A 144,179-nucleotide genomic window follows, 5' to 3' on the forward strand; every position below is an offset into this window, starting at 1 on the left:
GCAACGTCAGATGTCTTGGCGATGCTTGATGCTGGGATAACTGCTCTCGTACTCATAATGCAGTCATCAAAAATAGATGGTCTGCTTCTCTCGTTCCCTCACTTCTGAAACCGACATTGCTAGAGTTTAAGCACACAGTTTTCCTGTAGATAAAATCTACTGCACTGCAACCGCCAGTGTCCTCACCCGTAGCTGGGTCACGGATTATCAAGATTTCTCACTGACTTTCTCTCTTCCCCCACATGCTGCACACCACAGGCTTACCTGACTGCAATGGCGCACTCCGCGGGTCCTCCAACTCATCGGGCTGTGCCTCGCAAATCAGTGCTGCTGCTTCTTTTCTTCCAGACGCGTGGCCGCCTTCTCGATCAAGTGGATGGAGGGGGCGGCGGTCAAACAAATCCATGTGAAAATGCCTGAGTTTTACCGTCGCTGCTCCTAATCAAAGAGCGCATCGTCGTAATGGACCACCCAAGCAAGGTCCACAAAATTGTTCATTAGCCTCGCAGCAGCAAGGATGACGACACCGTGTGCAGTTGCAAAAAATTGTTTATTCACCGGCTCCTAATGGACGCATTTCGCCTGTCCTGCAGGCTTGCTCACCAATACTGGAGTAAAGTTTTGCAATCGTTTATACACAATTTTTTTGTTGTGAGTCACGTGAGAACTACTGTGCAATTAAAACTGTAGACAGACTCATCGTTTTTCAAATCACAATTCGAATTCATTGGCAAGTCGTAATAATTAAATCTATTTAACCTGCATAGTAATGAAACAAGGCGCACTATTATCCCCCACACAATTTCATACCATCATGAGTATACAATTACTGCATTTCAGCAATCTTCATGGATAAAACTCAATCTCCATGAATACCTTTACAGGCAGGGCTGCAGTATTCCAAATTAAAATGCACCCCACTATGTAGTTCTGGCACATATTTTCCAGTTTTATGATTGAACTCCAGCCCATGTGGGCATATCTTGCATTCTCCTCATAATCCTGTATAATGTTATATGATATATGATATATATACCGTCCATGTATTTATGTAACTTTATATTTATTACTTTACTTCGATTTCAGCATCTCCGATGCACTATCCTATATCTCACCCAATAGCGCTCTAAATATATCCTCTACCTCCACTCTCTGACTCATCCCAAACCCAAAATAACCATCTCTAGACTCTTCTACCTCTACCCCTCCTTGCATTATCTCAAGCCTCCTCCTACTGCTTTGATCTCTAAAAATGCACTTTCTAAACCCTTCCCTCTTCTATCCCTCCCCTATCCTTTTCAATCCTACTAACAGGCTTGCATGTCCACCACTCAATTTCATTTCATATTTACCTATACTAATTCCCCTCTAATCCTGTTTGGGTTCCAGAGTAGCGTGCTACCACCCTGAAAAGCGCTTTGACACCTCATCAGGAGTAGCAAGCACTTTATAAATGCAAACACTTCCTTCGTCTATCCATCCACTATCCTTTATCAATCCACATAACAAGCTCATTTATCTACAGATCAAATTAATTTCATATCTCTCCATACTAATTCATAACTAATCTTCTTTGGGTTCCAGAGTAGGGAGTTATTTTCCGAAAAGTCCTACAACGCCTGACCAGGGATAGTAAGCACCATTTAAATGCAATTACATTACAACAGGTGAAGAAAGAGAAGTATTCAGGGCAAGAGGTGCAATAGGGAAGGCAATATTAGAGCACAAATGATGCAGGAGAAGAAAGAAAAATAAATGTTTACAAAGATTAGAGGTGAATCTCAAAGAGGGGGGTCCATAGACGGTATCAGAGGAAAGAGGGGTATCAGTAGAGAGGGGTCAGCAGATAAGAGAGAGGGTATCTGTGGAGAAGGAGGGCAGAGAAGAGAGAGGGCATAAGAGGAGAGGTAAGGCAGACAAGAGAAAGGGTATTTGTGGAGAGGGATATCAGAGAAGAGAGAGAGCATTGGTGGAGAGGTAAGGTAGATAAAAGAGAGAGTATCTGTGGAGTGGAGGCAGAAGATCAAAGAGATGGTATCTGTGGAGTGGGGGCAACAGATCAGAGGGAGGGCATCAGTGGAGAGGTAGTGCAAATAAAAGAGAGGTTATCTGTATAGAGGGACTTCAGAGAAGAGAGAGGATACCTGTGGAGAGGTAGGACAGAGGAGACAGATGTTATCTGTAGAGAAGGATATCAGAGAAGAGCGGGGATACCTGTGGAGAGGTAGGGCAGAGAAGAGAGAGGCTATCTGTAGAGAGACCGCGTTGTAATTCCACATACCATGGAGATTTCAAACACACCTGACAGAGACTGTAATAATGTGGTTTACCCTGGACATCTCCTGTATGTGTGCTGGTGAAGCTTGACTGCATTTCAAGGATAGTAAAGTGACTTTTCTTGTATTATATTGTAATGAAACAAGTGAGCATCTGAGTAGATGGGTGCAAAAGATGTTTGAGAAAGATTTGGACTGGGCTGAGGAGAGAGTGTCTGTGGAGGGAAATGGTGTAGAGAAGCTGAGAGACTATCTAAAGGACTAGACTGAGTAGAGAGGACATCCGTGGAGAGTGATGGTGCAGCAGATATGAGAGAGCCTCTCTGTAGAAGGACTGGGATCAGGAGAGAAGGCATCCTAGCAGAGAAAGATGGTGTAGAAGAGATGAAAGAGGATTGGGCAGAGGAGAGGAGATGGTGTCTATGGAGAGAGATGGTGCAGCGGGGATGAGAGAGGACAGCTGTAGAGGGAATGGGATGAGGAGATAGGGCATCTGTGGAGAGAGATGGTGCAGCGGAGATGAGAGAGGTCATCTGTACATGGACTGGGCTGAGGCAATAAGGCATCCGCCAAAAAAGATGGTGTAGAAGACAAGATAGAGAAATTGGTTGAGGAGAGAGAGAGGCTGTAGAGAAAGATTTTGCGGCATGGATGGGAGGACATTTGTAGGGGGAATGGGCTGAGGAGAGAGGACGCCTGTGGAGAGAGATGGAGCAATGGGATGAGAAAGGACATCTGTAGAGGGAAAAGCCTGAGAAGAGAGAGATTCTGTCAAGAGTGATGGTGAAGCAGTTATGATAGAGGCTGTATCTAAGGGATACTGGGCTGAGGAGAGGGGCCACCTGTGGAGAGAGGTGGTATAAAAGAAGTAAGAGATGCTATCTCTAAGGGGAACTGGGCTGAGGAGAGGGCGACTGGAGAGAGATGGTACAGAAGAGGTGGAAGACGCTCTCACTAAGAGGAACTGGGCTGAGGAGAGGGCATCTGTGGCAAGAGATGGTATAGAACAGGTGAGAGACGCTCTCTATAAGAGGAACTGGGCTGAGGAGAGGGCATCTGTGGAGAGAGATGGTACAGAAGAGGTGAGAGACGCTATCTTAAGGGGGACTATGCTGAGGAGAGGGAGTCTGTGGAGAGAGATGGTACAGAAGAGCTGAGAGACGCTCTCTCTAAGAGGAACTGGGCTGAGGAGAGGGCATTTGTGGAGAGAGATGGTACAGAAGAGGTGAGAGATGCTATCTATAAGAGAAACCGGGCTGAGGAGAGGGCATCTGTGGAGAGAGATGGTACAGAAGAGCTGAGAGAGCTCTCTCTAAGAGGAACTGGGCTGAGGAGAGGGTGTCTGTGGAGGGAGATAGTACAGAAGAGGTGAGAGACGCTCTCTGAACTGGGCTGAGGAGAGGGCGTTTGTAGATGGAGATAGTACAGAAGAGGCGAGAGACACTATCCCCAAGAGGAACTGGGCTGAGGAGAGGGCGTCTGTGGAGAGAGATGGTATAGAAGAGGTGAGAGACTCTCTCTCTTAGAGGAACTGGGCTGAGGAGAGGGTGTCTGTGGATAGAGATGTACAGAAGAGGTGAGAGACGCTATATCTAAGAGGAACTGGGCTGAGGAGAGGGTGTCTGTGGATAGAGATGGTATAGAAGAGATGGGAGACACTCTCTCTAAGGGGAACTGGACTGAGGAGAGGGCATCTGTGGAGAGAGATGGTACAGAAGAGGTGAGAGACACTATCTATAAGAGGAACTGGGCTGAGGAGAGGGCATTTGTGGAGAGAGATGTACAGAAGAGGAGAGAAACGCTCTCTCTAAGAGGAACTGGGCTGAGGAGAGGGTGTCTGTGGAGAGAGATGGTATAGAAGAGGTGAGAGACGCTCTCTCTAAGAGGAACTGGGCTGAGAAGAGGGTGTCTGTGGAGAGAGATGGTACAGAAGAGGTGAGAGACGCTCTCTCTAAGAGGAACTGGGCTGAGAAGAGGGTGTCTGTGGAGAGAGATGGTACAGAAGAGATGAGAGACGCTCTCTCTAAGAGGAACTGGGCTGAGGAGAGGGTGTCTGTGGAGAGAGATGGGAGGAACTGGGCTGAGAAGAGGGTGTCTGTGGAGAGAGATGGTACAGAAGAGGTGAGAGACGCTCTCTCTAAGAGGAACTGGGCTGAGAAGAGGGTGTCTGTGGAGAGAGATGGTACAGAAGAGGTGAGAGATGCTATCTATAAGAGAAACCGGGCTGAGGAGAGGGCATCTGTGGAGAGAGATGGTACAGAAGAGCTGAGTGACGCTCTCTCTAAGAGGAACTGGGCTGAGGAGAGGGTGTCTGTGGAGGGAGATAGTACAGAAGAGGTGAGAGACGCTCTCTCTAAGAGGAACTGGGCTGAGGAGAGGGCGTCTGTAGATGGAGATAGTACAGAAGAGGCGAGAGACACTATCCCCAAGAGGAACTGGGCTGAGGAGAGGGCGTCTGTGGAGAGAGATGGTATAGAAGAGGTGAGAGACTCTCTCTCTAAGAGGAACTGGGCTGAGGAGAGGGTGTCTGTGGATAGAGATGTACAGAAGAGGTGAGAGACGCTATATCTAAGAGGAACTGGGCTGAGGAGAGGGTGTCTGTGGATAGAGATGGTATAGAAGAGATGGGAGACACTCTCTCTAAGAGGAACTGGGCTGAGGAGAGGGTGTCTGTGGTGAGAGATGGTACAGAAGAGGTGGAAGACGCTCTCACTAAGAGGAACTGAGCTGAGGAGAGGGCATCTGTGGAGAGAGATGGTTTAGAAGAGATGAGACGCTCTCTGTATGAGGGACTGGGATGAGGAGAAGGCATCTCTGGAGAGAGATGGTATAGATGAGATGAGAGACATTCTCTCTAAGAGGAACTGGGCTGAGGAGAGGGTGTCTGTGGAGAGAGATAATACAGAAGAGGTGGAAGACGCTCTCACTAAGAGGAACTGGGCTGAGAAGAGGGCATCTGTGGAGAGAGATGGTACAGAAGAGGTGAGAGACACTATCTATAAGAGGAACTGGGCTGAGGAGAGGGCATTTATGGAGAGAGATGGTACAGAAGAGGTGAGAGACGCTATCTTAAGGGGAACTGGGCTGAGGAGAGGGCGTCTGTGGAGAGAGATGGTATAGAAGAGGTGAGAGACGCTCTCTCTAAGAGGAACTGAGCTGAGGAGGGGGCGTCTGTGGATGGGGATAGTACAGAAGAGGAGAGAAACGCTCTCTCTAAGAGGAACTGGACTGAGGAGAGGGCGTCTGTGGAGAGAAATGGTATAGAAGAGGTGAGAGACGCTCTCTCTAAGAGGAACTGAGCTGAGGAGAGGGCAAGTGTGGAGAGAGATGGTACAGAAGAGATGAGAGACGCGCTCGCTAAGAGGAACTGGGCTGAGAAGGGGGTGTCTGTGGATGGAGATAGTACAGAAGAGGTGAGAGACACTATCCCTAAGAGGAACTGGGCTGAGGAGAGGGCGTCTGTGGAGAGAGATGGTATAGAAGAGGTGACAGACACTATCTCTAAGAGGAACTGGGCTGAGGAGAGGGCGTCTGTGGAGAGAGCTGTACAGAAGAGGAGAGAAACGCACTCTCTAAGAGGAACTGGGCTGAGGAGAGGGCGTCTGTGGAGAGAGATGGTATAGAAAAGGTGAGAGACTCTCTCTTAGAGGAACTGGGCTGAGGAGAGGGTGTCTGTGGATAGAGATGTACAGAAGAGGTGAGAGACGCTATCTTAAGGGGGACTATGCTGAGGAGAGGGCATCTGTGGAGAGAGATGGTATAGAAGAGGTGAGAGACGCTCTCTCTAAGAGGTCTCTCTAAGAGGAACTGGGCTGAGGAGAGGGCGTCTGTGGATGGAGATGGCATAGAAGAGGTGAGAGACGCTATATCTAAGAGGAACTGGGCTGAGGAGAGGGCATCAGTGGAAAAAGATGCCATAGAAGAAGTGAGAGAGGCTCTCACTAAGAGGAACTGGGCTGAGGAGAGGACGTCTGTGGAGAGAGATGTACAGAAGAGGAGAGAAACACTCTCTCTAAGAGGAACTGGGCTGAGGAGAGGGTGTCTGTGGAGAGAGATGGTATAGAAGAGGTGAGAGACGCTCTCTCTAAGAGGAACTGGGCTGAGAAGAGGGTGTCTGTGGAGAGAGATGGTACAGAAGAGGTGAGAGACGCTCTCTCTAAGAGGAACTGGGCTGAGAAGAGGGTGTCTGTGGAGAGAGATGGTACAGAAGAGATGAGAGACGCTCTCTCTAAGAGGAACTGGGCTGACGAGAGGGTGTCTGTGGAGAGAGATGGGAGGAACTGGGCTGAGAAGAGGGTGTCTGTGGAGAGAGATGGTACAGAAGAGGTGAGAGACGCTCTCTCTAAGAGGAACTGGGCTGAGAAGAGGGTATCTGTGGAGAGAGATGGTACAGAAGAGGTGAGAGACGCTCTCTCTAAGAGGAACTGGGCTGAGAAGAGGGTGTCTGTGGAGAGAGATGGTACAGAAGAGGTGAGAGACGCTCTCTATAAGAGAAACTGGGCTGAGGAGAGGGCAAGTGTGGAGAGAGATGGTATAGAAGAGATGAGAGACGCGCTCGCTAAGAGGAACTGGGCTGAGGAGAGGGCGTCTGTGGAGAGAGATAGTACAGAAGAGGTGAGAGACGCTCTCTCTAAGAGGAACTGGGCTGAGGAGAGGGCGTCTGTGGAGAGAGATGGTACAGAAGAGGTGAGAGACGCTCTCTCTAAGAGGAACTGGACTGAAAAGAGGGTGTCTGTGGAGAGAGATGGTACAGAAGAGGTGAGAGACGCTCTCTCTAAGAGGAACTGGGCTGAGGAGAGGGTGTCTGTGGAGAGAGATGGTACAGAAGAGGTGAGAGACGCTCTCTCTAAGAGAAACTGAGCTGAGGAGAGGGCATCTGTGGAGAGAGATGGTACAGAAGAGATGAGAGACGCTCTCTCTAAGAGGAACTGGGCTGAAGAGAGAGCATCTGTGGAGAGAGATGGTATAGAAGAGATGAGAGACGCTCTCTGTAGGAGGGACTGGGCTGAGGAGAGGGCGTCTGTGGAGAGATGGTACAGAAGAGGTGAGAGACGCTATCTTAAGGGGGACTATGCTGAGGAGACGGCGTCTGTGGAGACAGATGGCACAGAAGAGATGAGAGACATTCTCTCCAAGAGGAACTGGGCTGAGGAGAGGGTGTCTGTGGAGAGAGATGGTACAGAAGAGGTGAGAGACGCTCTCTCTAAGAGGAACTGGGCTGAGAAGGAGAGAGATGGTACAGAAGAGATGAGAGACGCTCTCTCTAAGAGGAACTGGGCTGAAGAGAGAGCATCTGTGGAGAGAGATGTATAGAAGAGATGAGAGACGCTCTATGTATGAGGGACTGGGCTGAGGAGAGGGTGTCTGTGGAGAGAATGGTATAGAAGAGGTGAGAGACGCTCTCTGTATGAGGGACTGGGCTGAGGAGAGGGCGTCTGTGGAGAGAGATGGTACAGAAGAGGTGAGAGACGCTATCTTAAGGAGGACTATGCTGAGGAGAGGGCGTCTGTGGAGAGAGATGGCACAGAAGAGATGAGAGACATTCTCTCAAAGAGGAACTGGGCTGAGGAGAGGGTGTCTGTGGATAGGGATGTACAGAAGAGGTGAGAGACGCTCTCTCTAAGAGGAGCTGGGCTGAAGAGAGAGCATCTGTGGAGAGAGATGTATAGAAGAGATGAGAGACGCTCTATGTATGAGGGACTGGGCTGAGGAGAGGGTGTCTGTGGAGAGAATGGTATAGAAGAGGTGAGAGACGCTCTCTGTATGAGGGACTGGGCTGAGGAGAGGGCGTCTGTGGAGAGAGATGGTACAGAAGAGGTGAGAGACGCTCTCTCTAAGAGGAACTGAGCTGAGGAGAGGGCATCTGTGGAGAGAGATGGTACAGAAGAGGTGAGAGACGCTATACATAAGAGGAACTGGGCTGAGGAGAGGGTGTCTGTGGAGAGAGATGGTACAGAAGAGGTGAGAGATACTATCTATAAGGGGAACTGGGCTGAGGAGAGGGCATCAGTGGATAGAGATGTACAGAAGAGGTGAGAGATGCTATACATAAGAGGAACTGGGCTGAGGAGAGGGCATCTGTGGAGATGGGTGTTATAGCAAAGATGTGCTAAGGTGGGTGAAGAGAAAGCAGGACTGGAAGGGTGACAGCAGTGAGAGAGGAGGGTGAACAGAACATCAAAGGAGAGACCGTGTAGCGGAGGGGAGGGGAGTTATCTCAGGAGAGGTGGTTATAGGGTAATCAGGGCAGCAGAGAGAAGAAAGAGGGCAAAGATGAGAGAGGGGATCTGAGAAGGGTAACACCACAGAAGAGAGAAGCGAGTGCATCTGAGAGGGGGGAAAGGAGCAGCAAAGAGAGAGACGGCATCTGAGGAGAGAAAGAGTGTCGTGGAGAAGAGAAAGGGGCCACAGTGAGAAGACATGGGGTCTGAGGGGAGACAGAGTGATCCAGCATGGGAAGAGAGGGTGTATGGGGACAGAGAGAGCGGAGGGAGCAGAGAGAAGCCGGGCAGACGGGTGCGTGACAGTGCAGCAAAGGCAAGGGAGGGTGGCCGGGGAAGAGGGAGCAGCGCAGAACCACAGCGCAAAGGGGAGAGAGGGGTCTCGAGAGAAACAGGCAATAATGAGGGAATTGAGGACCGCGGGCAGTTTGAGGCGAAAGGGGCAACAGGGTGTAGCCGCGAAAGAGGGGTTTCTAGGGAGGGAAAGAGAGGTAAAAGGGGGGGGGGGGGTTAGGGGCCACAGAGAAGGAGATTACATGTGAGGTGACGGGGTGCAGTCCCACTCTAGAGGGAGAAAGGGGTGTGAAGTGAATGAGCTTGATAGAAGAGGAGAAGGGGGCAGAAGAGAGGCAGTATTGGGAGAACCAGCCAAAAAAAAAAAGTTATAAAGTGGTATGGAAGCTGGGAGGAGGGGGAGGCACAGAACAATGGGGCAAACAGGAGGGTGATCTGAGGAGTAGGGGTGAAAAAAAGAAGGGGAACCATGGACATAGAAAGGGTAGTAACAGCTGGGTAATAGAGGGCGATGTAATAGAATAGTGAGGATCAGATGAGAATTAAAGGTATAGTGACAGCTTTTGGGAAGAGCGTAGAAGCGGCGGAAGAATGTATTGAAGAAGGTTTGAAAAAAAACAGCGAGTGAGAATATAAAAGAGCTGCGCTTCCAGGGCTGGAGGGGGAAGGGTGACTTCCTGCTATTCACACAGTGCATGTTGTCTAATGACATTTACAACACACTGCAGGGAAAAGCATAATAAAAAAATAAAAAAAAAAACCTGAAAGAGGTCCGATTGAGAAAAGTCCTACCCCTTACCAACAGCTCCCTCAGCACTTCCAGGAATAACCAGCAGTAGAGGGGCGGGGAAGGGGGGCGGAATGCAGGCAGCACCCAGCCTCTCCCAGCAGCCAATCCGGGGCCGTCGGCCCAGCGGGGACTTCCGCCACGGGCCAATCCTATGGCTGGGAAGGAAAAGAAATAAATACACACGTTACCCTCCCCCGCTATCGTACAACTGACTCCCCCCTCCTCCCTACACTACTGGGAGGGGGAAAAAAGAAGTACAGCTCCGCATGTGAATGGTGCTGCTCCGGCAGGACAGTGAGTGGAGCTGTCCCGGGATGAGGTGAGGCTGTCCGGACAGTGCTACTGCCACAGCGAGGCCAGGCAGGCGCGCGGTGCCACGGTTTCCCGCCAGGGCAGGTACTTTTGCCAACCTGTCTAGTTTGGTCCATTGCTGCCCACAGTCCTCGGGAGGAGAGACGCTTTGCAAGTCTGTTCATTCAGCCATTCCTCCTTTCGCTGGTCTGGACGTCTGCTAGCACCTGTTCCAAAGAGCAGCTGGCCAGCATGACCCCCGGTGCAGGGTGCACCTCTCTGGACCGAGGACCGCAGGGATCGGACAAGACCCACCGCAGGAAGGTGAGTTCCGCTCCTGGGGGTCAAAGCTGTGCCTCGATGCACCCATCTATACAAGACTACTTGGGACCCCCTCGTGGTCTAAATGGATCAGGAGCGTATTTGGTTGAGGCACTGACTGTGACAGTGGAACATCTATCCAAAATGAAGCTGGCGGAGGGGTGGATTCTGTAGGACAAATAACTTAATACTACTGCTCATGAAAAAGTAAATCAACATTAAATACCAGGGTTATTTAGCCGGTATCTAAACACTGTGTATGTAGACAAGGGAACTTGGAAATTGTGTTTTTAAACAAGATCACACGTGTGTGTGATTTAGCAAGCACATTATCCAGAAATAGTACTCAAGCGCGAGGGACATCATACAGCATATAGAAACTAAGAATGGTCATCACACTGTAGGGTGAGTAACAAGGCATTGTCAAAATGCCTTCAAAAACAAATACACCAAACACAGCTGCCGTTCATGCATAGCATCCCCTGCCTTGCAATGCATGCTGCTTCTTCCACAGTCTGCATTTACTGTAAGAACCAGTGTCCACGTTTGTTGGGCGGTTCTTTCAAGATAACTCCCCTCCCCCCTCCTCCCCCCGTCTCACTTGAAGTGCTTCTCTCTGCCCGAGTTTTCCACAGCACATATTTGTTTTAATTAATTGAAAAACACTACTGTAGGTCTTTGTTTACATGTTTCTCCGGTAATGCCCTCACACGCCTCTGCAATGTTTTGCCTGTAAATTTCACATAATACTTGTGATAAAATATCCGGTGTGCGGGGGGTGAGTAAATACTCTTTGGCATGGGAGGCTTGCTATAATCCAGTTTGAAGACCTGTGAGCTCGGTGGCGGAGATGGATGAGAGGAGTTTGTTGATGTCCCATCGTGAGGGAGCCCGGTCTAGAACCTGGCGCGCCAGACGCTACTTCTGCGGCTGAAGCCGCATGGACTACATACACGACGCTCGTCTCATTCACACAGAAACCGTTACGGATGTAGCATCCGCCTGACTTGTGCGCCGGGTCCCTGCAAGAACCGTGGGGTGCCTGGCAGGCGTATGAGAAGCAGCCTTCCTGCTGTGCCCTGTAACATGTAAGATTTTAGATGGTAACATTGAATAACGGGGATGTGTTTCACCGAGGGGTTCTGAGTGACATCAAATAGACCAGAACAAAGCGCGCGTTGTCTATGATGTCACTCGGAACCCTGAGGGGAAAAACACCCCTTATTCTCGTTTTACCTACCTGTAATTTTATGTTATGTATGCCCCCCAAAATCACCTGCCCCTGCTTTCAATTGCTACCCAAGAGTAGAGAAGGGAAAGCCATACACAACATGGCCTCTCCTCCCTGTTCTATGTGTAAAAAAAAAAAATACCTGTCCAGGAAGGTAGACAACTTCATCATGTTAATGAGGTAACTTTATATTCTAGGGAGTCTTACTGATTGAATTAAGTGGCTATCCCATGCAATAAATGTTGGTGCAAATTGTTTGAAATGTTGCAAGTTAAAGTCAGGTTTTAAGTAAACACAGTTGCTGCTAAAACGCAGTAAAATGACGTCAAATCCTGGTATAGTATAAAAAGTCACTGTAAACTTGGGGCCACGGAGGGTGGTGCGGTGATTCAATTGTAATGGCTCCCCAGAGCTATCGATGTTCGCCAGTGGTATACCTCACACTACCCTCCGGCGCGTTAGCAGTGCGGGACTTCCAGTCCAGGTACTCCAGGTCATGAGGCGGACAGTGAGTGTAGGCTGGTACGGGAGGTACTGGCCCAGATTCCCGCTTGGAGACTCCACTAATAAACGCGGATTCACCAGGAAAGTGGAGTGGAGCCACACATCCGACATCCTTATGGTTCTGTACTCGCCACAATTGGTCCTGGACTCGCTGTTCTGTTTCTTTATTGCCATGTTCCACTTTTGCATTTCCGCTTATGTATTAACTATGTGGTTCTGTTCCTACCGTGTTTTAGTTTTGCACTTTCTGTGTTTTGGTTTTGTACTTTCTGTGTTTTGGTTTTGTACTTTCTGTGTGCTCGTTCTATACTGGTGGAGTTTTGGTCTTTTCTGTGTTCAGGCTCTTCACCCACCATGTATGACTTCTTGTGAGTTCTGTTCTTTTTCTGGACCCTGTTCGTCCTTACTTGCTGTAATATGGTTTGTACACCCTATATTTTATTTCTTTACTAGCTGTGTTTTGGTTCTTTACTGTTGTGTTCTGTTCCTTATTACATTTGTTGCTGCTTTGCTATGTTACGGTTTGTACTTGCTATGTTTTATTTCTGCCCTCACTGTATTTTGGTAATGTATTTTCAGTTTTCCTCGTTTTACACTAATCGAGCTTCTGCTCTGTACTCTCTGTGCTCTCGTTTTATACTAACCATGTTTTACTTAGCTCTTTTGTTCTGTTGCTCATTCTTATATTTTTGTTCTCAGTATTTTGATTTCGTGCTCGGTGTGTTTTCTTTCTGTCCTCAGTGTGTTTTCTTTCTTTGCTCACTGTATTTAGCTTCTTGGAACGTAGACACAGTCACCTCTACATTTCAATGTGGTGTGTGTGATGTGATACCCCCACAGGGGAAATTGTCACTGCACAGAAAAGTGGCAATTTATAAATTGTGAATTACACTTGTACACTGACCATAAAAGGGCGGGTTTTGTCCTAAAATGTAAAATTTGGCATAGGATTAAGGGCTCCTGTCATACTCCTGGCCCTCTATGACTGCCGCCGATTTGAAGAACTTACACATGGAAAGAAAAGGTTTGTGAATACCAGCAGTTGTTAATCTAAGACAGAAGGTATACATTGCTGATTTAGGCATAAGTTATTAAGAGTCACCACACCATCACTAAACTTAATACAATATTTTATTTATAGTGAAGAGGGCTACACCTAAAATATGTCACATTCAGTTTACCCAAAATGTTCTAGAATTGGATTTAGAATATGAATGTATATAATCTTGGAACCGTGTTGGATGCAAACGAGCTATATAGTGCACCAAATGGTTTCAAAATAATAATTCAACAAAACTTTCTTTGTAGTGTAAACAGAAAATTTTCATTCAGTACCTTCTATCGTAACACATTTTGACGTTTATCTTTCTCTAGACCACATAGATCTGCGCAATTATAATCAAACTTCTTCCAGTGTTACCTCAGTTGTCTAACATTCTTGGCAAAAGAAGGTTTATTGAGGGAAAGTGTACGGGTGCTGAACACCGCTGTTGGGAAGGATTTTCCCCTGCATGGCTATGGAGAGTGTGGTTCCCTGTCCTGTGCCTCTATAACTATCTTTGTTTTTTGCCAAAATAAGTGCCTACCTAAATAATGGACTGCGATTCTAGAACAGTGCCCAGTGTTCGAGTGGATCCTCAAAGAGCGGCTTCTGTTATCTCTAACTGGGCTTTTGGCGATTGCGGGCGAGGCAGCATGATTATTGGGAAAGGTTTAGGCCTTTTCACCTGACTCCCATCAGTCTGCCTAAGCCAGGTCTTTCAGTTGCATATAATTTGGACGTGTGTGGAAAGGTGTGTACTGTACAATTTGTAGTCATGTGTTGAGTATGTAGATTGGAGGCGTGTGTGCATGGTGCAGTGCATTTAGTTTTCTTTGATTCCATATGTGTGAAGCAACTGAAATGATGGAGGGGGGGGGGCTTTGTGCTAGGCTAGCAAGGTCACCGGTGATCTTGGGCATCTCATTTAGTGCATCTTTCATCCACCCCTTGATAGATGAATACTGTGTCCTGTGGATGGGGCTATCTGGACCTCTTCCTATTGAAGCTTGTCACCATCTGCAAGAAACGTGGTCTACTCTTTGTGCTTAATACACATCTGTACCGTGGCTGGTTAGAGCCAGTTGAGGAGGAGCTCCTATTGTCCATGGTCATGCAACGACCATGCACTGCTTGATCGGAGGTGTCTTCCAGGATTTGAACTAGGCCAGAGCTGTTATAGGTCAGCTTTGAAGATGAATACTGGCCAGCTTAACGAGAACCTAATGCTAGCACACAACCTGGACAGCCTACCCGAAAGTTCATAAACCTTTTCTAAGGACCTGGACTATCATGAAGTCTCGCTCCAGTACACTAATTCACCCAGACACTGGGCAGGAAGAAAAGCTGACACAATCTGTGCATTGCCACTACTCCAGGAGAAGAGTTGGTGTCCACATTGTTGCTGGGCCTTTGACACTGAATCCGCTTGCACTGCAGGGTAGCCAGTGCTAGCCCCTAATCCCTTCCAAGAACCTCAGGACCACCTTGTTTCCATCCTTTGACTGGAGGAAGTTGGAGAGGTAAATATGTGAGGCTGCGCTGATTCAGGAACAGTTGAATGTGGGGAAATCTGTCAGGGGATTTTCAAGATTTCATCCCTTGAACCTCAAGTCTCGTGTCATCAGTTTTGCTTTGGCTGTTAGTCATGTGGGCACGCCTGGTGTTGCAATAATCAGACCATGACCAGCAGTTTGAAAGTTAAAGGGCCTATTAAATACCTTGTGAACTTCAAGGGAATTCTAGCAAATGGGCACCAGAACCTTTTGTCCACTAACTGTAGCCTTATGTGCTAGTAGACTCCTGTGGCCTGTGCCCGATCATCAGACATGGGGTGCATCTCCTACATCCTCTTTGAATAACCCTTTGCCTGCCAGACTTTGGGTGGGTACTCTTTCACAAGTTTAGGAGGTGGAAAGTACTTCAGAAACTACTAATATCTTACAAACTCTGAATAGTAGCACAGACCTCTCTCACTACTACCAGACACCAAGCGCTGTTGAAGTGCAATTGGGAATGGTGGCTGCCGAGCAATATCAAGAGAAAGGCTGGGACCACCTGTGTGCCTTTGATAATTGAGACCATGGACTGAGTCCCTAGACTGTAGACGCATGTATCACAGCCCCCCATCCATTAAAGAACAGAGTTCAAGGGCTCCAGCCCTGAGGGAACTATAGCGCTTAGCACCTGTGCGCTATAATAACATTTGGTGTTGGATCTCTGGTGAGGAAGCAGCTAGAGACTTCTGATTTTCTTTATATGTCTGTATTTTATACGCAGTGACCGAAGAGATAGACTTATTCAGTAATATTATTGTGTCTTGTTGTGTTCTTATCACCCCACCTCCTTGAGTGTGCCTAGGCTTGCTCTACTACACTTCCATCGAGAGTCAAGGGAAATACTTAGGTTCAGTAGTACGGCAGGCAGGCAGGGTACCAGTGGAAAACAGATCCACTTGACACAACCGCTGATCAGCTTGAGGCCACGCAAAATCAGAGCTTGCAGGCACTTTAAGAATAATCCTGTCTTTGGCGCAAACAGGTGTTTGCACCTGAATTAGGATTTAACATTTGTTGGGAAAGTGGACACAGTCCTGCCAATTTTTTGCCCGTCGTATCTTTTGGCAGGTAAAAATTCATTTTTTTGTTGCAGGAAAACGCACTGCAATATGTGAGTTTTGCAGATCCAAACCGGATACAGGCAGTATTACCATGTTCGCCCCATGACGACCTGCAAGACATGAATGTTGGAGCTAGTATTGAAGGAAGAAACCCTAAACCTGCAGTACTATTTGTTTCCTTTTGGCTTCCTATAGCTTTTTAATCGCTTAAAACCATCCACCTTGCTACAGATTGCATACACCCTTCCAAACCAACAACTCTAAGTCTATTTCATCCTGGAGACCACTAAAAACACACATTTATTGTTTAGGAATAGAACTGAGAAGAAAGAATTGCAGCTATTTTACTGTTGCGTCAGACACTCGGCAGCAGAAGTAAGAAACTCCAACATGAGTACGTGACCCACTCTTTGAGTATGGGGAGCCGCCGGGGAAACTCTGATTAGGGTCATTGGTAACATGGCCAACTCACTCCATGTCATATCAGACACTGTTTACAGTTGTGTGTGTGGACCTCTTATTGCTATGAGGTGTGTTAGTCTAATTAGTTGAATGAGAGCAAACAAACATAACTTCATTCACAAGGTATAATGTTGACACATTAAAGCATAGGATTGGGAACACTGTCCATGGTGACCTAGAGTAAAGTGGCCAGGCCTTTCTTCAACAAATTACCACAACTGATCTATTGCCCCCTTTTGCCAAGTATGTTGGGTGCATGGAACGGGATGTTGTTCTAAATAGTCTGAATTCATGCTCCACTCGTGATCAAGAACAGGATTCCTAGTTTGGTAATAACCAGAACTACTGGTGCTTTATGGCTGTCTTCTAGTTCTGTACTTACTGTTTTCTGCTTCTTTACTAGCTGTGTTCTGGATCATAGCAACCGGCTAGTTTATTGGTTCTATACAAGCAGGGTTTAGTTTCTGGCTTTGCCGTCAATTAAATTCTTGTTCCATTTCTGCATCAGGTGTATACTGTTTTTTCACCAACTGTACTTTGTCTTTGTACCAGCCATAGTCTCAGTCTGTACTATTATGTTCCTGTTCTCTTCTAGCTGTGTTCTTGCCCTGTAAATTGATCTGGCTGTGTGTAAGCATGTGCCGCAAAAGGGGAAAAAAGAATAGATGCTGCCATCTAAATTTGTCTGCGATATGTTTGTAACAACATTTTTAAATACAAAAAAATCACTTGTGGCTGTTTTATTAGTGGTGTTTTTTAAATAAAAAGGTTTTTAGTAACACTCTTATTATTTTTGAAGGAGACAAGAATAAATTGCCACCAGCGCTTAATTTATCAAAGAATGAGTGCTGGTGCCCAAAGCTCTGGTCACAAGCCCACGGACGGTGTGATTAAATATCGCACTGAAGGCTGCATAGTCTTGATTCCACCTCATGCCTCTTTAAAACACTACCAGTCACTCCCTGCCCCTTTATCTCACTCTTGCAAGATCCTGCTTTCTCCCTTTTTGATGGTTTTGATGTCTATCTCTATGTCCGTGTTTTCAATTTGTTTGTTTTTCTCTCTCTTCCTTTTGGTAAATGCCTTATGCAGAAAAATAAGTGCCGAACCCCACAAATGTTGCCGGTGCCCCCACCGGCAACCACCGGCTCAAATTAAGAACTGATTGCCGCCTAATCAAATACTCAAATTACACCCAGCTACTATACTGAAATGCCACTTAAACACTTTGCAACAGCATCTATAAAATGGAGGAAGAAAGAAAATCTGCGAAGATAAAGGAACTATTTTTAGGTGGATGTTTAAAACGTGCAAATGTTTTGTGCAGTCGCTCTAAGTGAAGGGACTAATGGCAAAAGTGGGCTGCCCCACAGCCTGTGCTGGGTGCTGTGGTGGGTAGAAGCTAAATTATAGTTCAACAGGCCAATGGATGCAGCTCTCTGACCAGAAGACCCTCCAGGTGTGTATATTATGTATGGATTTGTTCGACAAACAATAGTCTGAAGACACAGCTAAATCTGTCTTGAAGGCCAGACCTAAAAAACTCTTTAAAGTGAGATACTCTATCTGACAGCTTCATCAGAATGTCTGAACACTGTACATACAGCCCCACATAAAGGACTGGAGAACCAAACGCTCCCAAATTTAGCCAGCTGTATAAACCAGTAAAATAATACCGGCCATAGGGTCCCATGTTATTTTTATAATAGCACCTTATTGCTTAAGTGATTGAATTACCCTTGATGTTACATATCATCCCCAAACGGTGCTGGGGCATTCCAGTGTTCTCTCCGCTTAGTGACTCTGCCCTGCCTTACTGCATGTAAATGGAGGAAACATTCTTTTCCATAGGCATATCTGTGAGTAGACATGGAGTATATTTACTTGTTTCATACATTGTTTATTTTGCTTTTTATTTTATCGTTTTTTAGAGCGCGTGATTGCCTTAAGGCTCCCTGCCGCTGAAATAGGCAACAAACTACCCGCAGCTACTGATAGGAAAGATACAAAATCATGTTGCTTTACTACCGAATGAGCCAAGTCTTCAGCTCTTTCTTAAGATTTTGTGAATTGGCCTTAGAGGGAAGAGCGAGGGGGCTCTTGTGCCCAGCCTTGTTTATCAAGTAGAAGAAAGTACAACCTCCTCGCCATAGAGATAGGCTGGAGAGGAGAGCTGCAGCTTAAGCGGACAATAATGATGGAAAGGCTGATAGATGAAGGAGGGACCTCGAGATCCTCAGAACCGATGCATGATCTTAAACGGATGTGGGTCTCCATTGGTCGCCAGAGCATCCTGTGTAATTGATGAGCAATAGATGCAGGTTGGGGCAGCTTCAAAAGCAAGAGGGCTTATCAATTCAGAATTACTTGAAGGCACTGAACAAAATAGGGGGGAAATCCCAGATACAATGCCTTGCTATAGTTCAACAAGCCCCTATTATTAAGCGAATAATAGGAAAATGAGAAGGGAGAGGAAGAAAGTTGAGAATTGTTCTCAGAAGCTTCAGTTGTACAAAGCAAGAAAAGTGAGTTTATTAATCTCATTTTGAAAACAAAGTGTGGCATAAAACACAACCCCAATTATTTTTCTCTGTCTTAACTGGTACAGGAAACATGGGCAAAAAGTGTGGCCACTATTTAAATGGCCAGAGAGAACAAGAACTTTCCAAAATCAATACCTCAATTTTATTGAGATTCAATCTCCAACAAATTGCAGGACATCAAGCCTGCCTCTGCATTTTAGCTCCTAACTTTAGAGGCAGTCAGAGATCTGGTGCCATCCAATTAGATGATGGTTTGTGTATCATTTACATAGCACATACATTAACGTTTGGAGCTCTTCATGCTGCAGATGACACAACATATAGAGTAAATTGGGTAGGGCTTAAGGGGGATCCTAGTGGGACTCTTCTTTGGAGATGAGGAGCAGAAGAAAGGCCTGGAAACAGATTGGCTGCTCTCTGTTAAGACGGATTGAAGCCAGTTCAATGCTTTATCTTCCAATCCTGCAGGCCTGACTAGGAAAATATCATGAAGCCCCGATTCAACGGCGACAGAGACCCAATAGGATCAAAGCAGCGGTGCCATCATGGTCCAGGATAATACAAAGTTTAGTTGTACTGCAGCAGTTCTGCTATGTCTGTGCAGTGGTAGGAATGAACGCCGCCTAAACAGGATCCAATAATGAGTTGAATGCAATGTATACAGTTCCCTAAGTATTGACATTTCTGTCCTCCATCTTTGCACAGAACGACAACATTGAGATGCTGCTCTGGACACAGGGAACTTAAATCTAACTCCTCTGCTACCACTTAAAGACAACATGGACCTTGTGGCAGTAGTAAACGGCATTGTCCATCACATGTATTGTGCAATAACAACTGACCGTCCCATGATCTAGAGAAAAGCCCTTCGGCGCGCTAGCTGTGATGCACTCGCTCTATTCTGCATTGACCCACAGGTGAGAGGATCTGCTGCAGGAGACGCAACCACCATGCCATGCGATACTTTCCTCCTTTAGAGGCCGATGATTCTTCTCTTCACCCGATCTGTGTATGATGAGATCACCACGAGGATGTACCACTCTTTTTGGGAATGGTGTTGTGTGTCACTGGTCATTAAGTTGGACTGCTCTCTGTTTTTTTATGTAGCACAAAACATCTGCGTGGTCAGTCTCACCTGGTCAGTAAGGAGCACCACTCCAGTTTACCATGTCAGCATCTCTCCTCGGTAAGGGGTGTTGTGCTCATTGTTAGTCCAGAGTACCAGCACCTTGTACTGTAAAGTTATTCTTGGCACAAAGTAGCCCAGCGCTCTCTTAGTGCACACATTACAAGTAAAGTGAAACATCATGTGTGTAGTAAGGAGGCATTGCTCTTACTGTAAATGGTGTTTGTGTTTCTCATAAAGTAAGGTTCGCTGCTCTTTGGTCTTGTATAGAGTTCAAATAACCTATAAATAATTAACCAGGTCCCTGCTGCTGTATATGGGTGTGTGTCGAGTCTTTACTAGACACCGTCGTTGCTGTGAGTAGCATAGTAGCATATGCATTGGTGCATAGAAAGAGGCACGGTTATCGGTACTCGTTTATGTAGTACGAATCCCTTCTAGCTATATCGCAGCTGGGTTTTGGGTGAAGACAGGAAAGCGGTTGGTTAAGAACAGCTCATATTGGTAATGACTGGCCGAGAGGGGTAAAGGTGACCTGAGAGAACTGAAAGAACTAGGGATGACCATAAACAGCCCCCGAAGAGCTTGTGCCGGGATCACCAACCTGCTGAGGTTCCGTGGCCCTGGCATGGCTCTTGAAACGGGGTGCTGGAAGCAATACTGGGAATTCACTGTACCATAAACAATATATTTTCTATAAACTATACAAAGTACATAGTAAGAAACACTCTTATTGCTAGTTTTCTTAGAGGAGGAGCTCCAGGTAGTGCCTACTGATAGTCATCTACTATGTGTAGGGTCACTCTGAGACTCCGTTTGCTCAGTCCTACTGCGGAATGCATTCCCTCTGATCTGGATGCGGTGCAGGCTGGGAGATGGGGCAGCAGGACAGCAGCACATTGCGGATGGCAGTCTCTGGAGGGCTGCAGGTCTCTCGGGTGAAGCGGGCGCAGTGGCAGTCATCTCACTTTAATCCATGTGGATCCACGGTCCTCTTAAAGAACCAGGATGCATATCCGTGCTGTGTTCAGATGAACTCTACGAAGGCAACCTTCGGTTCCTCCTACAGGGGAGCCTGTGCTGCTCGAAGGGGGGGTGCTGGACCCCAGTTATTCTTTATTATTTGCCCAACTGGTTTGTAATTTGAGCACCTTAGCGTGTCTCTCTTGCTTGCCCCTCCTCCGGCCATGCCCCTGTCCACTGCCCTCTTAAGGGACCAGGAAGCGCGTCTGCGCTGAAGGCTAGCCCGCCTGAGCCTTCAGCGCGGCCGTACAGCGCCAAGTGCCAGGACCCCATGTCCTTTCACACCCCAATGCTACTCTAGAGCTGAACTCTTGGAGATTGGTATCAACGGTAAGTCCCCCGAATGTTCTCTGTATTATTTTAATGCATTGACCACCAAGTAACTTTGCAAAAATTGTAGTTTTACCTTTCACCCCGCCTCCCTGCCACAGCATGGCAAGAATGCCAATCAAATTTTGTCAGGACCCCAAAATGAAACCCAGGAACTCAGATTACAAGTTCTCACGTTTGCTTCTTAACTCTATATCACTGATCTGAATTCATCAATCTCGTGGAGTCTGAAAGTCCAGGTGTTTCTTTTTTAACCCGGGCAGCCGCTGTATCTGACCCAGATTTTAAAACCGATATTCCTTCACAAGTGAGGAGGAGGGATCATTTATCATAGTCATTCCAAAGCCACCTTTAACTCCCTCTCGCACCTTAATTGTGAAGCCCTCCCATTTAACTTAAAAATACGAAATACTTATCCATTAACAGCTTCTGATTTACCAACCCCATACGCGACGGAGAATTTTATCTATTCACTACTAGGTTTTATGGAATCCTGTGTAGATTACCCCAATTTAACATTTTTAGGGGATTTTAATTTTTACCTTGAACGCATGGAGGACAAGGATACAGAGCAATTAGTGAAACTTCCCACTCACGGAGTGAATCACACACTGGATGGGATTTTCACAAACCGTCCTGACTTAGTGAACAAAAAAGTCATGCCTAGGGCTGTTATGTTCAAACTTACTATCATCACACAAAAAATCCATTGACTTCCAATGTGCTGGCAGAGATAAAAATACAGCCCTTGGGAAAAAAAACGGATAGTTTGAATTTAAACAATTTGTTGTGTGAGTCCCAGCCCACAATTACTGGTGATATTGAGCAAGCATCGGCCACCTGTGCCGCTTGGATCGCTGCACCAGTTTCCCAATTAGCGCCCCCAAAGAAATTAGGCCTAACTATAGGTCCACGCCCTCTGCACCTTGGTATTCCCAGGAGCTCAAAGAGCTAAAAAAGAAATGTAGGTGCCAAGAGCAGCTCTGGAGGCTGAACTACTATAGCTCAGAGGAAAAAACTACATATAAAATCCTGATAACATTATTCAAATCACTAATTGGTGCAACCAAAACTTAATTTTGTTCAGAATAAATTAAAGGAGCCAATAATTCCACCAAAGAGCTTTTAGCTCAGTGAAGTCCCTATTCAATTTTTGTAACAAAAGTATGGTTACCCCGGATCAACAACTATGTGACAAAATAGCTGACTTTTTCTGTTTTAAAGTAAACAATATATTTTCTGAATTCACTGCTATAGCAGAGAGCACTGAACTGTCCTGAATGGCAGAGCTATTTGGAGAAATCATCTATGCTAAATCAAACCAGTGCCCCCCTACACTAACCTCCTTCACCCCATTGACTGAAAAGGGGGTAGCAATCCTTATTGAAACCTCTCAATTAGGTGCCCCCTCGGATCCCTGCCCTCCTCAGGTTCTTTACCCTGTGTCAGAGACCGTTTCAGCTCACCGTAGTCGGCTTTTAAACAGGATTTTGTCCTCTGGCTGCTTTCTAGCCATGTGGAAAAAAGGCGTCCATTTTGCCTCTTCTCAAGAAACACTTGTTGGATCCCCTTGAGGTGAAGAACTATAGGCCTATTTTGCGCCTGCCTTTACCAGCCAAGTTGCTGGAAAAGGCCATGAACCGAGAAATTATGACCTTTCTGGTTCCAGCACAACATGGGTTCAGACCCAAACATTGTAGAGTACGCCTTAGTGGCAGCCACCTAAAAAAATTAGAGCCATTGTAGATAGATGAGGTAAGGCGGCCTTGATCCGACTTGATCTCTCGGGCGCATTGGACACACTCTTCTGGTCACCCGTCTCAAATGCATTGGCATTAAGTGTATGGCTTTAAAATCGATTAAGTTCTTTCTAGCCAACAGAAAGCAAGTGGTTGCTCTGGAGGACTTCATCTCTGAGCCTTTCACTCTTCCCTGCAGGGTCCCTCAGGGGTCCTCGTTGAGTTCTACCATTTTTAATGTATATATCACCCCTCTGAACCAACTTATTTAGTCATGCAGCTTCTCAGTATTCTCTTATGCTTCTGACACCCAAATTGTGGTGTCTGTCTCTTGTGATCCAGAAAAAGTGGCCATACAATTCAATATCTGTATGGGCAGAATCGATAACTGGATACAGAAAAATTGTTTAAAATTAAACTCTTTGGCAGAGACACCTACTTTTGGAACACCACTTGGTGGCCCCCTAACCTTGGTGCCTCCCATTGCCAGTTCAAAAAGCAAGAAACTTGGGAGTCATTTTTGACGTCAAGTTATCCGAACCGGGTAAAAATAGGTAACATCTTCCTGTTTTCTCACACTGAGAATATTTAAATAATTCTTTCCTTCCTTCAAGTTGAGTTAAGTGAAACAGTAATTATATCTCTAGTTTTCTCTAAATTAGACTATTGTAATACATTATAAGTAGGCCTCCAAATCCACATACAAAATAGATTGCAGACCCTTCAAAATGTGGCAGCTAAAGTGCTGATGAACCTCCCAAAATTCTGTTCAGTTTCCCAAACTATCGAAGAACTACACTGGTAAGCAATCGGGGCACAAATGAAGTTCAAATCCTTGTGCTGGGCTTATGAAGCCTTGCACCAGGCTGGTCTGCTCTTTATTCAAGAAATGGTATTCATATTCACCCACACGCACTTTGCAGTCTAGTACAATGAGATCGGTACTCATTCCAAGAATTAAAACAACACGTTGGGGAGGAAGACGTTTCTCCTACGCTACAATGGTGGAATTCAGTGCCTGGCCACCTTAGAGCTCAACCAAATCACCTAAAATGTATGAAACAACTAAAAACCTGTCTCTTATGCCTACATTTCTTCTCTGCTTTCATCCCGAGACATCATTCTGACACTAGCGCCAAGACACCTATTGGCATTCATGTGCTCTACTAAATTGCTAACATTAACATCCAGTGCACTCGAGGCAACCCACCATGCTTGTTGACTTGCCTCGTGAGGTAGGTTTCCAGGGCGTTCTGGGGAGCAGCTTAGTCTGTTGCTGTCTATCTTAGGGATAAACTTAAATGGTATCAGCCCTTAAGACAGCTTAGATCCTGCAACCGCAAAACCATGTGCGAATATAAAATCAGGAAGGCATGGTCAGGGGGTCGTGCTTTTTCCTACTTAGCACCTAAGCTATGGAATAGCCTCCCTGAATCTATTCGCCAATATTCAAATTTGGCACTATTTAAAAAGATGCTGAAAACGTGGCTCTTCTAACTGTTCTTTCCTTTCTCTGATCGCTGATCTTGTTTGCTAGCGCCGAGAGATCCCCATGGGGATGATTCGTGCGCGATATAAGTGATCTAAATAAATAAATAAAATATGTAAGCAAAAGGCCCCCCTCTTAATATCGACGTCTCTAATTATAGATGGTCCACCCTCTCTATTAGTGTGTATACATCTCTAGCCACTATGGGACACCAGTTTATCTCCGCTCAGTAAACGCCACAGCTCTCAGTGGTATCTGCATGTGTCTCTCTGATTCTTGGCATACTTGTCTCTTTTGACAGGGGGGGCGGGGGGAAGGGGGTCTTCTCTCCATTTTAGAGATTGTGATGAGTGCAGCCTTTCTCAGTTCAGGAATCTGGCCTCACTTAACTCCAGTGACTACTACAGACATCTCAGTGTCAATGTAGCTAATAGTTTGTAACATTGTAATGGGGGCCCTTGTAAGATTGTATCAGTGGCACAATGAACTCCTCGGTCCTTTTTCTGAGTTTCTGTTGCCGCTTGAGGTTCAAGCCGGATACTTTAGCCACTGCTTCACAATCTTACCAATAACACAATGCCTTCCCACTCAGACGTGAACCCAGACCACAAATATGCCTGCTGCTGGTTCCTAAAATGGACAGCACCTCTTGATCTTGGGTGTCTGGTGCACCGTGGCGGTGAGCGCCAGAGCTGCCGATGATCGGATCACTGGGCGCACTTCAAGCGTCCAGCAGAGTGACATATTGGTCCCGGTCAAGAAACAGGGTGCCGAATGGTAATTAAGAACTCGCATCTCTTAAGAGCTGCTTTCTCAGAAATAGTCACGCACTGCAAAGTTTTTAAGTGGCTGTGCACAGGTCTGTGGGTGTGCACTGAACTCGGAGACCCTTCTTTGGGCTTCACACTACCACACCTTCATTAGAAGATAACCTCTTTACTATTGACGGTAATTCTAGCAGTTCTAGAGAGTTGATTGATTCAGATCAACCAACTCTCAAAGGGGTCATACCATACCACATCCCATTGGGGTAGGCATATCGAGGGGTAGTACTGGCTCACTAACAATATTGGTTCATTCACGACCTGGGCAGCGCATCAACCCACCTGAGACACAGATGGTGACACTCTTTATTGATGTGAACCTCGCCAACAAGACTGTGTAGCGCAGTGTCTACTGGGCAGGCTGTCTTCCAGAGACATACTCCACACAGTTATCAGTCATTTCTTTCCCTCCAGGGCAGCTCCTCTCCTGAAACATTGGTCCAGCAACTCACCTTACACCCAGAGTATAGTGACAGTGCCTCTGTAGTATCTTAAGATGTGTGCTGGCTTTGATGAAGTGTCCTGCTCAGAAGGCTCCTCTCCACTGACACTGAAGATCTACTTCATATGGGAAGGTGAGTACACCCTAGTGGTTCCAGAGAACTAGTATATATCAAAGGCTGGGGGCACTGTCAGGAGTTGAGGCCAATCAACTGCAATATCGAAGTAAATAATCTTACCTTCAGAGCAGAGTCCCCTTTGCTATGATATTCCTGGGCTTGCTACGCTAGAAGGAAGGTCAACGGTCAATAGGGTGTGCATCGGGGAGACATTGGCTCGACATTCTGAGCAAGGTCTGTCCATTGCTGGCCACACCTGTGGACAGGGCTATCAACACAGGCGAGTGGTTAGTTAATTGTTTGTTCCAGGCAATGCTCCAGGATGCTGTTGTGGCTTCCCACAATACTGCCAGATGGACTACAGTTTCCCCAGAAACTGCATGATGTATATTTTATGTTCATCAGGATAAATATAACCTGAACTGCATAATCCAACTTGCACTGCAGTCACTAAATCCTCACTGACAACCTAATCCCTTCACTTGAACTAAAAAATAAATAAACACACTAACAACCACATCACACAAACTTACTAAGATGGGAAGAAACCAAGTTACAGGTTACTGAACATATTTTCAATAAGATGGCTGGCAGACCCTAGCTCGTGGCCCAGAAAAGACTCCCTGTGCTACTGCACCTGTGAATTACCCACCACCAGTAGTTAATCTCTAAATAGCCTAGTGAGGGCTCACCAGTTAACTGAGTACCTTGTGTGGGATTACACTTTGGGTGTAACACTTGACCATTAGAGCTTTGGTGGAAAAGCAATACACAACCTATAACAATCTCCAGGGGTAGAGTTCACGGGGGCCAGTGCTTAATTTGAGCCAGTGATCTCATTTTTGGAGACCAACCCTTATTTTTCCTCGTCAAGCTTTGACCCAGAACAAGAGAAAGAAAAATACACTATGATGAAACAAGGAGGAAGAGAAAGACAGAAGCATTGTGACAAAAGGTAAAATCAAGGATGAAATAGAACCTGCAAGAGTGAGATGGATGGGCAGGGGGTGTCTGGTGGTGGATGAAACAGGCATGAGGTGGAATCAAGGCTATGCAGTCTTGGTATTCTGCACTACATTCACTAGCGGCAGATAAGGATATCTGAGCAAAACATTTGTCCCCGGGACCTACTCCTTTACAAATGATGCAGTAACGGGGGCAAGACCAGATTAGAAGTGCTTTATAGTTTCTTCCCTACAGCCCCTGATCAGTAAGAATCAGCAATGTTATTGTTTGTATATATTTTTCTCTACCAGTTGGGAGATGACTATCATTAAAAGGAGGAACACCTCAAAAAGGAAGATCTGGTCACCTTCTAGAGCCATGGCGCAAAAGTAGCGAGCAGGACAAAACATATGCTCAATTAATTAATCACTAATAATACTGATTGTGATCAGTGCAGTGTCTCGGATCATTAGGGGCAGAGCTCTCGCATTCAGCAAAAAGAGGCACCGCTCCTACTCATAACACTTGTGTTTGGTCTCTAAGGGGGCCTGAACAGTGTACATGCACAGTCAGCAAAATCTATTTAAAAATGGGCTTCGACTCACCCATTACTTACCAATGCTTAACATTAGTTGGCTTCCACATAACTCTCATTTCCTTGCTTCTTATTGGTCTTCTCTTCCTGCAGTGGAGTATGGGCCTATCACAGCTTCCTGTCTGCAGCCAGTGTCCTTCCAATGCTCGCGTGCTGCTCTAGAAACTTAAAAAAAAAAAACTTTTGCCATACACTCTAAAAGAATGCATGGCACTGTCCATTGCTGCTTCTCCCCCCTACGCTGCTGTCCAACATGTCTAAAAAAAAAAAAAAGACCAAGCTAATAGATTTCTGTACTATTCTGTCTATGTGATGTGGCATCCTCTGGAATGGTGGGCTAACATTCCACAGAGTGTTGCATGAGGAGTTTGGAATTTCATGATTTAACTGTTTAATTTAACAGTAGCTGTGTGACTGCGGTGGTTACAGCTCTGCTTTCAATAAACTAAACTTATAATCTACTACCGGAGTCATCATACTTGTACCCGGGGAAGATTACTACAATTTCTGCATAAGTGAAACCTATTGGCTTTGTCAGTGGTTGTTCCGTTAATCAATGCATGTCTTGTTTGAAAAGGACACCTCTCCTCCTTTATTTGTGACCATGTGTCTGTGGGTAATGAAGGGCAGCATACATGAGTTTGTGCTCTCTAAGGGACACACCTTCTATTGTTAGTGTACACCTGTGTCTGGTCAGTGAGACACACTGTGGTGTGTAAGTGTCTGAAGATAGCAGGATCACCACTCTCACTATTAGAGAATGCTTCTCTTGTTGCTAAGCAGCAGTACACTCATTGTTAGCATGTATATCGGTCTGATAAAAAAGGGGCTGTGCTGTCATTGTATGGGTCTGTTCAGAGATGATCTCTGTTTCCGCTGTCAGTGTATAGGTCTGGTCATAGATGGCTTCTGCTCCCACTATCCGTATATGTGCATCTGATCTGAAAGAGGTCATGTCTAGTCAATTTATATAGTGCTCTATCACCCCAGAGAATTTCCTGGCTCTGAGCAGTTGTGAGTTCAGCCAGTCCCAGGGCCTGGGGGGACTTATCGAAAGCCCAGGTCTTCACAGTGTCTTGCAGAATTCAAGAAGTGAAGAGGAGGCTCTGATGTGGCATCTAGTGGTTCAGTGCTTTAGGAGCAATGTAGGACGATACTCAACCGGCAGGTCTATTTTTTTGCATTCGTGGGATGTGTGCAAGTAGGCGTCTGGAAGATTTGTGAAAGCAGATACAATAATTGTGGTATGCTGGGCAGTGTTATGTAGTGCCTTGAAAGTGAGGATGGTTGACATTATATATGTCTCTGGCCTAAGAGGGGATACACTCCTGCTGTGACTGTATTCGTGTCTGGTCCATGAGGGTATCTACTCCTGCTGTCTGTGTATTTGTCTCATACAATTGGGCACCGGCTCCCACGGGCAATGTATTTGTGGCTGATCTGTTTGGGAATATGATCCTGATGTCAATGTTTGTCTCTAGTCCGAGAAGAGCGCTGCCCTTGCTGACAGTATGTGCCTGGTCCGAGAGATGATTTGCTCTCACTTTCACTGATCATTTGTCTGTCATTAGTGGAGCTCTACTCCAGCTGTCAGTATGCATGTCGGTGATCAGGAATGGACACGGGTCCTATCGTTTGGTGTTTATACTGCCCAGGGCTAATCTGGCATTGGTGATAGTCAAAAAGCCTCTAATTTCTACAGAAAGTGCTAAATCCTGTGGAATCTCCTCTGCTACAGTGAAAGTGTTATGGTGGAACTTCCATTGTGGGATTCTTCACCATGTTCACATTCACCTCCGGAAATTGACGGATGCCCTATTATGTACCAATTCTTAATCGGGCCCTCTCTGTCATCCTTAAGAGGCACCCATCATGTTAGGATTTGGTTCTTATTTCGTTGCACTTCTCCTCTCGTGTTGTCACCTCATTTTCAATGAGTATCATATGGAGACCATTCTATAAGATTTTGGTACTTGTTGAAGACATTATGTAGGCGCTCTCCTACGTGTAATATATGATCTGTACACCTTCTTACTGTACCTAAATATCTCATTGTGGCCAGCCTTCATTTCATTTATTCCATCTCTTTGGTCCTCTTTATTGGACTGCCCCCCCCCCCCCACTTTCGATCTAAGAGCTATACCCTACTATCAATTCAAATTTGCCAGAATGTGAATCTACAGAAGTCTCCTCTTCACCTCAGTATGCACTTGTGAGAGCTTGAGCTCTATTGTTTGGGTGTGGTAATCTCTATTGTGTGCTGTCATTGCGTCAATATTTTGTGTGTGTTCACACAATTGTTCATAGTCTGGCCACTATCATACATAGTCATTGTTATTGTTGCAATATTGCATGCCCAATACTGAACACTGAAGTAATGCACAGATATTTCATGTACAGAAGCTCATGTCATGCTTTTGTAAATCAAATACAACCAGCATTGGCATAGCCAATAAGTCTCGCCTTTGGGGCCTTATACGTATTTAGTTATGCAGCACAATATCCTTGGTGCAACAACACCAACTGTTGCATGGCTAAACACTTATAAGGTCCCAAAGGCGAGACCTATTGGCTATGCCAATGCTTGAATTGAATTGAATGTTGGATATAGAGTCGCTTTTTTAATGCATCAGTGCACAATTTCATATGAGCCGTGGTGTGTGAACCCTGTATGTGCCCACCCTCGACAGAGGTCTTTTAAGAGAGCCTGGCAGGCGAGCGACACAGTGCCAGGCCTACTGGTCGTTCAGAGGTAGCCATCTATTTGCATACCTCTTCATTCTGATGTGCGTCTGACACGGACCCAGCCCACTGGCATTTAAAAAGAAGGGAAGCGGGCACTGCCGGCAGTGGTACTTCTGAGAGAGAACATTAGGGCAGTTGTAAAGGCAGTGACGTTTTTGGCAGGGGTAGTAATAGCAGAGGTGCGTGCATGCTGGTGCAGGTGGCAGTCGCACTGCTGAGAGAGACTGGAATGGTGAACAGTAAGGACAGCGGTACTGGCAGTGACTCTTGACAGTGTTGTAGTCGCGGTGGCAGCAGTACTGCTGAGAAAGATCGCAGGACAGCGTTACGGGCAGTGACGCTTTTGGCAGCGATGCTTGCAGCGCTGGCGGCGATGCTGCTGGCAGTGATGGGGATGACTCTGGTGCCAATAATGGCACTGACATCCAGTGAGACTGGCAATGGGTGGGGGTGAGGCGGGGGAGATACTCATGTGGGCTGCTGTGGAAAAATAAAGGCCTCGACCCCGAGCGCGCACAGGGACAGCAACAGGACTATGGCCAGCAGCGAATGTGGCGTGCCTGTGACTATTGGCTGAAGTTCTCCAGCGATTTGCATGAACAGGGAGGGAGTGTCTCTGGTGCTCTCACATCAGGGGCTAAGGGCCCGATTCACAGAACTAACTTAAGACAAAATCCTAAACTTACTACCATTTTGGTATTCACAGAAGGCACTTACTCATTTTGGTATTCACAGAAGGCACTTACTCATTTCGGTATTCACAGTAGTTAGGAGTCCTAACTTTAGGACTCCTAAATGCCTTCTGTGAATACCGAAAGTCTTAAAATTAGGATTTTTCTCAGTTTAGTAGTAGTATAGTTAGGACTCCTAACTTTAGGACTCCTAAATGCCTTCTGTGAATACCGAAAGCCTTACAATTAGGATTTTACTCAGTTTAGTAGTAGTAAAGTTAGGAGTCCTAACTTTAGGACTCCTAAACTGAGAAAAATCCTAATGTTAAGACTTTCGGTATTCACAGAAGGCATTTAGGAGTCCTAAAGTTAGGACTCCTAACTTCTGTGAATACCGAAGTGAGTAAGTGTCTTCTGTGAATACCAAAATGAGTAAGTGCCATCTGTGAATACGAAAATGGTAGTAAGTTTAGGATTTTGTCTTAAGTTAGTTCTGTGAATCGGGCCCTTAATGACTGCAGGTTTAGTGTGACTGAACTGCCAAGGGAATGAGAGGACGGTGCGCACCGGAGAAGTAATAAAAACAAGCATTGGCCGTGATATGTGGTGGGGGAGGGGGAGAACCGCGAGTGGTTGACGCGCGGCAGCAAAAGTGAAAGCCGCTGCGCGTATAAGGGTTGAGAGCATGAAGCGCGTTCTAAAAACAAGCATTGGCCGCGATATGTGGTGGGAGAGGGGGAGAAGCCCGAGGCACGCACGCGCTGCAGCAAAAATGAAAGCTGCTTTGCGTGTAAGGGTTGAAAGCCAGATGGCGCTGTAAGGGAGCATGAGGAATGCCATATGGCGCCTCTGCTCATGCCCGCGCACATGCACTGCAAGCTGTAGCCAGCGGTAGCATTTTTTGAAGCCCTTACTTAAAGTCTCGCCAGACCAGCGGAAGCGCTGGGTCAGGCGAGACCTAAAAATGAATAAGTACTGGCAAAGAAGGAGAAATGTTGGACTCTATGCGGCTGGTCTATACATTTATTACAGGGATTTTTTTAAATTAATTTATATAGTTTTTAGGTCTCGTTTGACCCAGCGCATGCGCTGGTCTGGCGAGACTTTTTGAGAGGGCTCCAAAAAGTGCTATCAGGCCAGCCTAGCACTACAGTGCATGTGTGCGGGCGCGCGCGCCGCGCTTGCCCGCAATTACTTTCCTTTTTTTTAATTTTTTTTATTTATTCTTTATTTCAACATTTGTCATAAAAGAATCAATACAGTTATACATTGTAAAGTAAATAAAAAAATTTTTTTCAAATATACTTAAAACAGTTTTTATCAGAAAGAAAGTAACAGTGCCCGTGGAATAAGCCAACAGTGATAATCAACACATTAATCCCCCGTACATTCTATACTCTAGGGGACCTCCTCAAGGCAGCTAGAAACTATAATGGGAGGATGTAATTTCATGCAAAGTTTTCACAAATCCTTCTTTTCCTCACATGGCTGCCAAAAATGATGACACAGCAAAAACTATTACAGTGGTCAAGTCCATTTTGAGAATTCGAAAAGCTTGCCTACAATGCGTAAACCCCAAATTTTTACAAAGGGGAACAATCCAACGCCGTCTAGACTTTTGATATGCAGGGCAAAAGAATAGTATATGCAGTTCATTTTCCTGATTGAAGGCACAACCAGGACAATTTTTTGGAGAGAGCGGGGACCATTTACTCGTAAAAGCTCAAATAGGTAAAGTACCGTATCTCCACTGCAAATACAGTTTTCTCGCTACAGATGGGCTGATGTCATTTAGGGCATGCTCGAAATAGTAGAAATATTTAACCATTATAAAAGTTTGTGTTAAAGTAGCAGAATGGGAGTTCTGTATAGAAGCATTTAATCTGGATTCATAGTACAAATTAACCAGATGCATACGTGAAACACTAGTGCATGCTGTCACCGGGTCGGACCACAACAACGGAAGGCCTAGTCTCCCCAATTCCTCTTTCACATACCTCAACCATGGGTGTTTCCCCAGATTAGGGAGCCCTAAAACTTCCAAGAGATCTTTCCTATAATCCTGGAGCTCGGGGGTGATCCAAATCCTCCGCCAGTATGTTATGTTAGTATATAGTGACCCACCCTCTACCTTGACAGTTTTCCAAAATAGCAGTGTCAGTCGAAAGATCTGATCCATAGTAGACACATTCTTCCTAAACCCTGCCTGGTAAGGGCTTAAAATGGAGCACTCTTCTATCCAGTCCCAAAGGCGATCTAAGATCAGCCTAGCAAAGATTTTTTGAGGCACATAAATGAGGCTGATAGGCCTGTAATTGGCTGGGAGGAGAGGTGAGCCCTTCTTAAAGACAGGGACTATCTCAGCTCCCAACCAAGTACTAGGTACCGCCATACCCCTCTGGACTGCATTAAATAAAGCCGTTAAATAAGGGGCCCAAACTTTAGGTTCATGTTTGAAGAGGTCACCTGGAATTTTATCCAGCCCAGGCGCTTTGGCAACTGGAAGTTTAGTTAATGCAAGGAGAACCTCTTCTTCCCTAAACTCGAGCTCATATAAATCGGCAATCGAGTTGGACAATGATCCCCCCTGCTCCACATCAGAATTAGAATACTCCCCTCCATATAGGGTGGAGAAATGGTCTTCCCTTAGCAGCAATGTTAGGTACAATCGCCGGTAAAGGATCGGTCGACCCCGTATTGACAATTTGCCAAAACTTTCAAGCATCTCTTGATTTTAAAGCGGTTGTTAAATTGGCCCAATTATCATTATCCCACTCCATCTTGGCGTGATGAATTAACTGCTTATATTCTAAGCGTTTTTCTCTTATTAGCGCCTTGTTGTTATTGAGCTTTATAGCCCTGAGAAGTTCTGTTTTTAACTTCCTACAGGCGGTATTATACCATGTAGGACTATTACCTCTCCTTCCCTCTTTAGGCGCTATAGAATTAAAAACATCAGCCAGAATAGCATTAAGGTCAAAATTAAGCTCCCCAAATTTTTTATATATTTCAGGAGTGGGGAGCTGCAACAATATGGCAGCTACTGCTTCCAGTACCGGAATTACCTGCGCATAAAGTTCTGCCACTAACGCTGAATTGGTCACTCATTTTTTCCACCTGACCCTGCGGCTCAAAATGGCAGTTAAGATCGCCCCCTAACACAAAACTGATGCCCTGAGGAATCATATTTAGAAATACAGAGAGCTCTTCGATGGTTCCAGACTCAGATGTAATATTCACAGGTCTTGAGTAAACATTGACCAAAGCAAGCCTGGAATCATTCGGCCATTCTAGAATCACGCATTGGAGATCCGCTGATGACGTATTCAAGACCCTGGCTTTACAACCCAAGTGGGAACGCACCTAGATTAATAAGCCCCCTGATGGTCTACCTTTCCCCCCCCCCCCCACCTTGCCGGGACTGAGAATGAGACCAAGCCACTCCGATTATGTTCCTCCCTGGCCCAGGTTTCCTGAAAGAGGCATATGTCATTCCTATCTATGAACGCGCCCCAATCGGGAAACGCTATTTTATTAGCTATTCCTGCTAGATTCCATGACAAAATTGTCAAAGGACCAGCAGTAGGTGTAACTTCCGAAATTGAAACAGCATATCCCTCGTTACTTGATGCAGTCGCCACCAGGGGACCTTCCGCTGGAACTCCACTCTGGGCATCAGGGATAATATTGCCGAGGGGGGCCCCTAACTGTGCACTCACAGCACTAACAACTCCCCCTGTCCCACCCCTATCCATACATGTGGCCAAACGACCACTCAGGGTAGAATTTTTAGTGATAATATCACTCACCCTCAGATAACTCCCCAATTTGGAGTTACCGTGTAGTCAGTCCACCTCCTCTAAGCAGCTAAACCGATTGTAATCCAAATACTGAGATACACGTTTAGAGTGATGTTGGTTAATCCTGTTCCCTCTGGAGTTGCTTCTAGATCCCATCCTAGACCAACCCTCTTCTAATCCCATATCAAAGCAACTAGGATGAGGTGGATAAAAAAAGGACAAAGGAAGGGTCTGAATCATCGTCTCCTCCATGGAAGATGGGCTCTTAAGAATATGGGCGACCGTCCCTGGGTCCCTAAAGTTAACCATAATGCAATCGCCGTTGATGTTTTTCTTAGTTGATCCCAACCATGAGACCCTTCTGACCATCAAAATTTCACTAAAAATGTGTGGGGGAAGGGGCCTATACTTGTTTAGCCAACTTGCTACTTTATTTTTTAGTGAAGCAAATGATTCTGCTCTTGTGTTGGTGAGTTCAGGGACTCCTGCTAGAACCACTACCAGGGGGCAGCTTCCGGGGGTAAGTTTACTATCAGTTTCTTTCTTGAACAATTGCCCTCCGGATTTTCTTGTTCAATGTTTAGCAAAGGTTTTTCCGCCGTTGACCCAGGACAGAAAAGGAGGGACGAACTGGTGTTCCTTTTTAGGGTATCCTGTGCTGGAGAGGGGGGATTTACCAAGACTGGAAGAGTTGTTAAAGGGGGGGTATTAACTAGGTGTGCACTCCTTACATTAACAACCCTCTTCCCTTCAATGATTTCGACAGTTTGTAAGTGGTCTTTCATAGTCCCAGTGACCCTTTCTATGTTCGCCAACCTGAGATCAATTAGGTCGAGTCTGGCGAACAGAGGGTCCAGCAAAGATTTCAGGATGCCTTCTAGGCCTGTAGTCTGATAATCAGCCCTAGCCTGGATATTATCACCAATATTCAAGGTAGAATGCTGCAATGCAGAGGGACTCAGGACTGGGGGGTATGTAGGATCATTGACCACTGGAGGGATCGCCTTAACTTTTACCCAACCTTTGGGATTAATGTGGGTTGTGGAATTGGCTGGTCTTACCCTCTTTCCACCGGCTATCTGCGTCCCTCGCTTTCTTTTCGGGACAGCCCCCTCCCTATTGCCTCGTAACTGGAGGGTGTTAACCTCAGAGCCACTATCGTGCGTCATGATAGCAATAGGATGGGACACGGAGCTAGATTCAACAGTAGCCGATATAGTATAGTATCTAATTTCGGACCATGGCAACGCTCAGAATCGAGCGGAGTAGTTACTACCAAATGGTCACTACTAAGTATGGAATTAGGCGGTGAAGTATACCTATCAGGTGTTCTAGCATTCGCTATGTGACCCAGCGATGATCTTTTGGCGTTATCAATACCCTGGGAGAGGCGGCGTTCTAGAATAGTAATCTCATTTGATATCAGAGAATTCGCTCTAATCAGGAATCTATCCAAAGTACCCGCCATCATTGTACTAGAAGAGAGTGCTTTACTTCTTGTCACTCTGCCCGCCATAAACCCAAGTCAAGATCAATAATGAGTCCGTTTGGTGACCGAGTCCAGAACAATTACCTCAATTAGGCAAGAAACCAAGAGGGGGTGGCCGGTCCAGTCTCACACGGTCTGTAACGGGCTAGAATGGGCCCGCCCTTGGCCCGGGCTTCGCCCGCGCGCGTCCCGCGTTGCGTTTGTACGATGACGTTATATCCTTCCAGACAGGGGGCGGGAGCGTGAGGGAAGAGGCAGCAGCTGTGCTAAGGTGGGCTGCTGGTCCTCGCAGTCCTTCACGAGATCACAGCCCCAGATTCATCCACTTACTTTCACATTCACAGCCGCACAGCCGTTTTGATGTTTGATCGCGATCACAATCATTTTCGCGGCCGCACTGCCGCTTGGCATAGCCAATAGGGCTCGCTTTTGGGAACTTATAAGTATTTAGTTATGCAACTGTTGCATTGCTAAACACTTATAAGGTCCCAAAGGCGAGACCTATTGGCTATGCCAATGCTTGTTTATGTATTGTGGCCAAATCCCCATGACAGATCAGCCGAATGATGTATAGGTGAAGCACAAGAAAACATATTGATGAATCTTAGGTAATGAACAGTATGTACAGCATCTATATGTTTGAAAGGGACATTAGCATGAGGAGTATCTACGTGTCAGAGTGTAACAAATTATTTGAAAAAATGAATAGCCGAACTGAGCAACTAAGTGACAAATTGCAGAAATCAGCATTCATGCGTATCATACAACATGGTACGTAAAAGGGATGGCAAAGCAGGCTTGGCTATAGAAAAAAGTGTAAGGAGTGGGGAACTAAAGCCAAGGAAAAGCGAATCAAGTGAACCCTTTATTTGAAGGGTGAGAAGCGTAGTCAGTTGAGAGTATGGCTTAAGATGACCACAAGAAGGTCTTCAGGGTCTTTCAGGTGGAGACTGTTAGTGCTTATTTAGGAGATGCCTTTTAAGCTCTGTGTTGAATAGTGGCTGGAAGGGAGTGCATCTGAGGTAAACTTGACATTTATTCAAAATGTCCTCTGAATTTCCCCGGGCTGATCTTGTCCACATTTTTCTGCAAAGTGGAAATTTGAGATTGACTTAAGGTTTCCTTCTACAAGATCTGCTCTTATTAAGTAGTTTCAGCTTCTGTGGAAGATAAGAGGGCGAGTAGACCACTTTGTCTGTGAGGCAGGCAGTTTGTAGACGTAGAACGATTAAGGGCAAGCCTATGACAGGGACTTGAAAACAGGAGTGATTGATCACAAGCGCCAAGAAATTTGATGGAATCTGGCTACTGAGTCAAGGATCGCTCTGATGGAAGTAAGGTGGGCTTTGCTGGGGAAGGCTTGTAAGCAGGGTATCTCCATACTCTACTAAATATATTACTGGTGCTTGTACAGCAGATTACTTGTAAAGAGTTCTATATTGCACCATAGCTTGAGTGGTTACTTCACACTTTAAGTAACTACATTGATATTTGTGCCATAGTTTAAAGACACGTTCTCACAGAAACATAGTCTTTGAAGAGGTCACAGTTATAGGAAAGATCTTCAGTTCTTTGAGTTTGACCCTGTCCATTTTTAGAAATTCCTGGTGCTTTCTTTGCTGTAAGAGGGGAAACTGTCACGGTGCACTAATCTTGCAATTCAGACCCTACATGAGCATCATGAGCTTCCACACTTCTCTGAACCCACTGCCAGCATTACACTAATATCATGTCTTTTAGAAGTAGACTTGGAAAAAAAGAAATGGGCTGAAAGAGAGAGAGAAAAACCGGAACACTGGATATTGTCGCACTGCCTAGGCGCACCGTAGGGCTTGATTTGCACTGCAGTAGCGTTGATATCTAAAGACTTTGGAATCTAATGTCTTATCTTGTACATACAATGCCTGCTGACACTCTCTGTCTTTCTAATTCTCTATTCTGGAATGAAACGCAACTTTTTTCATGAGCTGAAATCTAGTTAAAGTTGATATGGTAACTGCAAAGAACACTTTTGAGTTGTTATACATTGTTGGCCAAAGAGTGCTGCTTTCATTATTGTGTGATAACATCCCATGGCTCCTTTGGATTAAGTGAGGATTATTAAATAAAACCGATCTTCCTCGCTCTGCCCCAACAAATTTATTGTAGCGGAACCATGACATTTTAAGCCCATGGTCTCATGCAAGGCCATCCTTAATAATTTGTCTCTTAAAATTTGCATATTTGTTAGTCTAAACCAATATCAATAATAACACAGGAGCTGGTTTGATATAATCCTCAACATAATCAAGACCCAATTTATCATGAATAAAATAAGGTGGACTATTTAGGGGTAAGTCAAGAAGATGGCTAGAAAGGGATTTTCTTCAACGTGGAGGTTAGTCACATGAATCTGACCCCAGGTGCTAGTTCCATAGGTTAAGATCAGTAACCATAACACTGTCTTCTATAGTTTTCCACTAAACATTTTTTTCCTCAAAGATGGGATTGGCTAGCTACCTAAATTTGTAGCAAAATTAAATACAATACCCACTGACGGGCTAAATCCTTCTCATCTAAGGAAGAGACCAGGGGGCCAATGGATCAAATGTTACCCGCAGATACCAGAATTGACAGACATTCCCAATTGGCTTTCCTTTTAAGGAAAATAAGTCTAGTTTCCAAACTCATGGGGCCACATGCCATGTAAACTGTTCTCAACATGTTTGTCTCCAGGTCCATATTCTCTATAAAGAACACAAAGATGTGAATTAGACTTTTGATCTGTTTAGGTGTACGACCTATGAATACAGCATCATCCGCTAATAGGAGGGCTATTATGGGCTTGGATTTTACCAGGTGCATATCCTGTCCATACTCTATCAAGAAATCATTTAAATTATTAATATACAATAAAATAAGATGGACGCCAGGAGACAGCTGTGCGAGCACCACTGTCCAATTTCAAAGGTTTAGTTCATTTGCCCCATTCTCAGCACCTAATTGAAGGAGAAACGTCTATGTGCAGTACCCGGAAAAAATCTACCAATGTTTTATCTAAACCAATATTAGCTAAAACCACCAAAAGCTGTTCACATGGTTGACTGTGCTATTGAGGTGCATAAATATTAAGTGATAGCATGGCCCTTCGATACCATGCACTTGCTCACTATTAGATGTATAATTTTCCAATGTATGAAACCGAACGGAACCTCAGACGTCCATCATAAGATTCAGTGTAGCACAATTTGGCCTACAATTTTACAATGGAGGTCAACCGAGAAATCGGATCGTTTTTCACACTTACCCTTTTTAAAACAGGAAGATTATGGCTGAATACTATGAAATCAGTAAAGCACTGCCACAGGCCGAGTTAAAACATTCATAATTACCGCCTACCAATATTCAATTTCGGTTTTATACAAGTCCGTCTGCACGCCATCTGGTCCCGGAGCTTTTTTCTGAATGGCTTTCAATGATGTAAAACACTATTTCAGACTATTCAAACGGGATAGTAAGAGGATAAGCTGGAAAGGAGCCTCTTGTAGCCTGATCCTTTGGATATAGGTAATGATATAGTTTTCAAAATGGGTCACCCACTGGTCCATTGTAATATGTAATCCTCATACCAGTGTCTGAACATTGTTTAATTCTCTGGAATTAATGACATTAAAGAATTGCTCGGCATCTTTAGGCTTACATGGGACAGCCATTATTTCCCAAATTTCTTCCCTAAATTCGGATTTATGCTGTTTGAGGATCGATTTATAATCTGCTCTGCGTCTAGCTATTTCCACTCTATCCCTAGGGCATCTCTTCAATGCCCTCCATAATCATCTATTGTCCTGAGGACATGTCATGTCAAACCAATGAGGACAGTCACACTTAGAACTCCTACTCGGCTTCAGGAGCATGTTCCTATTAAAACCACCCAGGCTGATAAAGCCTTGAATAATTCCTTCTGGGCAGTTGTCCTGAATTAAATACAGGTTGATACAAGCTGGATTCTTCCCTGATCAATGTGATTATTAATTGTGAAAGATCTAAAGATTTTCAGCTTATTTTTAATCCATTATCTTTGATGTTTATATGTGGTGCTCCCCTCAAAGGATAATTCTGGTTAGCTTTGTGAACTTCCAAAACAGCTACAAGAGGGTTGTGATCGCTACAACCATCACCCGTGTGCCCTCTTCCTGAATAAAATGGCATAGATTCCCAGATGCAAAAAAGTATTCTATAATTTTACAACATCCACTACCAATAAAAGTGGGAATCTGCCTCTTCTCACTCCTGATGATTTCTTGGATATTGCACAGAACATATTCAACTAAATAACCAAACAGAACTTTGCCTCTTGTATCTAATGACAAACCAGACTGATATACATTCCTTGATAATGTATTAAAAATATATTTTCCTAAGTGGTGCCTGATGAAGTAGCTGAAACATACAGATTTTCTGAGGCAGCAGATTTACCAAATGTTGATATTTAGCACCAGTAGAATAAAAAATCAGTCCCTTCCTGAAGCCAGTTCTGATCTGTGGTCTTTGTCATATCCCTGCTTTGAATATCTTGGTCCATTGTTTTAATGATTTGTCACCATTGGTGTCTTCTTGAAGGGCAGAATTCAAAAGAGCTTTATCTTCCATGGACAGAGTCTTAGGCCTTACTCCAGCACAGCATGGAAACATTCACTATGGGGGAAACCAGCACTAGATATGATATCTATAGTCAAGAACTGTCTCAATTGATGGAGTTGACCTAGCGCAAGTATATGCCTATTTAGATGTGAATTGTATGAAAGACCTGAAATATTCAGGAAGGCATGAGAAATAGAAGGGACTTAGATGCAGGTGTGTGTGTGTGGGTGTGTGGGTGTTCCTCCACTTGTGGATGCATGCCCTCTTTGGTGCCCTGGTAGAGAGTTTTCTGCACACGTGACCGCTCTCTCTGTGTGTTCTGCAGTAGGATGGTGTGCGGTAAACCCTCCTAGAATGTTGTTGTACTCGTTCCGATATTGAACTATCTGTTGTATGTGTGCTCTGTTGGGTGTGAGCACTGCTACTTGTGCCTGTGCTTTCCCGAGGAGGGTACCAGCACTAATCTCTTTGACTCCGTGCAAGAGAGAAAGTCTGGTGAGGGAAAAAGAATTAAGATAATCATAGGAAACCGTGATGTAAGAGAAAGCGTGGGCAAAAAATAACTTGGAAGAGTGACAGGAAGATTAGGAAAATGGAAGACAGGGGAACGAGGTAGAATGAAAACGGACAGCCTTGCTATTGGGAAGCCCCAGCACTCCGCAGTGCGGACTCCTAAAGTTTGCCCACTGCCCTTCTTTGTTGTACAAATTCGAATTGAATGAAAGGGTGTTTCGACTCATCTAGACTGGGCTTTGCTGTAGGAGAGGTAGCTGATCAGAAGTGCATCGTGTTAGATAAATAAGTGTGGGTATTAAATGGAGTGGCCACGTTTGGACTCGGCCTGGAGGCATCATGTTGACTGTGGTTTGGGTAGACCGCACAGGCGCACTTTGTAGCACAAGAGAAAACATTGATTTGTAACTAAAGCATTTTTGATAACTGTGCTGATAACACCTCCTGTTTAACTATTCAAGCTACCGATTGCACCCATGAAGTGATTTAAGAAGTGTCTAAAAGTAACTTACGTAAGACTATCAGTTTACACTGAAACCTATGAAGGCTTGGCACAATGGTACTGGAAAAGTATTCAGAGTGGGGTACGGGCATCAATGTTCCATCACTGAAGTCATAGAAATTGCGAAAAAGTGAAGCAGCACTCAAAGAATAAAGATGGCAAAAGAACTAACCCCACTCAGCGGTAGAGTGGTACGGGTGTGGTATGTATCTGGTGGTGCATTTCGCGGCACACAGTCACAAAAACATTAATAAAGAAAGATGTCAAAGCGCACTGTCATTTACAGACGGCACATTTTCCACTGAAATGGCCACAAAATTTGCACTGACATGCAATTTTACTGATAAAACTATATAGCACACAAACCATTATGTGCGGAACTGGGTTTGCAGCAAATATTTACCATTTGCTCACCAGCAAGTGTTTTGATTTGTGTTGATCCTATAAAAATCTTTGTTTCCATCACACTTCATAATTACAAAAAAAATATGCTTCATTTGTGCTTTTCTGCTGAAATATCTTGAAATATTTGTACTCTTACTTTACAGGTATGTAAATGTTGTGTGTTAGAAAAATAACGTAAATGCGTTCCTTCAACACTCTCTGTATCCCTGTCAGATAGTTAACTTTACAAAATCCACTAACATTTTAGCCAAAGAAAGAAAAGCAAACACCAGTCTTCACGGTAAAAGCATAAGCAGCAATTTGTCAGAAGACCTAGCCTGACATTTGACCTCAGTCTTTGAACACATTTCAAATGTTACAAGATAAAAATAAAATGTAAGGTACCGTTATTCCTCATTCATCTTCTGAACTTCAGCATGGTCATTTTGCGGTGCTGCAGCATGCCCTCACTGCACCTATATTTCTAGCGCCTATGAAGACTCAAAATTGTACCGGACCAAGCCCTTAGATTTAGTTAAAAATACAAGCAAGGAAGCAACAAATTGTGCAATTTAACAGAGCAGATCAAGCACCTCCATTAGGCAGAAACACTTGGGAGTCCAGAATCCCTACTGGCTAAACAAGCATTCACAAAGCCAATAGGTCAAATCTTTAAAATATTAAGGCTAAGTTATTGACCTAAGCAATGTTTGTTTGTAAAGCACAGAACAAAATGTTTTTAAGAAAAAAGTTTTTTAAAGGCTGATAGTGTGTTGCATGCTGATGCGCTAGAGGCCATTTTGGAACGTTTTACCATTTGGGGAAAAACCTGTTCCAGGATAGCTGTTAATGTGTCATGACACTTGTTGTCTATAGGTATCTGTTTTCTGGAGAAAAAAAAATGGAAGGCCACCAGTTCATACCTTGTAATATCATGACACATGTATGCAACGTAATGCATTAGCGGCCATTTTGGCCTTTTTTCTGAGTTTAATTTACTATTCCAATATGTCAGAAGTCCATTTTTGAACAGTAAGTTAAATTACAAAAAAGTAAGCATGGTAGCACAGTAGCAGTGTGGAGCTGCTGGGCTCTTGAAAAATGTATGTATTTTTTACAAATCAAAAAGCGGGAAGGGGACAGGTGGTCAATCAACAGTGACGGGCAGTGTCCAACAGACAATGGAGGAGTAGTGAGGTTGTGTAGAGCAATGGAGGAACTGGTAGAGTGGGTGAAAAGCAACTCAAGAGTAGGGAGGGGTGAGAGAGCACCAGTGGAACTGGTAGAGGGAAGAAAAACAATAGTAGAGAGGGGACAGGTGGAAAATAACAGAGGAAGTTGGGAATCTGGCAGGCGAGGAGACAAAAAGCAAAAGAGGAGCAGGGAGGTGTGACAGAGAATTGGAGGAGAAGGAACAGTTGAGGATGCAGAATGAAAAGGACAAGCAGGGAGGGGTGCTGGAGTGATTAGGTATGGTGAAGTAACACACACAGGGGAAAGAGGATGCAAAAAATTCAAACAAAACAAGAGCACAAGGAGTGAGAGGAAAAAACACATGAACGCCCATCGAGTGCTGGAAGAAACAAACAAAATAAGATGACGGATGGAGCGCTGAAACTTTTCAGACACTCACCTCCAGTCTGTGTTCTGGTTGAATCGTTCTTTTGCTCACTTCGCCTTCACATTTCAGACCCAGTCATATGTGAATCAGTCTTGACCCTGTTCCTCATGGGAACAGTCCAGCCTGAACTGCCAAATTAGGTCTTCCCTGGACCGGAAAAAAAGCATCCTGGGACCGGTTTTGGGGTAACACCACTCATCAGCCAGGCTAGCTTCAATCCAGTGACAATGTGAGCAAGGGACCCACGTCTGGGCATACCCTGTCATCTTACGGCAAACAAGCAAACACAATAAGATGATGGACAGAGCGCTGAAACTTTTCAGAAGAACGTTTGCTGGAAGAAAAACAAAACAAAAAGTAATTTCCAATTGCAGCAGTGATAGGACATAACACATTCAGTCAGATCATTGAAAAGCAGCTATGCTCCAGAAGAGGGACAATCACAAGAAGACGATAGAAAGCCATCAAATATGAAGTAAGGAAATGAGTGACACGAAAGCCAACCAATGATAAACCGTGGGCTGACCCAAATCCCACTCTAACTATTGGTATTGTTCAGAATGGTTCTTTCAACAACAGACTGCTAAACCTATAAAGAGGACTTGCTGGGAGCTACAAGCTATCAAATATATTTAATGACTGCTTACAGCCAGCACTGGCAATTCTCTTTGCAGTTTCAGTTATTAGGGTCCTGAAGAGAGTAGACCCCTGATCTAACCGAAAACCAGAATTGTTCTGAAATGGACTGAGATTAAGCAGATTGTGACTTTTAGCCTCAGCCATTGCCCTCAGGGGGCTGGAGACAGTGGCTGTTGTAGCCCATCTCCTCTTCCTATGTCACGTTCTCCAGCTCCCCAGGTTTATGGCAGCAGGCACAGCAAGGAGGGAGAATAGGAGAAGAAGAAAAAAAAGGAAAAAAGCAAAGGTGGGGCTAGTTAACACCTTTGTATCAGGGTTTCTTCTGGCTCCCAGTTTGGCCCTGCTCAGATTTTGATATTTTGGTTTGGTAATAAAAGCAAACTCAAGGTCATCAAACTTGGGGCCATGCACCTCCTTGCGGGGCGGCTGAATTGATTACAGAGGGGGGCGCAAAGCACTGGCCAAGAGAAACATCATGGTGAAAGCTGGTATGTGTTGTAGTGAAAAAAAACTGAGTGGCTGTGAGCCATTCTGTAATGGGCCATAAGTAACTGAACATAACTGCAGTGTTGTGACTTGTTAAATAGGTTTAGAGCAGGCAGTTTAGAATAATTGTGAACATTTTGTTGTTGTTGTGTGGAGCCCTTTGTTTTGTTTTGTTTTATACTGAGGGCGAAGCATTAAAAAGTTTGAAGACCACTTACATAAGGGTAATTGCTTTTACCAAGATGTGCGTCCTGTTAAGAGTCACTCAGGTGTTTGTGGGAGTTCAGATTGTGGATGGGTCAAAGGCAGTAGGAGTTTCTCACAGTGCCTGCCAGTGGGACATAAAGGGGATCAGAATATATGCTCATCCAATCCTTGGCCTCTCTGCAGAGCGCACAGCACAATGGTTAGGTGTGGCAATTGTAATTGTGATCCCTTGTGAAAGTGTGAGAAGGAGGCACACAGCTGTCAAAATATTGACAGGGCAGAAGAAAAGAAATAGTGTGTTTACAGGGGAATGGATGCTTTGCATGTTTGTGGTGAAATGAAGGAGAAGCAAGGAAATGCATGCAGTAGCGAGGGTACGAAAAAGGACAAAGATGAGGAGTGAGATAGGAGGAAGAGGAGGGGAGAAAAAAGGGCGTACGTGTCTAAGATTCTAAAGAAGAAAGTGGTGTGAAGAGGAGAACTGGATAGAGACACTCCAAATACCACTACCCCTTCCACAGACCTTAGTAATGTTTAATATGTTAATTCGGAGCCCTTAAATTACAGGACTGAAACATAGTCCATTCGAATAATTGACAAAATTATTGTTACTCATTTATCAAACACTGCTCACAAACACTGGCAAAGCCAATAGGGCTGCCTTGTTTTGAGCGCATGCCCATTATTCTGTTATGTCTGGGTGCAATAACAGAAAGTTCATGAGAGGCTCCAAATACTAGTGGGTGGCACATTATGGGAAGCATTGGCTTTTAGTTTACATACTTTAAGCTTCACCCATAATTACATAGGCCACCGCTCTTGGAAATAATTTCCAGGTACACTTCTTCTTCCACTTTTTTTTACCCCGACTTAAATCACTGCTGAAGTGTATTTGTGGCTGGAGTAAGTGGACTGGAATAGTTTGACTTGTTATTTGCCCTTCCCAAGCACTACAACAGTGATGGACGGCAAGCAGTGCTGAAATTGGAAAAAGTTACTTCAGGAGTCCATAAATTGGAGATCAATGTATGGCAGGGGAAAGGATGCAGAGACACGTGGGGTGGAGCTTGAAAAGCAGAGCCCGACGGTCAACTTATACATTTTTTTTTATTTTTTTTAAATCTGCTGCAAAGAAATTGGTAACAAGAACATATGTGTACATAAATCTGTTGTTGATTACTTAATTTGTCACAAAGAGGCTACATTTTAAAATATCTTACAGGCTCAAGACACCTGCTACAGAGATCATTGTTTGCACAGCTATTTTGAGGGTTTTTTATAGTGGTAAGATAACTCTAGTGAAAAACACAGTTCTATGAGAGTTCTATGTTGTGTCCAGTCACAGTTTTGACTGATAAAGTAGCACAGAGGGCTTGTGTGCCTGCTGCAAAGCACGTCGTGTATCGTGCAGATCACAGATTTGTATTTCTTTTAAATAGGTAAATGTAAATGTAGTTGAGCTTATATAGCGCACAGCTACCCGCTGTGGGTTTCCCGGCGCTTGCTTAGGGAACCCGTCCTGGTATTCCCCTGTGAGATAGCAGGGTATCCACAAGGTGAAAGTCAGGCATCCCGCCGCGAGGGGCCGTTGTGGAGATTAAGCAAGCTAGTGCCCAGAGTCGCAGAGTGTGAACCCGTGAGTCGAGGAGGCACCGGGGCGAGAATTATCGAGTCTGTGGAATTTTTAGCCCAAGACCCGCCAAGGCGGGGTATTGAACTCTGGTCCAGGACCGATCTCAGCTTCCGGGTCTGCCGCCTCTAACCCCTGAGCCACACTTCTCTAAGTTGGCTGCTGCAATGGACACTGAAACCCTTCTAGTATATCACAGTGCCCTACTTACCAGCATCAAGTAGCTGCATGCAAGCTGTAAGTCATGGGTTTAGATCCTTATTTTTTTCTCAGTCTGTTGGCATTTTAAGATTGCAAAGAAGTGTTCCTATGGAAGTAAAATCTTATTACAGACAACCACAATCACTGCGTCAAATTTTATTTCCTGCCTTTTACCATTCACTCATAACATATGATATCCATAAATATGGATGATATGTGATTCCTACATATTATAAATTATTATAATCCCTATTATCTTATGTAACATTCCCTGAACATTGATTTACATACTTGTATGATTTATTGTGCGCTGTAAAGTACTCTGATACCCTTCACTGGGATGAGTAGTGCTATAAAAGAAATTGTAAAAAGTAGGTGTAATTTATATCAATATTAGTTTAATTACTCATACAGACAGATACATTTTGCATTCTTACAGTGCAAACTGACCTCTTACATAGGAGTTGAATAAAGTTTTAATCCTGCCTTCAAATCATAATTTCTCTTAAGCACTTAAGCTGTGTGCCTTCGCTTTCTTCCATTGCTTTGGCATCTAGGTGCTGGGCTCCAGATTGCTCCCATTCAGTATTATACTCAAACAAATTGAGGGCTGATAAATGAAGCCTTTGTTTTGGGCGCGGCTGGTAGTGTAAATCACGGAATGCAGGCAACCTGCGGGTGCTGCTGAATTTAGTCGTTCAGAAAATGACACCAAGACAAATTCAGCGTGTTTCCCGGGGTTGGCCGAATCCCAGAATTCACAAAAAGAGAGGAACTGGAAGACTGTGGGATGTGACTGGCTCGGCTCGATTCATGCCGTTCTTACAGTGGCATCGATCTATTTTCATTTTTGGCTTTCAAAAAGCAAGTTGTCCAAAGTCACCATGGCACAATGTCCCATGGTTAACTTCTCATTAAACACAGCCCTTATCTTGCATGTGCTGCTCTTTCTCGTTCGTTATTAGTCCACGTCCCTGCCCTCTCTGGCTATATTGTTATTCATGACGCCAGAAACTGCTCCAGGACACTTGTTTCCAGCGGCGGCTCATCCGCTATGGCAGTGGAGCGTCCCCCCCTAAAAAAGGCAGAAAAGGAAAAATAAAAGCTGCACTTGTTTTATTTTTCCTTTCCTACCGAGTCTTGGGGGCCGCGCCTGGTAGCGACAGCTGGGTTGGACAGAGCAGGCACAGACTCCTAGTCTGAAAACAAACTTTGACAGTGGACCCTACAGGGACCTAGCACTTGCGCTATCCCTAATTGCTATACATATATTGGGAGTCCCCGAAAGGTTGTGTGTGCACACTGTTAACACACCCACTGTCACGGTGCAATCCAATACAGGAATTTGACAATCTCAAACAACAGCCATGGTGCACCACTTAGCAGAAAGACAAGAGAGACACGCATCAAATTATCAGGTCCGTGTCCACAGAAGTTATCTTCAAGTTCTTCATTTATTCAAAAGCGTGTTAAAAAGAACAGCCGATGCTTTTCGTCCAGACAGATGTACATCTTAAGGGCATCAAAGGGGCACTCCTGAGAAATAAGGCATCGGGCTGTCCGTGGTAGGTAGGAGCTTCATGGAGGATGACAATTCTCATCCGCAATGATTATTAGGACAGCTACGTGAGCTTCACTTAAAAGAAAAATGCCGGAAGCAGAGTAAAACCAGCAAATACAATTCTAACAATCTCACCGCGATAAGGTGGACCGTAAGTAAAGGGCAATCACCAGATCCAACCTTAATAGGACTGGACCCCGGCCTAAAGACACCTCCTACAGAATAGTTTCCAGCGGTGCTCCTCCGCTATGGCAGAGGAGTGTCGCCCTCCTAAAAAAGGCAGAAAAGGAAAAATAAAACGACACTCATTTTAGTTTTCCTTTCCTACCGAGTCTTGGGGGCTGCGCCTGGTAGCGACAGCTGGGTTGGACAGAGCAGGCACAGACTCACAGTCTGTCCGGTAGCGCAAATCGAGGGCGCTCTGGCCAATTCTGAAGCTGCTCTCATGTGCGAGAGCAATTTCAGGATTGGCTGCAGGGCATTCTGGGAGCCTGTGCCTTCCTGGCGAGGTGAAGAGGAGAAGAGCACGACAGAGGGCTGCTGGTAAGTTTACCACCCCCTGCTCCTACAGCATACCGGCCGCTCCTGCTTGTTTCTTATCTGAAGTTCCTGCCCCAGATGGCTGCATCCAGCCATCTTCGAAGCCAGCGCTTCGACTCTGCTATCGCAAGCGCAGCTTCAGACTACGCGTGACCGCCCGCCTCCGCGAATACCTTCTCGACCGACCAACATTGCCTCAGTACAGACAGGTAACGTGACCTTTTGAGAGCCAAGCATTCTATCATGAGGCAGGCAGTCACAAAGAAGGGGTCAGGCAGCAATTCCTGTTTGTAAGGGATGCATTGACAGTACATCAACTATGAAAGGGTTTGAGGAATTGGAAGTTACAAAAGGGCCCTATATGTTTTAATGAGTAAATAAGTAACCAGTAATGTTGTATTTTACAAATTATCCTATCTTACAACATTTGAAGCAGTTTATACGTTTAGGGCGTATTGTTTTTTATTTTTTATTTTAGCAAGCTGCCCACGTGCATATGTGGCATTTAGCTTTTTACGTGCTGCAAAAGGATGACACAGTGACATCATCTTTTATTGATGCCTGCTTTAATTAAGGGGCACCTCCTAGTGGTGGGACTGACATCCCCATGGAAACCCTACCCTTGCCCGAGCTACTCATTGTCCCCTTCAGTTTACGGCCCTTCTCTTAGACAGGAAGTGATCTACAATGGCACTGAGGGGATCGTGTGGTGTCTAAGTCTCAACATGGTGTCTTCCTCCATCCACTACTTGAAAAAAGATAGCATGACAGCCCATTGTCGGCCCCCCCTACTCCTCCTTCGGATTGTTCCTGTCCTCTTTTCTTCCGAGCACTCTGATTAATGGCGGCTACCACTGAACAGGAGGGTGGGGGTAGGGCAAGCGATTTGAAAAAACAAAAAAAGCACTTAACTGGGTACCGCTGACCGCTGCCTTCCCCCCCCCCCCCCCTCCTCTTCTTTTTCTTCCTGTCTTGAGTCCCGGCAGCACATAGACTCCCCTAGCCAATGGCAAAGGTTCCTTATGGAAGCATTGCGATTGGTCTGAGTGCAGTGATTCGGCACTCAGACATTGAATGGGAGGCTGTGCATGGCCTCCACCCAGGCTGTACAATACTCCCAGGCTGTTCGGCAAGCCAAACCATCATGCGCACTAAGAGAGTGCCACCGCTTCTCCCCCTGAGGGTCTCTGGCAGCCCAGCCCCACCCTGCCTTGCATGAAATGAATTGAGCCACTGCAGTAGGAAAAATAAAACAATAATAACGTTGCATTATTATAATTTTATTTTTCCTTTTAAAACTGCTCGGAGAGCAGTGAGGCGATCTTCACGAACTCCGGCCAGGACTATTAAATATAGAACTGCTACATAGTCTAAAAAATTGGCCAGAGGGTAGGTTATCCCTCAACGCCCTTGGATGTCCGCTGTTATATCTAAGGAGGAATTGGTATCAGTGGGTTTCTTATACAACATGGTGTGTAAAGCACCATCTCAATGTTTAATCGGAAGATCCAGATAATTGATTTCTGTGTGACCATAGTTTGCCGTAATGTGTAAATCCTGGCGCTGATTATTCAACCAACCTACGAACTCACCCAATCCTTCCGGACTATCATGCCAGATCTAAAAGATATTGCCTATGTAGTGCTTCCATACCCTGATCTAGGTAAGAAAGGGATTGTTAGGAGTGTATATCACTTGCTCCTCAAATTTACCCACAAACAGATTTACTTCATCTGGGGCGAAGCACACTCCGTTCGCAACTCCCGTCTTCTGTATGTAAAATTCGTTTTTGAACATGAAACAGTTTTTTTTTCATTGCCACCCCAGAAAGGGCGATGAGCGAACCACATAATGACTCATCCTTAGCTGCCTTTGTTATACATTCATATGTCACCTTTTATAGCTTCATCCTGAGGGATAGAGAGATTCTACTTCCAAGGTTGCTAAGATATCAGATATCAACGCCGCCTCAAAATTCCGTCTTTCTCTATCATTCATAAACTGCATACTATCCGGTACATACAATGGTAACTTAGGAACTTCATCTTTGATATACAAGTCAATAAACTTACATATGGGTTCCAATACTGGAAAACCTCCTTATACTATCGGGCGACCAAGCTACATCTTTGTGTATTTTCTTTAGGGTGTAAATAACCGATCTACAAGGGTAAGGTTTTTTTTTAAATATGCATATTTCTTCTCATCAATATGCCATCTTTAAGGGCCTCCGAAGTAATATTCTGTATTTCCTATTAAATCTTTCTAAGGGGGTCCAGGCCTACCTTCTGGTAGTGCCTGTTGTCTGCCAATTGGTTATATAACTACTTGTCGTAATCCTGTATATTCTGAATCAATATAGCACCCCCTTTATCTGCCGGTTTGATGGTTATCCTGGTATTTGTGGAGAGGGAGTTCAGTGCATCTTTCTCACTCTTGGAGATATTGTATGGGATAAACCTCTTGTGTTTCACACATTCTTTCACCTGTCGTAAAGCAATGTTTTCAAACACTAACATTTATGGACTCATAAAATGTCTGCGTTTCTGGTCCCTCCTTAAAAAAGATTTTAGTCTCAGCTTTCTAAAAAACCTGTACAATTGAACCTATAATCTGAAAAAGTCATGTTTGTCCATAATCACAAACCCTAAACCTCTGCTGAGGACTTTGGTTTCATCATGTGAAAGGACATTGTTTGGATAGATTGAAGATGAGGAATGTAATATCTCCGAACAGATTAGTCAACAGGGGTGTCTGTGTTCTGGGTGTCTACCGACTGTAGTACTGATTCCTCATTTGCCTCTCTCTTGGTTGTTTTTTGTGGTCTAGTCATCCTCTTCCTCTCCCTCTGCCCCTCCCTCTCCTCTGTCCCGGGTCTAGAAGACAACCAGGGGAATCTGTTAGGTTCAATGTGTGATCCTTTGATCTTTGGCCAGCTACTTCTTGATCATCTGAGCTCACTGATGAGTTTGAGAAGGTTGGTTAGTCAACTGGCTATTATCCAATGTCGCTGGCACACTTTTTGCAGGTTCCACCAAGTCCACCTTCTGTTTAATTTCATCATTTGATATTGTGTGACCTAAGTATGTTTCAAGCCCAAGGCCAACTCCTCCCTTCCTTTGGGGACAACTTTTATATATATGTGTGTGTGTATGTATGTCATAGTCCTCGCTGGATTACAGATTAACCTTGTGTTTTATAACGGCCTCCTTCATCAAATGTGCCATGTGATGCACCTTATGTACCCCAGGGATCACACCTTTTTTCAACACAATCTTGTTTTTTAAATACCTCAACTTCTCTGCAACCTTGTTTAGAGAAGCTTCACCCACTTCAAAACCTCTAGACAGCTTGCAACAAACAAAACTGTTTTTGCTACATTGTCAATCAACCCATCAACATAACAACAATGCTTAAATGTTTATTCAAACCATGCTGTTCAGCTCTGTCGTGCACTTCCCTCATGCCTAGGCTAGCATCCAGCTCTTCCCATGCAACCTCAAGCTCGCCAAACAATTTTACATGTTTGTGGCCCCAATTAGGTGTAGAATTAGCCTGAACCAACCAATACCATACATTGTCTCAAACATACCTCATGTTTTGGCTTGTGCATCTCCTCAGCAACATCTGCTGTCGCCTCCAAAAAAATTGTCTTCGTTTCTTCCCCTAGTTCATCTATAGGTTAGATCCTGCTAGCCATTCCAACACTGCCTGCCATTTCAATGTTGCTGCTCATGTAACACTTGGGATACTCAGCATTTCTACATAACATACATGCTTACTTTTTTCTTATAGGGGAAGTACTCAAACTATTTAAAATCATATGTAGTCCATTGTCAAATGTGTTCCAAATGAGTTGTTAAAATAATTGTGTCAAAAAGATGGCATGTCCACGTCCAGTGATGCCGCAAATTAAAAATCTTTTCCAAAGTTTATTCTTCATCACAGCTCCATTGAAAACAAACCATCTGCAGCCCAGCCAACGCGTCTCGTCTCGCTCCGCGACTTCTTCAGGACTGCTCCTCTTTGACATGAGCGTGCATGCTGTTTGATTTCTGACTCCTCCGTCTCCTTATGCCAGCTAGGCTTGCAGACTTAATTGACAAAAGCCCGGCCTTTTGTTAGTGGCAAAGTTCGTTGCCTTCACAGCACTAACCTTCCGTCACTATTCATCTAGTTGACCTGCTCCCTCTGGCACACAGCCTTCACTGTACATACATCTCTGCATCACCGGTCCTCATTTCCCCAACACCCAGCACAGTGATGCCTCCCCTCCCCCCCCCCCCCCCCACCCTTCAACTGTAACTACTGCTTCCTTCAAATGTGGGTTTTTAATTGAAATTAACTGCCTCAACTTGAAGACTTGGTGCCTTTCACTGAAATCAGACGTGTTTGATGGACCCCTCACGCTGCATTGTATCCCCCTCCATCCCTGGCGCATGAGTCGCTGAATCAGAGCTTCTAGGTAGCAATGTATCTCCATTTCAGGTGAAAAACACCACTACCCTCCAACCCAGGTGGTTACCTCCCTGGACCCACTAACAGACTTTCAGAACTCTCAGACCATATTGTCTTCTTTGCCTGTTACAGCTATGACTGAATTTGTTTTGTTCCTTCGTTGTAGTAGATGCTTGTGAACTCTTGGGTCACAAACAGAAAACATTACAACTCCTAAAAAAATGGCTCAATTTTGGTAAGAGGATTGTGATCCCCCATTTTGTAGTGTACGGATCTTGGTCAGCTGGCGATTGTGCTCATTAAATGTTTGCAGATATTTCCTAACTTTAGCAGTATTTCCCGAACTGTGTTGTTTTGGTATTGTGTTCTTTTTGGTTTCACGACTGAGGTGTATTCACAGTTATGCAATACCAAAAATGGGAGACCACAGTTCTGGAAGCAAGGAAAGAAAAGATTTATTTAATACATAGGTTTGACAATCTCTAGAGATGGAAGAGTGTCCGAGACCCACTGTTTGCGTAGGTGTCAGGAGACTGTTTGATGTGTCATTGGCATGCCGCATTTTTTATAGAATGTGGACACTCCCCTCGTGTGCAGGGGGACGACAGACAGTCCGTTGGTATGCAGGAATTCAGGTGTTTGAAGCAGAAATTCAGGTGTTGGAGGCAACGGAAAGTCCGGGGTATGCAGAAGTTCAGGAGGGCGCTGGACATATTCCTGTTTGGAGGCAGCTTTCATGCCTTGCGGGTAAGAAGGGTTTCGTGAACTGACCAGGAGTCAGGCCGTTGGCAGAGACAGACCGGTTAGGGACAGACCTGTTCTGCTGCCCATACAGGTTCCTGAGACCAATGCGTGGGTGCAGTAGAAACCGGCCCAGGGCACCGACACGGGGTCATGTAGAAGACGATTTTGTGCGAGGTCAAGAAAGGGTTTTGTGAGTAGGATGGTGTTTACACATGGCAACATTTAGAAGTTTAGTTATTACAGTCCCTCCTCTTGCCATGTGCAACATCATTAGTGAATGTAAATTTTACAGAGGTCTTCAAATGCCGCCTGATATAGTACTTTGCTGTTTTCAGCCTGATGTGTCATAGGGGTGGATCTGCAAATGGAAGCACACAGAGAACAGAGTGCTGGACCACAATGAATGCACAGGCAGCAAAAGAAGACGGTACCCAATGGGATCGTGAGGAACACCAGTATCTTCCATCCCCAAGTGATCAGAATGTTCCAAAAACCAGTTGTCCATGTCCAAGGGGTCTCATTGTCTGGGCGTATTTCAGTGGCAATTCGGTGTAGTTTAGAAATTGCTTCATAGACAGAGGGTGATGAATCAGGAATATACACACAGCAAGTGGCCCCGATGATGTGACAGGCTCCACCCCGATCTGCCAGGATGACGTCGAGCACCAGGCGATTCTGAAGGGAAACCATTCGTGTGGCATCGATCTCGGCTGTGTGTTGGGTCAGTATTCCTGCAGTGATGTTGGCAGTAGCTTCCAGGACCCTGGTGAGTCGTCTGGTGTTGAGACTGTTGGACATGGGACCCCAAAACGGTAGAAGGCCCTTCAGGGCATCGCTGAATTGCTGGTTTGCTGGTGTTGGTCTGGTCTATATCTGGTACTCGTCTCCTCTGTCTGTGGTACAAGTTGTTTCTGTTAAATGTAGGGGGCAGCAGGAATGCAATATAGCATGTGCCACTCCAATCAGAAGGCAGCCAGGTGTAAGCTTTGTTTCCACATACAAAGTGCAGTCCTCTTCGTCTTGTTTAGTGGGTAGTACCGGATATTGACCTGTTATATTTAACCTATATTCTCTGTCATGTCTCTCTTTATTACGCTCTATTTCCTTCCTCCTAAGGGCTGCTATGTCTGATTGGGGTGTTCTCTTTTTCTGGTTATTCTCTTTAGCCTGGGCTTTCCTAATTCTCTCGTGTATTTCTTTCCTCCAAAGCCCAAAAGAATCAAACATACTTGCTCTAACCTTCCGCCGGTGAAGTTGTTCTTCTAGGTACGTTATTTGCGGAATTTCAAATGACCCAAACTCTGGCCATTGTAAATCTACATTTGATTTTGTGTATTTCCGCCACGATTTTGGGTAAATAATGCAGGAATTACCATACTTTACGTACATTTCCTTATTAGGGGTTCCTTCCGGAGGAGCTGGCTGACTGTCTTTGAGAGTATCTTGGCCACAGCAACATAATTTCCTTAATCTGTTAGAGACAGGCATGTCTATGATATAGGTATCGACAAGGATATTATTTTATGACTGCAGTTTGTTCAAAATTGAGAACACATTACCTGTCCTTCGGTGTTTCAAAAGACCGAATAATTAATCCGAAATCAGAATAGTCAAGGGCATGCTCAATATGCCTTTTAGAACAGAAAAAACATGTCGCTCAAGGCGACCATACCAGAATACTGATGTGTCCTGCTCCCAGCGGGTTCTCCTCTTTTTCCAAAACAAATCAGGGGGACCAAAAAAGGATCCCAGTCAGGACCGGGGCTACTGTTGTAGAGGACACCGTTGAGGGAAGGAGATACTGGCGGCGTCGGCTACGGGGACTTGAATCTGCTTTTCCGTAGGTGCACTCCTTAGTTACCGATATTCACCTCCTCTCCGGGTCCTCAAGCCTAGACCACCAGATCTCTGATGGGTCCCACGTTGATGCGCCAATTTGCAATACCAAAAATGGGAGACCACAGTTCTGGAAGCAAGGAAACAAAAGATTTATTTCATACATGGGTTTGACAATCTCTAGAGATGGAAGAGTGTCCGAGACCCACTGTTTGCGTAGGTGTCAGGAGACTGTTCGATGTGTCATTGGCATGCCGCATCTTTTATAGAATATGGAACCTCCCCTCGTGTGCAGGGGGACGACAGAAAGTCCGTTGGTATGCAGGAATTCAGGTGTTTGAAGCAGAAATTCAGGTGTTGGAGGCAACGGAAAGTCCGGGGTATGCAGAAGTTCAGGAGGGCACTGGACATATTCCTGTTTGGAGGCAGCTTTCATGCCTTGCGGGTAAGAAGGGTTTCGTGAGCTGACCAGGTGTCAGGCCGTTGGCAGAGACAGACCGGTTAGGGACAGACCTGTTCTGCTGCCCATACAGGTTCCTGAGACCAATGCGTGGGTGCAGTAGAAACCGGCCCAGGGCACCGACACGGGGTCATGTAGAAGACGATTTTGTGCGAGGTCAAGAAAGGGTTTTGTGAGCAGGATGGAGTTTACACATGGCAACATTTAGAAGTTTAGTTATTACAGTTATATAGTGATTGCAAAGAGTATATAGTATACCTAGCCAGGGGGCATTATTTACTACAACATAGTATTAAATTACCATTTGTAGTGTTTTATGGATTTTCTGTCATTTGTATTCTGACAATGTAAAAAAAAGTGTTGTGTGCTCACAACTCTGTACAGGCATTCACATCTTTATTGCAACTGTGCTAAATGTGTTGAAACGCTACCTAGAGCCCCTCCACCACCCCTCCCTTTCCCCCCACACTCCTCTTTCCCTGAGATAGTCCTTGATTGTTCTTCCTTGGCTAACAGGGGCTCAAGAAGGCTTACTACTCGGACCAACTTTCTGTCACAAGGTAAGTAGGGAGCCCTAGAACTCCCACTTTGATAGGGCATATAACCTGATGGAAAGAATAAACATCTATATCAGAAGAAAAATAAGTTTTTTCAAGAGTGAAATTTAGTCAGAAAATTACTTTTTAGGTTGATCTATTTTTTTTATAAACAATAATTGAGTAGTAGTGCAACAGCTTGGCTCACCGCTGTATGGAAGTAGAACACCATTGATTTATCTCTGGTGATGTGGAGTAACTTATTCGCTATAGTAACTTACGAGAACAATGCATGTTGCTGAATTAGAAGCAGTTTCATGTGAGGGGACCTGGCTCTAAAAAAAAGTTGGATTTGGAACGTCTACTGGCTGTCGTAAATTGAGTCAGAATAGATAGAGAGAGGGCTTGTTGGCAGGTTTTTTGTTTTCATAAGATTTTTTGAGAACCAGAGTAGTGAGGGTTTCAGACTTTTCTTCTTGATTTTCAGCAGCACAAGTACCTCCATCGAGTACTTCAGGCAATCATTGTATCCTCTGTTGTGGCATTAATGTTGTTCTGGGAATCGAAGGAGGGAAGGTTCGTGATGCACTTTTGGCAACAGCACTCGTGTCAGTGTTTTTATGTCGCTAAACCACGTTGCCTCTCTTTCCCTGTTTGCGTATGGTTCTCAGGTGGGCTAAGGCGAGCATAAATGGAATCTGCAGGTGTCCTGACCAGTCCACTGGGATGGGGTCATCTGCACACAGAAGGGTATTCTTTGAGATGATTTGATCCATAGTGGCACCTTTCTAGTGTGTAGGGTTTGGGAACTATTGTATGAGATGATTGTAAATGTGAAAGGAGAAGAAAAGTTTAACAGAATTGTCATTGGCATTACCCCATTGCAGATTGAAATCACTGACAAAGATGCTGGCCTCTGCGATCATCCATTGGGCATTGACGAATTCCATGCATTTTTCAACTAATGTGTTAATGCAAAGGGCAGTGGTAGATGGCATTACGTATAAAAATAAAAAGGTCTTGAGGACAGAGATTTCAAGAACTAGGCATTGTAAGTAATGAAGGAGAACAGTAGGAAGGTTTCTGAATTGTAATATTGTCTTGTGGATAACAGTTACTTATCCACCGTGTCTGTCTTCCTGGTCACATTTAAGGGTGGAGTACTGTGGTATGAGAAGGATGTCTAGGATTTTGCTCGAGGAGTCGTTACGGCAAAATTCTTTCAGAACTAGTATATTCAAGTTGTAATTCTAGATGGTGTCTGAATTTTCCATGCAGTGCATGCCTGCAGAATTGAAGGTATGCAGTATGCCATGATGCGAGTAGCGGATGGAGTTGGACATACTGTACTTTGTTCAGTCGGAAGTTTTAAGACGTTATTCAGTTCATTCTTCTTGATTGCCTTGTAGGAATGGGAGGTCTGTAGCTTAAGGTGACTGTGATGGAAAGGTTGACTGGAGCTAGGTCACGTGTCACCTGTGACTTCATAGCTTTTGATGAGATTGGGGAACTCTACCTCTTTGAGGGAGGACTTTGGTCTCTTGGGAAGGGGCTCATGGTTGCTCCTTGGAAGATTATGTCACCAAGGGTTGAACTTACAAGACAGACAGTTCATTTGGGGATGTGAATAGCCTTTTTAACTTGACCAGCAATAAAGACAACTGCTTACCTTGGATAGTGCCCAATTCTCTTGCTTAGTTTAGCGAAAGAGCCTGGCAGATCTAGAGGGGAAGATGAGTGAAACTCTGGGAAAGAGAGAGAGAGGACTTGGGGGGACCGTTTGTGTTAAGGTTTGGGCGTAGAGTTTTAGATCTGAGTGATAATTGCAGAAAACCAGGGGGTTATATATGAGAAGAAATATTTAGGGAGCCTAAAGATTGAGAGGAGATAGGCAAATACAGGTGGAAGTCAGAGGGAGGCCTGGCACAAGACAAAGGTGGGGGTTTGATATGGTCGAGTACGGCCTACCGCCCCCTCCTCCCCTCAGCTGTGACAGAAACCAATTTAGACATTCGTTTGGAATAGGGGGTCGTCGACCCCCGATCGTATTTATTAACAAACACACATATTTGCAAACAAATATATAATTACGCAGAAATTACAAGACAGGATTCGGTACATTTGATTCATTCCTAGCTTAAACAAGACTCTAATACATAATGTTCCTATCCTAGTCTAAGCATATTGCTGATCACATTTCTGCGTATTCCTTTGGGCCTACGGCAAGGTCAAAACGCTGGCCCCTCCCCCTTTAATCCAAATTGTCCCGCGCACCCTAACCAGAGTGCGCATGCGAAGAGGGCCCAGCTGACCCGGAAGTACTTCCTTCCAGGCAACCCCCATACGTTCAAGACTTACTCCATAAAGGGGCCATGCAGACAGCGCAGCTTACTTACGCCCGCGGCGGGCTGGCCAACCAGCCAATGGAAAGCGTAACCCCCCTTTGGCCCCGCCCCGTTGCAACCAACCGGTTGTAACTGCCCCTGGAGTCTGGTGAGAGCCACATGTCCCTCCCCTCTGGGCGCCCCACTTAATAAGGCGCCCCAAAAGATTAGTAAATTTAGTCTGTCCAACCGATGACCTTACCGCACAGGCCTGCATAGTTGACCAACTATCAGGCCTCCCCCAAATCCCAAGGACATACTCACCATTGAAAATTGGTCCAGCCAAGCTTAAATGTCGCCCAGGAATATCTTGTTCCCTCACCTAGAGAGGTGAACCCCACCCCGCAAGTAGCAGACATCCCCTTTTAGGCACCAATGAGCAATAACTCTTAATCTGGGGAGTCCTAAACAGCCTGCCTCTTTTACAATTGATCCTCTGAACCGAGTGACTGCGAGCCCTCACTGATTCCCCTCCCTGCCACTGAACCCTTTGGCAGCATGTGCAACCGCACAATAACTACACCTGGGCAGCGCCTGGCCAGCCATGCTGACTAACAGCACTGTCTCACTCAGGATCCTCATATTTAGGTGTACCAAGTTGTGACCACCAAGATGTAACATGATAGCGTCGGGGGGGGAGGGTGCCAATGGACGCAAGCGTGTGACCTATCCGCTCCCTGACCTTTTCGAAACGTCACCCCCCGCGCCCAAATAGGAGACCCTGCAACCTAACCGCTTTGCGCGCGCTGCCCCATTTCCTGCAATAAAAAGGTACTTAGACAGGAGACATACGAATGGCCGCAGATACACGCATGACGCTCCAACTTGGCGTCCAGAGAAATGACTTTCGTCGCGGTTGTGTCTTCTTCTTGGTGAGGTGTCGCTGTTTCTTCCTGCGTGACAGGCCGAGGGAACTCTTGAGCTTTTCCTTTGATCGCCCAACAGCCTTGACTCCGCTGCTTACCATTGCCATCCTGGACCCACCGGTCCCCATGCCTGCCCACATCTTGCAGACCTTGTGGTGTGGAGCGCCTCCCATGTAACAGTCATGGATCCAGCCATACATAAATGAGAATCAAAACAGATGATTAGTGTTTTTTGTCTTTGGGTAGAAAATACAGCGTGATAGTATGTGTGACACAAAACGAAATGCAAGATATCATATGCACCCAACGCTCTATAAATGCACACACATGCACAGGCCATGAGCGGTAGGAACAGTGCATCGCAGAACCGAGTGCAGAGATACCGCGTGACCAACAATAAGCCTCTAATGCTTGATCTGGTATATAGGGCGGACCGGTAGCGAGTGCCACCACACCAATATCCCATGAACCAGTGTGCTGGCACCTGGGTGCAGAGCTATTGTATAACACCATAACCCAGCAGTATGCATACCTACAGGTAGAGCACATGGGTGCCCCGGTACCATGTTACAACCAACGGCATATATTGCTGCACCCTCCTTGTGACCTAACAGGTTTCTAAATTATAGGTGTCATTGCAATGGGTGTCTGAGCTTTTGGGCCGTCCCCCACTTTGTATGTGTAACTGCACCGGCATGCTTAAGTACTCAATAATGCGTGACAGCAAGGCATGGGACGTACAGATAATACATACCATGTGGCGGCATCTCTCACTTGTATTTTGTAAAGCGGCCCAACTCAATTGAAACCTACCCACGCCGATTCCCTACTTGTATTCCCTGTGAAGCGGCCAAAGCACCTTTTTCATGCGTGATGTCACAAGCCATCATGGGAGCACCAACCTTTGGCTCCTAGTTTCCTATTCCGAAAGTCAAGTAATGTGCAGAACCCTGAAATCAGGCTTTTCAATGAGGCCTACCATAGAACCAAGTGCAATAACATAGGAATGTCCGCTGAGAGTGCTTAGCATAGCACAAGTTGTATTAAAGGACGTGATCAGTTAAAGTTTTGTATGACTACAGCTCAAGGAATGCCAGAATCTGCGCATAATGCTGCTAAATAAGAATCAGGACCATCTGGGAAACCTAAAATCAATAATTGCGTCAAAACGCATTCCCTCTGAGGCGTAACAGTAACATGATTAAGTGATGGATCAAATCCTATCACCGTGTTTGTAATCCCATGGAATACAGCTAAGGCACAGATCAGAGAATTTCTCAGAGGTAGGAAGTGTGATCGCCGGCTGAATGTGGGCTTTCTCGCACCAGGCGGCGTGAGATTTAGTCGTGGCTGCCTCACTTGAGCAACCAGCTAAAATTATTGTTTATCATAGTTATTGATTGCTACCTGTAGGAACCTGGGGTCACCAGGCCCTATAGGCGGTAGCGTGGCGCGAGCCGGTCGGGCAACCAGAGGGCTATGTGTTAAGCAACCATACACCACACGCTTCTCATGGACTAGAGTCACCCACAATAAGGGACGCCACACCGTTTAAATTATGCAAATACTTCAAGTTTATCCAAGTATAGCTGGTCAGATGCAGTTCAGGAAATAACAAGGTAATACATGAATCATAATACCATTGTGACATTACATTCGACACTCTGGGTGATATCTATGCAGTGCCTAACCTTGTTCTAGCGCCGTGCGCGCTTACGTTATCTGTTCTGCTTGAAAGTACTTACATGCTAAGGATCATGAGTAGCGTGTTAGGTTATATGCTCTGCTCGAAAGTATTTATATGCCAACGATCACGAGTAGCGTGTTATGTTATATGCTCTGCTCGAAAGTATTTATATGCTAATGATCGCGAGTAGCGCGTGATGTTATATGCCCTGCTCAAATGTATTAACAGGTAAATGATTGCGCGTAGCGCTTGGTTTTATATGCTTTGCTTCACAGGATTAGGGACCATCGATTACGAGGAGCGCTTAGTTCCACAGGCTCCATGTTAATGTACCCGATGTCACCCATTACGAGTATCGTGCTGTGTTAGACGGCCTGTTCAGGGAAAGGTCTCACTTCGTGCGAACAGCGCTATAATCACCCGCACTTAGCCAACTGCCGTGGGTGTCTGAATGAGGTTAGGCACTGCATAAATATCGCCAAGATTGCCGTATTTACTGATGGATGGTATTATGATGCATGTATCGCCTTGTTACTTCCTGAACTGCAACTGACCAGCTATACTTGGATAAACTTGAAGTATTTGCATAATTTAAACGGTGTGGCGTCACTTATTGTGTGTGTCCCTAGTCCATGAGGAGTGTGTGGTGTGTGGTTGCTTAACACATAGCCCTCTGGTTGCCCGACCGGCTCGCGCCACGTTACCGCCCATAGGGCCTGGTGACCCCAGGTTCCTACATTGTTGGCCAGCGGTGGGATCCTTGGGACTTGTGACCATACAGCACCCTTCCGTGAGGCGAAGGGCGCCACAATTAAACGCCTATCCTACATTTATTTTGTTCCACAGCTCAGAAACCATTGTTGCTGGATCTTTAGTTCCGCTGTCCAGGTAGAGAGTGCAAGAAGCCTGGTTAGCTATTGACTGTTGCCTACACCCTAGGAATTTTCTCCTTAGTGTCTAGGTCCCCATCTGCCGGAATGGAATCCCGGTTAGCTGACCTCGAGGGGTACACAGCGAAGCAACTGAGGGAGTTCGCGCAGGAGTTGGGGGTGCCTGGGATGCGGAGGGCCAAAGGGCCGGAACTCCGTACCGCCATTAGGGCATGGGTAGAAGCCCACCCGGACGGGAGAGGGGATGAGGGACAGGAAGCGCCAGAGGCACCTCAGGGGGAGAGCGCCCAGGAAGTCCTAGACATCTTGAATGTAGACATGTCTGAGAATGTGCCCCCAGGAAGACGTTCTGGGGCCAGTAGTAGGACAGGGTCCAGGAGGAGCGCGTCTCCACAAGAGTACGAGGACAGGAGGGAAGAGAGGCAATTAAAATGGGAGCTGGCCAGATTGGAACAAGAAAGAGAGAATAAGAAATGGGCAATGGAGGAGAGGAGGATGGCGCACGAGCTTCGGATGAAGGAGTTGGAGCTGCGTGCCCTCCAGATGAGTGTGTCCAGTGAGGACACTGGTGGCAGCATACCGGAAGCTCCACAGGAGCTAGGAGTTTATTTACCCCAGGATGACATCACCAGGGTGTCTGAGGAGGCATTGGGGTGTGAACCTGAAGGGGGTGGTGCAGGGATCTCCCAACCCAGTGAGGTGGGAGAAGTGGCAGATAGCCCAGCTAGGTCCCAGGGAGAGAGGGTTGTAGGGCCTCACGACCTATCTGTAGGAAGGCGTGAGACGGGGAGGTGTCCCGAGGTGCCCCAACCGAAGTCTCAGGGCCTGGAGAGTTCCGCAAGGGAGCCCCAGGTTGGGAGCCTAGGCTGTCCCGATGTGCCATCCAGTGCAGGGGAGCCCCTAGTGTCAGGAGGACCCAGGGCGACTGTAACCAGCGCTCCTGAGGTTCTGGGGTTGGCCCAGTTTCAGGGTTTAGGTCCTGGGGTGCCAGGCTCAGGGGTTGCCTGACCTGGTGGGTGGGGCCTCTGCTAACAGGGTCCCCCCGAAATTGACTTCCAGGGGTACTTTTCCCGTTAGGAGGGTGCGGAACTCTGGAAGGGGGTGCAGAGGGAGGAAGGTCTCGCCTCGGGCACCGACTCAGCCTAAGGGTTTAGACCCTAGGTTGAGGAATCAGTTGAAGGGTCAAGGCCCTGTACTGAAGAGGAAGTGGTGGTCTGAGGGTGCCTCGCAGGGTAGGGTGAGGAACCCCAGAAGGAGAGTTAGGGGGAGGAGAGCATCGCCACTGAAGGCTGGTCAGCCTAAGGGTGTGAACCCCAGGAGGAAGGACCAGAGGCAGTTTAGGACTGCAAGACGGAGGACCAGAGTGGTCAACGGGCACTACAGGCCTGGGGCTACTGCCCCCCACTCCGCGAGATCACCCGGGCCAGAGACATCTGGACGGCCCAGGGGCCGGTCCTGGCCACAACTAGCTAGGGAGCCCCAGTGGGGTGGTTTCGTTGGTCCAGGGAGGATTGAGAGGGAACCATTGGGTTCCAGAGTGGAAGAGAATCTGCCGTTGCGGGCCTGCGTCCACTTTTTCTCGCCCCAAGCCGGGAAGACCATCAAGGCATTGATCGGTCTGCCCTGGCTTTCGGCTGGAAGGGGGTTATGTTGGACTTGGCCCTTTTTCCCTCATTTTTTTCGTTTTTGTAGTGTTAAGGTGCAGGTGCTTACTTCTCCCAAGATGGCTGCCACAGACCCCTGCTACTGCAGGGTGGTCGTTTTTCATAGTAGCACCCTAGCTGCCAGGAGCTGGCTGGGACCCACAACAATGTTGCGATACCAGCCCGCCTTTTTGTCCCATAGTTAGAGTGGGGAAGCTCCTGGAAGAAGCTGGAACCTTCTAGAAGGGAGGTGGGGTTTTACTTTTGCCGCCTTGGCTAGAGGTCACCTGACCTAGGGCTACTTAAGAGTGGGAGGGAAGCTTTTGTGGTGAGTTGGCCATTGGGGTTAAGCAGAGCTGGAAGAATCCACCAGGAGTGTAGGCGGTAGGGCCTAGCCAGGGACTTATGCCTCTGAGAGTGACAGGATTTAGGTACTGCCTCTTAAGTGAGTGAGGTGCCCTGTGAATCCCACTGATCTTGCCCAGTAGTAGGAGGACCCAGAGACTCTATGCCAACCTGACTAGGAAGGACGTCGCCCTCTCCATCCCTACCCCTGTAACAGAACCCCTTAAGGGCGCCAGATACATCTGCGCCAAAAGACTTCATCTGTGAACTGAGAACTGAAACCTAACTTTAAGAACTGAGACTGCATGACAAGAGCGAGCTGTAAGCCTTGAATGCCAGAGCTGAGACTGCGTGTCCAAGCTACCCTAGTGAACAAAATACTAAGCCGATTGCCAAGCCACCGGGGATCGACCAGGTACTAGCGCTGTGACCCCCGCGCTCCCTGCCCTGGTCTGGGACCCCCGGCAGCGTGCTCCGCTGAGCACCATATCCCCATCCTTAATTTGAGCCCCCCCCCTGCGACGACGAAGCCAGCGCGCTCACCGCCGCGGCCTGGAGGCCTGGGAGAGTGCCCTGCTGTGTCGCGAGGCCCAGGCGAAGTCCGGGGCCCCGTCGCTGCCGTCGCAGCCGTGTGAGGAGAAGCGCAAGGTCGGGGCCGAGTTCCCCCAACGTCGTGAGGACGGACGCCTGCTGACGCCGAGACGGAGGTAAGCCCGGAGGCCGAGATCCCCCCTGGTGCGCCCCCTGCTGGTCTGGAAACCACACCGCACTTGGCCCGGGTTGTCCCCTCCGTGGGAGTCCCCTCCCCTGCCTGCGCGACGGAGAGACTCCGCCGAGGGATCCTGTCCGTGTCCCCCCTTCTGTAATACTGAGCGCGGTGCTCTGTGAACTGCACCGGAGCATAGGGACCCGCTCCTCAAGTCCGGTCACCCTCCCCGCTGGAAGCCGCCCAAAGAACTGACTGACATTACCCTCGTGTGGCGCTTCACGCCACCGACCCTGCTTCCCCAGCCGGAGAGACCGGGACTGCGAGTAGCACACTGTGTTACATGCCAAGGAATACGAGTAGCGTGTTATGTTATATGCTCTGCTCGAAGGTATTTACATGCCGATGATCGCGAGTAGCGCGTTACGTTATCTGTTCTGCTTGAAAGTACTTACATGCTAAGGATCACGAGTAGCGTGTTAGGTTATATGCTCTGCTCGAAAGTATTTATATGCCAACGATCACGAGTAGCGTGTTATGTTATATGCTCTGCTCGAAAGTATTTATATGCTAATGATCGCGAGTAGCGCGTGATGTTATATGCCCTGCTCAAATGTATTCACAGGTAAATGATTGCGCGTAGCGCTTGGTTTTATATGCTTTGCTTCACAGGATTAGGGACCATCGATTACGAGGAGCGCTTAGTTCCACAGGCTCCATGTTAATGTACCCGATGTCACCCATTACGAGTATCGTGCTGTGTTAGACGGCCTGTTCAGGGAAAGGTCTCACTTCGTGCGCACAGCGCTATAATCACCCGCACTTAGCCAACTGCCGTGGGTGTCTGAATGAGGTTAGGCACTGCATAAATATCGCCAAGATTGCCGTATTTACTGATGGATGGTATTATGATGCATGTATCGCCTTGTTACTTCCTGAACTGCAACTGACCAGCTATACTTGGATAAACTTGAAGTATTTGCATAATTTAAACGGTGTGGCGTCACTTATTGTGTGTGTCCCTAGTCCATGAGGAGTGTGTGGTGTGTGGTTGCTTAACACATAGCCCTCTGGTTGCCCGACCGGCTCGCGCCACGTTACCGCCCATAGGGCCTGGTGACCCCAGGTTCCTACATTGTTGGCCAGCGGTGGGATCCTTGGGACTTGTGACCATACAGCACCCTTCCGTGAGGCGAAGGGCGCCACAATTAAACGCCTATCCTACATTTATTTTGTTCCACAGCTCAGAAACCATTGTTGCTGGATCATTAGTTCCGCTGTCCAGGTAGAGAGTGCAAGAAGCCTGGTTAGCTATTGACTGTTGCCTACACCCTAGGAATTTTCTCCTTAGTGTCTAGGTCCCCATCTGCCGGAATGGAATCCCGGTTAGCTGACCTCGAGGGGTACACAGCGAAGCAACTGAGGGAGTTCGCGCAGGAGTTGGGGGTGCCTGGGATGCGGAGGGCCAAAGGGCCGGAACTCCGTACCGCCATTAGGGCATGGGTAGAAGCCCACCCGGACGGGAGAGGGGATGAGGGACAGGAAGCGCCAGAGGCACCTCAGGGGGAGAGCGCCCAGGAAGTCCTAGACATCTTGAATGTAGACATGTCTGAGAATGTGCCCCCAGGAAGACGTTCTGGGGCCAGTAGTAGGACAGGGTCCAGGAGGAGCGCGTCTCCACAAGAGTACGAGGACAGGAGGGAAGAGAGGCAATTAAAATGGGAGCTGGCCAGATTGGAACAAGAAAGAGAGAATAAGAAATGGGCAATGGAGGAGAGGAGGATGGCGCACGAGCTTCGGATGAAGGAGTTGGAGCTGCGTGCCCTCCAGATGAGTGTGTCCAGTGAGGACACTGGTGGCAGCATACCGGAAGCTCCACAGGAGCTAGGAGTTTATTTACCCCAGGATGACATCACCAGGGTGTCTGAGGAGGCATTGGGGTGTGAACCTGAAGGGGGTGGTGCAGGGATCTCCCAACCCAGTGAGGTGGGAGAAGTGGCAGATAGCCCAGCTAGGTCCCAGGGAGAGAGGGTTGTAGGGCCTCACGACCTATCTGTAGGAAGGCGTGAGACGGGGAGGTGTCCCGAGGTGCCCCAACCGAAGTCTCAGGGCCTGGAGAGTTCCGCAAGGGAGCCCCAGGTTGGGAGCCTAGGCTGTCCCGATGTGCCATCCAGTGCAGGGGAGCCCCTAGTGTCAGGAGGACCCAGGGCGACTGTAACCAGCGCTCCTGAGGTTCTGGGGTTGGCCCAGTTTCAGGGTTTAGGTCCTGGGGTGCCAGGCTCAGGGGTTGCCTGACCTGGTGGGTGGGGCCTCTGCTAACAGGGTCCCCCCGAAATTGACTTCCAGGGGTACTTTTCCCGTTAGGAGGGTGCGGAACTCTGGAAGGGGGTGCAGAGGGAGGAAGGTCTCGCCTCGGGCACCGACTCAGCCTAAGGGTTTAGACCCTAGGTTGAGGAATCAGTTGAAGGGTCAAGGCCCTGTACTGAAGAGGAAGTGGTGGTCTGAGGGTGCCTCGCAGGGTAGGGTGAGGAACCCCAGAAGGAGAGTTAGGGGGAGGAGAGCATCGCCACTGAAGGCTGGTCAGCCTAAGGGTGTGAACCCCAGGAGGAAGGACCAGAGGCAGTTTAGGACTGCAAGACGGAGGACCAGAGTGGTCAACGGGCACTACAGGCCTGGGGCTACTGCCCCCCACTCCGCGAGATCACCCGGGCCAGAGACATCTGGACGGCCCAGGGGCCGGTCCTGGCCACAACTAGCTAGGGAGCCCCAGTGGGGTGGTTTCGTTGGTCCAGGGAGGATTGAGAGGGAACCATTGGGTTCCAGAGTGGAAGAGAATCTGCCGTTGCGGGCCTGCGTCCACTTTTTCTCGCCCCAAGCCGGGAAGACCATCAAGGCATTGATCGGTCTGCCCTGGCTTTCGGCTGGAAGGGGGTTATGTTGGACTTGGCCCTTTTTCCCTCATTTTTTTCGTTTTTGTAGTGTTAAGGTGCAGGTGCTTACTTCTCCCAAGATGGCTGCCACAGACCCCTGCTACTGCAGGGTGGTCGTTTTTCATAGTAGCACCCTAGCTGCCAGGAGCTGGCTGGGACCCACAACAATGTTGCGATACCAGCCCGCCTTTTTGTCCCATAGTTAGAGTGGGGAAGCTCCTGGAAGAAGCTGGAACCTTCTAGAAGGGAGGTGGGGTTTTACTTTTGCCGCCTTGGCTAGAGGTCACCTGACCTAGGGCTACTTAAGAGTGGGAGGGAAGCTTTTGTGGTGAGTTGGCCATTGGGGTTAAGCAGAGCTGGAAGAATCCACCAGGAGTGTAGGCGGTAGGGCCTAGCCAGGGACTTATGCCTCTGAGAGTGACAGGATTTAGGTACTGCCTCTTAAGTGAGTGAGGTGCCCTGTGAATCCCACTGATCTTGCCCAGTAGTAGGAGGACCCAGAGACTCTATGCCAACCTGACTAGGAAGGACGTCGCCCTCTCCATCCCTACCCCTGTAACAGAACCCCTTAAGGGCGCCAGATACATCTGCGCCAAAAGACTTCATCTGTGAACTGAGAACTGAAACCTAACTTTAAGAACTGAGACTGCATGACAAGAGCGAGCTGTAAGCCTTGAATGCCAGAGCTGAGACTGCGTGTCCAAGCTACCCTAGTGAACAAAATACTAAGCCGATTGCCAAGCCACCGGGGATCGACCAGGTACTAGCGCTGTGACCCCCGCGCTCCCTGCCCTGGTCTGGGACCCCCGGCAGCGTGCTCCGCTGAGCACCATATCCCCATCCTTAATTTGAGCCCCCCCCCTGCGACGACGAAGCCAGCGCGCTCACCGCCGCGGCCTGGAGGCCTGGGAGAGTGCCCTGCTGTGTCGCGAGGCCCAGGCGAAGTCCGGGGCCCCGTCGCTGCCGTCGCAGCCGTGTGAGGAGAAGCGCAAGGTCGGGGCCGAGTTCCCCCAACGTCGTGAGGACGGACGCCTGCTGACGCCGAGACGGAGGTAAGCCCGGAGGCCGAGATCCCCCCTGGTGCGCCCCCTGCTGGTCTGGAAACCACACCGCACTTGGCCCGGGTTGTCCCCTCCGTGGGAGTCCCCTCCCCTGCCTGCGCGACGGAGAGACTCCGCCGAGGGATCCTGTCCGTGTCCCCCCTTCTGTAATACTGAGCGCGGTGCTCTGTGAACTGCACCGGAGCATAGGGACCCGCTCCTCAAGTCCGGTCACCCTCCCCGCTGGAAGCCGCCCAAAGAACTGACTGACATTACCCTCGTGTGGCGCTTCACGCCACCGACCCTGCTTCCCCAGCCGGAGAGACCGGGACTGCGAGTAGCACACTGTGTTACATGCCAAGGAATACGAGTAGCGTGTTATGTTATATGCTCTGCTCGAAGGTATTTACATGCCGATGATCGCGAGTAGCGCGTTACGTTATCTGTTCTGCTTGAAAGTACTTACATGCTAAGGATCACGAGTAGCGTGTTAGGTTATATGCTCTGCTCGAAAGTATTTATATGCCAACGATCACGAGTAGCGTGTTATGTTATATGCTCTGCTCGAAAGTATTTATATGCTAATGATCGCGAGTAGCGCGTGATGTTATATGCCCTGCTCAAATGTATTCACAGGTAAATGATTGCGCGTAGCGCTTGGTTTTATATGCTTTGCTTCACAGGATTAGGGACCATCGATTACGAGGAGCGCTTAGTTCCACAGGCTCCATGTTAATGTACCCGATGTCACCCATTACGAGTATCGTGCTGTGTTAGACGGCCTGTTCAGGGAAAGGTCTCACTTCGTGCGCACAGCGCTATAATCACCCGCACTTAGCCAACTGCCGTGGGTGTCTGAATGAGGTTAGGCACTGCATAAATATCGCCAAGATTGCCGTATTTACTGATGGATGGTATTATGATGCATGTATCGCCTTGTTACTTCCTGAACTGCAACTGACCAGCTATACTTGGATAAACTTGAAGTATTTGCATAATTTAAACGGTGTGGCGTCACTTATTGTGTGTGTCCCTAGTCCATGAGGAGTGTGTGGTGTGTGGTTGCTTAACACATAGCCCTCTGGTTGCCCGACCGGCTCGCGCCACGTTACCGCCCATAGGGCCTGGTGACCCCAGGTTCCTACACTACCCAACTCAATGGTACTCATTTTATCCATCTCTGAATGAGACACGGCTGGATGGGCTCACAGGGATCTGAAACTGTGGCCATGAGGTCAAAACACAGGACACTATAGTGGCCCCACTCTACCATTCACACCACTTATAGAGCCCTTTGTTGTACACGCTGAACAAATTTAATTGGTAAGTAAAGTGGGAGCACTCAGCATAGAGCCAGTTCAATAACATGAGGAATGATGGACCCTAGAGAAAACACTTGTGGCAAACCAGGTAAAAACCTTATTTCCACCATGTGATGCATGCGAATGCGTAGGTGCAATAACCGTTTCCACAAGACAGTTCACTCATGTAGGAAGGAGGTGTAGGCAAATGCTTATATAAGACTGGACGTTCCTCTTACCCCACCAGTTGCAGCTCTTTTACACGTTTAAATTATTAACATCAGGCTTTCGTTTAATTGAAAAGCTACACTTATAAGCAGCTCGAAATCCTTCCTACCATCTAGTAAAGATACCTTATTTTCTAAAACGGTGTGGAGTAAATCTGCGGCGTTTTCACTGTGTTACTGTGAGTGTTGATACAAATACTGTACACATTGGCCTGAGCAGTCTAGTCTATCAAAGGCAATCTACCTAGAGGGTGAGCAGGGGTTATCTTAACAGTGCATCCCCCTTACCCTGACTAGACTCAAGGGTCCCTACTTGGACAGTGGTACCTACCCTGCCAACCAGACACCCCCAGATCTAACAGCGGCCAGTCAGCTGAACAAGACTCTCCTTGCGTAGATAGCTTAATACACGAAAATATATAGTCTAGGAAGATGCAAAGGCCCTGACAATTATGACAAAAAAGGCACAAGTGACCAGAAAAGCAGGCCAGAATAACAAAACAGGCCGGAGAGGAACCTCCCCACAATTGCTCCCATGTTACGGCGAAAATCAATAGGATTCACGACGCACCCCCGGAGATAAATTGTACATAGCCTTTGAACCATATGCGTGAACTATTGGTGGAAAGATCACCCATTGTTCGAGGTGCTCAAAGTTCACTGTGAAGTAATACTTAAAAGCCAAGTTGTGGCTAAAATCAAGGAGGGAAAGTCGGCCATGCCCATCATAGCCAATAATAAGTGTACAGCATAGCTGCAGATACTTTAATTATTATTTTATTATTATTTTTTTTTTATTTAAAACCCATTCAAGGAATGCCCCAGTATCAATGCCCATGTAACATAGTGCCATAACAAACCGCACCAACGAGCTACCGACCCCAAAAAACCGCTTCCGATGGTGCAAGTACATTGTTGACCATAGCTAACTCGCTTTAAGGTGTCTTGACTATTGTAATTTCAAACATTCCAACTGCTGCGCCCCCCGCGGTGAACCCAGTTGCCTGTCATCTAGGTTACAGCAAAAAACAAGGTCGGGTGCCGCCTCCGCAGAGGCTGGGGGCAGCTGCGCCTCCCCTGACCCCGGAAAATTGGCATGCTAAAGTAAAAGTGCCATGCACAACCCTTGTTTCCCACATGTTTGTTACCAAATACCTTTCAAAAGTCATCAGAGCTTTCATAACATATTCCGCCCCGCCCCTGACCCCACAATCCTCTAAATGCGGCGCTAACACTATGGGCAATAACATCACCCCAACATGGCTGCTCAGATGTCCCACCTCCACGCTGTAAACGATAACCCCTGCAATGTGAAATTGCCCTAAAGAGCGAGCTGCGCAGTAATACAAAGCAAACCACAACATTTCTTGCAACTAACTTACTGTCAGATACATCTACAACCTTGAGCATAAGAGTCTAAGACCTTAAATATTCTGCCACCACAACTCTCCCAAGGACCAGCAGGCGCTTGTATAAGGAACATGCTCCACAGAACAGCTCATCCATTCAATGCCACAGCAGCTGATCCCCCCTCCTTAATCAAAGCGCTATTTTTCCAACATCTTAGTCCTGAAGCCAAGAGTACCTTAGAACCCCTTGAACGGGCCCCATTATCTAACTCTTGCTTGATGTAATGCACACTTCGCCCCGTGATCAAGCCACCCTGCAGCCCACAATGATGTTGGCGCTTCTCCTCATCGCGCCTTTGATCCACCTCACGGCCACCACCGGCCGCGGCTGCTACTGTGTACTGTGAGCCCTGAATTCCTGTGAGTCCGAATTAGGCCCCCAAACTGAAACTGCAGCCATCCTATATTCTGAAGATACTTCAGTGAACAATGAGTAACATGTCAGACAAGTAAACAGCCCCATACGTTTCGAAAACTGGGTATTACGCCCTATACAGATAATGTATAAATACTAAATGCATATATACTATCCACCCAGGCAGGACAAAATGCACGTAATGTCGATCAGCGTAGCTAGGCAAAAAAGCATATATCCCGTAAACCTAGGCAGAGCACATGCACACATTGTAAATCAGTATAGCTACAGAACAATCAAGGCACAGCAAATCTTGCATCCTATGCACAGCTTCGAAAATATCTACTCAGCTTAATTCCTCCTTGGACCAAACTGTTATAGTACGCACTATCATTTGAGGCACCGTAGATCACCTAAAAGGTGGTAGACACAGCCATACAACAAAACGACGGTATTTGCAATGCACGTGAGCTCGTGCCAATATTTTTCCCCCAATGACTGCCCCCGCAGACTTACCCCGCAGACTTACCCCATTGCGCTCGAGCCCTACATGCCTGCAAGCACCCAATCCTAACCGTGCCAGCGCGCTGATCCTTTTTTAAACAGGGGCAGCCTTCACCTGCCCACACTCGAACCTGTAATCACAAGATTCTTGGTTTAGAGGCATCTGTACACTGAGCCACCAGACCCACTTTTACCTTCAAAACCGGCACGCCCACCTACGATACCGAAATTCGTAAAACAAAGGAAAACCAATGGGATCCACAAAGGCGCTCTGTAACGATGTTCTCAAACGCAGGGAGACGCCCGATGGCAGGGACACACGCTGCCGCTCCGCTCCGCTCACCGATGTTCCGGCGATCTAATGAGAAACAAAGGGAAAAGGATCAAAAACCTCCTGAGGGAGGAAGCGCCCGATGCGACCTCCGCGTATGAAGCGCCGGGATCTCCGTCGTCAATTACAGAAAGCCTCCGCTTCCCCTTGCTCGTCAATTTCCCGAGCCCCGCTGATTGCAAAAAACCTGTAGAGGACGAAAGAAAAAGAAAAAAGGTTAAAGGTCCTCCCGAGGGAGGAGGCACACGCGACGGGTGTGCTGCCGAGGGGAGCGGAGTGCAAAGAGAACGCACTTCGCGCTCCCCCTGGCTTTAAAGGGGGTTACCCAGTTACCAGCTGGAACTGGTTCTTGCCAAAGGGTCACCCACGCCCCGGAAGTGATTGGATCACTTCCGGGGCGTGGAGGAGCCTACCATGACCCGGAAGTGATCCAATCACTTCCGGGGGACGGCCCCCTGACCAATGCAGGGGCAACGGGACGGGCTAGAGACGGGGGCATGGCCGACCGCCATAATGGCGGCGGGGCCGATGCCGGCCCCGCCTTCCTCGGAACTAAGGGGGAAGGGAAAAGGGGTGCACTATAATGTAGGGGTTTGGGCTTAAGCTGAGGGCTTGAGGGTGGGAAGCTGATGGGAATGTTATGTAGATGAGGCTAAGGGAGGAGAGGAAGAGGTGTTTGGAGCTGGGGTTGGAAGGTGATGAAAGAGGATGTCTCTGGGATTAGAGCATCTCAGACTTCTAGAATCTCCTACTTGGGAACTTGTTTTGGGAGTAGTGTGCCTTGCTGCCCAGAAGTCCAGGAGGAAGAAGATGAATTAATAATGGTGGAATGTTGAGGTGGTTGTGAATCTGCAGTAACATTTTCCATATGGGAAGAGGGCAGGGGGCATGGTGATGTTTGGAGATTCGCCATGGGACATGCTGGTATGGAGGGAGTGGGCACATGCAAAGCAGAGGGCATCGGGTCATTCGAGAGAGGGTTGAGAGATAGGAAGAGGCAATCGAACAGTGCCAGATTCTCATCATTCACTTGCAAGATGGCCTTGCCATTGTCAAAGGTGGAGAGATTTCTCATAAAGAGAAAAAGAGATGCTTTTAGCCTGTGACCGTAGAGGACGATCGTGAGTGAAGTTGTGAGTTTTGAGAGACTCCCTCCACCTGCAGTGATATTGGCAAGCAATCAGTGTTTCTGGAAATTCCCTAAGGATCTTGTGTTGGCACAGAGGAATCTCATTTCACACGCTGTTTTGTAAGGAAATATTATTCTCTATCTACACAGAGTCTCTTGTGCAGACATGTGGGTTTGCCTGAGTCAGCTGACTCCTTAGCTAGCATTTCATTTGCGCCGACTTTCCCCTTCGTCATCGCCTCTCCCACCGCGCCCGTGGGTTTGAAGTCCACTCCAGGCCCTTTCCCCTGGGTTCTCTGAGTAGTTTAAGAAAATGAGGAGCAGACGCCTGGAAAATACCCTGCGCGCTAGGCCTGGTGCCACAGGGCTTCCAGTGAGTCACAGGGAAAGTATCTTAGTAGTAATGTGCCAACCACGGCGGTGTTATAATGTCACGCCACCCTCGGTGACTTGCCTTTTCCCGTCCGCTGGCCTCCATGAGGATGTGAGCTGGCACGCCGCAGAGCCGTCTGTGGCGCAAGGATGGCGGAAGTGTTTTACAGACTCCGCTGTACAGAGCTTCGGGCCGGGGTCAGCCGAGGTCGCCCCTGTCAGAGCACGTGACGTCTGATGTGCTCTCTTTAATGCTCTCACCGACTGCTTTGGGGCCAGTTCTGCAGGGCCTCTCTCTTCGGATAGTCGCCTCCATGATCGGTATTTCAATGTCTGGCCGGTGCAAAATGTAGGCAAGTCACTTAAAGACCGTATTTCCGCCCCCCTGATCAATACATACTTTAAACAGTAAATACAGGGGAAAAATAACTTTAAAATGTGTTCTATGGCTGCCTTAAGGGTCCTTGATTACTTTCATTATCAAACAAAGACATTAATTCAATATTAACAAGCATTTGCAATGCAACAGGTGTCGCATTTGCGAGCGTTTAAGCTATTGGCATTGTAATTGACAATGCCTTTTATTTATGTGTTTTGAAAAGCTGCAAGCGGCGCGTAAACACACACTTTGTACCTATAGGCCTTGCTTGAGAAAAGCAAGGCTGGCAGTAAAAGAGGCGTAGTTACTGCCAGCGTTGCTTCTCGTAAGCAGTGACTGTAAGTACAAAGTGCGTGTTTATGCACCGCTTTCAGTTTTTCAAAATACATAAATAAAAGGCATTGGTATTTAAAATGCCAATCGCTCAAACACTTGCAAATGCGAGACCTATTGCATTGCAAATGCTTGTTTGACAGTGAGGCTGTGTTGTACTTCTGCTGTTTTCTCTGCAGCTGGGGCGCATGTATGATGTTCTGTTATTGAGACTCTGGTGCGTGTAGTGTTTTCCTGGCAGTGATGCTCCGCTCTGTGTATAGTGCCTTTTGAACAGTGAGGCTCTGCTCTGTGTACTATGTATGCTATAATAACCTGCTGCTGACTCCACCTCTGTGCACACAGGAAGCGGATGCCTTAGCCCCCCTTCCGCCCCTAAAAAAATCACTCCCCCTTGTATTCTACACCCAGGATGCCTGGTCTTTTCTGCCCATGGTACTTTGTCACCTCGGTTTATTATTTCCACAGATCAGGAGAAGCGGAGACTAAAACATTATTGCAAATAGACTGCATCTGTACTGCCTTTGCCCTGTAAGCCAAAGACCCACCCAGCACTATAGCATAGTGTGCCGCCATCCTTTCACGTCACGTGATAGAGCTCTAATGGAACAATAAGCAGCTGCCATTGTCCCGGGCTGCTTTGAAAGTGAAAGCACGCATGGCGGGCTGAACATAAAAAACAAGAAGTGGCCGCCATTGTGAAAGCAGCGTCCCACGAGTGGTGCAAGCAAAGCACGTTGTGTCGCTGTAGGAGAAACTCATTAAAGAAAATAGTGCTCACAGACTTGTAATAAAACATACTGTGTAACAACAGAAGTAAAAGGGTCAGTCCTCCTGGGAGGTTACAAATGAAGACAAGGCGGTACTAAGTAGGGACTAACAAGCCTATGAACAAATCAGACGCCAATTTTTACAAAGGAGAATGACATAAGCCAATTAAATATATGGTCGGAGAGAGGGTGGAGCTTCAAGTCCATTACTCAATACAGCATGCCTCGCAGAGCAGCGCATGCGCTGCCCAGGCCCAACCTAAAAAAAATGCCTTTAATTTATGTTGTAAAAAACCAAAACATAAATAAAAGGTATTGTGATGTACAATGCCAATAGTTTAAACTTGCGTAAATGCGAGACCTATTGCATTGCAAATGCTTGTTGTTTTACTTTCAACGATGCTGCACAGCAGCCACGCCACTGTATAACATGCCTAAAAACATTGACAAAGCCAACAGAACTACCTTGGGCGAGACCGATTGGCTATGCCAATGCTTGTTTAAACATGTTGCACAGCAGCACAGGCTGCTGTGCGACATGCGTTAAAGCACGGGCGCTCACAAACATTTGCTCGGGTAAAAAAGGACAATCTGGGGTATGATGAAGGGTCGCACTGATAGTCGGGTTGTGAGACGTGGGGTCATTCAGCAAAAGAGAGGAATATAATACAATAAACACACAAAGACTGACTTCATTGTATACAACTTTGGAGTTCTGAGGGCATGCCTCCTCAAGAACCTTTTTTTAAAGGGACTACAAAATACAGAATTTTTCAAAAAAGAAAAATATGAATACACTTGAAGTACAATTATATGTGAGTGCGTTCGGTGTATCCTCGATAAAATTTCCTAATTAATTCATGGAATTTTTTGTGTTATGAAGTACAAATCACCCATCACATTGCTAGAAGGTCCAGGGAGCTAAGGCGGATCCGATTTGTTAATTTTTTTAATGTGTTAAAGTGCAGTTGGAGTTTAAGAAATCAAGTGCGGCAAATAACTAAGGTGGTGAACTTAATGTTTGCTTGATGCGATTTGACAGCATGTATTTGAGGTATCTCTATACAGAACTGCTAGCTCAGATTCTGCAACTGTGCGTGTGCCTGTGTCAGCGGATGCTCCAGTTCAAGTTCACTGTTGCACTTGTAGTTATAGTCAGACCCATTCATTATGCAAACCTTTACATACCAGGAAGCAGCATAAATCCCAACACTGGATACTTACTTGACAAGGGGCCCCAATAAAGAGCATCTTTCCCTCCCCTCAGCTCTTTCCTTCCCACATCTTACTTTTCACCGGACAATGAGGCTACTGTACAAGCCCACTGGCAAGTTCTTTATCGTTCCAAGACTGCTTTCGGTAAGTCAGTAAAGTAGTTTCATTATCTGTTACTATCCTCAGGTAGCGCAGATGGCAGAAGGTTTTGGGCACTCTTTAAAGATAAGCGTTGAGATATAAGGAGGGGAAGTAAAAGGTAGCAAGACACCTGGCTAGTATTTTAATGGCATAACTGAAATGAAAATTGGGAATATCAGTGAAAGGCTAAAAGCTAGAATTTTTTTCCCTTTGAAAATATCAATTTAAAACATCACGTACAGGAAGAAAAATCACTTTTAAGTTACTTTACAGTCTTCTAAGTTACGCTTAAATAATTGTTAAAGCAAACATAATCAAAATTGCCAAGTTAGAGAACAGTGGGTTTTACACCTGCTGATATTCAAGTACCAGTTACAGACCCTTCCATAGTCTCATAATATGAACAAATGGCTAGTCTTTTTCGAATAAAGATGGCAAATGTAGTCATTCCGGTCTGCTTAGGGGTCACATTTCCATGTGTGACATTTGCAGTTCTTGTATGTGACATTTTATCACAAGCATAGTCACCCATCCAAGCAGAGAAATGTCATTCAACAACAGCAGTATTTCTTCCAGGTAATATAATCAATTAAATTAACGAGTGTAAATGCCCTAAAACCAATGGCCATCCCCAGCGGCACAAACTGCCTACACTGTTGCCTTTGACCTGATCACAATTCATCTGTTTGCAATAATTCCCATAAGGTCACCTAGCGCCACCGTCTGCCTAATTAAAACTTGTGCATTTTACCACCCATCCCCCAAACCCCAGAGACCCCTAGGCCCTGCATGCTTGGATATCCCTGGCCGAATCATAGTACTTCAGTTGGAAACCCTATTTGTGAACCACCAAAGACTCCAATAACAAATAGGTCTGTATATTTATGTTTTGAGAGAGCTACCAATATGAAAAGAGAAATATACCCAATGGATGCATTGAAGAAGGATCCTGGGCCACTTAAGTGAACATTAAAATCATTCATTACACCTCTAGATTGAACTTGCATTGTTTGGAGAGTCTAGCTAATCATTAAGTGTTGCATTATGGGACTTGTAGTTGTGCATCTACAATAGGAAAAGCAAAACTACAAACACCGGATACAAACAGGACTTACATCTGTCATGGGACAACTAGAGGTTGCTGCTTTACAATACAAAGGGGATAATTTATGGGCATACATATGCATGATCTGTGAACCATAACCAAATTCCTTTTTTTTTTTACTAAACTTCAGTGGTGGAAGAAAAAGAGGCATGCGTCCACATAATTATGCTAAACTGCTCGCTGGTACAGCTACTGCCACTAGTATTGATTACCTTGAATACCTGGCACATATTTCTAGGGCTAAGAAAGTAAGAGCAGGAAAATGATTAAACCATGAAGACCTGTGCACCACTTGATCTCGCTGAGCATCTACAAAGCAGGCTAATTTGTGTGCCAATTGCCCAGATTCACCGGATGTTGAGCTGACGCCAGAATTCGCAGCAAAGCTGGTTCCCCGATTGCAAAGTTGGCAGTTCTGACCTTTAGGCCACATCTCCTCCCGAGCTCTTCTAAGAAATATGACAACACTATCAAGGTTTGTGAGCAGATGAGGAGGACAGGAGAAGTCTGAAGTGAAGGGATGCCCAGACAACTCGTGCCAGAAGTCTTGTGTTTTGTTTTTTTCACTGCATGACGTGTTTTCGTATTGCTGCGGCTGTAACGTTTTCACTTTATTATATTTAAGCGACACCGCGTTTTAATAGAGAGGCGTTTTCTGCAGTCATTGCAACTTGTTTTATGATCAGCAACAGCCTTGTTTCTCAAAGAAGCCGAACTGACTATAGAGGAAATCGTGAGAAAGAAAACTCTGCGGCTTGTACACTTCTGAAAAACAGTAACGTTACAGCAATACAAACATCCCTTTTAAAATTTTAAACAAACACTGGACCGTTCAAAAGAGGAGATTGGACACCCCTGCCTTCTCGCCTACAGACTTCTCTGATGCTATCTGTGAAAGTAAAGCTGCCTTGGAGGAAGCACGACAGTGGCCAGATGAGCTCAGAAGCTGCAGCGCTGTAGGAATTACGATGCACACAGCACACTTTCCTACCTTCTCACTGAAGGGAAGTCACTGTGAGAGTGGCCAGCAGCAGCAAGTGTGCACAACACTGACTACATTACGCATGAGCAGCTGGCACTCACCTATTGAGTGCAGCTCCGTTGCGCACGCGGCCCCGTGGCAAACATCAGTGCACGGTAATCATCGAGCCGAGTGGACACAAAGGAGCTGTACAAGGAGTCGCATTTACGATGAAGGTCTTAGGTTCGACACCTCCTCACTATGTGTGATATTTAGCATCTGTCAGTGAGAGAAAGACAACCTCCGTTTTTTTTAGTCCCATTCACTATTAGTGAGACTTGGTGCCTCTGACATTCGTAAGTGCAATGCATTGGAAATATATGGAATGAGGTTCTCATGACACAACATTGCTTATTAACTTGTAATGCAGGCAGATGTCCTCCGTGTTCCTGGTTAAGAATACAAATATATAGAAAGCAGAATGAGGAGCGAAAGGGAAACGAAGAGAGAACAAGAAGGGCTGGGCGAGAAGGGAGGGGGGAATGCCAGCAACAGGGGAGCCCGCGAAAGTGAAAGTGATCGTGATTACGATCGCTACGGAGGAAAGACACATGGCGCTGCGCGCGTGCACGTTCACGTGCACTGTAGCTTTAGGCCACGGCAGCACTTTGAAAAGCCCAGATATAAAATGTCTCTTCGAGCCTTTGGCTCACGAGACCTAATGAGTTGAGATGATTTTCTATGAAGTTCTATTTAAGTATAAAATAAATGCCCTGTATTTTTCTCTAGTGAAAGGTCACAACCCTACCTGCTCCAAAATCTTCGGTTTCCTTCATGTGTGCTCCTTCTCCTGCACTCCTTTTCCTGAATGCTTCACCCTCCTCTAATTGAATACTCCATGAGAGGCGTCCCTTCCATTGCTGTACCTTCCACTCGAGCCACTAGGAGCCTGACGAGGGTTAAAACAGAAATAACATTATGTTTTTAAACGTAATAATCTTATTTTGTAGCGGGTAAAGTAACAAGTGATACTTTGCCCAGGGCTTTAAGTGGGATGGAAAAAGTGGGGGGTTCTTTTAAAGGGTCTTGGCCTATGTAATTAAGGAGGGTGGCTTAAACTCGAATACTACATTTCTGTGATTCTAATAGTGTGTCAACCGGACAGTATTTTGGTGCCTCTCTGAGCTTTCTGTTATGGCTGGCAGAGATATAACACAACAACAGACATACACCTAAAACCAGCCACGGCTATTGGCTTTATCAATGATTGTTTTTAACTTCAGATAACTGCGTCACAACAATGACTTTGTTGTAATTAATTAATATTGAAATCGTTTCAATTCTTACATTTGTTAAGACTGTGAATTAGACATTAAAGAGGACTTTGGAAGGGGTAGTTGTCTTCATAGTGTCTCAGTCTGTTAGACATGTGCACCCTTTTTCTCTCAACATCTCCTCCATGTGCAGACCTTACATCTCCTCTCTTTCCTCTTCAGCACCCTGTTTTCACTTTCTCCTGAATGCACTTCCTCCCGTCTCTTTCTCTTCACCACCACACACAATGCACCCACTCCCCTTTAAGTACTGCATTTCTTTGTTTGTTTTTTTGTGTTTTTTTTAGTAATCTTTATTTCGGTCTATTATTATTATGATTCATAAAAAATATGTACAATAAAGATTACATTAATTCATGAACAATTCATTAAAACAATGAAACAGTAATAAGTTAAAATAGTTATAAAAACAGTGGTAACCTAAAATCAGTACCTATTAGGATGGGCCTAAGAAATGGACGAAAGAAGGGAACATCTCCTCTGCCACACAGCATGCCAGTAGCGTGATACCGAGAAGACTATAGGTAATGATGTATCAGTCTTCAGGATTCTGTAGGCAACCTTACAGTGTGTAGTGCCCAAATTCCTACAAAGTTGAAGGAGCCAACGTTTTCTGATTGATTTATATGTGGGACAGAAAAAAAGAACATGTAAATCAGTTTCACTTGTAGCTCCATAGGTTGGGCAATCAGAAGGGTTATCTATCGACCACTTTCCTGAGAAGGCTCTCAGGGGCAGTGTACCATATCTGAATTGCATGTACAGCTTTCTAGAAACACTTGGCTCAATCAAGTCTAGAGCAGGTTCTATTTTAAACTCCTCCTTAATATTAAAAAAATCCGTAGTCAATGGGCCTAGCTTATTATTGGTTAGCATCATATTTTTACTATTTAACCAAAATGCATTAACCAATTCAGTTCTAGAGAATTTAGGGGCAGTTATCTCGGGGTGATGCCATAGAGCAGAAATTTCCAATCTAATAAGCTCCCTTTTAATGTATACTAGCCACGGTATATTGGCTAGACCAGAAAGGGCCATTAGTGATTTTAAATCGTTTTGATAATTCACAAGCTCCGGTGTTGCCCACAGCCTCCGCCAATACAATAATGGCCTTAGTGCAATTTCTTCTTGAATAGACCTAACTCCCAAGTCCATTCTAAGTGGGTTAAGTGGTGTGCTAGATGGTAAGTTCAATAAAGACCTTAGAAACGAATTCTCAAATCTACCAATGTCTCCAGTTGGGGAGTGCCCCCAAAGTTCAACCCCATAAAAAGTTGCACCCCGTGCTTGTGCTTGGTATATCTCGATCATGGGTGCTATGGGATTGGAGGTAGATGCTCTGTGCATTTTGAGGATCCCACCACAGGTCTGCGTGAGTCGTAATTTAGCTTTTGCTAACCGAGGACCCCATTCCATCCTATCCAAAAGTGTGACGCCAAGGTATTCAAACGCAGTAACCCTGTCCAATGTAGCACCATTAAGAGAAGGATTAGGGCCATTTTTTTTGGGCGGGTTACATACCATAAATTTTGTTTTCGAGGAATTAACCTCGAGCCCTCTGTGGGAACAGAATTCGGAAAAACTATCAAGGGCACGCTGTATCCCCATGGGGGATTTTGACACCAAAAAGGTGTCATCGGCAAACATTAGTGCCACCACCTGCTCGTTGTTAAGTTTGGGGGCATCGATGTCCTTAACTCCCCTCAGGTGGGCCACCAATGCATTGGTGTAAAGGGAGAATAGAGTTGGGGCCAGCACACATCCCTGCCTAACTCCCCGATTAACAGGGAACTTTGGTGTAAATTGCCCCTCTCACCACACCTTACTTGGGCAAAATTGTCTTTGTGGAGCCGTTTTATAATCCCAAGTAAACAGGCAGGCATCCCCATCTCAGCCAAAACCGCCCAAAGAGTTTGCCGGGGAACTAAGTCAAAAGCTGCTTTGAGATCGACGAAGATAAGGTAGAGGCTGCCACCCTCTACCCTCACGGTTTTCCAATATAGAAGTTGTAAACGAAAAAGTTGGTCCACCGTGGATGTCTTCTCTCTAAAGCCAGCCTGGTATGGGGTTAGTATTGATTTTTCATCCATCCAGGCTTGCACTCGGTCTAGAATAATGCGTGCAAAGAGCTTCTGGCTAACATCGATTAAACTAATCGGGCGGTAGTTGTTTGGCAAGAGTGGGGAGCCTTTCTTGAAAACCGGGACTATCTCGGCACCTGCCCAGGTGTTGGGAATAGGTGCACCATGAAGTATAGCATTATAAAGGGAACAAATATAGGGGATCCAAACCTCAGGTTGGTGCTTATATAGGTCCCCAGGGATTTTATCCAGACCTGGTGCCTTTCCTACTGGGAGTCTATTTACAGCCTTTTCTACTTCCTTGAGGGTTATGATGTCAATGGGTTCATCATTCGAGTTAGGGAAAGGTAAGGACTCAGTGGCCGGGGCCAAGGGAGCGTATAAACTCTGATAGTGATCAATCCATTGGCTCAGTGCGATGTTAGGGTCATCAGCCACTTGGCCCTCCTTGGTATCTGATCGAATGATTGCCCAGAATTCCCTCATATCTTTATTACTAAGAGCTCTTTTAATATCGTCCCATTTATCATCTTACCAGTTCTGCTTGGCCACTTTTACGACCTGCTTATATTCAGTTCTCCTCATAGCCACGCTTGTCTTATCACCAGATTTTAATGAAGGCAGTAGAGCTAGTTTAGCCCTCCTACATTCGATAATAAACCAGGAAAGGACCTTCAGGGTTTTCTTTTTCCTAGATACTATTGGGTTCAAAAAATTGCCCAATGTTGTAACTAACTCTGTATGGATTTGAAGTACATAATTTTCCCTGTTATCACTGTCCTGGTCTAAGGTGTAACATATTTGTACGAGGGCTTTGCATGTGGCCGAATAGATGGAATACATTTTTTCCGGGGATTTGAGAATCATCGGCCACTTAAGCCGTCTTCTGTCACCAGAGAGGAGTAGGGGTCTAGGCTTCCCACTATTTTGTGTAGAACTATTCTCCGTCACTAAAGACAGATCGAGGATTAAAGCGTTATGATCGCTATCGTGTCGAGGGTGAATCACAAAATCCATAATCCTGGGCCATGTTTTGGTCTCTACCATGATATAATCAATACGTGAAGTCTGTCCAGGTCGATTAAAAGTGTGGTTCCCCTCTAAGTCCGACAGGGAACGTCCGTTGCAGGCTCTCAGTGAGTTAGCGAGTGTTAAGGAGTTTATTTGCAAGGCTAAAGGTGTCCAGGCCTTTATGGGTGGAATTTGGAGGGCCGGTATGGGCCACTGTTCATCCTCCTCTCTAGTAATGGGATCAATGAGCCCCGGTAAGGGCTCAAACTGGCAATTGTAATCGCCAGCAACAATCATGATGCCCTTATCTGCTACTGTTTGGATAAATTTATACAAGATTTCTAGTGTGGGTGATTCACTACCTGACTTGGTAGGATGGGAGTAAACGTTAACCAGAATAAGGGTAGACCCAGAAGGGAATGTGAGTTGTATACATTGGAAATCAATACTTTGCATAGTAATTTCAGAGATTACACATCCCAAATGCGACCCTATAAAAATAGACAGCCCTCCAAATGGCTATCCCCTAGGACCCGCAAGGGCTAAGCTATTGACTGTGAGAAAGCCCTTTTTTGTGAATTCCTCTTTTACCCAAGTCTCCTGAAGCAAACAGATATCGTAGTGATTAATGAAAATATTCCAGTCAGGGCAAGGAAGTTTATTTACGATGCCCGCGACATTCCAAGATAATACTTTTAATTGATTATTTGGGTGGATATTCTTTCTTTCTGGTCGCGAGACAGGAGGCGAGGGAGAAGAGGAGTTGCAAGTCACCTCAATGGGTAGAGCTCCGAGAGGGTAAGGGTCAATGGGGGAAGGAATATTTTGGGGAGTGGTGTATAAAGAAGAGGAAGGAATAGGACTAGTTGTAGTGTCCAAGTATGCAGGGTTTATGTTTACTGGGATGATTCCAGGTACCTGGGCACACATGGTGCCTAAGGTGGAGTTGGTCGAGGTGTTGGCATCAATTAACAGAGGGCACGACAAAACCCTTTTATCTAATATTAGGTCAGTCGAATCGACCATTCAATCAACGTCCTCTAACGGAGCAAATCGATTGTACACAGGAATTCTAAAGGGTGGGATGTTCAAGTTAAATTTCTGTGGAATATTTTGGGATAGCCCTATGTCTGTGGCGATAGAGCCAGTTCGATGAGGAACAGGAACCCAGGGTAACTGAGGATAGAAGAATTCAAGGGGGGACGCATTGATTGAAGTTTGATGACCTAAGGGTAGTGTGGGATGAACGAGGATTTTGTGGTTGGTCTGCGGGTATCTAAAATTAATAACCACACAATCCCCCCTCAAGCTTTTCCCCATTGGTCCTATCCATGCAACCCTTCTCACCATCAGGATCTCATTGGCCATCTAATAAGGGAATTGTTTATGTCTTGCCAACCAAAAAAGAATTTTATTTCGTAGGTCTAGGTGGTTTTCCTTAATACCCTCCTTAAGTTCAGGGACACCAGTCAATATGGGTACATACGGGGATGCAGCTGGGGGAAGATTGATCGTTGGCAAGTTTATGACAGTAGTCTCCGTATTATTATCCAAAAGATTTTTACGAGCCAGAGTGGAAGTATCTGTGAGCTCACAAGTGTTGGTATTCTGCACTGAAGGAGTGGGATTATTAGGACATGGATCTTGTGCGTAGGGAACATAAGAAGAGGGCCTTCTAGTGCCATTATTTGTAAGGGATCCCTCTGTCGATATGAAGGCCTTAGTTGCCTTAGTTTGCCCAGCTTTACGTTGGGCAGGCATTGGGGCTAGCGATGGAGTCTGAAGTGTAGGCAACCCATCGTTTTGAGCGTTAAATGTACTAGCCGTAAAATTGCGGGGAGGGTCAGTATGTACTTTCGTAAAGCTTTGGACTAGTTTTAAAATAGGGGCTATCTCCTCTTTTATAATAGACCTACATTGGTCAACAATATTAATCACCACTGTATGTACCCAAGAAGGATATGGTGTGTCCTGGGAAACTGTTGGTGATGGAGTAATGAGAAGTGTTTGAGTACTAGAATGTATGGTTCCCTTTAACGGACTCCCCTTGGTCTTCCTACTCTTTTTACTAGCCCCTATAACTTTCCTTTTTCCCCTTGTTTTGGGGGGTATAGGAATAGAACCCTCAGTAACCATGGGTGCTATTATAAGATCTTGGGTAATTGCATCCGATGGAGAACAAATCTGGCTAGTATGTGTTTCGTTAGTATCTAGATCAATAGGATGGACAGGTGACCCCAAAGATGGAAAATCAGGGGTTAAGGAAAGACGGCGCTCAGTCAGTTCAATTTCCGAGGTGACCACACCAATAGCTTTCTGGAGCATTAAGTCTATTGCAGTCAGGAGTTTGCCCTCAGGTGCTCTTGGTTTAGTTTGTTGGTGTTTAGTTACACATGCACGAACCCCTTGAACACGCTTGGGGAGGGTAGGTTTAGGCATTTTATTTATTTATTTATTTACTGATTTGTAAAGCGCATGGCTGCCCGTGAGCGTCCCAGCGCTAATGACAAGAACCTGCTGAGGGAGGCCCTCATGGAAATAGCCAAGTTTTAAGTGCTCTGCGGAATGAGAGAAGATTGGGTTGCGCTCTAAGGTTAGGGGGGAGAGTATTCCATAATTTGGATGCATTTTATGAGAACATTCGACCACCCGAGCGGGTTTTCTTGATTCTAGGTACAGAAGCTAGATTGCAGTTGGAGGATCGAAGCGTTCTAGTGGTGGTGTGAGGTGAGATGAAGTTTTGGAGTATGGGGGGGGCCTTGCCATGTAAAATGTTGTGAGTGGTACAGAGAGCCTTAAATTGTATTCTTTCATTGATGGGGAGCCAGTGTAAGGCATTTAAGGATGGTTTGGCTGAGCAGCGCCGATGGGTTCCTGTGAGGATGCGAGCTGCGGCGTTTTGTATTGTCTGAAGTTTAGACAGTACTTTTTTGGGGGCGCCCAAATACAGGGCATTCCCATAGTCCAGGCGGGACAGTACAAGACCGTGAACAAGGAGTTTGCGGGACTGTGCCGGGAGTAGGGGTAGAATTTTCCTGGCTGATTTTAGGAGGCCGTAACACGTACCCGCTGTTTTCCTTGCCTGGGCTGAGAAGTTAAGGCCTTCGTCTAGCCATATCCCTAGGCTCTTTATTTCTTGTTTAGGAACAGGGGGGGGACCCATGGTTGGGGGCCATAAGGATGTGGGGTGATAAAGAGATTTGTTACCTAGAATCATTATCTCAGTTTTGTCGTTATTTAGTTTGAGATGGGAAGTGTTCATCCACTTTGTTATTTCAATAAGGCAGGTTTGGAGGTTGGAGAGGGAATGGTTTTGCTGGCTTAAGGATACCACCAGCTGAGTGTCGTCAGCGTAGGTCAAGAGCTTAATTCCGAAGGGAATGACGACTTTCTCAAGGGGGGACATATAGACATTAAAAAGGGTCGGGCTCAAAGATGAGCCCTGAGGGACCCCGCAGCTGATGGCCGTGGGTCTGGATGTGAAGGTGCCATCGGCCACCTGGAAGGATCTGCTCTCGAGGAAGGATTTTAGCCAGGCCAAGGCCATTCCTGCGATACCAAGGTTGCTGAGCCTTTGGATCAGCGTTGAGTGGTTGACGGTGTCGAAGGCAGCACTGAGGTCCAGAAGGATCACTGCCACTGATCCTCCTGAGTCCATGATTTTCCTTGCCTCTTCGACTACTGCCAAGATTGCAGTTTCTGTGCTCTGGCCGGGCCTGAATCCTGTTTGAGAGGGTTCCAGTAGTCCATTAGTTTCGAGATGGTGGGAGAGGCTGAGGTTAACATGCTTCTCAGCTATTTTACTAATGCCAGGGAGCAGGGAGATCGGTCTGTAGTTACCCAGTTCCAGCGGGTCAAGATGAGGTTTTTTGAGCAGAGCTTTAACCATTGCTCTTTTCCAGCTAGGAGGGACGATGCCGAGGGTGAGTGAACTGTTAATTAGTTTAGTCAGATGGGGTAGAATGGTAGGACCGACTAGTTTCAGGGTGTTGAGTGGAGCAGGGTCAGTGGGGCTACCACTTTTGATGGAATTGAGTATAAGTAGAGTGGCGTCAGTTGTCAAAGGAGTGATGTCTGACAGCAAAACAGTGGTTGCTATTTGTGGGTGAGGGGGTTGATCAGCGTCAGGGGGGGCTGAGTAGGCGTCCGGAGAAGTAGGGGGAAGGGATTTAATAATGTTGGAGATTTTTGAATTGAAGAATTCTGCGAGTTCATTGCAGCGAGTGGTTGAGGGTTCTACCAAAGGTGGAGGCTCCGGCACTTTGAGGAGTTTCTTGGCTATTTGAAACGTTTCTCGTTATGAGTTGGTAGCTGATCTTATTTTCTCCTCAAAGTAATTGACTTGGGCAGCTTTAAGTGCTTTTTTGTAGGTAAGGAGGGTTATTTTATATTCAGTTTTTTTTGTGGGATCAACGTTTTTTCTCCAGTCTCTTTCTGATCTTTTGCAGGTTTTTTTTAGAAGCCGTAATTCACTCGTGAACCAGGGGGAGGTGGCTTTGTTCCGTGGGTTACTAGAGATTTTTTTCGGAAGGGTTTTGTCCAAGGTATCGTTTATCCAAGCTGCGAATTGTGCGTCAGCGCAAATAGGGTTAGCATCAAGTTCCGGGGGGGAGCTCTCTAGAAGATGTTTCCAGGTTTCTACATCTAGTTTGGACCAGGGACGAGAAGGTTTGCTAGGAGGGGCAATAGGATGTGAGGTACGGATTAGCTGCCAGTTAATTGGGACTAAAAAATGGTCAGTCCAGGGTACTGGAATGGGATCGAGGACAGTGAGATCGGTGATGTTGGTAAATACCGGATCTAGCAAATGTCCCTTTGTGTGAGTGGAGAGATGGCCTAGTAACTTTAGTTGTAGAGTTTCGAGATCTGCTAACAAGTCGGCAGTTGGTTTGGCTTCCTTATTATCGAAGTGGATGTTCAGATCACCCAGAATCAGGCATGTAGGGTTGGTCGCTGCCAGTGTGTATGTATGCTCCATAAGGGATTCACAAAATTGACCTAGTGGTCCTGGAGGGCGGTAGATGAGAAAGCCTGAAATAGATTGACACGGGGAGACCTGAATAGAGAACTTGACATTTTCACAGTCTAGGAGTGGGCTGCCTTGAAGACGACAGGAAAAGAGGTCTTTGTAAATTATGGCAATACCCCCACCTTTTCCCTTAGGACGGTCCATGTAGTGGATAAGGAAACCAGGAGGTAAGGAGTTTATAATGTCAGGATCAGAGTCCGGTCCTAACCATGTTTCTGTTAGGAAGAGGACTTCAAGGCCATAATTTTCCAGTAGTTGGTAGATTTCTATGGAGTGCTTGGTAAGGGATCTACAGTTGATTAAGGCCATACATATCGGGGTAGGGGAGGGGATTTTAGGTGCAGTGAGTGTGAATCTGTACGGGCAATGAGAGCATCGATTGAGGGGGTGATCCCCGAATACACTATGTTGGCATGAATCATGTATCTTTTTATTAAGATGAAGTAAAGTGTCCCTTGCGTAGCTGCGCGTTTTCTCGGGCTCAGCCCGGCGCCGCCCGCACGCGTCCCGCTTGGTCAGCTTGGTCAGTATCTTGACATCTGTGTGCCTCCTTTACACTGATTTGCACAGAATCGCCATTGCAACTGGAATAGGTGACCATTGCTCTGTGAGCTCTGCAGAGAGGCCAAAGATTCAGAGTACATGGCCTCTGAGCATGATGATACCGACTGTGAGATATTTGCACTGCTTTCGGGCCTTCGCTCCATAGCTCTCAATCATGACCCATTGTAAAAACGTCAATGCGATTCAGTTCGAAACATGCGCTATGTAATAGTAATATACATGACAGTAAAAAAATGCAGAAAACCAACATCAGGAAAATAGTGAACACTCTTCGGGAATGCAAGATTACATAAAACGTGTAAAATATATAGGAGCTAAATTGGTGGCATGGATTGATTGAACCTTTTTTTTACACTCATTGTTCAAACATCGATCTGTGTTATTTGCTAGCAAAGTTAAGGAGATGAATGTAGGGCCCAAAAGGTACCATTTTAAATATCCATTTAGGGTCAGACTCGGAGAGAGCTTAATTTTACTGAACTGAATGGCACTGCCAAATTGCTAAAAAGCCGGCTTGTGTCGGCTTGGGCTCGAGCAGGGCAGAGATGGCTCTTACAGGTCAGGCCAGAGTTGGCCTCTCATGGTTCACCAGTATTCATTCCCTGTGATGCCCCCCAGCCCTATGAGAGCTCCGAGACTCTGAGGCATCCTTGCAGAGGGAGCACACATTTTCTTGTGTTGTACTCCTGACTCCTGTTGTTCCCACAATGTCTCTATCATAACTACCATGTTTCCCAGGTATATGCTTGAATATGTATTTCAGTACTGGTCTTTGTTTAGAATTCTGCAACTAGTAGTCCTGGTTTCATAGTGAGTTAGGCCAGTTCTGGTTTTTCTTAGAATTCTGGGACTTGTAGTCTTGCTTATCTAGAAACACATGGAACTGGGATGCTTGCCAGCTATAGGCCTAGTTTATAGTAGCCCCTGCTCCCTGGACTCCTCTGCTGCACTTTTTAATTTCTTGTTCTAGTGTCTCTAACCCAGGCTGGCTCATTAATAGTAACTCATAGTAACTCATCAGCCCTTGTCTAGGGGTGGGTGTAGCTGGTGTAATTCAGTGTTGTGTAATCACATGGAATTAAAGAAGAATGTTGTGACATTACGCCTGAATTACGCAAGAAGAATAAGTCTGTGTTTTGCAGCATTTCTTACCGCAAAAATGACCTGCTCCTAAAATAGACACAACAAATGATTTTGCGCTAAGAAATAGCGATAAATGCACCAGAACACGAGTAGTGAGGTGCTTGCTAAATGTGCTTTTGGGGTAGGACCCCCCCCCACCAACGTATTGCCGGCACTTAGCCATATTTTTCTTAGTGCAAAAGGCACCCTGGTGTCCAAAATGGACATGAAGGTGAATTTTTGCACTAAAAACCGCACTAAATGCAGCAGAACACGAGTAGCGAGAATGTGCTCTCGCTGTAGGATTTCCCCACTCCCTAAAATATGCTCTTAATTATGCAAGCAGGAGTAATCATGTAATTCCACTTCAAAGAGCAACGCGTCATTTCTGAAAGGACTCCGGTATAATCGAGATTCTGCCTAGTTGTGCCCGTGTCTCTGCCTGCCTCGGCTCTATGTGTTCACACCCAGTGTTCGCATTAACCCTCTCTCTCCTTCGCAGCCCTCTCTCCTCACTGCTCTTGTTGTCACACCTCTTTGTTGCTCGTAGCGAGTCATCATTTCTGGTAACTCCAGTTTGTTGTCCCTCTATCAACCCGAGGCCTTCTTTCCTGTAATTACCGTCCTCGCGCCTCCTCCAGGCCTCCCTTTCACTCACTCCAGTTCCCGTAAATCTCCACGTAGGGACTCATTTCCCAAAACTCCTGTTCCCAGGTGTCTCCGTGTCTAGTCTTCAGAGATCTGTCCTGATTTCTAGTTCGCATCTCTTCCCACCTCGGAGGCCTCGCCCTTCTGGTGTCCCCAGCTCGCACTCCCGGAGGGAGGCCTCGTGCAGTAATTCGCAGGCCTCTCTGTTAGTGTCTCGGGTTCTCTCGTGTCATCCTAAGCCTCGAAGATCTCGCTTCTCGTAAATCCTGTTCCGGCGGCTCTCGGAACTCTGTCAAACCCAGTTTGCAAGCCTCTCGACTCCTCATAGCCCCTCTGTTGCCACCACTGCCGCCATGTCTGTACATCCACGAGAACCTCCACTTTCCGTGCTTAATGGAATAGACATATTTTAGGTTTCTTCTGTAGGAATCTTTACCGCGCGACATTAAGATCCTTTGATAAATAATGAGGGGAGGCGCCTGTCCGAGGCACGTCAGACACCTTTCTTTTGATGTGCCTGCGTCAGAGGGCTGCGCACTTTAAAGATAAAACGACCTGAAACCCGCACAGGCAGCAGCTGTGAACAAGCCTCGTGTATACCTGAGGCTAGAACTCTGTTTACAGAGGGCGTGGGGCACCCCTGGCAAGGGCCTGCTCTCTCGTGCAACATTTACGGAACGGTGTGCCATCACATGTGCATACTGGTGACGCTGATCCCTCCCGCCCACACATGCACACACAGACCGACCCATGATGAGGGAGCCACCGAAGGAAACTAATAACTGTTAGTGCATGACTCACTACTGTCCGCGTACACAGCACGTCTCTGTGCTCGACTCATAACATCTGTAAAACCTAGATCTGCTGACGAACACACACACGCACGCAGGCGCGCGTTGGCGAATGGCAGACCTGCCAACTCACTGGGTGGCATCATGGGTCATACAATTTCAGCTCCATTCACATGGTCACCCGTTGAGGAGCCGAAATCACAGGGTGCCAGGGAGAAGACTGAAATCAACTGCAAAACAAGAGGATGTGGCGTAACGGCCAGAGCTGCCGCCCATGGAGCTGTGGAACCAGAGTCTGGCACCGGCTCAATATCCTGTGATTCTGGCAAATCACTGAATCTCCCCGTGCCTACAAATGAATGTGTCGTTGTGCACGTAACAGTATGTAAAGCGCTCTAATACCTTAGGGTCGAGTTCGTGCTATATAAAACTGCACACAAAAAATAATAATACGGCCTCTTTTTATTGTTGGATGGGGTGCAGTGATTTTTTTTTTGTAAGATGTTGGCTGTTCTCGCAGGTTTTTGATTTGTGTGGTTATTACTTTTGGCAGACCTCAACTATATTCATGTTTGCTTTGTTGAAAGAGGTTTATTTCGCAAACCTTCATTTTTGGACCTGTGTTATCAGCAGGCTTTTTATATGTCCATTGATGGAGAGGGTTGCATGTTTTTTGGCATCCTTTATTTACAGGGGCCAATTAAAGAGCTTAAGTGAAGCTCACGCAGGGACTGGACAAACGAAAACGCTCGAGTCAAAGTCTGGACTCCGGTGCTACTGCGCCTACTGCACTTTTGTTAACCACGCCCCAGCCGCTTTGGTCCTTGGCCTGGCCAGCCCTCTTTGCTGCCTGTCCATCGCCCCATTGGGCTCTCCGTCAGCTCCTATTAATCAGAGCAGTAAGGAGGCATATAGCGGCGGGGATTAAAAATAGCTCCGATGAGTAATTAATAGCGCCCGGCGGAGTCTGGCAGCTGGTGCCGCTGCTGAACCGAGCCCAGGGCATCTGGGTAATGAAACCTGAGAGGACCGGTCACGGAGTGCCGGGAACCCCGCGGCTGCTCTCCGCTCGTTTGTCACGGGTCGCTGAGGGAAGCGTGAGTTTAAATACCTGGGAAACCTCCACTCGCCCCCCCCCCCCCCCTCCGCCCCTCCCTCTCTTTACAGGACTCGCGGTAATAACGATTCATCTTTACACTGGTGTGTGCACCAGAATCAGCATCACAAGTGGTGCGCAAATACTACTGAACCAAATACATTTATTCAGGTAAAACTCCGAGGGATTTGCGGAGGAAAAACTGCAGTATTTATAGTTTGCCCGTTGGAAACGGGCGCAACGCGGTATTTCTGCATTATGACTCCATTTTGACCTGGAGGCTGAAGTGGGCAGCTGCTACCGCGCTGTGGGAGAAACTGAAGCAGCGGTGTAATGATTTCCCCATAGATACCACCCAGTGCTCCTGCATGAGGGCGTCATCGAACTTCTCTGAAAGGAAGTGGTGGCACCGGCTTGTGTATTTTAGTGCACGCGCCCGCTAATGTCATAAATCCTCGTTTTCCCGGTCCAAGTGGTGTTTCTATGCACAAAATTCTACCACATTGAGGGGCATATTTACGAGGGCATTGCGCCACAGGAATGCACATTTTTATGACGCTCCGGTGACGTAATACCCTGCTCCATATTTAAAATGTGGCACTCAGCCACTTTGGTTGCATATGTAAATATCGTACCCTTTTATGTAGTGTTCTGCATCAAAGGGGCGTGCAATCGGTGCGGCTGTGGGTGTTCCACGGCAACACCTACTGCTTTTTGTGATGCCTCAGATTTACAATGATCTGTAAATCTGATGCAGCACCAAAAACTAACACCATTGAAGAGCAGGGCGTAGAGTGGCACAACAAGGAGAAATACTTTGGGCCAGCTTTTCAAAAAAGGCACGCAACGCAGCGCAGCCGCCAAAGAGTCTGCACTGCATTGCGTGACAGGGAGCTCTGGTGCTGATTTCAGTTGCTGTGTGCCAGGCACACACACCATAGCACTAAGGTGCATGTCTGAGTCTAGCATAGGTTTTGTACAGGAAGGGTACCCTTTCTGTACCAAACACTATGCCTAGACAAGTTCAAACACTGTTCCCACTTTTTATGTGTGCTGCACAGTGCAGCACGCTTGCAAAGTAGGAAAAGAAACGAGAAATGAAAACATTTTCCCTCTTGATTCCTCCTTTCTGATGGCATTCACTTTTGGCTCTAAACCCTGTCTACTTTTGTATGTAGATAGGGTTTTGCATCAAAAGCCGTGAGTGGTGGCATGGGAACACCCATGTAGCACCCATGTAACGCCTCCTTGGCGCTAAGTAACGCAAAGCAATGCTTCGCACTGCTTTGCGTTACTTGTAGGGGACTTTCCAACGCAAAAAAAGTTTTGCGATGGAAAGTAAATTGATAAAAAAAACATTTTGTGCTGGTAGCGTCACTTGCGACGCTAACTCAGCGCGAAATGTTTGAAAATGTACCTCTTTCATTTCTCCTCGGTTTTTGCTCTAAGCACACATAGAAGGAGCGAATCGTCTTAAATGATTGTATGTGCAGGAAGGTGCCCCTTCTTGCTCATAAACAATCTTCCCTACAATGCAGGCACCCTTGCACCATGGCACAAGGTTGGCTGCGTCGACGCTAGGCAGCTATTTTTGTGCCGGCACAAAGGAAAACACAGGGGTGCGCCGTATTCGTGTGAATATGGCGCATCCCTACATTTTTGAAATGATACAATGTGACACTGCTAAATTGGTTTCAGCGCCGCGCTGCCTCATTTCTTTGTAAATATGCCCCTGTATGTGGTAAAAAGTGCGCATCGAGTGTCAAACAGTTATATGGCTTGCTTGACCAATCGGACCTTCCAGCCAACATCATGGTCCACCCCTCCCACCCGTGCCGGCATAGGACGTTATTTCATTGCTTTATAGTTGGGGGTGGCCACTTTTATTGTGACATGAAATAATTACGTTAGAGAAATGTTCAAAGCAGAAAAATGTATATTGTTAAATAACTGAATATCTTTGAATACCAATATTAATAAGAACGTTGTAAAGAAAACAATTGTGTAGCAGATTAGAACAATTATGTCGAAGTCCTTAGAGAGGTAGGCAGTATTTTTTTAGATTCTCAGACTCGGTGTACTTCAGCATGTTCTAGGATTTGCCTTGTCATGTTACATGGATAATATGTTAATTGTTTTTTCTAGTTATGTTATTTGGATTTTTATGTTCCTTGCAGAAATCCAAGTGGCTTCTCCTGAAGAAGGAGTCCTTGTCACGCCGAAACGCGCGTAGTGATTTACTTCTCCATCTACCTTGATGTAGCCACCTTTAATGTTTGTCTTTGTATTTTTTTTATATGTGTTTTCTATAACAAAAAAAGTCTTTTTGTATGTAAACCAATGTTAACATATATGCAAAATCTTATGGACCATCATTTCAATGTTTTGGTATTTGTCCTTTGATGTTGGTTTCTCTATTCTAATCAAATTAAAGATAAAGAATAAAATGGATTGTTTTAAATAATTTTGATAGTACACCGAGTCTTTGTCTGGATGTCTATTTTAAGCATTAAAACCAACCCCCAATAAATCCATCTCTAGTCCACATTATCTCCTTTATTGCAGCCTAAACATCTAGTCACTTACCGGTCTCGCCTTCATTTAATTACTTCTGATTATACCAGACTCTAAAAACTTTAGTTCCCTTCATCCTCTGTCCATCCACTCAGCCATTCCTACTCCCAAGCCGTATTCATACGTCGTACGAAGATAACTGGGCATTTAATACTGAAGGAGTACACTTTTATTTAGAAGGATGGATGTAATATTTGCACATGCAAAACAAATAAAAAAACTGCGTTCTGTGATCATTTTTTTCTAAATAGTAAGTAGAAGTGTAACCGAAATTAAAATCTTTATCAACACATTCTACCCCAAAATAAATTTACATTTACAGTTCTTATACTTGTCAATGATAATCTTCCTACCATTGTTTAAGAATGTATCTTTAATCAGTTTCCCTTGCTCGATGGCATGCCGCATCCAGCATGTTACCTTAAAAGCAGGGCCGCTGGAATTATGCGACAGGTGAGGAACAAAATCGTGTCAGAGTTGACTTCATTTTACAGCAAGAAAAGGCAACTTATACAGCCTAATACGGCACATTTTTTTTGTAGTATCTTGTCATTTTGCATACTTAATACTGTCTGGGTGAAGGTGTTTTACTTTATTCGTACCAGTTTAACATCCAAATACAGCACCAAGCCACTGAAAGATGACCAGTCAACCTTTGAGAAGGGCCTTCCACTCCATTGCAATGTGGGGCGACACGTTTTTAGTAACTTTTGATATGTTTGAGCTAGAAACAATGTTAAGTGGCAAATGCAGTAAATCCATAATTACGCAGATAATGTGGCAGCCACAGAAATGCCTAGTTCTTGTGGCCCTTCTTATAAGAGTCTACACCTGTAGTTTTATGTCACATCAGCTTCCTAAATCCTGGGACTCGCAGGTGCCAAACCGAACAGATTCCATGTTGGATTACCTAGTGTTGTGTAGGAATCAAAGTGTCAAAAACCCAGTAAAATAGACAAAGTATTTGTCCTAGATAATTTGCACCACCGAAACCAAAAACAATTACACTGTCCCTTGAAATTCCCATAGCCAACTCATGGAAAATACAATCTCCAAAACTGATTACTGGAGGCAAAGCCCGGAGAGCTCAGTAGGTGCAAGCACCCGCCTGCTGCCCAGAGACTGCTGAGCATCACTAAACGCCATCGCCTAATTTTCAGGGATAGTGCAAGGGTTTGGGTCACCGACCGCTCCGCCCCTTGTATGCCTCTGGTCCCTCGAGCAGGAACATGACCCGAAGTCCTGCACCGACTGCTTTGCCATGTAAATGAAGGTCTTGAGGGAGCAATCCCTCAAGCTTATGGCGGCTCGACGTGCGATGCCACAACAATCCAGGTGTCAGTCGAGAGGAAGGTCCCAGGAATGGTCGCAGGGCCTGATGTCGCTGTTGCACTCCAAGTAATTGAGCCACTTTGGTAAGTCGAAGTCCCACAAGACGAAAAAAGAAGTCAAAGCGCGCTTTATCTTTACCTCATCCGTCAGCCGACGAGCTGGGAGAGCGCCACCACTTGAGGCCTAGATCCGCAGTTGAGCCAGCGCCTGAGCCCTATTCTTGTAGGCTAGTACTCGGGGAGGAATGGGAGGGGTCGCTGGGCCCTGAAGAATACCAGCCTTTTGAAGACCAAATGGACTGCTGTGAGGATCTGGGTGAAGTCAGTGGACTGGATAATTCTCCAGATACTGGCATGCTTTCTCCCCCATCTGCGGCTATGGAGGAAGGAGCGGAGGAGTCACGAGTCGTGCTCTTTCATGGTGTTGCCGATGGGAGAGGATACAGCTACATTCACCCTTCGCTGTGGACCAGACATCACGGGCTCACTAGGCAGAGTGGTTTCGTCAACAGTGGCCCTGCGACGCCACGCCTGGTTGAGGACTAATGGCTTTTCTGGAGATGTCCAGTCCTCACTCATGGACATGCCCTTTGATGGCTCCCGTCTCTTTAGAGACAAGGTGGATTCAGCACTTGAGCGTTATAAGGACAGCCGGGCTGCAGCCAGGTCCTTGGGTCTTCCTATGGCCCCTCGTCATCCTCAAATTGTCTTTTGCTCCTTCGTGGCCACGGAAAAGGGTGTACAGCCATGTCCTTACCTGCCCAGCCTCTGCTGTGCACAAGCTTTAAAGTCTCTGCGTGGCCGTGTAAGCGGTTCATACCTGCCGGGCAGGTGGCCAGTGGTCGGTCTGATCCATCTACTCCCCCAGCAGCCGCAGCCTCCAAACCGTCCTCCTCTGCCCATCTACCATCATAAGCACCCAGTGGGGGGCAGGGTTTGCCATCACCTGCCCCACTAGCAGTCCATACATCAGACAGGTGGATTTTGCAGATAGTCCAAAGGGGCTACTCCCTTCCCTTCGAGACTACACCTCCCTCCATGCCACCTACTTATGACAGGCTGATGGAGGACCAGCTGTATCTTCTCTGCCAGGAAGTGACCGCTCTTTTGGCTAAAGTAGCCATAGAGAGAGTGCCAACAGCATAAGTAGGTCATGGTTGCTCTTCACCCTACTTTCTGGTGCCCAAATTGGACGGAGGCCTTCAACCTATCCTCAACCTGTGCTCTCCAAATTACTTCCTCCAGAAGGAGAAATTCAATATGCTCACTCTTGCTAGGGTCCTGTCTGCCCTGGACCCTGGACACTGCGTTGTAGCAGTGGATTTGCAGGATGCATGATTCCATATTCCCGCCCTGCCTGCCCCGAGACGTTACCTGTGGTTCACGTGGGCTACACACATTTTCAGTTTGTTGTGCTCTCTTTTGGCCTTACCAATGCCCCTCAGGTGTTCACCAAGGTGATGGCGGTGGTTGCAGCTCATCTGCTGAAATCAGGGGTGCCAGTCTTCCCCTATCTTGACAGCTGGCTTTTGAAGGCGGGCTCATTCCAGGCTGCCGTTTCCCACCTCCAGACTACAGCGGACTTCCTGCATTCCCTGGAGTACACTATCAAAGTGCCAAAGTTACACCTGACTCCCTCTCAGACACACCTTTTATCGGAGCTGATCTGGACATGGTGCAGTTTCGGGTCTATCCTTCCGAACGGTGAGTCCCGGATATTCAGGCTATCATACCGATGTTTCTGCCTCTATTCTGGATTTCGGTGAGACTGGCTCAGAGGCTGCTGGGCCTCCTGCTTGTGACACATGCCTGTTGGCATAATGGGGGCTCTGCAGTAGGACCTCAAGTTCCAGTGGGCGCAGCATCAGGGGAATCTCTACGGCATGGTCCAGATCTCAGAGGGAACTACAGAGGACCTACAGTGGTGGCTCACAATTGGGTCAGCGCAGCTGATGGCGCACCTCCTTTTGTGGTTTAGCTGAAATTGTTGTCATTATTCTTCTCAAACATTGTAAATTATTGTCTTGAACCACAATATTCACTGTACATACTTGCTCACACCTGCACTTTGCACCGTTTTCGCTGATTACACATTGTCACTTGCGTCACCACCTTTTGTGTCACGTACACAACTTAGAACCAAGTCCAATTCTGGTTGTTCACACAATGTTTTGTCTACAGTGCTGTTACAATTGAAACCTCCTAATTTTGATCTTAATTATATGATGCCAAGTGCACATTTCAAAAATCTACTCTGAGTCTCCCTTCTTCTTTTCGTGTAATGTATTGTACATACATGTTTAACCGTCCTCTTTAGTGACACCAGTTGAGATACTGTTACTTTGTCTCACAATTGGGTCAGCAAGAGACTAGATCTGATAGTACTGACAGATGCATCATTCTTTGGATGGGGTGGCCATCAGGGGGAGGTGGTTATAAGAGGACTCTGCACTCCTGTGAAATCCGAAGTCCACGTCAACCTATTGGAGCTCCGAGGAATCCGATTGGCATTGAAAGCCTTTCTACCCTCCATCCGGGTAGGGCTAGTGCAAGTGTTCATGGACAACAACACTGCCATGTGATACTGCAGCAAGCAGAGCGGGGTGGGGTCGTGTACCCCTTGTCAAGACACCCTGCATCTCTGGTCATGGCTGGAACAGCATGGCATATCCCTGATGGTTCCACATTTGGCAAGTCCTCTGAATGCCAGTGCGGACAAACTCAGCTGAAGATGTTTAGCAGATTATGAATGGCACCTCCATCCCGAGGTGGATCTTTCAGTAGTGGGAAGGGCCTCGGTTACATCTGTTCTTCACCTACAAGAACACACAATGTCAGCAGTTCTGCATGCTGGAGAATTCAAGGCGGATCTCGCTTGGAGATGCTTTGCATCTTCAGTGGAATTCAGGACTCCTGTATGACTTATCTTCCATACAACTCCTGCCCAGAGTTCTCAAGAATTTCAGGAACAACCGGGCCCAATTCATCCTTGTGGCTCCCGACTGGGCATGGAGAGTCTGGTATTCCAAACTGTTGAGCATGGCCATCGGTCCTCCAATGAGGCTGCCCTTACGGGAGGATCTTCTGTCGCAGCAGAAGGGGAGGGTTCTCCACCCCAATCTCTCAACACTCCGCCTTGTTGCATGGAGATTGAGTGGTGACAGCTTTTGACCTTCCTCCCAAAGTCTAGGCGTCCCTCTACCAGGATGGTTTACACCCGGTGCCTTGGTCTACCATCTTCTGAGATTAGGAAAATTCAACTTATTCAAAAAGAATGAGGCGTTGACTTGGACAATCAAGTTGAGTTTGTGTGATGTTCATGGCGTGGCTAGTGGTCCTAGTTCTGTTGGCCATCAGGTGGAGTCCCACAGTGAAGTGCTGTTCCTGAAGATCGCTATTTCGGTTTTGTCAGTGTTCAGATTTAGACAGTCTTCATCCAGTGGACGATTTCAGTTGTGAGGGCATTGAACTTGATTCATGTCCTGGACATCTTGCCCGTGAGGGAGCAAATTAATTGCATGTCATCCATGTAGGAGAGGATGTTGATATTTTGAGAGCTGATAAAACTAGTTAGAGGGATTGTGTATGCATTGAAGAGGGGCAGGCTCCGGGAGGATCCCTGCGTAACTTTGCAGATGCAGTCGCAGGCTTCCTAGGTGTGCGGTGTCAAGCTCCCTGACTATGTCCTTCCAGTCCGAGAGGAGCAGATCCATTGGAGGATTGGGATGGGAAACCGTGCCAAATGCTGGAGAGAATTTCAGGAGGATGAGAGCCGCCGTGTGTCCTCTGTCCAGAGTCCTGCGGATGTCATCCATGGTGGCAGTGAGGGCAGTTTCTGTGCTGTGGTTGGGTCTGAAACCAGACTGAGTTGTGTCAAGGATTTTGTGGTTGTTGCGGTATTTGGTGAGGTATCTGTTGATGATTTTCTATAAGTGCATGGCTGGGAATGGTAGCAGGGAGATGGGTCTGTAGATGACAAGCGTTAAACGATCCGCAGAGGGTTTCTTCAACAATGAGAGGACAGTTTCATGTTTCCAAGCATCTGTGAAGGTCACTGAAGCGGTGGACGCATTCAGAATGTGTGTGAGCATGGTGCTGATTTTTTGCATTCTTCTGGAGTATGCGTGATGTGGGCATGCTTCGTTGGGGCCCCTAAGTGAATGGACTTCGTGGTGGCTGTTGTTTCATCTGGGGAAATGACAGGCCATGTGGTTAGCATTGGTTCTTTGAAAAGATCGGGAGGTGTTTAGTGAGATCTGTCAGGTCTGTTTGGGGATTGAAGTCCCTGTAAATGGTGGTGATTTTTGATGCTTAAGAATTGAGAGAGATTGTTGTAGAGGTCCTGCGAGGAGGTGATCGAGTTGGAGGTGGCCGCTGGGGAGGTGTGATCCTTCAAAAGGTCGAAGATCTCTTTGCTTCTTTTGCTGCTGGTATCGATGCGGTCTACCACAGTGGCATGTTTGGTGGTCTGGATCATTTGGTGGTAGGGGCTCCGGGCAGATTTGAACATGCTTCTTTCTGTATTGCCCTGGCTTATTCTCCATTTATGCTCCAGTTGTTTGCAGTGGCATTTCATCAGTCTGAGTGTCTCTGTGTACCAACCGGCCTGGGATCTAGATATTGTTGTGTTCGAGGGAGGGCTAGGGAGTTGGGGCAGTAGGTGGTCCAATTGTTGAAATTCTTGATGACTTTTGGGAGGCCGTTGCTGTGTACAGGTTGATGGGTTTTGAGAGCAGTGCTCAAGTACTTGTCAGTGATACAGTTTCAGTTTTGTCTGGCTGGTCTGGTGGTGGTGCGTGTGCACTAAACCGGAACAGTTATTCTTAGCTTGATAAGTGTGTGGTCTGTCTGGGAGACTGGTGTGGGCTTGTCAACTCTAATTTTGTTGAAGGTGGTGAAAATAGGATCCAGGAAGTGTCTGGTAGAATGGGTAGACCCCTTTACTTGCTGGGCGAGGCCCCAGCTTTCAGGGACTTCAATTAGTGCCTTTGAGTAGGAGGTCAGCGTGGTCTTCCCGATGGAAGTTCGGGTCTTCGAATATGATGAAATTGATACAGTCAGGGGTGAGTGGTGCGACGATGTCTGTGATGGTGTCAGTGAAGTTTGTGCATGGTCCTGGTGGTCTGTAGATGAGAGTACTGCTTATGGTGAAGTTGGCTATGACCTGTAGCTTGAACGACAGGTATTCCATGTTGGAGGATGATGTGTCTGTGGAGATGGTACAGCTGATGTTGTTCTTGGTGGGTATTAGTGTTCTCTACAATTCCGGATTACATTAAATTGCACAAAGCCTGTTGCATTGTTCACAACTGCCTAAACAGTGCCTTTCTCTTCAGTTCAAAGTTAGATTTTTTTTTTTATGTATTTGTTAATATATAGGCTTTACATGACATAACTTTATAGCTGCCTGAGATTTGAAAAACCTTGGTTAGGTGGTGATTTATTATTTCCATCACAAATATTATAAAATGCATTGCACAACTTAAAGGTTTGCTGTTTAAAAAAACATCACTAGTAAAACAGCCACATCAATGACTTGTTTTTATTTAACATTTTTATGGCAAGCATAAGAAAGACACTCTTGGGAGTCGGCATGTTTACTTTTTTTCTTTTTCATTTGTGGCACATACTTGCAAACATAAAACAAAAACACTGCAACAGTTTGTCAAGGCCTGAACGATCAGCTTGGTCACTGCTCGTTTTTATTTGTATTCAGTACTCTATAGGAGTGCACTTCCTTCCTTTCTCCTCATGATTTTTCCTGTTTCCCATTGCTCCCTGTGTTAAATCTTTTTCAGTAGTGGTACTATTATTTATTTTTATAAAAGTGTCCGGCCATGCGAGCATATGCTTCATAATGCTTGCGAACAGCAAGTAAAAAAGCATTGGCAAGTCAACTTGCTCGACTTTTTAAAATCTAGACCTATTGGCTTTGCCAAACCTTGTTTTGTAATGGATGTCTATAGTTGCATATATGTAAAGACTGTAAGTGTGTAAAGTTATTGAAGTTGTAGCACAAACCTTAACCCTACATGGGTGAAACATGCTATTGCATGGGACTGTGGTTGCTAAATTTGAGTTAGTGAGAGCTAGGTTCTAGCAGTACCTCACTTACACACCCGAATCATGCTGGTAGTAGGAGTTTTAAAACCCAGAGAGAAGTGAGAATGCTCTTTGAGACTCCTCGTGATATTTTATCATGCTGTTGTAGTGGCACAAAAGATGACTGCTTAGTATTGCCTTAATATATCACCCGCCTGGGTCTGCATCGAGCACCAGTGCATACATTGGTGTGTCAAAATGTCATGGAGTCCATCCATACAGAATGAAAAAAATAAGCTGCACTAGGGAACAAAAGACACAGAGTCAAAAGAAAAACTGAAAAAAAACAAAGGGGCATATTATCAAGCCAGGCGATAAAATTATCGCCGCTTTAGCGGCAGAAAACTGCGGCTAAAACGGCGATAATGGGCTTGATAATATGCCCTATGGAATTCCAATTGAAGCCCAGGTTAGACGTCCTTCACATCTAACAAGGGCTTCAATTGGAATTCCATAGAGCATATTATCAAGCCCATTATCGCCGTTTTAGCGGCAGTTTCCTGCCGCTAAAGCGGCGATCATTTTATCGCCTGGCTTGATAATATGCCCCATAGCCTCTTAGGGCAACACACAAAAGGTGATGGGAGGAATGCTTGCAATTTGTTTAAGCACTGGTAATCATTTGTGTAGCTCCCAACCTATCCTTCCTGGGTATGCCCAGACGAGGGCCCCGTGCTCACTGTGTCACTGTAACCAACTGCACCCAGCTGATTAGCCCATAACTTGGATCAAACCGGTCCTGGGTCACTAGTGTGTCGGTTCAGAGAAGACCTGGCCTGGCAGTTCGGGCCGGACTGTTCCCATGAGGAGCAGTAGTTCGATAAATTGCAAGCATTCCTCCCATCACCTTTTTAGTGTTTTGTTCGAACATTCCAGCCACTGAGGATTGACTGTTAGAAATTAAAAATGGAGAAACAGGAAGACAAACAGAAGATTTGTTCCAGACATTATTGGCCCTGAGCCGCTTCATGGTCTTCCCTGGAGCCCTCAACATTTACTGTTCTAATCCTTGTTACTGCTCATCAGCACAATTTAAATGGTACATATCCAAAAAGAAATAAGCTTGCCAATCGTTTAAAAGTCTTCACAGGTAAGTAAGAAAAGGGAGTAACTTTCCTTAGCTGTCTGATGAGAATATCTGGCAATTTAAAAAACACGTTGCCAGAACTAGGCCTAGTACACAAAGAGGTCTATGGGCGTTCATCAATGACACCGCTATTGCTATAGTATCGATCACTTGATTTATTACATTTATAGGGACCTGCTGATTTTACATTCTTTTCATGAAATAGATAGAAATAAAAACAAAGCCATGAGGAGTGCCTTTCAGTCACATAACAAACAAACATTGGGAAAGCCAGTCGGTCTGGTGTTAGTTGCCATCCTCTTGGCTTTGCCCATGTTTTTTTTTTTACTTTGCCGTGTTTTGTATTAAACATAGTTGGAGGTGGTGATGGACCCTTGTCAATATTTAAAAAAATAACATTGATAAAAAGCAAAAACAAAATACCTTTTGGTGCTAAAAAGCTCACACTGTCATAGCAGTCTCTGCGCTAAAGGGCGTGTGGCTGTGGTCCTTGGGCACCAGCTGAATGCCGTCACTCACAGAGCGCTCAGCGAAAGCTTGGAGTAGGTTGACCTGTTGCACTATGGTATATAGCAGGTGGAAAAAATGTGAATGATGCAAAACAAGCCAATGGATGAAGTGGGGTGGCTGAAAGCCCCAATAGATAATACATTCTAACTGTACTCAAATAAAAAAGCAGTGAGGTATTTGAGGGAGAATGAGTGTCTGAAAACCGGAGTTATTTACTGTTCCCAATTTGTAAGGTGCTTTAAAAATAAGGATGCATGATTTTTCATTTTCCCCTGCGAGTAAAATTCTGTTCCTCTCATGGGTGGATTGGAAAGATGAAGACCCCCCTCGGTGGATTATTCAGGTGTTGATGACGGAGGGCTTTACATCTGTTCATTGGAACACTACTAAGACGCTTCCTGTCCCACCGGGTGGAGGTCTGGCAGATGGGGGCCGCGGATAAGTCGCCCCTATTCACTTTCTTTCAATGTTTCTGTTCAGAATTAACACGAAATGTGTCTGCGCAACTCACTACACGAGAGTATGAAGTCTACAAGTGACGCTGAACTATGGCTGTCAGTGTGAAGGTGGTTCTGGTGCTTATCGCGGCTCAGGCAGGTGGTAATCCCCTGCTCCGAGCGCAGAGCGCTGAGGAAACATGGCCTTTATCAAACAAGCAATTCTGATGCCCAGGTGGGTCCCAGAGTAAGCCTGAAACAGACGACCACACAGTCCACAACCACGCCTCCAACGAACTGCTTCTGGCAACTGCCCATTGAACTAAACGGCAGGAAACCAGCAAGGAACGAACGCCGTCCTGGGAGCAGTAAAGCTGCATTGTATGGGGGTTATCTGAGCAGTTGCACTCAGAGATGCAGCGGCAGACGGCATCCTTTGCAGCGCCGAGGCTGTGCATTGTATTGTCATTCACTTCCCCTCGAACTCTTGGGGCAGTGGTGAGGAGTCATTAGCTCTCTGCCATTCCCTCGCACACCACCCCCTCCCCAGGCCACTCCTAACCACTTTTGCATACGTATGTATGTATATATGTATTCATGTGTTTTCTTTCTGTAGAGTCAGCCATGTGCTTAAAATTCATCTCCTGACTTTAGTAGAGGTTGTCCGCGCAAGTGGGAAAAGGTTTGGGGGTGGACGGGGGAGGCAGGGTGTCTATAAACTGCGAAGCTGTGATGACGAACAAGGGTGTAGGTTCTTAATGAGCCCCTTGGAATCGGGGTAGAGTGACCAGACGTCCCGGATTTCCCGTCCGGTCCCGGTTTTTGGCGATGTGTCCCGACACTTTACTCCACTTCGAAGAAATGTCCTGGTTTTTGGGTAGTGCCTCGGTTATTTAAAGAAGTGTCCTACTTTTTAAGGGAGAGTCAGGTGAACCTGCACGTTAATCACAGTGTTATACAGGCTCACATTTCCACGGCCCTCTTGGGAACGGGACAGAAGCCCACTTATTTAAACTCCCCTGCTGTGCGGCTTCGCCCCATTTAATCAGCACAGCAGGATTTAATGAGGTGCGAATCAGGGCTGTAGATCCCATAGGGCAGAGGTCTTCAAACTTTTGATGGCCGAGCCCCCCCATCTATTTTCTTTTTTTTTTAAATCTGTTTTTTATTGATTTTACACAACCATTCAAATAAACAACAAAACATGATACGATATCATAATCATACGTGGCATAATGACATACAGTCTCAGACAGCATAGTAGAATACACAGTTACAGTGTCGAAGCATCATGTGAGTAATTTAACCTTTGCAATTGAATCTCCTATTGCAAACCAGTGCGAATGCTTCCAGCTTTTGGTCCCTCATCCAGTGTCCAACTACAGCCTACCCTGAGTACTCAAATCTATCAATGCCCAATACATTGCCAATAACCCAACTAAAATATAAAGAAAAAACTGTACCCCACCCTGCCCTCCCCTCCCCGCATGTCCGGCACCAGTAGCGATAGTAGCCTGTACACATGCCCACAATTGGACTCATGCGCATTCCAGTCCCACAGCTGACTTAGGCACATTGCGCCGTCTTGTGAATCATACAGGATGGCTACCCATGGATAATGTAAGGAGCCCCTGTGGCGCACAATAGTGGTCCAGCCCCTCAAACCACCACAACGGTACACCCTAACAGGAGAATATATCTATAGCAGCATAGTCCTCCAGCATTGCATTCCAGCTCAACGAGATAGGTGTTTTTCTGAGCCCCCTAAACTCCTGAGCCCCCCCCATCTAAACCTCTTTACACGTCGAGCCCCCCCACCACCACCTGATAAAAAAGTTCTGGAAGCTGGTACTCTGCATCATTGATGGCCATTCCCTACTGCAGAGCCCAGGTTGTATAGGGCAAATAATATTAAATAAAGTAAGAGTGTTTAGTAAACTGAAGTTTTTGTAGTACATGTGCTTATTCTATAGTTCAAATAAAAAGAAAACAATTAGCACAAAAAATTTCATTGGTGCTTTATTTTTCACATAAAACACAAAATTTAGGATAGATTAGCAAAAACACTCCCAAAACACAGGTGTGGGGTGTGCCTGTTTTTCTCCACAGAGACAATATGTGGATGGATTCTTGCTTCTGCCATCCTTAGGTTGTGCTCCACTTCCAGTCTTGGGCAGTGCCTGGAAACGAGAGTGCTCACAAAATGTTGTAATATTTGTTTTCCAGTTTTATATAGCGTGAACATGACCCAAATGTATTGGAGCGCTTTGCAGGAGCATCTTTTACATTACACAAGCACACATTCATTTTTTGTAAGCACAGGGAGATTTAGTGATTTGCCCAGAATCACAGGATGTTGAGCAGACATCAAGAATTGAACCTGGCTCCCCAGCTCCACAGTCTTCAGCTCTGGCTGTTGCGCCACATCCTTGCCCCTATACAAGATATCAGAAAAACATGCTTTCTGACACAATTAAAAAATCCATGATTATGTGGAGTATGGCCAGGTGTTGCCATGTCAGTAGGAGGCCAGCCACAGTTTTCCAAGAAGGCCTAGGGGACATTTACATCATACACATGTGATATAAGTGATTCAAAAGGATATATACATCTTTATTCTCTAGCAGCATCAAGAGTCAATTTGTTAGCATAGTTGGCTTATAAAGAAGATCGCCTTCCAAAGCTTCAGAAATAGCTGCACAAGAAAGCATTTAAATTTGGTCTATGAAAGAAGCGAGGACAGATGGTAGGCATACTTGACAATATTTGTTATATTAGGCTTGTGGACTCCGCATAGAGATTGGAACATGTTAAACAAGCACCAGTGACTTTAATCAAAGTCAAGTTCATTTTTCGTAAGTCACTGGTAAATTAAGTGCATTTGCCCAGGATCACAAGATGTTGACCCGATACCAGGACTCAAACCCAGGTCCCCAGAACCAAAGTCAGCACCTATGGCATTAATGCCAAATCCGCTCCTCCTTGAAACATCCAACGTTCCCACTAGTATTGGGACGAAGGGGAAAGGAGTGAGGCTTTAAAAAAATAATACAAAAAGCTCTTCACTCTTACCTGCCAGAGAATGGAATCTTCAGGAAGCTTCAAAAGCAGTAGCCCACTGACCTATTTACATTATGTGCACTTTGTGATCTGCATGGTACATTTTCTTTTCAGCAGGCACATTAACCCTCTGCTACCTATCCTTGAGTCAAAACTTCCACTAGACAAAACTCTGATCTCTCTCTAGAAAGAACATTAAACACCAGAGTCATCATCACATTTTTATTGTTGACGAAAATTGCTGGAGGCAGGAAGGAGGCAGGAAGCACTTTTAAAAGCTTAATATACTTGCAAACATAATGCCTCCACCCAAAGTCAGCGCCCGGTCACACCGGTTGCACTGCCCAAGAGCTGGCCCTTCTCAAGGGTCCTGTGACCTCAGTGACAAAGTCACTGTTGTTCTTGGCTGTGCTGCTTATAGGCCTGCCCGCAAGGCTGGAGGTGAACTTCAGTATGGATTGTGGTGGACAAACCTTGAAGGTTAACCCAGACTTGCCAGTGCTAGGGTCCACCTGCTGGTGCTAAGACATCAGCGCTTCTAAGGTCTTGCGAAGCCTTCTAAGGTCTGGCATGGGATTGTGCTCTCTCAGGAGAGTCGTCTGGTGGACTGGTTATTAAGGCTGAACCTGGTTCCCCAGTTCCAAATTCAGCAGCTCTGGCCATAGTGCCACATCCTCTCCCCCACTGAACACCATACTGCCCCACTGAGAAAAACTCACACTGCCTTCAACTACAACCCAATTGCTGCCAACTATAAACACCTGGATGAGGCTCAATTTAAATGACGCAATAGACAAGAGCAATATACGGCCTACAAAAAAAGTAACAACATCCTGAAAAAGCAAACACTCATAGGGAATGCAAAATTTAGCAAGCCATGTGAAATTTAAGCAGGAACAACATGGTTACCTTAACGCTTTTACACTCACTATTCAGAAATCAGTGAGTTCTTTACCCTCAAAAGTTAAAGACAAGACTACAGGGCCCTGAATGGACCCATTTCAATGTCCATTGCTTATATCCTTACAAAACGTAAGCTGTATGGTAAAAAGGCCACATCCCTGGACGCAGAGCCGGAGTACACATTTTGTTTTCCAATCCACACTTTGCAGTACATCCAGGATTGGTGCACTAGTTGCAAGCCCAGGGAAAACAAAGACAAGAAAACAAAAATAGCGCTTCACCGGCAAACTCTGTAAAAGTGGCGCTAATGTGCTTAGGTGTGAATAAAATCAATCTGGCCAGTTTGCTACCACTCTGTCTTACTTTATTTAGTTATTTTTCATATTTTTAACCTTTTATTCCAGATGCTGCACTTTGGAATTAAAATACATTTCCAGCAAAAATGATTTTATTTTTTGGATCCATTCCACAGGGGAGCAAGTAAAAGAAAGGAGAGGAAAGAGAGTTGTTAGAACCCAATCTTGAAGTCACGTTTTCAGTAAGAGAAGAACTGCTCGACAGAAAGAGAGGGAAGAATGAAAGAGTGTGGGGGGGGGGGGCAGCTGAAGCGGCAGAGCAGAAGTGGACACTGTATTTTTTTTCTCTGAGCAAGAAGGAAAAGACAGAGTCCTGTTACTTCTCTGCCGGCTGTCCTCGAACGCCAGGAAAGGCTGACCTTTATTTAAAGGCGATGGTGATTTTTTGTCCTGGGACGCATTTTCAGAATAAAAAAGTAGGCGAACAGAATCCTAGGAATTGAAGCAGGAGGGGCACGCTGTGCCCTTCCACTCCCGCCCACTTCGACCACTGGGCTTCTGACTAAGACCTGTCGATACAATTGCCTTCACATCAGGTGCGCAACGACCATAGGACTCAAAGGGCTTCAGCGCCCTCACCCCCCCTGGCCCCCAAACCCACCCGTAGTGTGTGTCAGCCCCGGCTGAGACAGCTTCCCGGGCAAACACACACAGTTTTGGAGCTGCCATTTACTCGTTAAAGAGGCTTTGTGTTTTTCACCCCTTCTCAGAGCCCCTGCATCTCCACTCTTCCTATTGCTGGAAAAATTAGTCCCCTTCCACACCCCACCACCTCCGAAATCGTTGCGCCTCTGGCCTTTAAAGACCTGTGACTCCAGACACTCTCAGCCGAGCCCCCAGCAGCTGGAGCTGCAGCGGCCCGGGCTAAGTTACAGGACTGGCGCCTGACAGCAACAATAGAAGGTGAAGTGCGCGCCCCCCTCTGGAGGGATGCTGCGCCCCCCAGGGGGGCGCGCCCCACAGTTTGAAGACCTATGCCATAGGGCAAGGCCCACCAGCAGCCGCTCCCGAGAGCTCTTCACAGAATGGGGGGGAGGTAATGTGAAAATCATTTTTTTTTGTTTAAAGAATATATAAGAAGCCTGAGACCTAATTGGACATTTAGTCCTATTTCAATGTCTGTGCCCGTCCTGGTTTTTCATTCTGAAAATCTGGTCACCCTACATTGGGGGTTATTGCACTCAAATTCACTTTTCAGCCAAATGATTGGTGGTATGATGAACTGCTATTAGAATACTGTACTGCTGGTTGAGCACTTGATAATAAAAAAGACTTAAATAAAATATAATCTGCTGGTGGCTTCAGAGCATCTGGCATGCAGGGCATGAACACACACTAAAGTATCAATAGGAAGCCAGGAAGAAGAAGAATTGTCGGAAGGTTGAAAATGCATTAGAGGGAGCTACAGGAGATTGTCTTCAAATAATAACTTTTTTATGTGCAAGAATCAAATCAACAATTAATGAATAATTAAGATAGCAGGAAAGAACAGCAGGAGGACCGGGTGGACGAAGAGTCGTGCCTCTGGATAGAGTCTGGCCAGATACTGTATATGTATCACACATTTAGATTCATTGAAAGTTTATTTTAAAAGTTCTGTTTTTAAGACTACCCTTGTCGTTTGGTTGTGGGGATAATCAAGATGGAGGATTTTGCGCCATTACTGTTCCTGGTAGGCTTCCCAAGGGAAACGCCATCTACGAGCAAAGTTTACATTCTGGATAAAATGAAAGCAGCTCATTGAGGCCACCACTAAAGCGCCATTTTACTTTCTACATTATAGTCTTTTGTCTGGAGTCTGGGTGTTCCCTGAACCAATCCCCATGCATCGTCTGAGTGCCCGTGATAGACATAAAAGAAGTGGAGGCAGGAAAAGGCAGCCTCCCAAATCCTTCATTGTGCAACTTTGACTCTACAAAAGGTGCATATTTTTACAAGTAATTAGATAAGCAGGAACCTCAGCAGCAGGCCCAATTCAACTCATGCACCCCACACACTCTACAACATTTGTGAGAGCCCTAGCTGATAGAAATTTACACAACCTTCTAGCAAGCATGACAATTCATGGACATTCATATGCGTCACAAATCTACATTCATCCATGAATATCCATCATAGAATGTGGGTGTATATAGAGCAAGGCGAAATGAAAGCCCGATGTCCTTCACAGCCAGTAACTTCTCATTGCTATTGGTACTTTATCTTCTGGGTAATGTTATGTTATATTTGTAGAAGATTTCTAAAGCGCACGTACACCATCAGGTCTCTTGGCGCTGGGTTCCAAAGTCACCGGTTGACAAAGTCCATGTCCGTGTTTTCGGCTTTTTCATAAAACGCATGTGGTCAGTTTCTTGTCTCATAGTGGTGGGCAGAGAGTTCCAGAATTGGGGTCCCTGTATTGAGAAACGCGACCCTCCTGTCCGTTTGCATCTGAATCTAGGGACCGGCCAATAGATTCATATGCATAGATCTTAGGGTGCGCTGTGGGGATTATCTGTGAATCCTAGAGGATATGTACTTGGGACCTGTGCCATGTATAGCTTTGAACAGGATAATGTCTGTGTTGACTGGAATTTGCTAGTAAATAGCTGGTAATCTGTGTGCATTTGTGTTTCTCTTTCTGCAGCGCTTGGAAACAGTGAAACCCTGATGAATGCTGGTCAGCGCTCATTTTTTTGACAAAGGACTTGCAGCTGGACTGGCCCCAGTCTGGGCAAAGCAGCACGAGGAACAACGATGGTAACGCTCGGCTGGTGCTGCTCTTACCGCTGCCTTTACATCCTTCCTTCAAGTTTCATGGCCATGACCTCTCCCGAGCTGTCCTACCACTACAAGCCCTTCTGTGGAGACTTTGGTGGTGTGGAGATGGCCCTGCAGAAGCTGGAAGCCAGCGGATTCTACTGGAGCACACTGTCTGGCACAGAGGCCAAGAAGCTCCTGTCCGACCAGCCTGTAGGGGTTTTCCTCATCCGAGACTCTTCAGACCACCACCACCTCTTTACTCTCAGTGTGCGGACGACGGCAGGGATCACTAATTTGAGGGTCAAGCAGGAGGGGCAGTTCTTTTATTTGGAAACTGTACCTGGTGCCGAACGACCTCCGACCTTTCCGTGTGTGGTTAAACTGGTAGATCACTACATGCACCTGACATCGGTGGGGGAGTCGGACTCTAATCTATGTTACATTGATGGAAAGGACCACCCAGTCCCCTTGATACTCACCAAACCCCTCATCCACAAAGTGGTCTCTCTACAATACCTGTGCAAGCGAACAATGGTGGCAAACGTCCACTCAGGCTCAATTCCCTCAGGAGCAGACTTAGAGGACATGCCTGTGCCTACCGTACTTAGGAATGTTTTCAAGAACCAGCCGCAGGAAGTGGGGAGGGATGAGGATCAAAAAGATGGAGGTGCCTGCTAAAGGAAGCCTTGGTGCAAAGCGATGTTTCCATTTCTTGCCAAGGAGCTGAGATTGCCGGAACTGATAACTGGTACAGGCCAATCATGATCGTGCCTCACCCTGAGATGTGATGACGCTGCAGTCAGTGTGTCACTGAAGGCGCCTAGGTGTCAGTGTTGGTGCACTATAAATCTAACATAAAATAACAGCGGTGCAAAGTTTTTGTTTAAGGAGGCTCAGGATGGAGCGAAGATCCAGAAAACAGGTAGAGAAGCAAGGAATGCCAAAATGGCCACCAGAGGAGCCCGGGGCTTCTAGAATCCACAAAATCAATCCATTGGCTCCTTAGATCAATAACAATCTATTTACTGCAGCGTTTAGCTGTTAACTAATGGCGGAAACAGTAAAAGGAAGTTAGTCTGAGTATAGAATCTCTGGTCCAGCAAGACCTGGGGAAATGTGGTTCATAAAAGTGGGTTCTGTTGAGCTCGGTCTGTTTGGTGATGACGTCCCACTTGCACATTATTGCTCTCCTTTCTGGGAATTTCTGTGCAGTGAACTGAGCTGTATTGAACCCACACAGAAAGCTGATCACTTTGAGCTGGGGAAGAGTGTGGTCTGAAAAAGCATTCCGTTGGCATGACTGACGGGCAGCCAGTTTACAGTGGGTTCAGATGTGTGTAGAGGGTTTCATGTGAGCGGCAGCTGGAGAGCTCCAAGAGGGCAGCTAAGTCACCGACTATTGTTTACACAGTATCTCGAAGGAGCTTGGCTCTTCCCCGTGGTTAATGTGGATTGCGGTCATGATTCCTGGAGTCTACGTTCATGGTCGTGGTGGGAGGGCCAGTAGTGAGTGCAACATTTCTGTGGTCCCAAGCCTTGGGCTGCTTCCCAGATTGTGGCCTGCTGGTTATATTTGGCCCGCTGTCTCGGTCGAATTGAAGCATGTAGGGGCAAAGGAACTCCTCCGCTAATCACCTCAATATATAATCTGGAATATTTTTTCGCAGGAAGAGCAGAGTGGTAAAAGTGATATTTTACTCTGGACAACGGGTGACTAATGTTTGAAAACACCTGTCCTATTTAATCTTTATTTAAAATGTTGTAAGAACCTCGCATTTACATTGAGGTCAAATTCATAATCTGGTAGGCAGGGAGAAAACAGTCTTTCAAGTGATCAAAGGGAGGATCAAATCCAAACATCCCTGCCTCATTGCAGCAAAAGCAGCTCATGAGGACTAAGAATGTACCAGAAAAAATGTACACTCTATCGCTTCCCTCGGGCCAAGACCTAGATCTGAAGGAATTTGTTTTGAAAAAGTTGGGCTACAAGTAATTTTACACCCCTGATCTATATTAGCCCAACTGAGAATACTGCATAGAATTCTCCCCTGCTACAAGCTGCAGTATTAATTTAGTATCTGGTAATAGTGATTGAAAAGAATTACATCATTAGAAAACCGAAAAGATCCTCCCAACACTTGTGAACTAAACCTTAACTATGTCGCCGGCCTACTCCAATACATCAGGGTTGCCCTGGTCTTAACGGCTTGCATTGGGCATGCAGAAGGACTGCCATAAAGGCTGCATTCTTTGACCAAAGGCGAAGTGGAGCTGTGCTGACCATTTCAGAAAGCTAAAATGTGCTGCCGGGTTCACCCCACTAATATGTCATACCCAGGATGGAACTTAACACTTTGTTCCTATATGTATCAGTGACTCCAAGGACGGCAGTTCGCTTGGAGTGAAACCTTCCATAATCTGGCAATCACTTCCTGAGGGCATGCAATCAAAAGAAGTAAACCCCTGCCCAACCAAAAAAGGGCCACAGTGCAGCTTTTCAGGCATTGCCTTCCGATTATTACAAATTACTCTCCACTCTGTCCTAGTTTGTTTCTGTTGGCTTGTAATTGAACTCGGAGGTCCCACTAAAAACATCCCGTGATTTTTGGCCCACAACTTTGAGTGAGATCTGCTTTATTATTGTTGGTGTGTCTAGAGCATTTCCTTGCACTTTATTTTGTCACTGAAGCTCAATATGTCGAGGTGGTGCCAAATCAAATGAATTGCAGGTTGGCCATGGTGCCTATTCATTGCGGAACCGAGTTGCTTATGGCCGACAGACAAGTCAGTTGGAGAAACCAAGTCAGCTTGACGCTGGCTGGCTCTCAGCTGCTGAAAGTGGCACCAGCAGATGTTCTTAAAATAGAAATGGGCTTCAGTATGTATCAAATACATTCATCTTGTCAGCAACCTGAAGTTATCTTTGGTGGTTTCCAAATACTCTATAAAAAAACTAATCACAAAAAATGTTGGATAATTTAGAAGCATAGAGGGTTTACAGATTACAGCTATTTACCTTTTCACATAATTGTTAAACCTAGACAAATATTTTAGGATTTGGCATATGCTGTGACACTATCCTTAAGGGATTGATGAAGCCTAAAATTAGCCAGAAAGAAATCAGTAATGTGCATCCTATTCTTGGTACAAATTGAAATCAGTGCATAAAAAAAACAGATTATTTTGGAGGAGTCGGTAGGTTTTGACCTCTGCTATCTCTAATTTGGCCTTAATGTTAGTGGCCATACCCGACCGTGTCACAAATCCACCATTTCCCCCTTGACAACACTCTCCGTCTTGTTTTAAACATTCATAATAGTCATTTTTCCAAATCTTATTTTTTTATATTTGGCCCTATTATATTTGGCCTTATTAAGATATATTATGTTCTAGGAGTTTTAGGACTTGGGGACAATGTATATTATCACAGGAAATGGGTGCTTCGAAGGAACTGCCATTAACGCTGCTACCATTCAGAGTAGCCAGTTATGAGGTCACATCTTGAGTGTGTGAGTCTCTCACCCAATGAGTGAGATTTGAACTGGAATTCTTAGGGAGATTTCTGATGGCAGGAAATCATAAAAGGGTCAGATGTGGTCTTGAGCAAAACCTGAATGTGTCAAATTTCTCTGCTCCATCATGCTCTCAGACACCCATACACAATGCATCCTCCAATCCGGCCTTTCACGTAGCGGGCAGCTTGGAAATCCAACTTTATTTTGGAATAATACATGAAAACAAAAGTGCTCTAATACCTACATATCATATCCAGGACAGGGTGACTTGTAACCACGCTGCAGCTGGATAAAACAACTTTTATTTGGAAACACGGACAGGGTGCAACTTAAAAGGAGAGTTGGTTCAACAAGGAAAGACTTTGTGAAAGTATCCAAGCTGGAGACCAGCCAGACAGAATGAAAGTCACAAGCTGAGAATCATATCTTCCTCTGAAAACTGACAATCCTGCAAGGCAATCTGACTGAGTGCAAATAAAGACTTGTGATTATCAGTAAATGCTTTGGATGATTTCATTTTAGTCTGGCTACAGACTCAGACATGCAGATCTAATTTCATCATGACAATCCTACACAATGGGAAACGCACAGAAAAGGGATTTGAGTCAGCCCACTTCAGCCATTATCTTGTTTGGGAGAACCCCATTCAGCCATTACTTATATAATTGTCCACATTTAGGATCAGCCCATGGCATTTCATAAATGTGTAATTTTTCTCCATTTCTATTTGGTAAACAAAGTAGTCTGTAGCAAATTGTCGAGCATTTTGTCGTTGTACATTTGATTCTACCACAGGCACCCGTGTCCGGAGACTCCCCGTGGTTTTCACATATGCAGAAAAGTCCGGTATCTCAACAGCTGTGAGACTTTTGTGGGGTTGAGGGTGTGAGGCTAGAGACTTCAGCATTGGCTGGGACTAGTGTCCCTCTTCTCCCTATCTACATATTATAGAAAGTAACCCATGTTAAATGCAGTTTAGCTTCACCAGTAGCAGTGACTATGATTGTCTGACACTGTGCTGCATATGTGTGGCAGCTGACAGCGGGGGCTGTGGCCAACTGCAGAGTGAGAGGCAGGGGGCTGGCAGCATGAACTCCCTCCCATCTAAAACTGTTGCCCCCTACCTGCCCCTATTTGCTACTGCGGGCAATCTGATTCAACAGTAAATAATTAACCGCAGCAAAGGAGCTTTCCTAAATCTGTCCATGATTTGCAAAATTGCTTCTGGTAGGTATTTAATTCCTCGCTCACCCTGAAGACCTTCAAGGGTCCAAGATGGCCCCCATTCAATAGGAAATAAGTGATGACATGCCCGATACTATCATTACTACCAGCAGTCTATACACCAACAGAAATGCCCACCGCTCCCAAGTCCCTGGCTCGTGGTGATCGAGCTGTCCCTAGATTTGTTTTTCTGTCATACTTTGCAGGTGAGCTGATATAATTCATTAAGGAGATCGCAGGCGATCCCAGGTGATCATTAGAAATAAACTCTTTCTTTTCTAAATGGGTGCTCCACAACAATAGTCCATAATTGGGTATTTCTAAAGCTGGAACTAATTATAATGCATTCACTTGACTGCAACTGAGTGAGGCTATAAACTCCAGCAAAGGTGGGAAGGTCTTTGAATGCATTGTAATAGAATTGGAAATAAAATATGTGAACAAAATCAAGGACCAGGTGTATGACCATTCCAAATTGCGACTCGCAATTTGCGCTCAATTGCAAGTCGCAAATTGCAACTCGCAATTTGGAATGTACAACAGTGTGTTTAACACTGTTGCGATTCCCAATAGGGTCGCAAATTGCCAGGCTAATGAATATATGAGCCTCTCGCAATTTGCGAGCTCATTGGGAATGACATGCCCTACCAGGGATGGTGGCCTGCTGGGCTCAGCAGACCACCATGTCTGGGACTGCTTTTAAATAAAGCAGTTTTTGTTTCTTCTTTCTTAAATGCAGCCCGTTTTCCTTAAAGGAAAACGGGATGCATATTAAAAAAAAATGAAACATTTTCGTTTGATTTTTTAAAGGCAGGCAGTGGACCATTGCCTGACCTTAAAAGTAATATTGTATGCATTTGCAAAGGGGAAAAGGTCCTCTTCCCATCTGCAAATGCATTTCCACCTACTTGAAGTATGTGGCAATTTGCGAGTGTTATGCGACCGCAATTGCGGTCGCAAAACATTTGTACATAGCTTTGAGGTTGCTATTAGGAAGGGAACGCCCCTTCCTAATACCGAGTCGCAAAACAGTATTTTGCGAGTCGCAATTTATTTAAAATACTGTTTGTAGATGAGCCCATGCATTTTAGCGTGCGCAAACGGGTCTAAGATCCGTTTGCGCACGCCAAAATGCATCATACATCTGGCCCCTTATATTTTGTACATACTGTCAACTGGCTAAACTTGGAGCAAATTAGCAAAAGGAAGAGAACTGAGGGCCTCATTACGATGGCGGTGGGACCGCCACCGTAAGCCCGTCGGAGGCGGTCCTACCGTTATCAGACCCTGCATTACCGACCACCTCATTCTGATGGCGGTCAGATGGTTGGTGGTCTAAGAGACCGACCGCCACGGATCCAACAGGGAGTGTAATGCCTACAATGGTAGCAGTGCCTGCTCAGGTACCGCCGTAGGTACTACAATGTCAGTTTCCGCCAGCCGTTTCGTGGCGGTTTAGCTGCCAATTAAAGGGAGGCAGAAAGGGACATTGGGGGCCCATAGCCAGCCCTCCTTCACCCCTGGCCCTCTGATATGAGCCCTGGGGGGCACCTATGGTGACCCTGACATATCTCTGCACCATGTGGCAGGCACCGCATGGTGCCTGCCACATAGTGCAGGGATATGTACATAGTGTATATTTTGTACTGCGGCGTGTGCTGCAGCCCGTAGCACACGCCGCAGTACAAAAGATAAACATTGTAACCGCCTTGTAGGCAGCCGCTTCGTGATACCGGTTGCGGGACCACCGACATCTAGTCGGATGGTCCCATTTCCCAGACCGCCTGCCATCCTAATCGGGCCCTAAATATTTAAAATGGGAAAATATATGTGCTTAATGGTACATTGGATTAAGTACGATGCAGCAAAGGAAACCATTAAATGTTAAAGCCTCAGAAATTGGGAGCAGTGTTCACTGAATAAACAAGGAGCTTCCCAGAAGAGTTTAAAAGCAGAGCGCGATTGTGACTCCCTTAAAAAATAATGCTTCTGAATGGATGACAGATTTATCTAGCTGATGCTGCTGTTGAGAAGACAAAAAGATAAAAGTGGAATAAAAAGATGAAGGAACTAGCAGAAGGTGAATAACCTGGTTTTAAGTCTCTTCCTAAACTTTAGCACGTACGCTGAATTATGCATTTTTAAAGGCAGGTTGCTTTAATGCTGGGAGCCAAATAAGAACAAGCATTTGCAATGCAATAGGACTCGCATTTACGCGAGACCTATTACATTGCGTCACAGAAACGGGAGGGGGGGAGAAGGTATGGACAAAGTAGTGCTCACAGTCTAAATAACACTTGCAGTACTGTGTAACACTCGAAGTAAAGGGCCAGTAGCCATGGGAGGGTAAAACTGACGACATGGCCATAATAAGGAGGGACTAACAAGCCTCGTACTCAATCAGAAGGCAGCATTTACAAAAGACAATGACACAAGCCAATTAAAAACATGGGCAGAGAGTGGGCGGAACTTCAACAGAGCTTCCACTCCATACTCCATTACTACATGCCTCGCAGAGCGAGCAGCACCTGCGCGCTGCCACTATACGCTCGACCTAAAAACAAAGGACATGTATCCAAAAGCTGAGAACAGAAGGTGTGCAGAGTTGTTGAGCACCTGAGGATCTCAGTGGGCAACAGGAAATGTAGGGCAAGATGATTTAAAAAAAATATAAATGGAACCTTTTGTGAATGCGCCCTGAAAATCACGCAAAGAACTTTAAAGATGATCTGATACCAGTGGGCAGCCAGTGAAGATCCTTTAGCTGTGCGAAGTCGGACTGCTGGTAGAGTTCTGAACAATCTGTAGCAGATAAACTGAAAATCCCAGATACAAGGAGTCACCATAATCTAACCGAGCTGTAAAACCACTATCTTGGAAGTGGAGACTGGGGACTGGGGGTAGATAGAGTACTTTCATAAGTGGTCTCAATAAAGAGAAGCAAGTAGCAGAGACTGTGGCTGCCAGTGATGCAAAAGACAGGTTCTGGTCAAATACATACATTTCTAACCTTGGTGGAACATAAAGGAAACTATAAGGGACTAGTGAAATTCTGTATGAAAATGAAGAATAAACAAGTGTTCAAGAAAATTATATTGACTTCAGAAATGCAGAGAGCTTGATTTATAATGTGTATGATCAGTTCAGGTGACCCTGTGTTGTGAGGTTCTACCTCCTTTCCATGACCCATGTGTTCATCTTCTCTATGAAGTCAAAGCAAGCTCTCTAAGGTGCGGGTCTGTGAATGTCCAAATTAGTTTTGATTTGATGCTTGTGGACAGAGAATTTTAAACATCCAACTTCCTAAGTCTGTACGTTAAAAGCAATATACCCTATCTGCGCCTCACTTTCTGAAACAAAAATTCAGTCAAAGAAGTCCTACTTAAAAAGCAAGAAGTGATGGGTGGAATGCTTGAATTAATCTCCATGACCACGAATTACTCGGGCTGTATTCCAGTCCCCTGGATGCCGTATGGGAGACCTTTGCTTACTCTGCCAAAGGACCCCAGCTGTTCCTCACTGAAGAGGCCCAGCTAGGCTGGATGTAGTCTGGCTTTGCTCGTGTAACTTTCCAGAACAGATCTGTCCCGGCAGTTTGCGCCGGTCTATGCCCACTGGATCAGGACTAGGCTGATTTGTATATTATCGGTCTCTTTCTGGAGTAGCTTAGGAAACAATAAAAGAAGGGACTGCAATTTGGCCTTACAGCAGGAAATTTATTTCAGTCCGAACACTCAGGTTTTAAATGGACAGAACATTAACATTTTCACTATACAATGAAAACGAGGGGCTTACCAATAACAAGCATTGGCATAGCCAATAGGTCTCGCCTTTGGGACCTTATAAGTGTTTAGCCATGCAACAGTTGCATAACAAAATGCTTATAAGGTCCCAAAAGCGAGACCTATTGGCTATGCCAAGCGGCCGTGCGGATGCGAAAGTGATCGCGATCAAACATCAAAGCGGCCGTGAAAGTGAAAGTAACCTCGGTCAAGCGTGGCGCGCGGCACAGTGCACATGCACTGTAGCTCTAGGCTGGCTTGGTAGCACTTTTTGGAGCCCTCACAAAATGTCTCGCCAGACCAGCTCATGCGCTGGGTCAGGCGAGACCTAAAAATCATCAAAATGTTGACTGAAAAACCTGATAACAATAATATCTACTAGAAAATATCTGCATCTAATCAATACCACCATCAAGCTCGTGCCCTTAATTACTGGGCTTCAATCAGGATGCCAATGTATCATCTTTACAAGGGTTTTTAACAGGGATGTGGAGTTTGAACCTAGACGAGAGACAGCAAAGACTGTACAGGGTCAAAGGCAAGGATACTGTCAACAAGAGATGTAACCGGTGGATGATTTCCGAACAGACTGCATCATTATGTAGTGTTCTTTAAGGTGCGTTGTCAACTCTTTCCTGAACTGGAGCTGGGTTGGGACAGTCCTGATGAAAGGCATTTAGGAATTATTTCCATATTTCTGTTTCTTCAGGTAGGTACTGTATTAATGATAGTTTTGCAGGGAATATGTTTCATCAATATGTTTGCAGTAGTTATTTTTGAGGTCAATATTCCCTAATAGAACCACATTTTCTAGTATTCTTTGCTAGTCCTGGTGAAACTGAGCTCAGGGCTGCAATCTATTCAGACTGCTTCTGGTATGGGTGCACCGTTGCATTTACCCCAGCCTGACCGTAGCCACAACACTAAACAGTCTGTCTGTTCTTTTGTCTGCCAGTCCCTACAGCCTGACCTTCTAAAAACAGATTTCTGAACTTTTGGGAATTTATAACATTTTCCAGTGGTACGACGGAAAAACCTTTAACTTTGCAGCTTTCCAAGCATGCTCTTAAAGCATGTAGTGTATTGTGAAATCTAACCACGTGGAGGCCCTTCTGGATGCTCAATTGTGCATAGTGTGAATGAGGAAATGCATTCCCATGTGTGCAGTCTCACCTTCATATTAGATTTTTGTCCACTGTGAAAATATTGTTCCCTTTGGAGCAACCCCTAATCTACACCCACGGGAAGTTAGGAGATATTCTGGTCCCATTCCCAATCCTACGAGGTATTTACTATATACTTTGACAGGAGTAGGTCTCTGAACCTACCCATGGTTGGAACCGGTCAGAAGTCTATAACCACTTTTTGGTACATTGCAAAAGTGGTTCTAATCCTATAAAAAGGCCATTTGCCTATGCAAGCAAAATTGGCAGGCTTAAATAACTATGGGACATATTATCAAGACAGGCGATAAAATTATCGCCGCTTTAGCGGCTGAAAACTGCAGCTAAAACGGCGATAATGGGCTTGATAATAGGCTCTATGCAATTCCAATTGAAGCCCAGGTTAGATGTGAAGGACATCTAACATGGGCTTCAATTGGAATTCCATAGGGCATATTATCAAGCCCATAATCGCCGTTTTAGCGTCAGTTTACTGCCGCTAAAGCGGCGATAATTGTATCGCCTGTCTTGATAATATTCCCCCATGTAACTCTGACCCAATTAGCAGTAACAGAGTATAGGGGTGATCAAAACGTGGTTTTGGTGTCTCTTACAGCCGGCAATCTATTTGCACAGAATGACTTCATTATGCTCAAACTGTCCCTCAATTAAGGCACAGTGGCCTTATCTTGTGAGCCACAGAGCCCCCTCCGATGGCGACTCCCAAAGTCTTGCTGCAGATGCCTTCACACCCAGTCCTACAGCCTCCGGCAGCCTTCTCAGAAAGACAGACATACAGACAATATTCAACAACCTGCAAAGGCACAGATCAAATCACCAGGGTGTTAGGAAATTATAAAGGTGTGGTTGGCACGAGGGACACATTTTTCTTTGTGGCATAATGTAGGATTCACCTGGCAGCTGCACTGCAATCTGCCAGACCAACATCAGCCAGCAACTTAATGAGTTATTTTGAAATATAATCTTCAGTTCTTTTTTGCGGGTTCTTAAGTTGATTTGAGTCTGTGCTGGGGTTCCCTGAAGCAACAGTGCTTATGGCTGCGCTTCACTTGTCATTCGTACCAGTGTCAACATGGCCCTCAGCAGCAATGCCCCCTGCTTACAGCCAGTCACATCACTATCAGGGCGACTAAAGCTCCTTGATGTCTTTGAATCCAGCACCCTCTGACCCTCAGAACCCAGTGCCCACCTGCGTCCGAGCGCCTAGTGGTCATCTTGGCTAGGGTCAGGAGGGCCCACCTTTTCCATGCATGCCAAGGACCCTCTACGCCATTCGCCACTACTAATGGTGGCACGGGCCCTGATATTTTTTGCCAGTTCCCCTAAGTTTGCTCGTCCGAGCCCAATATTTCCTCCGTGAAATCCACCCACTTTCAAACCTTCCATCCCAGGATTAGACAGAAAAGGTTCACTAGAACTCCTAAATCCGCTCGAGCACAAAATGTGATTCAGGGCATAAATCATGGAAGGAAAATGCTCCTTTTACCCAGACCCCATAAATACTATAGGGGAAGAGGCTTCAAAACCTTCCTTAGCCCCGACTTTACTTCCCATGTGACCAGCTTTGCCTCGAGTCCCAGGAGGCTTAGTGGCAGAGTCCCCACTTTTGATGATTGCTAGAGTCTTTTGTGTCCATCGGGGCTGTAGGCAATAATTCTCATCCACCAGTGAACCTCCCACAATAGGGGGCACAGCCAGATAGATCCCCAAGAGAAAATATACATATCCTACCCTATTCAGAGAAAAGGAGTACTGATAGGTGCCTCTCACTCCTCTCTAACTGGTTGTCCTTCTTTAGACAGGCTGTATTAGGAGTGAGACAACGCTGTCAGAGCGTCTCTCATCCGCAGGGGTTATTTATAAAGTAGAGCCTCACCCTGGTTCCCCAAAATAGTAGACATTCACAATAATTGCTATTTTACAATGACTGAGTATTTATTATGCACAATTCATCTGTAAAACGTATGCATCAGAATTGTGGTAATTATTATTAAAATCTCAGCATTCATAACACTAGAGCCAGAGCCAACCCAGTGAAAGCCACAAACATGTCTTGTCACACATCCCTATTGCTATTATTCTAAGATCCCAGTCTGCTTATTCAAGTGTCTTCAGCTATATAATTGCTTGGCTGTATCACCTAAATAATTTGCATCATGCCAAGTCGTGTAAGTTTCCCAGGATACCTTACTCTACTGCTGGGCCTACAGTCGGAAAATTATCTTCCAACATGTCCCCTTCAGCATCTAGTCCATGTGTTTACTCCTTCCCTTTTTCTGGCGTCTCTTCATGCCTTAGTAACCAATAATTGCCTAAGGAGAGGGAAAGGGCAGTCCTGCTGAGCACATTTGTTCATACTTCTATACACAAGAGGGCACAGTACTTAAGGCAGTGATGTAAAGGCTTTCCTGTACAAGGTGAGGTGGCCTTGTACCTGCAAGCACCACACACTGCTCAGAGAGATGAAAACTTCCTTCTCTGTCTTGTTTCCGTGAAATCTGTCAAAATGGAGTTTTAAAAATAAAAACATGGCGACCTCGTACGCATTTGTTAGCACTACCATTCAAACAGTTCTTTTTTAGTCCCTAAGCTCAGTACTCAGTACTCTCATAATGTATTATTTGACCCATGTTTGCATTCAATCATGCGTATCTTGCATGTATTACCATGAAAGCCCTACCACATACAATAGTCTCAGTTCTCAAGGGTGCCAGGATCCCCAGTGCCCATGTGTGCAATGGTACCATTGCCCATAAACTACAGTGACCTAGGAGCCAACATGTGCCCCTGGCTCTCATCTGTGCTAAGCCCACTAGTGCCTAACTGCATCAAGGTCCTCTGTTTCTCTCTGTGAAAGGCCCTCCTCCTGTTCCATTTTTCGAATTCTCCCCACTGTCCGTCCGTGCCAGGGTCTGATGTGCAATTTTTGGCCAGGATGCCAGAGGCCCTATTGCGCCAAGTTCTATGGCAGGTTCTTATACTGCTGTTAATTACCAGGGTCAGTGGACTTCAGGGCACCCAGTACCTATCTCTGCAGAAACCACAGTGTGCATCTGTACCAGAGTCCCAAGTCTCCATCTTTGCTAGTGTGCACACGAGCCAGTCTTGCCAGATTATTCACCGAGAATATATTTTGGATCTACATTGCCAATATGTCTCAGCGGACCTTTTCTTCCACTATGGCCGGTTCCATATTTTCAATCTGCATCAAGGCCACAATGCCAGAGTCGCCATTGGTTTCCTGAGCTACCATTCCGCATGCCGAACATACCTAACTAAAGCAGGGCTCACGTACCAGGATCACCAGTGACCCTGTATGCCAGTATTCTCAGTGCCCATTTGATTTAGAGTCCCTAGTTTTGCTCTGTGTTAGGACTGCAGTCCTTATGTGAGTCTTGATCCCTAGTGCCAGTGCCAATTAGCCAAGTTCTGAATATAGTATTTAATATAACTTTAACAGAACAATCCATGGCCTTTGGGCTTGGCTGTTCTGTGTTATTACCCCAAGCACCTTGGTGCCCAGTGTCCATCTGTGCCACCTATGCCCTTGTGCCCTTCTGTACCAAGTATTCCAATTGCTCACCAAAGGCAAATAACCAATTTAGTCCAGGGTCCAAAGTGGCTATTATTGCCACGATCCTAGACTTCTGCAGCCCGGTGCATATCTTTGCTAGACCTCTCCCTTCCCGGCTGGGCCACAAATGCCTCATTCTGTGTCAGGATCCATAGTTTGCCGCTGCGCCAGGTTCTTCATTGCCCATCTGTGATATGGTCCCAATTCCTCCATTGCCTAAATGCTCCTTTGCGCCATTGTCTTCAAGATTCTAATATGACTTGAGAAGAAGAGCTCTCGCTGCTGGAATCTGGTGTGGCCTGTTCACCAGTTCAAACCACTCAACCTTTTATCCTTTTCCGTTGATATATTGATTACCATTAACTTGGGTAATGGCAAGAAATGCCACTTATAGTGGTTAGAAATGATAAAAACTGCGTTATTAAACTCTTTATAAAACCGTATTATATTATTGGTGCTGGTGTTACTAGTGCACACCTGCGACAGTATTGGCTAGTGTCTTTCTGCCTGAGACCCTCCAATGTCTGCATAAAGGTCCCCGTGCGCTCTGTACTAAAGGCTACCAGAGCGAGGCCCTTTTTCACTCATCTTTGGCACGGCTCCTAGTGTCCATCTATGCCTCCGTCTACAGTGCCCATCTATACCAACTTCTATTGCATAACTGATGCACTTTGTGTGCCAGCGGTGTCATATAATCAGACCAACCCTATGCCCGAGTCTTGAATGTAGACTAGAGAAGGTGAAATGGTTGCTAGCGCTCACTGCTACGGCCCTACTTCTTTTGGAATAGTTTCCACAGGGAGGAACTTGGCTAGAAATCTGAGAGGTCTGTAAAGGACAAGCCGCACCTTTAGGTGGACTCCGCTATGTCAACGGGTCAAGGGAGGTTATTCCAGTCGTCGCAAAGGGGACCGATTTACCCCGGCAATAAGACTCCCTAATAGAATTACGCTTGTGGTTTTGTGTTTTTTTTCCTTTGTCACGATACCGAGATGCCCTCCCAAACTATTTTATGCTTAGCAGGTGAAAGATGACGCATAATCTTTGACTGGTCCCTTTGACACAGTTCCACCACTGGCCTTAAATGAACATTACCCAAGGTGCGCCCACATGCTGGAGACATTGAACCTGCTACTGTCCTAAAATAAAGTTTGAACTTCTCCTCTCCAAGGTGTTTATAAAGTTCCACCTCTATCCATAAACCTCCTGTTTAGTTTGTCTCTTATGATCTTTGGTGTGGGGCCTCATTATGCTCTTTCTCCTATGTTTCTGTGCGGGTAGCAGTGCCTTTGCGCATGGTGTGCAGGCCTGCTACCTTCTGGGCTTGTCTCTACCCGTGGCATGCCGGTTTCTGTTCCTTGAGTTTGCTGTGCTTCCTCGGAGACTTTCAGTCAAATAAAATTGCTAGCCACTTCTATTGTTTCAACTTGCCAACCCGTTTGGACAATTTAGCGAGTCTTCCTCAGGACAGAAAGAATTTACATAGCATCTGAGACAACTGTGTATGAGAATAACAAAAACCTTAACATGAAAGTAGTGCAATGTGCGTCCTCCGTGATAAAAAGGAAAAGGTCCTACTAGGTATGGGCCCAACAGTGGATCCCTGCACTTGCTATCTGTACATATGAGCAGAAATAAAATGAAAGCAGATTAGCAAATGATCAGCAGCTCTGGACTATGGAATGGAAGTGAATAGTGGAAACAACTACCGCTTGATGCTAAGATGTAGCTGGCATCATAGACATGACATGAATTAAAATTGTCTTCACCAGCAAGCGGTACCATAAGTTCATATGTGAGTGCTACTGTAATGAACTACTGAAAAAATAGCCATTAAAAATAACCACCAGCAATACCACTGTCAAGATAAACAGTGCAATATATCAAGAAATAGCATGTTTCAGTAGCCAGAGGGCAAATGCCTTCATGAACAGGGTTGAGAAAGTCATCTGCATCTAGTTGGGTTGGGATCTGCCCACCTTCTTGAGAACCTGAGCAACTGCAGGCAGAATAATCCTATGGTTCACTGAGTGTAACTCTCATAGAGCTTTGCCCACTCCACCCGGCACTGACAGCGTGTCCTCGGAAGAGCCGGATAATTGGAATACTCCGGCCAAGGTAGCTGTAGGGTAGTTAGAAAGAGAAAAGCAAGGTATGTGGGCCGCAGTTCTGGGAAGGTCATGTAGTGTAGGGTGCTAAGCTGATGGAAGCTGGTAGGATTCCATCAGTTTAGGGGTGATCACTGCAGTAAGGAAACATGCTAGTGCCTGACTCTTAGGTTGCTGGCCAGACCGGTGGGGCACAGATAGAGAAAGGGTGTGTTATATTGGCAATAAAACAGATCACGAGACCTTAAAGTTACAGGTAGTCACTCCTCAAGCTACGCTCTATAAAACCTTCCAGCCCTTTGATCCTTTCAAGGATGCTTCAACTACTAAGGTCAGGACACACAGTTTCTAAAATATACAAACTCTTATCCCCTAAGCCTCGCAAATCACATATGAAGTGTGAAGTAAAAAGGGAATCCAAACTTAACTCCAGTGAAATCCCATTCGACTGGAACAAGATACATCACTCCTGTCTCAAATAAAATCTCTCCAATATTATCCCAAACTAAGCTTATGCTAATAAACAGGACATACTGGACCCCCGAGAGGATCTTTAAACTTAACCTTAGCCAGGGCCCTACATGTTGGAATTGCAATGCTCATGTTGGTAACGTAGCCCACATGCTCTTCCAATGCCCTATCCTTCAAACATATTGGCATAAAATTTACGAATGTATAAGCAAAACATTCATTATAGACCCCCAGGGGACTTTTCCTATATCTTGCTAGGCTTTCTAGACCCGAAGATCAAAGATGAAAATTATTGTTTTCTGTTAGATCTTATCCTCACTTTGGCCTGTAAAATTGTCCTCAATAAGTGGAAAAATTCCAAAGAAGTCTTTTTTAGGTTGTGGCAAGAGTGGCTATCCTTCCTCAGAGGGGCTGACAACATCTCACGCCTCTCCCTGGCGTAAAACACACTGGAATGTATGGAGGTCCCTTGATGCCTTTTCCTTCACATACGACCCGCCGTGAAAATTAACTCAATCTTCTAGAATGCACTGGGCATGGACTGCCATGTCCTCTGTGAAAATTGTGTTCGATTGACCACCTGTTTTTCTTTCCAGCTCCACTGTGACTTCCACAGTCATGCACTTGAGTAACTTACTGTTTTCTACCTCTTTTATATTTCTCATTGTTTTTATTATTTGTTAGTATTCTTGCGTTCACTATCATTTTACCTTTATTCTTTTTATGATTGTATCTATTATATTTTCTTTTCTTGAAAATTCAATAAAAACGATTTGAGATAAAAAAAAAAAAAAAGATAACAAGCACAATACCAAACTCTCTTCAGTTATGGTAGCTAGGATTGGTGGCCAGGCTGACCAAGGAAAGGAGGGGTTAAATAACGCAGGCACTGGAGCTGCAGGCTGGGAAGGAGAGGTCAGATAAGGCAGGCACTGCAGCTGCAGGCTGGGAAGGAGAGGTCAGATAAGGCAGGCACTGCAGCTGCAGGCTGGGAAGGAGAGGTCAGATAAGGCAGGCACTGCAGCTGCAGGCTGGGAAGGAGAGGTCAGATAAGGCAGGCACTGCAGCTGCAGGCTGGGAAGGAGAGGTCAGATAAGGCAGGCACTGCAGTTGCAGGCTGGGAAGGAGAGGCAGGTTGGCCCGTCGCTGACACTGCTTGAAGAGGGTGCAGTGCCAGGTGTCCCACTGCAGGCTGAGAATGAGCCATCCTCTCGTCAAGACCACTCCCTCACAGTGCCAGCCTGCTGAGAAGACCTGGGAGTTATTGTAGATTCATTTTCCACGAGGAGTGTGATTCAGTATGATTTTTTAATTTATTATTGTTTAAAGTTACTGCTATTGCAAATATGTTTGCCACTGGATGAAATGAAGACGCGGAGCTTCAGCACGTAACAGAGTCTCATGTTGCATTTGTTTTTATATGAATTACACTCATTGGTGTATGAGGTATCCCTGAGGAATGGAATTACAAGCGTGGCTTTTGTCTCACATTCTAAGCTCCTTGTCCATCCAAGTCCTATACCTTGGCATCAGGACAGCCGATTGGTGGCTGCACGCTGCAGAATGTTATTCTAAAATTATATTCTAGCAGCCACCTAACAGTGTTACACACCCACTAAACGTTTCCTCCCCGCTACTTATTTCAGCCACCATGTTGCAGCCTTCCCTCTCCAGCATCCTGGTAAGTCATGAAGCCTGGTAGGTCGGATGATGGACAGTGACGCTGTCAAACATATGTATCCAGAATCTGGGACCTTTTCAGGTAGGTTCATGAAAAGGCACTGAAAACTGGTAATATCTCTGAATATCGGGGAAAACTGTAACCGCAGGAGACGAGTGGACCTCTCTACATCATGGATGGTAACCATCCGCATACCCGGGCCTTGCCATGACTAATGGCTACAGTCATGTCATGCATTCCTTCTTACGCGTGCCCGAATTTGGTACTGTTGCCTTCTCTCATTACTGCAAACTTTCTGGGGAGGAAGAGGTCTGTGTGATGTTGTGCAGTGTAAGAGGGGTTAGGGGTCCTACAGTGCATGTGTAACTTGAGAAAGTGGGTTGTCCTGTTGGAGGGCTTAGGCCTTGAGATAGGCCTCTCCCTTGCATGTCCCTCTACTGCTCATTTCCATCTCCTTCTCCCTGTAGAGGTCATGGTAGCCGAGTTGCTGGGTGTCTGGTTCAGCTTATCGAAGTTTTCAATAGAGCAGGGAAGGTGATGTCCTCCCTGCATCCGACCAGTTGGACATGTGAACCTGTGCAAATATGCAAAACCTTCGCAAAGACAGAAACCAAGGAAATGACGTCTACTAGCAACAGAAAAAAGAACACCATCCCCACACTCGGTGGTTAATTCTGGCAGAAGAGAGATGAAGCCTACCAAGAGTCCCTGATTGGTCAGAGATTATTCTAACAAAAGTACACAATCCCTTGTGGTATTATGGGATGACTGCTATCATCATGGATCTGAGATACCGGGAACATATTTGTTACCTAGAAACAGAACAGTATCTGAAGAAGGATGCACTTAAAACTACTTGCCCTCCGAAGTGTAGCAATAGTGCTGGGTGATTGGCATGCTCTATATGCCATTATTTGTGAAGGTAAACTGTCACTGTGAAGCAGATATTCGCGTTTTCCTGTGTTTTCAAGCACAAGCTCTGTGCTACACCACAGAGGAAGAATTGTACCAGGCAGGGATTTTGGCTGTCCCCTACGGACTACTAGGGCACTTCATAGTTTCTGCTATGATCTCAAGTGGAAGGAGCTAGACTACCCTACACGCTAACAGTCTACCTTAACCCAGCTCAAGAACTACAGCTCCAGCTGCTGTAAATGCTTCCCTGAGTGCCACTGCCTGAGTGGGGATGAAACAAAGTCCAGAGATCTCATTTTGCAGCCCAGTGCATCATCGCCGAGAGTGGAGCAGCCGCAGCTCTGTCCATGCCTCCGTAATAGACCATGCCCCTGATTACGAGTATCGTGCTATTTATTGTACCTGGTAAATAACGATACCACAGGGTTTGATATTTATCAGGTGTGATAAAAAGCACCTAGTATGAGTTTCAGGGGAATAACGCCGATTTTAGTATTTAACGCACCCAAATCCACATGGCACAGTAAATACTGTATGCTTTTCCGAGTTAAATTTCAGCAGATTTGACCTGCAGAAATGTAACAAATGTTGTTAAATACCTTCAAACTCGTAATTCCGACCCATGCGTAAACAGGGATATATGCATTGGTCGGAATTTAACGAGCAACTTGTAATCAGGACCTAAGGGGAAAAATTCCTGTTTTTGCTGAGCCACCAGCAGCTCGAGAGAAGAGCTCAGTGAGCCTCTTTTGCCAGCTGCTGGTGTAGTACCAATTTTCTTAGGCACTCTTGCTCCCAATGGCCCACTTGGCTTTTGCTGGAGCTACAGAGGTGCATTGATACTGCCCTGCCTGTTTATGGAGGTGGCAATGCCCAGAGACCGCACTCCCAGTTCCTTTTGTGTGGTGAGTCAGCTGCATGCACATGCAAGATAAGACTCAGGCCTCACATGTCCTCAGTGAGTTGGGCACTCTCCCCTAGCAGATGGTGTTAATGCATGTTTGAAACCTTTCACACTTTAAGGAGACTGATTGCACTGCATAATTCAGGACCTCATAAACTTGGCTCCTTGTCCCTCCTTGTTTAAAAAAGTTTAGCGCGGCGGCTCAGCCATGGGACTTTCCTCCTCCTCCTTACTAGCCATTGCTAGGCTACTCACGCAACCATGGAAAACAACCAAGGTCTCTCCTTTGGTGAGGACTGCGTCTCAGAAATTCTGAGTGGACCCTCTATACTGGATCAAGATGGAGGAGCATCGACCAGTAGCTCTTCCGGCGATTGGACAACTATCACCAACATGAAAAGGCAACTCATGAAAATTATCATGCACGGTGCCATCATGACAGAATACTTGCGTGCAAACATAGCACCTAATGGATTGATCGTCACCAATACCCCAAGGATCTTCCTAGAGGATAAACAATTCAAGGAAGAATGGTCTCTGGTGGCATGGAAATGTACCAGGGATCTTTTTGTACTCATGATCAAAACTGCCAAAAGATTGGCTGATGAACTTATTCTAAAAATCACCATAGCAGAAGGCACCATGAAGGCAAACATTGCCAACGCTGCCTTCAAGGCTAAATTGGCAGAAATCACAAAAGAAATCAATGACAATAAAGATTACTTGATGCGACAAAAAGTAACGAAGCTCCAGAAGGACATCACGCGGTTCAGCAAAGAAAAAGTATACCCTTATCTAAAGGATGATTATATACCTTCAGGAGACGATTACTTATCAGATGACAGTACTAACTCACTCCGGCGAACTAACTCCTCAGGAAGCAACTCCAGTTCTGAGTCGCAAGGCACTTACCATTACAACCAACAACCTAGAAGACCAACCAAAACCATGTATGGATACGGCCAACCACCCTACCAAGGACCGATGCCCTTCCAAGGACCGGCTCCATTTCAATGACCAATTCCATTCCATGGTCCACCGCTATGGCAATACCCACGAGGACCACCACCCCTTTTTCCCCCTTTCCAACCACAACCTTTTTTAGGCAGAGGCTGGGGCAAAGGGCGAGGCAGAAGAAGAAGAGGCACACAGAACCAATCGGAACAAGTACAATGGCAGGACCAGGCGCAAGAACAACCACTGCACATGGAACTGCAGAGTCACCAGGAGAAGAGAAACTGATCGTTAACTTGTCAGATCGCCCTCTCACAATCACAGAAACCAATATCCTTAAAAGAGGCCGAGGATTTGTGCCCACCCCAAAAGCGGATCCCTTTCGTACGAACCTTGAAATTCAAAATCTTTTCAGAAAAATCCGTCTTAAGGCTTACTTTGGTAATCAACCGAATTTACCTCCAACTGACACCGGTTTACGAAAACCTTCAACTTTCACACCAACAACCAGTATGGTACCACCAGAAGTACTAACCTTCGAAAAAGCAGTGCCAAAAGAAATAGCTGAAAAACGACTTACTTCGAATTTTTCTAACACTACTAATGCCGAAGTCACAGCCATAAAAACACTATCCAATGACGCTTCCATAACCATCAAGGAAGCAGATAAAGGCGGTGCCATAGTCATTATGGCCAGCATAGACTACCGGACGGAATGTCTACGCCAATTACAGAACACCAACTATTATACACCACTTACCAAAGACCCTACGCCACGCCTCTCTACCAAAATAAGTTCAATGGTTACAGCGGCATTAAACCAAGGTTGGATCTCCAAAAATGAAGCAGAGTTCTTAGTAAATACCAACCCAAAATTACCCTACTTTTACACACTGCCAAAAATTCACAAAGGGGTCTCCCCACCCCCTGGGAGACCAATTGTTTCTGGCATAGGGTCCCTCTTGGAACCACTATCCAAATTTTGTGATCATTTTTTACGCCCACTAGTTCGGGCCACCCCCACATTCCTCCAAGACACCAGAGATGTCCTGAAACTGATTGAACTAACCAATATGGAGGGCCCACTACCAGATGTACTCCTTACACTGGATGTGGAGGCCCTATATACTAATATCCCTCAGCTCAACACTCTTGAGGAGGTGGAGACGATTTTGCTTAATACTAACTGGGACTCACCAACCCCCGTGAGCTTCATCATGGAGTGTGCCAACATCGCTCTCACTGAGAACTTTTTTCAATTCGAGGAACAGCTGTTCCATCAGACCCAGGGTACTTCGATGGGCAGTACCTTTGCCCCGAGCCTGGCATGCCTTTACATGTCAGACTTTGAGGCAAGGTATGTTCTCACGAATACCAATCCCTTCTCGAGTAACGTCCTCCTATGGAGACGGTATATCGATTATATTTTAATCTTTTGGAAGGGCAGTGTGGATATGATTCCAAACTTTGTATCATGGATTAATGACCTCAACCCCGTTCTAAAATTCACTGCAAACTGTTCAGAACAGGAACTACCTTTTCTCGACCTGACTATCATTAAAAAATGGGAATATTGGAGACTATTACCTACAAAAACCTACTGACAGCCACTGTCCCTTACAATACAATAGTTTCCATCCAAAGGCACTCAGGGACAATCTCCCTTACGGCCAGTTCTTACGTATTCATAGGAACTGTAGTCAGATAGAAGACTATAAAAAACAAGCATCTGAGCTTAGCATTAATCTAGCTCAGAGACAATATCCTGCCCGCATCATCAGCAATGCACAAAAACGAGCACGCAATACCAACAGATCTACTCTTCTCGAATCCCAGACAAAACCAGAATCAGACCTCATTACATGTGTGACCACCTTCACCTCTGAGTCTAATATGTTAAAAAGGGTCATTAACAAACACTGGAGAATACTAGATTCCGGCGACCTGTCCTTGGAGAAACCCAGATTTGCTTTCAAACGCACAGCTAATATCAAGGACCTCCTTATTAACACCAGACCCAAAAAATCAGCTCCAACAGCTCCCACCACCTTATGGAATCTACCTCCGGTTAGTGGACATTATCCCTGTGGTCAATGTGTGGTCTGCCCACTAACTCGAGCAACAAAAACTGTTCAACTCCCTGCTAATTGGATCTGGACCCAGAAAAAACACACGAACTGCAATACACGTAACTGCATCTACCTCATTACGTGTCCCTGTTTTCTACAATACATTGGGATGACCACACGTCCAGTAAAAACAAGAATGACTGAACACAGAAGCAATGTACGTTGTAAAAAAACGAATACCAAAATGTGTTCACACTTTGCGGAACACAATCATACCCCAAATGACCTAGAATGGACAATTCTAGAGGCCTTCCCCACCATCACTAAAGAAGCCCTATTTAGGAAGGAACAATGCTGTGTTTTCAAATTGAGGTCACACATAAGGGGTTTGAATGATGACATACCTTGGGCTGAACTGAATCATTAAACTAAGCCCACCCACTCTAATTCAGAATTACATCGACATTAATTACTCTTCATTCAGAGTCTCCTTCCTATATCCTCTGACAGATGATATAGGTGTTCCCTTCTTGTGATGATCACATACGGTCTTGTCCCCTTGAGAAGTTTAACTGTCCTTACAACCCACATCGTGAATTTCACGGATGGCAAATATCCCAACCTTTAAATTTTAAATTTTTGATTATTAAATATCCTTTTTTGTCTGCTGTTTCCACACTCACATGTAACAAATAGTACTCTCACAAGTCCTTGATACATTTTTCTCCTATTCAAACATGGATGGCAATTGACATTGATATTTCTCGCAGCTAAATTAGTTACTTTCCCTGTTACATCATGGCCGCCACTACCATCCATTTAAGATACTGGCCTTAACTACTTTCTGTATTTATCCAACACAAGCACCAAGGAAGCCCTATCCAAAATGGCCGCCACGTTTTTTCACGTTCTTGACAGCGTTACTTATGGATATCTCCCGGAAGCACTCCCCACGGGGCCCAGAGCGAGGGTAGGACACCAGCAAGTTGCCCGCCTACACTTGTGAGTACTTTCCTGCTGTCCGCATCTTCACGGGTAAGCCTTGCCGCCGCTCACGATTAATCGACCAAGGTGCTTTTTAACCTTATTATTCAACTAATTTTGTTTTTGTAGATACCGGAGCAACCAAGGTGCTCTGGTCTTATCCCCGTCAGCCGGGACTAGGTTACGAGGGGTGAGTTCCACTGCCGTATGCCCCTCCGACGATACCCATTACTCTAGGCACGAGCGCTTGTAAATTGCATGCTTTGTTTTCGTCCGCATTTCCACCATTAGTCCCCCGTCTCCCCCTTTATGCTGGCTGGATATTTGCGTTTCCCTGTGAATACCAATTGTTATATGTTTTCCTGGATTCCCCGTTAACTACGATTCGGACATTTAGCACGAATATGCATTTTGGCGGCACTACGTTAAGAATCTTGGGTTCACTATGACGATTGTTCGAATGAATACATTTGGTTCTTCCACTTAGCCACACTCGAGCTCATCACCTCCCGCTTCCCAGCGCGTCCACAATCACGTTGCACATGGGTCCTTTGACATACAACCACCCCTGGCACCTCCTCGTCAATATAGCCACGACGAATCGGCCCCATTCACTCTCACTTCATGGCCCTACCTTCGGGTGAATGCAGTGAAGTCACTAATAAACACCACTACCCATTGCATGAATATTATGCCTCCTGGCTGGTCTAACCGCAGGTTATGTTTCTCCTTTCTTCCTCCCCCCTCCCTTGTTGTTTTTATTTCCCTTCTCCTACAGGTCTTTCTATACCCCAGTACCAGTTCCTTAGTACAACCCCTACCGTCTCTAGCAACTTGACTCTATAGTGCTAGACGGCAGTGCACTCACCACACACTTTCACATTGGTCCTGACAAAGTGCGATTGACCCTGACGAAGTGCCATTGACACCTTATGGGGCAGCTGGGGCACGAAACATGTTGACCACGTCCACCTCTGGTTAGCCCTTATGGAACATTACTCCTATACAAAGGCTTCTACATAGTTTTAAATTAGGCTAGAGCTACCTCAATAATTAAAACTTGAATTAAGCAGGACGGCTCTATACCTATTTTAATCACTTCATACTTTGTGCACTACCCAGCCCTCACACCCACACGCACCCAAACGGCTTCTTCTAAAGATCCCCGATAAAGATCCCCGGTTTCGGGAGCCCGTCAGGCATTGCAGCGCCAGCTTGACGAGGGGCAAATGCCCAAATGATGAAGCATGACATCCCTTGGGGTGTGTGAGGGCATTTTGAAGAAAGACCTGTTCTTCCCCCCCCTCCTAGTCCGTTATTCCCAGGAACTGCTCATTCCTTACATAGTACATTCCCTGGTGCCTATGAGCAGGACCGCATAAACTTGGCTCCTTGTCCCTCCTTGTTTAAAAAAGTTTAGCGCGGCGGCTCAGCCGTGGGACTTTCCTCCTTCTCCTCACTAGCCATTGCTAGGCTACTCACGCAACCATGGAAAACAACCAAGGTCTCTCCTTTGGTGAGGACTGCGTCTCAGAAATTCTGAGTGGGCCCTCTATACTGGATCAAGATGGAGGAGCATCGACCAGTAGCTCTTCCGGCGATTGGACAACTATCACCAACATGAAAAGGCAACTCATGAAAATTATCATGCACGGTGCCATCATGACAGAATACTTGCGTGCAAACATAGCACCTAATGGATTGATCGTCACCAATACCCCAATCATCTTCCTAGTTGATAAACAATTCATCGAAGAATGGTCTCTGGTGGCATGGAAATGTACCAGGGATCTTTTGGTACTCATTATCAAAACTGCCAAAAGATTGGCTGATGAACTTATTCTAAAAATCACCATAGCAGAAGGCACCATGAAGGCAAACATTGCCAACGCTGCCTTCAAGGCTAAATTGGCAGAAATGACAAAAGAAATCAATGACAATAAAGATTACTTGCTGCGACAAAAAGTAACGAAGCTCCAGAAGGACATCACGCGGTTCAGCAAAGAAAAAGTATACCCTTATCTAAAGGATGGTTATATACCTTCAGGATGAAGCATGACATCCCTTGGGGTGTGTGAGGGCATTTTGGAGAAAGACCTGTTCTTCCCCCCCTCCTAATCCGTTATTCCCAGGAACTGCTCATTCCTTACATAGTACTGCATAATTCATGCACAGGAACGTAAATTGCTGCATAATGATATACATGTTTTACATTTTAATATGCTTTAGAAAATTTCTGAGAAAAAAGTGGTATACTATATTTTGTTTTAATAACGTTGCAACGCCAACTTGATAGTCTTTGCCGTGAGGCCTGGGTGTAACCCTACGCCCACATAACCCGCAAGAGTAATCCTTGACTGCTCATCTGCTCTACCCTGAGCAGGGCCGGCTTTAGAGCTGTTGGCACCCGGTGCAACAATCATTTTTGGTGCCCCAACCACCTCCACAGGTTACCTCACGACCAACAGGCACAAGCGCCCCTCATCTCTCCATAGCCCCTCTCTCACATACATTTGTTTTGAAGCACTGGTTAAGGCTGACTTTACTAATAAGAATGTATATCTACCCAAGCAAACGTTTTTCAGCAACATTACGAATAGATAATGAAAGACTGGGGGGGAAAAAACAGAATGACCTAACCTATTTTATGCAGTTTGCATGCAGCTCTTTGATAACAGTTCATAACAGTCCCTGTTCTATATTAGGGTTGTATCTTACGAACTGTAGTAAAAAAAGGATCTCTGTGACAAAAGCAGTAATCCACTCAGCTAGCCATATAAATACAGATCTGTGATCTGCACGGTACGCATTCTTTGCAGCAGGTATATTCACCATCTGCACTACTTTATGGTGAGTCAAAACTGTCACTAGACAAAACTCTGATCTCTCTCGGAAGCAGGAATATTCATCACAAGAGTTATCTTGGCATTTTTAATGCTGCCTGAAACCTAGAATGTACAAGAAACTCTGTTTTTAAATCGTAAGTTATTACTAAACACAGCAACCCTCCCCTTCACCCTGAGGTCAATGCCCCAGGTCAGCGCCCAGTGTGGCCGCACAAGTCGCACTGCCCTAAAGCCGGCCCTGACCCTGAGAGTCAAAGCCTAAAGAGAATGTTCTTGGTATTCAGTGGACTTGCAGTGGTCTTTGGTTCCTAAGTTCCTGAATGAATGTTACTGAGAACATTGTAGATAAATCTCACAATGATATTCGTAAAAGGCCTGTGCTCTGGCTGTCAATCAATAGACATATGCTGTCTCTATCTGTACATCCTGATTTTAGTACTTTGATCATTCTCTCTTTTGGGGGCCACCCATAGTGCAGCAGATCTTTCTGTTATGCTGAGCAGCAAAACAAATGTATAACCTATCTAGTGAGCTCAAAAGGTTGACTCCTTTGGGGAAAAGCATAAGGTTGGTGAGGAAATTAAAAAAAGGCAAGGTGGCTGCCCAACTGCCTTCATAGTAACAGGAGTTTATGCTATTGGGGAGGCAGGGGTCCTGGTGCATCTGAGTCTGGTTCCCTGGACTCCCCGCTTCGTGTTGCCTCCAGCAGGTATGCTATTTTAAGAGCAAGGGGAAGTGATCCCCAGCATGACAGCTGCAACACCAGCACCACAGTGACATATGCTGCTTACTTTTGTTGATAAAAGGGGCCAGTTACCTGAGGTCAAACCTTTGGTCCACATTGTAGCTCGAGGTCATTGCAGGTGGAAATCACAAGCCCCACCCAGCACCCCAAGTAAGACCTCACTAGTGGCCAGCATGACAAGCAGCATTGTCAGAGGTCTTGTCAGCAGTCCTTTCATGTGATTCCACTGAAGAAGGGGTGAGAACTCGGAGAGTGTAAGAGAGTGAAAATGGGAGGAATGGCCGCAAAGGGGGTAACAGTGATGAAAGAAAGAGAAGGAGCCTCAAATGGTGGAATGTGCAAGCAAACGGAGGAGATTTGGAAGTGAACGTTGGGGAAGCAGTACACGTATATTCTCAAGCCAAAACAGTACATTGGGTAGTAAGAAAAAGGGTAGTTCTATAGGGGGTCTTTGGTAAACAGCAGAGCAACAGATGTAGCAACGGTAGAAAAGGAGTGAGGGAGAGCCAAGTTGAGCGCAAGAACAATATAGGGATAAAAACAAAAAGAATAGTGGCATGGAGCAGATGTTAGAAATAATAGATCTGGATGAACAGTGTGTTACCACTGCCCTGAGGAGGGGGAAGGCTGACAGAAGGGGTTGGTGTCCTCTGGGGATAACATGGCAAATATGAGGGAGCAACACCCAGGGCTTCTTACCGTCTGGGCTGAGGTGCAGGGACAGAAATCAGCTACAGTGAAACCAGGACAAATGGGAGATGAGAAGGTATGGAGGGGATAGGATAAACATGACCTCTCTGGAGGTAAGCATAAGTGATAAAGAACTGCCAAGCCAGGTCTTCCTTGGACCAGAAACAAGCATCCTGGGACCAGTTTCAGGGTAACACCCCTCATCAGATATTCTAGCTTGAATCCAGTGGCAAAGTGAGCAAAGGACCCACGTCTGGGCATACCCTGCCAACTTAGGGTGAACAAAGCAAACTCAAGGAGATGAGGGACGGAGCGCTGAAACTTTTCAGACACTCACCCCCAGTCACAGATCTGGGTTGGATCCACCCCAGGTCAGATCCTGACATATGCAAATCAGACTTGACGCTAATCCTCTTGGGAACAGTTCAGCCTGATCTGCCAAGCCAGGTCTTCCCTGGACCGAAACAAGCATCCTGAGACCGGTTTCAGGGTAACAGTCCTCCTCACTCAGGCTAGCTTGAATCCAGTGGTAAAGTGAGCAAGGGAGCTAAAGAACGATGATGATTTAACAAAAATCTGTGACTGGGGGTGAGTTTCTGAAAAGTTTCAACGCTCCGTCCATCATCTCCTTGTGTTGGCTTTGTTCACCCTAAGTTGGCAGGGTAAGCCCAGACGTGGGTCCCTTGCTCTCTTTGCCACTGGATTCAAGCTATCCTGGCTGATGAGAGGTGTTACCCCCAAACCGGTCCCAGGGTGCTTGTTTCCGGTCCAGGGAATACCTGGCTGGGCAGTTCGGGCTGGACCGTTCCCATGAGAAACAGGGGCAAGACTGATTTGCATATGGCTGGGTCTGAACTGGGTGGCGAAGTGAGCTAAAGAACGATGATGGATTTAACCCAGATCTGTGACTGGGGGTAAGTGCCTGAAAAGTTTCAGCGCTCCGTCCATCATCTCCTTGTGTTTGCTTTATCAATGACACCAGCCTTGTTTAAAACTCTAAGATCCACAAAAATCCTAACCTCTCCCGAAGCCTTGCCTGACAACACAACCAAAGTCACCCACTCTGTAATCTCAACATCCTCTATGATGCCTTCTTTTTTGATATTCTCAATCTGAACAGACATTGCTGGCCTCATACTTAATGGAACACCTCTAACCTTGCTCACGCTAGGTGTATAATTATCCTTCAATGTAATCTTATGTGAGGATGCAGTTGAACACCCTAGTTTGTTTGTAAATACTTGAGGAAATGTAATTAGTTATGCTCTTTTAAGTTCATCATCACCCAAAGCCATCTCACATTCAATTTTCTTAACGATACCAGGATTGAAATCACTGGTTTGTATACCAAACCCTTTCGAAATAATCCTGTGATCACTATTTGACCTAAACACACTCCTAAATCTTTCTGGTGGAAACAGCTGATGATGCTGTATCCTTTAGTTGAAATATGAGTCTTTTCTGCATTTATCCTAACTTCATAGTCAATCAATTTCACCCCCCAAAATATCCATCTTATTAATGGGTTGTTCACCACAAGCCGGCGGAGGGGAGTGGAGGGTGTGGGGGGGGGGAGAATATATGGTTTTAACAGTTTCACCATGCCTATCAATGTTTCCAGATATAATTCACAGGGGATTAAATATATTTTTGCTCCTGAATCAGACAACATCTCTACAGGACAACCATTGGCACTGACTTCATCAGTGAGACCTCGGTTGTTCCGATCACCTACTTGTGATGAAATTTCTCCACGGCACAAGTCATCATCATCAAACTCATCATCCACATCAATTTCTTTTACTTTCTTCTCTTGAGCTCTACATAATTTTTCGAAATGTCCTAGCTTCCCACAAACCCTACATTTGAAATTCAAGGCAGGACAGTTTCCACTATTTGCAAGATGGCCCTGCATAGCACAACGAAAAGAGTTTCTACTGGATTTCTTTCTGATTGTCCACGTGTTTAAAACAATAATACTTTTTCACACTAGAAGGTTTAAGATTATTGTCTTTATGGGAAGCAACTTTCTTTTTTTTCTCTTTGCTCAAACTTTGTATTTTCACTCCTTTGCTTCATCAGTTGTATTATCACTGTGTAGTTTAATTATATCCACATAGGCTAATGAGTGTTCAATTTATTTTGCAACTAAAAGAACTTTGACTCGTTTGGGATCATCCTTTAACCATAGTTCATGTCTCTATCTATGTTACATCCTAGCATGAACTGATCATGGATGTGTTCTTTAATGAAGCCCCTAAATTTACAAGAAGCACCTAACTTGCAAAGATCTGTAACATATCTCTCGACCGACTCCTGTGGTCGCTGTTCTCCTGCCAAAATGATAATGTGATATTGTGCTAACTTTTGGTAAATAATGATTGTAAATTTTTTTGATGCATTCATCAAATTCATTTAACACATCCGTTTTACTACCTCCAATGCTAGGCAAGTGTCTAAAACTTCCTGTCCTTCTAAACCTAAACAACACAGAAACAATGTTGTTTTTCTTTCTACACCATTCAGCCTAAAACTGAATGGAGAAAAAAACAGAACTAATGTTCCTGGGAAATAAGTCTGTACCCAGAAAAATAATCTGCTGGCCTCCAGATCTAGACAACCCCCCTGTGCCAAAAAATTCCATTTAAATCTGGGAATGTGGTTAGACCATAATCTTTCTATGGAGACACAAGCCAAAAAACTGGCAGCCACCTGTTTTGGAATACTCTGCATGAAGATGTTACCTATTATCCCTGAGCAGGCCTGGAGAACCGTGGTTCATGCCTTGGTGATATCACGGCTTGGCTACAGCAACTCCCTCTAACTGGGCTCCCCCAAATATGTAGTGAACGACTACAGGTGGTTCAGAATGCTGCAGCCAGGATACTCCTAGGCATCTCCAGACAAGACTCAGCAAAAACCGCTCTGAAAATATTGCACTGACTCCCGATCCAAGCCAGGATCAAATTTAAATCGCTATGTATGGCCCACAAAGCCAGGAACGGCAAGGGCCCTGCCCTACTAAGAAAGCTTGTAGCTCCTTATGTTTTGGGTAGATCAGATCTACTCATGAAGAGGACAAGAATAAAGAGATCAAGATGGGGAGGAAGATCTTTATCACACCTGGCTCCTAGTCTGTGGAATTCCCTACCTAAAGAAATGTGATTGCTAAGAGATGAACTAGTATTTAGGCAAAAACTAAAAACATGGATCTTTTCCTGATAACGTCTTTCCCCTGACATCACCTTCTCCTCAGCGCTAGGAAGCCTTTGGGCAGCCATGCGCTCTATAAATCCATAAACATAAGGGGCTGTTAACAATGGCGTGGAGTGATCTTCTTTAACGGTACATCTTGGATACCTTGGCATTGCATTACTGATATGTCTAGTCTCTCCCACAAGTCGGTTGGCCTATACATGAATATTAACATCTTGTGACAACAAGTATACATTGCTTGGAACCGGTCACACCTTCTGAAAAACACTTGTCACTATCACCACATCACTGATGTATATCTAACACAACAACCTTCACTTAACAGGTTGGAGGTGCGTTTGCAACTTAGGTAATTCACCTAAGACACATGGGTCACGATGCCTGACTACTGCAGGTGAGTGGTACAACTGGTGCGAGTGTACAAATTACACATCGGGAACATACAATACCATAGATATGTTTGATGTTTTGCTAATATACTAGGTAATCATCCACCTACCCTTCTTCTTAGAAAAACCTGACCAAGGATTAGATTGTCTTGAACTGGTATAACATTGAACTGCCAAACTGTGGGGTGTGATAATCATCAGTAATTGCTTCATATGCTTGGTATGTTGTTTATGTTCCCCTACACAGGTCGTACCGGTGAA

General features: G+C 45.8%; 1 protein-coding gene across 1 annotated transcript; it reads left to right on the top strand.

Annotated features, from left to right (window-relative positions):
• Positions 1-10,056: 10,056 nt before the first annotated feature.
• On the top strand, positions 10,057-116,676 carry LOC146809529 (suppressor of cytokine signaling 3-like). Its single transcript, XM_085616358.1, has 2 exons — positions 10,057-10,196; positions 112,552-116,676. Exon 2 carries the CDS (start codon positions 112,662-112,664, stop codon positions 113,343-113,345), a length of 684 nt encoding a protein of 227 aa, XP_085472484.1. The 5' UTR covers positions 10,057-10,196; positions 112,552-112,661; the 3' UTR covers positions 113,346-116,676.
• Positions 116,677-144,179: the final 27,503 nt, after the last annotated feature.

The sequence above is a fragment of the Triturus cristatus genome, chromosome 7 (assembly GCF_964204655.1).
Source record: "Triturus cristatus chromosome 7, aTriCri1.1, whole genome shotgun sequence".
NCBI lineage: Eukaryota > Metazoa > Chordata > Amphibia > Caudata > Salamandridae > Triturus > Triturus cristatus.

What these genes read in the sequence shown, in the direction of transcription:
- LOC146809529 (XM_085616358.1), top strand. Translation starts at nt 112,662, where the DNA reads ATGGTAACGCTCGGCTGGTGCTGCTCTTACCGCTGCCTTTACATCCTT.